The sequence below is a fragment of the Psittacula echo genome (assembly GCF_963264785.1).
Source record: "Psittacula echo genome assembly, chromosome: 7".
Classification (NCBI taxonomy): Eukaryota; Metazoa; Chordata; class Aves; order Psittaciformes; family Psittacidae; genus Psittacula; species Psittacula echo.
In genome coordinates this window covers 5,107,034-5,251,212 of record NC_137740.1, presented here as the reverse complement: position 1 = coordinate 5,251,212, position 144,179 = coordinate 5,107,034, and positions in this window count along the sequence as shown.

The window sequence follows — 144,179 nt, the reverse complement described above, 5'->3', positions numbered from 1 at the left end:
GGACATTTTAGCAAATATTTCACAAATATCTGATGGCTGTTGCTTGGGAACGTGGCCTCCCCCGCTGTGCCTTCCTCATTTGAAGGTCATAATCTTCAAGCTTGTGAAATCATCATTATCGCGCTAGCCAGCCACTCTGATGTCACAAATGGAGGATGATGAGGACTTCAATGAAGAAAGCAGCAGCAGGAGAAAATGAACTTCTCAGCCACTGAGAGCTTGTTTCCCCCTGCCCCCAAAAGATACAGCAGAGAACCATATCAGTACAATGATCTCCAAATAGACTATTTCCTGCGTGGTACCAGTGCCGCTTTCAGGATATGAGGGCAATTTCTGCCTTGTGCCAGTGTAACACAGACTTCCAGTTTATTTTAAGGTATTAAAATAAACTTGTATTTAGTGTCATAGCAGAATCTTGCTCCTTCTCATGGAATTTATAGAGACCTCAGAGCTCTTCTATAAAAATAAAAAGAGCCTCCCTTTAACCCTGAGCAATATGAAAAGGCCAAGATTCACCAAAAGGTCACCTACACCTGAGGCTTCAGTACAGCCGGGTAATCTGCCACTGCATCAATAAAAACCAACCCAAACCCCCCAAATAAACACTGCCTGGCAGATTAATAACATGTATTCAATGTGCACTTCTCCTTATTGCTTGTTATTAAGCATCCCTGCCAGCCTAACTCACAAAATTCAGGGACTAGTAGTGGGTGACAACTTTTCCCCAAAAACTGGAAGGAGAGGGGAGGAAGGGAGAGGGGAAGGAAGGGAGAGAGAGGGGAAGGAAGGGAGAGAGAGGGGAAGGAAGGGAGAGAGAGGGGAAGGAAGGGAGAGAGAGGGGAAGGAAGGGAGAGAGAGGGGAGGGAGGGAGGGAGGGAGGGAGGGAGGGAGGAAGGGAGGAAGGGAGGAAGGGAGGAAGGGAGGAAGGGAGGAAGGGAGGAAGGGAGGAAGGGAGGAAGGGAGGAAGGGAGGAAGGGAGGAAGGGAGGAAGGGAGGAAGGGAGGAAGGGAGGAAGGGAGGAAGGGAGGAAGGGAGGAAGGGAGGAAGGGAGGAAGGGAGGAAGGGAGGAAGGGAGGAAGGGAGGAAGGGAGGAAGGGAGGAAGGGAGGAAGGGAGGAAGGGAGGGGAGAAGAGGAGGGAGGGAGGGAGGGAGGGAGGAAGGAAGGGAGAGGAGAAGGAAGGAAGGAAGGAAGGAAGGAAAGGAGAGGAGAAGGAAGGAAGGAAGGGAGAGGAGAAGGAAGGAAGGAAGGAAGGGAGAGGAGAAGGAAGGAAGGAAGGAAGGGAGAGGAGAAGGAAGGAAGGAAGGAAGGGAGAGGAGAAGGAAGGAAGGAAGGAAGGGAGAGGAGAAGGAAGGAAGGAAGGAAGGGAGAGGAGAAGGAAGGAAGGAAGGAAGGGAGAGGAGAAGGAAGGAAGGAAGGGAGAGGAGAAGGAAGGAAGGAAGGGAGAGGAGAAGGAAGGAAGGAAGGGAGAGGAGAAGGAAGGAAGGAAGGGAGAGGAGAAGGAAGGAAGGAAGGAAGGGAGAGGAGAAGGAAGGAAGGAAGGGAGAGGAGAAGGAAGGAAGGAAGGAAGGGAGAGGAGAAGGAAGGAAGGAAGGAAGGGAGAGGAGAAGGAAGGAAGGAAGGGAGATGAGAAGGAAGGAAGGAAGGGAGAGGAGAAGGAAGGAAGGAAGGGAGAGGAGAAGGAAGGAAGGAAGGGAGAGGAGAAGGAAGGAAGGAAGGGAGAGGAGAAGGAAGGAAGGAAGGGAGAGGAGAAGGAAGGAAGGAAGGGAGAGGAGAAGGAAGGAAGGGAGAGGAGAAGGAAGGAAGGAAGGGAGAGGAGAAGGAAGGAGAGGGACACAGTAGAACTGGGACCATCCTGATACATTTCCTCTCCCTGTGTTCATGGATTATCCCCTCCCTGCCGACAAGACACATATGCCTCGCTCATATATTATTTAATTATTGGAAATACAACTAGAATGATAGTGCTGACTTTCCCCCAGGATAGATGCTCTGGGAATGTGATCCAGCAATTCTGAATGCCATTATTTTGAATAAAGCTATCAGTGTTTCTCCTGAAGAGTTTGGAATACAAGTAGATTTCTATTGTCACTATAAACGCTAGTGTGTCTCCTGGGCATCAAATAAAATACATTTCAGTGTTACTGCCTGCTTGAATGAGACATTAAAAGAGCTATATTCTGAATTCCTGCTGCTTTATAGAAATATGAACTAATAGTGCGATGACATGGCTCTACTGTCTCTTCCTGTTTCTATCTTATGTGCTACCTTGCAATATATCCATGTGCAAAAGCAGCAGTGCACTGGGACTAACCCCAAACCTAGAAAATGCAATGGTATCTGACATACAAATGAGAACAGAAGCATTTAATACCAGCAGCTTGGAAAAAACCTGAAATTCCCAGACTGTCACTGTGCTCCTGACGCTTGGCATTGGTACTGGGCTGTGTAACTCAGAGGGGATTTGGTGGTGGCAACTGCATCCTTGTGGGAGAGCCATCGTCCAAAGGCGTATCACACCAACAGCATCCCCAGCTTCCCGGATGCAGATTTTAGCAGTGGAGGGAAGAATACATAGAGAAATAAAAGCACAACAGCTGTAGTGCCACAGTCCCCTGGCCTAAGGAATATATTGGGAGTGCACACCCACTATACTCAATCATTAAAAACAACATATGGTGGGTTGGTGTTCATGCTGCCTTTCTCTGCCTGCCCTGTTTCTGCTCAAGGTATAAGTGAATTAAGAGAGAGTCAGGCTGCTCATGTGAGCAGAGCAATGAGGAGAGAACTATACGGGGCCAACAGGCTGCATCAATTCTTTATCAGGGTTATCTAAAACCTTCATCATATCTTCAACCATTCTAAAAGCTCCAGAAGGCACTGAAAAATCATCCCATTTTGGTTCTGTGTGGCCAAAACCTTCCTGCATGTTTTTCTGCTCTCATTACAGCTGATGCACCCCATCATTGCCATCACTGCTCACAAACTCCCAAAGCACAGAATAGAAAGTAAGACGGCATTTGCAAACAAGGTGACAATAACTGAGATGGCTCACCCGTCCCCAAGAGCACCCCACAACCTCTTTGTGTGTGTTAACTATGACACAAGGAGGTTTCAGATATTGTGAAATTGGCCAAAAGATGCATTGTTCTCCTTGGGAACAGCCCCACAGCGTCACCCTGGCATGTGTGGGTTGACCCACAGGTGGCTAGACGCAGGAGATAGGTGCTGCAAAATGCCTTTTGCATCAACTGCCCTGCAACAGCCACAGCTGGGCCATGGGTACAGTGAGCAAAGATCACTCTAGGAGCAGGAGAAAACACAGGAGTGGCGTGGGAGAGCAGTTCAGAGAAAGGCACAAGCTTGCAGTACTGCAAGGACATCAGCTGAGACACATGACTAATGCAAGAGATATGAAAAAGAGTTGGACCAGGACCCTGCTTCCAAGAGGGCTCTTGCCAAGCGTGCAGCAATACACATCATGGAGGTGCTGGGAACACTGTGGATTGCATGAGACCCACACAAGAAAAAAAACATAGAATCCCAGCATGGTTTGTGTTGGAAGGGACCTTAAAGCTCATCCAGTTCTAATCCCCTGCCACAGGCAAGGACACCTTCCACTAGAGCAGCTTGCTCCAAGCCCCTGTGTCCAACCTGGCCTTGAACACTGCCAGGGATGGGGCAGCCACAGCTTCTCTGGGCACCCTGTGCCAGCGCCTCAGCACCCTCACAGGGAAAAGCTTCTGCCTAAGAGCTCATCTCAGTCTCCCCTCTGGCAGGTTAAAGCCATTCCCCTTGGCCTGTCCCTACAGGCCCTTGTCCAAAGCCCCTCTCCAGGTTTCCTGCAGCCCCTTTAGGCACTGGAGCTGCTCTAAGGTCTCTCCTTCAGGAGCCTTCTCTTCCCCAGGCTGACCCAGCCCAGCTCTCTCAGCCTGGCTCCAGAGCAGAGCTGCTCCAGCCCTCGCAGCATCTCCATGGCTTCCTCTGGACTTGCTCCAACAGCTCCACATCCCTCTTGTGTTGTTGCCCCCAGTCTGGATCAGGACAGCAGAGGGGCAAAATCATTGACCTCGTGGCCACGCTCCTTTTGATAGAGCCCAGGACAGGGTTGGCAAAAAGAGAACCAAAGGCTTTAATTTCACACCCATCAAAATCAGAATTACTAGTCTCTCCTAACATGTAGACTGCTTTTAATATTGCAAAAAGTGGCACCAGAAACACCATTGCTGGCAGAGGATTCAGGGATGACAGCGCCAGGCACTGCTGCAGTACTGGCTCATTGCGAGAGCTCAAGAGAAATGACACTAGAGTTGGTGTCACGACTGCAGAGTTAACCTTTGTCACCTCTCTATTTAGCTGACTTTCTCCCTTAATGAAGCAGTTTGATTTATGTACAAGTCATTTGCCTTCATAATAAATTTATTAAATGATCATCTTTTTTTCCCCTCCAGATTTGTCACTTGAAATGTGGTAATTGGTGTTTAAACCTGCAATGGCATGTCATCAAATGAGTTCAAACAACGTTACACGTTCCTTGCTCTCTGTATCGTAATGAAGCTCAGCTGTCAGCACTAACTTGGGGACAGGAAGATGCCAAAGGTAAGGAAAAATCCTGGTGGATGCTACCTTGGGATACTGATAGCCCAAGGAGCTGCAGCTTCTTTTCACTCTCAGTGACATGAGATGTAACAAGGACTACGGAGCAGCATGAGATGCATTGGTACCTGAAGTGGTAATCCAGCCAACCAGAAACCCAAGGAATTCAATAAGGACTAATTACATGGATAACATTAGACATGTTCGAGTATGTTGCTGAATCAGATCCTAATCTCTCACTCTTTTGGCATCTCAAAACATGAAAACAAGTAAACCCATGCCAAGAATCTGCTATAAAAATAATTGCTTTTAGTTTGAAAAACTTACTTGTAAAATACCTATAGAATTGCAATTGGTCTTCTTTTCCCTGCCAGAATCATTTTACATGAGATCTTGGTTTTCATTTACAATCTGAGTCAAAAAAGTACTTCTGTTTTAATTAGCTTTATAAATTTGCTGAGCTAAATGAATACAGCAGCAAAATCAAAACTACAGAAACAGTGCGTAATCTGAGCAAACTGCATTACTTGTGGAACAAATTGTAAATCCACTGCTTAATTAAAATTATTCGAAATGCCAAGATGTGGAAACTCTGAATTCTGCTGCCATACAAAATCTAAAGCTCATCTTAATAACTTCCAATAGCCTCAGCTACAAAACTTTGTCATTTGAAAGGTTTCCATCTATGCATGTGAACTGTTTCCCGCTTTATACATGTACTTTTAGGACCTCAGCCTGATTTGATCAATGATTGCACAAAACACCGCTTGGGCTTCTGTTCTTGAGCTGCAATGACCGAGAAGGCAATGAAATTGGAAGACATGAAATTTAAAATACAGCTTGCAAGGTGTCGATGCCTTTAACTCCCAAGTCCTTAAGGCTTTCCCAGTTTAGCCAAGAGGAACAGCAGCCTCCAATGCCAACGTTACCTGGGAAAGAGTGGCTTTGCCAAAGAGCTGATCAGCACATCACTACTTCACCCTGTGGGTGATAAGGGCAGCATCTTGTGACATTTTCAGAAGGACCATAGGCCAGATGCAAGCCTTTCTTCCTAAGAATATCTCACACGGCCAAAGAGATGAAACCCTTTGCCCCAGCAGCAGTTTTCAGCAGAAGCCAGGCAGAAATCAGCTGGCGTGCAAAACGAGCAGTCCTACGTGGCCAAGGGTTTAAACGGAGAGCGGAAGAATTTTACATTCATTCTATGACACCAATTGGAGGCTTTTGTTCTAGTGGATAATCTTAGTTCTCCCATTACAATCCAAGTATAACTTAAACTATTTCTCCTTCCTTGCGATGGCTCAGTGTCAAAGTCCGGTGAGCGGCAGAGATTAGCAATATGTGATTTCAGCTTTCAGGGCATTTATAATCATGTGAAATTGCTCTTACAAGCAGGGTTTCCTGGCTCACTGACTGCGCTGTAGATTGCTAGGACAACACCTACCCAGAAACACAGAAACTCTATTTCTGTACAGCTCTGCCAGCTGGCCACACCATTATGCACGTAATTCCTTCTACTTGGGTTTATCAGCAGGAAAAAAATCAAGACCTAAATTGAATACATCTTAGGAATTTCAATTTAATTAAGAGGATGACAGGAGGTGATAAAGGCAGAATGGTGTTTAATACCATAATGCATTTCTACCTGCATAACACTGATACACCTATGCCCATGTGTTGATACGTTCTAGTGGAGAAAAAACCTGTGCAATCTGTACTATGTCGTCGCGGACATCAGTATCACACGTACCTGCTTGGAACTGAGCAAAGGAGACAAAAATCTCACTCTGTGCTGCAGGAAAGGGAACAGATGGTGCAAAAATTCACACACACAAATTCACACTTGGAGCTGCGAAAGGACTCCATCACGGGAGGAGCTGCATGGTGGAACAAGGGACCAGCAGAGACCTTGCAGCCATGGACGGAGCATGGAGTGAGACATACACACACGCTCAGAGACATTGGCTCTTCTCTTTAGGTGACTGCTGAGTACTTCCACACACAGTTCCACCCATTCCTACAAATCCCAGAGCGAGCTGTGGGTACCCAGCACATACAAACAGCAACCCACCATGTGCAAATGCAGAGTCCCCTGTGTTTTATATAAGAACATGTATGCAGATGGTTGTCTAGAAAGCACACCCTATAAATAAAACATGTTTAATAACCCAAGTAAACCAAACAAAATAAATAAACCATGCTGCTGAATGGCAACTTCCTCAGCAGAACAATCTGTAAAACACTTTCTGGGGTTTGCAAAGTACCTGCCTGCAAAATATTTTGCATGATACAGTCCTATTCCTTAAACAGCTGCGAAGGCCTGCATGGTGCATCAGCTAACAAACTCCCTGCTGTACCGCTCTTCTGCTCTGAAACAGCACAAAACAAACCACCTCAAATGTCAGCTTGAGTCAGAACTCAATTTTATAACTGCCAGTTATAGTTTGTTAGAAAACAGTAACTGTTTTCTTACTGCTAGGAGTCATTGCTCTTGTGGGGTTAGCAACACCAAGCCAACTTACAATAACTCGTGTCCAGACTGGCAGATTCCCCACAGACCATTAGGAAAGCAGTGCAGCTGTGGCTGCCCCATCCCTAGAAGTGTTCAAAGCCAGGCTGGACAGGGCTTAGAGCTGCCTGGGTCTAGTGGAAGGTGTCCTTGCCTGTGGCAGGGGCTTGGAACTGGATGAGCTTTAAGCCCCCTTCCAACACAAACCATTCTAGGATTCTATTACAACTCACTTCTGAAGACATTACACTCAGCTGCAGAACAGGGTGATGTGAACACCACTGAGTTCTGAGCTTATTCTGGGTTTATTTCCACCTCCCAGAGGAAGGGCTGAAGCCAACCCGACCTGTGCCAATGTTGGAAGGGATCGTGCAGAAGTCTTAGTCCTGCTCCTGCTGTGACAGCAAGGGGGAGAGATGGAGCACAGAAATGTCCTGTCCCAGCCAGCGAGGTGTTGGATGGCCCCTTGGGAGGCAGTGTGGCTGCAGTCCGCTGAAAATCACTGTGAAACTGCTCTAATAAATCTCCATGGCTGCCTCTGCAAAGGGGCTTCAACTACTCTGTGTGGATAAGGGGGTCATTTCTATAGGAGGCGCTGGCAGGATTGAAGCCAGGCTGGTAAGAGGTGATTTTCAGAGTCAACTTGTTCTTCTCTGCCCTTATTTGTTCTCTGCATAAAGCTAAGAATGCAGGAGGGAAAATCAAATCCAATTCAGCATCAGCTGATTTTTCTCAGGACAGAAGCTCCCTGTCATTAAAAAAAATCCCCTGTATTTCCATACGTGCCACAATCTGCTGAATTACCAGAACGTATTATTTATATAGAGCCTCCTGCTTTCAAGAGATCCGTCATTGTTGGCTTCCTTGCTACGTGCTACAACCCAGCCTGCCTTGTTTCGCAGCCAGAAGTGCTGCTCTGTCTTTTTGTCTTCCTCTCCCCTGCAGCTCGGCTATTCTTTTGAGACATACTGCAAGTGTCAACAGGTGGGATGGGGTGCTCAGAGGTAGCGGCTGCTGTGTTACTACAAAGGACCATCTGGGCACGACGTGCGGGCACAGAACGCAGAATCCACAGCCAGTGATGCTGGAACATCTGTCTGCCTCCAGCCTCTTCACCTATGGTAAAGGTTATGCACCATCACGGTGCCAGCTGTGTCAGGTACCAGGGTTTTTAAGGGATAATTAAAAACCCCAGCAATAGCCTGTGGGGACATATTGTTTTGCGTCTATAAGCATTTTAAAATACTAAATTTTGCTTAATTCAAAGCTAAAGTAGCCTCCCTGCACGAGAGATCTTACCACCACTGATCAGATACGTGCTTACTTGCTGAGACTCTCCCATGCGGGTGCAGGACCCCACTCCACATGATAGCAGTGGATACTGTGTGCATTGCCTGCATAAGCATGTAAGCAGGAGATTATGTTAGATATAGCAAGGAATTCTTTACTAAGGCGCTGGCACAGGTTGCCCAAGGAAGTTGTGAATGCCCCATCCCTGGCAGTGCTCAAAGGCCAGGTTAGACACGGCTTGGAGCAACCTGGTCCAGCGGAAGGTGTCCCTGCCTGTGGCAGGGTTTGGAACTGGATGATCTTAAGGTCCCTTCCAATCCAAGCTATTCCATGATTCTATAAAACCCGGGATTATACAGGCAGCCGAATGATTTTCAGCCAGATTTCCCAAAGATACTATCGAAGGAGGGAGCTTAAAGCTATTCATATGCTATCAACCATGCACTTAAAAACCTGCAGAGGAGCCCCGAGACAACAATTTCCCCCATATTCCTAATGGATTTTACTATGAATAAACAAAAGCATTCCCACCCTGCACTTTCCCTAAGACCACTGCCAACTCTGACATTTTATATATTCCTCTGAGTAAACCAGTGCCAAACATTCCCCTATCTTTAACAGCAACTGAAGCAGTAGCTACTGGGGACTCCTGCAATGCTCAACCCATCACAACGACTGAGTCAAAGTCCCAGACTTTCAATTCCTTTGGCTAAATCCCAGAGTTTCATCTCTCCTGGCTTTTCAAGCCTTCACTGTGCTTCTAGCAAGGAGTGCTCCCCACTGATCAACAAGCAAGAAATGAGGAGGAAGATGTTAATTCCTTAGGGCTCAGCACCCCCATGGATGCTCCCTGGCTGCTAATGCAGGAGGATGAACCGTGTGGGGCACTGAGGTGTTTCCCAGTTGGCATCTGAAGAGGAGGAAGATGGAAAGCTCTCCAGTTACCTATCCAGCCTAGCATAACCCGGGACCTTTTGGTCCTTCTTGTTTCTTCGAACACAGTGCTTTTTTAGCATGCCTTGTTAATACTCCATGGCTTTTTTAGGGATTACTTGGCAGGACATACCACCTAAGGAAATGGGACCTTCGTGTGTGTCCAAGTTGCAGAACCAGCCTTGAAATGTGGCTCCTCTCCATGTGACATTTTTGGATTCCCTAAAACTGGACTTTTTACATCTTTAATAGAACTTTTTGATGCCTATTTGTAAACTCTCTGCCTCTGCAGGCTTCCTCCCTATTCCTCATACCCAAACAAGCTTGCTCACTGAATGACACTGATATGGCTGGCACGGCAGCACTCACACCCTGCAAGGCACCACTTTCCAGGGGCTGTTTTTTACACCAGCCACTGGTAAATGAGCCTCATGTGACAGACCACTGGCTGGATAATGAGTTCATTCTCCAGGCCCACCGAGAGCGAGGTACTTTCCTGGCCTATCTGTTCACTGAGCTCCTCACAGCATGGCTCTGGGAATGCTGCTTCTGAAGAGAGCAGCAAACACCCGGTGGACCACTGATGTGCAACAGACCCCGTTTTGATGGCCTCTGTAACACACAGCACAGAGCTTTCTCAGCCGAAAAAGGGAAGAGACAGAGCACGGGGATCACTTCAGAGCCATTGCTGGAAGTTCTTAAACTGGAAAAGGAAAATCAGGAGGGAAGAAAGCCTCCAGAAGGCTAAAACAAATCTAGCGTGGAAGTCGCACAGGCACAGTGATGCTCCTCAACCACCTCTTATTTCCTCCACGTTTTCTAGGAGAAGCAAAAGTTCCAGGTCTGTAAACAGAAGTGGTCAGAATGTCAAAGCAAAGATCATGGGAGACTGGAACAAGGAATGACACTTAAAATACCAAGCCAGGAAGTGTATCCAACCTCGCCTGAAACACTGGCACACTTGACCTCAAAAAGAAAACATAGATAAATGGCTTAGGTACCATCTGCAAATGTCTTTAGAGGCAAGGAAAATTGGCACCTTCTTCAATTTGGAGAAGGGATGAATAAGAAGCAACAGGGGGTTGGTATGACTTGGTATACCTGAGTGGTGAGTGGTTTAATGAAGATAAAGCAGGCTGCCTAATACACCATCTTCTCAGTACAAAAACATGGCAATGGGTGACTCTGACAAACATCACATTTAAAACTGCCTTTAAAAACTGTTGGTTTTAAGCACACTGTCCTGCAGAACTCCCCGCTATTTCATACGAACAAGGTGCACATGTAGGTGGTTCGTTAACACATTGAGGCTGCTGAAGGTCAGGAGAACATCCTCACTTACAGCCAACAAGGCTTTTCAACAATGAACTCTCATGGTTAGGGTTGGGATATGAGCCAACTATCAGCAGCAGAGCTTGCTCCAGGTAAATCCTTCCACAGCTGCTTATTATTCCATATCACATCATTTGTCCTGACACGCATAGCACTGTCCATATAGAAACAGGACCAAATACATCATAGGTGTGATCTAGTATGGGAAATCCTATTTGGTTGTGCAATTACATTACTGTCTTCTCCCTGACTGTGCTAACGTCTGAATTAAACCGTAATATCTCATGACTGGAACCCTTCTTTAATTCATGCTGAAGAGCCCTCACACAATCTGTGGCACTGAACAAAGCAGTAAATTCACCTCAACATCTTTATGCTTTCCCACAGTCTTTAAATCATTCATATCCAGGCTCTCTGTGTGTTCTGGATTGGATGGAAATATTCCTAGCCCATAAGTTTTCTATTAATGCTCTTGAGGAACGAACTCTTTAGAGAGAAAGTTCTGTTCTTTAATCATCAGGAGAAAGAGCAATTCCCATGTTTCACTGCCACAGGATGAGCCCTGAGAAGCCCCAGGGCTCTGAGCCACCTTGGAGCAAGTCCCTCTGAACACCAGGACAAATCAGGCCCTGAATGCATCCCTAGTGAAGAGCACACTCTGCAAATGGATGCCTGGTAAGGTGCCACCTTCCTCTTTCTGCTCTCTTGCAAGTTAAGGAAGGGTCAACAGTGCTCAAGAAGTCCTCCTCCTGTATGAGCAAAGAAGTCAGGCAAACTCTCCCGATGTGATGTGCATCTGTGAATGAAGCATCCTCCAAATGTGCTTCCCTGTAACTTGTAATGCCATTATTCCCCAAGACTTGATAAAAACTTGAAAAACAAGCTTGGGAACAGGGTCCTCTGCATCATCCGAAGAAGCTCAATGGGCTGAACAACAGAGCTGCACCATAGGAAATCAGACATCACTGCACTGCAACTAATTTGTAAGATACCTCCCAACCACCACCTTCAATGAGAAACAGCATGCCAAAGGCTCGCAGGTAAAAACTCACTACTGAATACAGCAAAACACAGTAAAACAACATTAACAGTTGGGTTTAAACATGCAGAGTTCTGCAAAATTCAGACACGTCTTCCTTAGCAAGGACCCTATACACCAAGACACTGCAACCTTTACAGTATCAATGACATTGACTGTTCCTCTCTTTTGACAACTACTCTTTCCTCCATGGGTTTAACCAAGAGCTAGAAGGTCCCCATAATCATTGCTATAGAGGCTGGTAGAGAAGAACCCCACAGGGGTTTGCTGTACTGTGAAATCCCCCAAGCTAAACCTCATTGAATGTATTTAGCAATGACACAAAGCACAACTGCAGCGGAAAACCTCTCTCTCCTCTCCGGGGCTTTGCACTGGTAGCTTTGGAGCTACCTTCCACTGCTCTGACCATGAACTACTCAACATGACCAAGAGCTTTGCTTCATCCCAGGATGATTCTTGGGATGAGATGCCTTGGGAAATCCATTTCCAAAGTGTGACACAAAGGTATGGGACATACACCTGGATAACCGAGAAAGTCCCTACCTTTCTTCTTTTTCTATGCCTTTGATACTTCAGGATGCTGATGGCAACTTGATGCAGTTCACCCAGTACAATTGCAAAGACAAACTGCCTCTAACCTCCTCTCCCCCAGTACATCAAGCAACACATACAGGCCAGCAGTGTCTTTTCTGGTCCCTGCAGAGACTCAGGAGTTCCCTCCTCAGCACAGCTCCTGTGCTCTCACCCAAACAGGAGTCTGGATGGTCCTTGCTACAGCACCACAGTGCTGGGAAGGTTTAGGTGGACACTTGGAGGGACACACTGCTTTCACAAAGAGCTGACACTGGCAGGGTCAATATGACTTTAGAGTCTTGTAGGGCCAAGGAAGATCTTGTTGAAAGCACAAAACCCTGCTTTTGAAACAGCACAATAAGCAAGCAATTATGAGCATGGTACCACAGCGTGCTGCTTGTTTGTATACTTTTCCTTTAGGTACTCTAAACTTCTGGCTTGAGGCCAGTCTTTCAAGCAGGTTGGGCTCTCCCCAAAGCCATGTGCTAGCTACCACAGCTCCCTCCCTACTTCTGCAACTGCTCTGAGACAGTTTGTCCTCCTATGGTGCTCTCCAGCTTGCCTCTTCCCAGCTGCTCACAGCTCCTGCCTCCAGCCTCTGACCTTTCGATGCCTACCTGGGAAATCCCACATTCAGTAAGGGACTTTTTAAAGCAAACAGTTTACATATGATTAATTCTGCCTGCAGACCTCAAACACAAACCGAACCCTTCCTGATTAACAAAGGTCACTGAATCTCAACAGTTTATTGCAAACAATTCCAACACATTACAGCCCTCCTCTGAAAAATGGCGTAAAAACAAACCAGGTTTTGCCTGGAGAGAACAGAGGTGGCCAAAGAAAACGCAAGAAGCTGCCCACGTACAAACTGAATAACTGATGGAAGAGCAGATGCGGGTTAACACCACCAGCAAGTTATCCTTATAAAATGGAGAGGGACAGGGCAGCACCTCTTGCCACAGCAACCCCCAGTCATAGAATACATATCCTAGAAGAGAACACTGCCTGGATGAATTCACTGTTGGATCCTTTGCCTGTTGGATTCACTTGGCAGTAGGACATTCTCCGCATGCTTCGAAGTTGCACTTTTCCTTCATAGATGTCAAACCCCTTTGCAGAGGTATGTATGACATGACGTTATCTTCATGTTACAGACAGGGGAACTGAGAGGCAGTGATGGGAAGCTATTTTCTCAAGAGGAGATAGTGGGTCATCAGCAAAGTTAGAGCCACGGTCTGTAAACCTCTCCAGCATCACTGCCACCCTTCACAGCTGCCTCAGGGAAGACGAGACTTAAAAGCAGCAGTGATTCCCTTAGGAAGTGCTGTGTCTTAGAGTACACCAGGACTTTTCAGTGGTGACAAATGGTGACAGCTCAGCACTTAGGGCTTCCCAGATGAGCTGGCACACCAAAAAGCTGTGGTGGCACAAACGCCATCCTCCCATAGAGCTGGTGCTCTTCAGGCAGGGATGCTCCAGCCCTCGGTGGGCTTTCACAGCTCTCTGGGACAGGCAGAAGGAGCAGCAGCGTCCTTTACTAAGAGTACATGAAAACCTTAAGAGGGAATCCTCAATCATCTTCCCTCATGTTCCCATCATACCTTTCTCTATGAGGCAGCTGTGACTTTGCTAACCTGCCTGGTCCATAATTCATAACTATTATCCATGCTCAATAATTACAATGTTAATATTTTGTTAATTTAAAAGTACCCTCCTCTGGCAGAGTTCAGCCTGTACCACTGACTAATGCACAATTGAAGTGTTTATGAACAAAAGTGCTCTCTCTCCCCTTTCTTTTCCTCCCCAACTCATGCCTTCAAAATGTTTTCAAAATGCTGGGGAAAAGAGGAATTCTAACAGGAAACCTCATTACTTTAAGGCAAATTTAAAAATGATAAGATGCACAAAGCCTAATCTATCAATCAAAGCCAATTGTGCTGTGCAGACACACTGAAAGCCCTTCACTTTCTAATCGCTAATAGGTAACACTATCAAATTCAGCCCTACACTCTATTAGAATTGCAGCAGAAAAGCACTTAGTGTAATATCCAAAGACAGCTTACCAAATACCATTCACTTGGCTCAAAGACAAGACCAAATATGTTAATAATTCGTAAGCGTCCTTAAGCAATGTGCTCTATCAATATGCTCAGAAAAGGAAACAAAAATACCCGACCAGAACATTTGTAGGTGAAAAATCAAAATCTAGCTTGTGTTCAGTAAGAGAACTGTGGCTTCTTCTCAGTGTAGGCGTTAATTTGTGAATTACACATGGCTGTGGGACTGTCCTGGCTGCAGAACCCATCAGACTATCACAGAAACCCAGACTGGTTTGTGTTGGAAGGGACCTTAAAGCTCATCCAGTTCTAATCCCCTGCCACGGGCAGGGACACCTTCCACTAGAGCAGCTTGCTCCAAGCCCCTGTGTCCAACCTGGCCTTGAACACTGCCAGGGACGGGGCAGCCACAGCTTCTCTGGGCACCCTGTGCCAGCGCCTCAGCACCCTCACAGGGAAGAGCTTCTGCCTAAGAGCTCATCTCAGTCTCCCCTCTGGCAGGTTCAAGCCATTCCCCTTGGCCTGTCCCTACAGGCCCTTGTCCAAAGCCCCTCTCCAGATTTCTTGAACCCCTTTTAGGCACTGGAGCTGCTTTAAGGTCTCCCCAGAACTTTCTCTTCTCTAGGCTGAAACCAATTGCAAACTGCAGGAACCATTTCCATTCCCTACTATTCCCCACCTCACTTACCCTTCCTTCTGACCACATTCATTGCAGGTTTGTTTGTAGCAGGATTTCTTGCATCCTCATCTCCTATTGCCTCATTTTCCCATCAGTCCTTCTAAGCACTACAAATGTACAGTGTTAAACTACAAAAGTATAGCGATGAACTTCGCTCAGCCTCCTCTCTCTTGGCTGTGGCTCCAGGGGAAGGACACAGAGAGACACTAAGCACCTGCGACCAGGTCCAGTGCTCATTTTCATGTTATTATCCACCTCAAATTAAAGATTTTCTAAGGTTTTCTTGCTCTCCACAATAAGTGCCACTGACAGCACGCTGCTGTAAAACACCCAAAGATTTAGCAGCACCCGCAGGCAGCAGCAGCATTGACGAGGGGATGCAGCAAACATCGAGTTTACACGTACACAGAGACACTGCGCGCTGGTGACAAGTAGTACAAAGGCTTCCTTGATGTGAAGACAGAATGACTGCATTGCTCATGTCAAAAAATGATCAGTAGAAGCATAACAACAGACCATTCTGCATGCTACACACACTGCCATAAAGCACAAAAATAACTCTTTATGTTTCCTGCGCTTTTTTTGCCTGGTTTCTCAGGAAAAAAACCAAGAGACATGCAATTGTACTGTCAGTCATTGCTTCCCCAAATAACTTTTGAACCTGTTAGCTGATCTCAGGTTTGACAGATAGGCAGAGGTCTCAAAGGAATCACATTCCTACCAGATGCGTTTAAATAACAGAGACTCAAACTAGTGCCTTTACTGAATTCACCTCTGTGCCGTGCCGTGCGCTGGTCTGTACCTCAGGGGTACCAATTAGATCACAAGCCAGAGCAGCTCTCCTGATCAGGGAACAGCTGGGGGAAATGCTTACTCACACCATCAGACAATGCACAAAGGAAAAATCATGTGAGTGCTCTAACCACAGGACATGCTGAGGTGAGCATTCCAATCCATCCTTGTCCAAGCAGAGCAGAATCCAGGCACATCCATGCATGCAGCCTGGGCAGGTGGACTTGGCATCTTTGACACTTACTTTGGTCTTAAAACCAAAGTCACTTAAGATATCGGCAGGCTTCTGTGTGATGTTAGTGCTAATGCCTCAAGGATTGCCCTGTTTCCCCAAGGCACAGCAATAAATGGCATTACCTTCTTCAACCTCCCCCGTCTTCCCCCTTGGAGCTGGAAACATAAATGCATCCTCTGAGCTAATAAAGCACTTACTTTAGTAGCTTAGGTCCTTGCTACCATTACCAAAAGAGATAAATAGAGAAGCATTGCCTGGCAAAGAGCAAGATTTCTATTCAGCTTGAAGGGGATGTGTATGACAGGGAAGCTGCAGAACTCTCATTCTAATAGCCAGTGCTGCTAATTAAAACTGTTTTGGAAGATGTGGAGCTAGCATATAAATCACCCCACTATATGCTATAAATAAGAGGCAGATACTGAATTGAATAGCTCCCATTTGTCAACTGAATGAAGAGATTTGATTGTGCCTTTCTGAATAATAAATCCAGACATACCTAGCAGGGCACTGAGAGTTGCAAGAGTCTCTTATCAAACAACAATGATTATATTATAGGGTATGCATTATAGCAGATCATCCATTTCTCTTGTTTTCTCATTTATTGCTGACATCCTCCCTCCCAGATGAAACATTTTGCTCTGTACAGCCTGTGTTCATGCAAAGGTCTCAGAAGCGAGGCAGGAGTGAACATTACTGAGTCAGTATGCACCTACTAGGATGTATTACAGAGCAGAGGGAAGATTGGTAGGGAAACTGAGTTGTGGTACACAGGTTTTTCTTCCTATCCTTTTCCCAATAGCACGTCCAAAGGAAACTCAAAACACAGCAGGTCTCACACAGAGGAGAGGCACAGTTCTTATAGGCAATGGATGCCCATTCATACAAAACAACACAGAGAAACAAAGAAATCCCTTAATATCATCTTATAACATCACTGAACAATGGAAACCCCAAAAGGCACACACAAAGCAACAGATTTGCAACAACAACAACAACAATAATAATAATAATAATAGTATAAAGGTACCTCACTCCTTTGTGAAAAGCTCTTCTCAACCATGAGCACTAGATCCCACTCACAGCCACCATATCTTTCTCACTGTAAAACACAAATAAATGGGCACCAATTAGGAAATGCCATTTATTAATGCTAAGTTCAGAGCAGCTTCAAATCTTGCACATACTCATAAAGAAGAAGATTTAGGATTCCCTGTCACACGGAAGGCTGCAGAAGGTTAATTGAGTTCACGGTGGAGGTATCATTACCTCTATAACATATCTAAGGAAAAAAGCACTGCAGTCAGGTTACGGAGAGAGATTTATTTTAAGCCTTTAAAACTATTTCTGAAGTTTTTGCCCTCTAAGAGGATGATGATTCCTCTCACTTTGTCCCCAAAACCTAAGGAGCAACTTTCACTGCATCCCTCAACAAGTGGGTTTCACACCTTCTCTTGCGCAGATGCTCTCATCCCAGCCACTGGCAGACATGAGATGCAGATGATCTATGATCTCTGGCATCTATTCCCATTTTCCCAAAGGAAAAACATCCTCTGGGACTGACCACGGGATTCAGTGCAGGCTTTTTTCTCCCCTGCCAAAGGAATCACTGCTGGCGGGAAGACAGCGAAACAAGCCAAGTAACTTCAGGGAGCTTCCCAGGAGCTGTGCCTCTACCTTGTCTTCTGCTAGGGCTTAAAAGTGGGGGGAAAGAAGAGTGAATCCCCCCATCTGGGGCCCCTCATATCCCCCTTCCAAAATCACACCAACTGTCTACAGCCCTTTCAGTATCACTGAGATAAATAGTATCCTTCTTGTGGCCTGCTCCTCATCTTCTCAGGCTAGTAAAGCTGTGACCTATATGTACTGATTTAATCAACAATAGCTATAAATCAGGATGATTTTATCATTTTGGGGTTATGTTTGCCAATAAAAAGGAAGAGACACAGCTAGGCTGAAAGCATTTGATGGCTACACATTGATTTTGAAGCCCTGGCCACGGCTCCTGCATCCTGAAGTGCTTACCTTGCTGTCCACCCTTCCCCTTACTTCCTTGAGTTCCTGAGTCTAAATAACGTTCTAGGCACCATAAGTCAGGCTATGGCCTGTGTGTCACCAGCTCTACCAAGACTTTGCAGTCGCTGTTCAGTGCCTGATGATGATACAAAAGCTACTGCAGGGTGAGGAAAGCACAAACAGGGCTTTCCTTGCTAAAAACAAGCAGATGGCACTCAGAGCACAAAAAGGGTAAGACACCATTAACAAAATCCGTTTGTTCAGATGACCTGAACTTGAAATGAAGGTGTTAAAATCCATGACAAAGAGGATTTCTGATTGGCAGTCAGTGATGCCATACCTGTGCCAATTACAGAGGTAATTCATGGGGCTGCCTTTAAGAAGAAATTATTCTGATACAGCAATAACACATTGTAGACAGCCTATTTGCAGGGGATTACACGGCACTTCTCAGGTAGTTAAAGCCACTGAGCCTTTTGACCTTGTGCCTCCTAACACTACAGGAGGCATAATCGAAGGGGAATGCACTGCTTGTCATGTGTGTCTTATTGCTTAAATAAAGTCCAGCCACCCAGCAACGTGAGCTGTGGACCTCAGGCTCATTTTCTATGAGTTATTATGCAAAACCAACATGAATGTAATAAACAGCGCTATTAATTAGTTTATTATATCATTTCAGGGACGGGCCACACAGACTGAGAAACAGCAGAGGAAGCCTGTGCCAGGCTAGAATAAAAGCATTGCTCAGGTCATTGCCTTAAAAGCCAATATTTCATGCTACCATGATGCTTAGACAAGACAAGTAAATCTTTGCACGTTGCAATCTTGAAGTCACTCGAACTAATCGTCTCGCCAGATGAGATTCCAGCTCACTCGCAAGCGTAATGCTCGTAATGAACATCACGCAAGGTGAAAATTGATATCAAGAGCATTTCTAAGAGCTAAAAAGTTAACACCTAAATTGGAAATCAATATACACTTTAAGTATTGATGAGCAGAATAGAAATCTTAGAGGTTTTGCCTGTGCGGAGTGAATACTGGTGTAAGTTGAGCTGAAGTCTGCTGAAATACCCTACTTTGAACATTTATTAAAACCCCAAAAACCCCAAAGAGCAGCCAAACCCTATGCTTTATGGAATTGCCTAATGCTATCATAAACATGTGCATCTGTGCAACCAGGAACATGCTAAATGTCAGCAGTGACTTTTTTCCTGTCTGTTGGTTTCCAAAGTTGTGCTTGCCTCCTCAAGACAAACAGCAAAGACTGGATTAAACCACAGCCGAGAAGCACCACATTTGAGGATGATGGCCTTCAGTACAGGCATCAGAAGAGCAGGTCTACACCTGGTGATGGAGCACAGGGCAAAGATTGTGAGCCTGCTCAGTATGTGAACCCGGCAGTGTTCAAGGCCAGGTTGGACACAGGGGCTTGGAGCAAGCTGCTCTAGTGGAAGGTGTCCCTGCCCCTGGCAGGGGGTTGGAACTGGATGAGCTTTAAGGTCTCTTCCAACACAAACCGGTCTGTGACTCTAAGATGCTGCTTTTGGGAGCAGAATTAGTATCTCCACACAGTGCTCTGCTCTTATGGTGGGGACACATCTCCTTGGGTCAATACCAGGTGAAGAGCAGCTGCAGAATATGTCATCTATCTGCTCAAAGCAAGCTTTTCAGACTCACTGATGAATGAAATAGCTGTGAAAAACAAATGTCTTATTGTTCGAGTCCTCCAGCCTGCAAGGAAGCAGGAATTTCTTTGCACTGCATCAAAAGAAACACTTGACCCTATGTGATCAGTTCCTCCTCATAATTATTACACACCAATTTTTGCCATGTTTCTCAGGTGAAAAGGGGCAAGAACAGCTCAGAAAAGGTTAGAAATGCTGCACATCTCTATAAATATTTGTTGGTCTGCATGCCTTTAACTTTGCATGATTAAATACAGCCTGCTTCTGTTCTTCCACTTTATCCTCGGGGGAAATTTATCATCAAAATTATTGTACAGCATTCATTACTCTAGCCTCATTTAAAACCTTGCCCTACTTATTATTTAGGCTGCAAAAAAAGAGTATGTTGCTTTGTATAGTATTTCCTATAATAGTCTCAATCATTACATTTAAAAAGATCGCTGTAAGGCAGCTTAGCCTGTATTAGAGAGAAATAAAGTGCAATGCCATAGTTAAGCGTTACAGTTCTTATTCAGCTTTTGTTTCCCAAATCAGAACAATGCAACGTTGCAATTCCTTAAAAGTCTCTTGCTGCTAATTAGGAACATTGAGGACTTCAGTCCCTGCAGTTGAAAGGGACATGTAGTGGCTCTTCTCCAGCTTGAACAGTACTGGGGAAAGGCAGAGAGATGAGAAGGGAAGGGAGGGAAGGGAAGGCAGGAGGCTCCATCAATTCGAAGGTACAGTGACCTAAATCAGTGGTGCAGGGAACTCACCCAGGTATAACAGAGCAGCAGGCAAAGCAAAGGAATCGCCTCTAACTCTGATTCAAGATTTCTGTTTAGGACAAAGAGACAGACACAGCTATTTAAAAGAAACAAGATGCAAGGTCTAAAGGAGGGAGAAAATCTAACTGAAATCCCAGTAGTGATTTGGGAAATTGTTCATACTGATATGTGAAGCCTCTTAATTTGGGTTCTTTCAGTAACAGGACTACTCTGATGCTGAGTACCATTGCTGGGGTTTTCAGTAATACTGTGCATGTGTTTTTCTGAGCCTTCTGTACTTCTGAAAAAGCATCATTAATCAGAGTCTGAAGGCACTGGCACAGATCCTCCTGAAATGCACGCCCTCCTGGGGAGGTTATCATAGAAAGGTCAGCTCTTCCCCCATCAGGATGTTCTCCCGCATGGACTGCAGAACTGAACACTGGTTTATTTGTGGTTTGACCATGGCAAATACAGGGTGGGGATAAAGCCATACATTAACACTGATGTTATGTCATGTGTTTATTGGCTCGTTTAGGTTGTTCTGATTTCCTCACTGCCTTCCCTGGACTTGAATGATCTCAGCAGCTTTTTGCTATCCACAAACCTAGCTACCCTTCCACCCCATCTCTGTCCGAGATCAAAGACTTCATGTAGGACTCAGGAACATTGAAGGAACTCCTGGATTAACCATCTGCAATGGTGAAAACTGCCCGGTTACACCTAATCTTCAGCTTCAGGTTTTGAGTCACGACTATATTTTTCCCTTCACACACCTACCTTGTCTGACTGCTTTCTATGAGATACCTTGCTAAACACCTTTCAATATCACAAATGAATGAGATAAGCCAGTTCCTCTCTCTTAGTTTCTTATTGACAAGTTCAAAGACTTCTAAGAGATTAAGAGTGAAAGACTGTACGTGACCCGCTGGGTCATCAAACCTCAGCTTTTCCTATCACTTCCAGCCATATACCTCAGTACCTTTCTACTGGATAAGCCTGATTTTATCAGCATCTCCCAAATGTTCTCTTTTTCGCTTATCATTTGAACCAGTTTACCAGGTACAAATGAAAGACTTAGTGGTCTGTAACTCCCTGGATCGTTTTCTTTCTGGTGTCACACGAAGGCATTTTATTCTTTCTATCCATCGAGCAGACACATCCCACAACACCCACAGGAAGGGAAAGAAAAAAAGACCTAAGTCTTGGTGGAAGAAAGGGAAGGGAAGGGAACAGGATAGCAGAGCCGATGTTCATACAAGATGTACTGCCAACTCCAGTACATGCAGTGCATTGACAAACTAGTGAAACAATGAAAATCCTTATTTTGTACCAGTGAGAAATTGAGGTAGGGATCAATATTTTCTTTGGGTATAACTTTCTCTTTAGACTTAATGGATAAAAATGCATTCATTTTTGACCCCTAATTGTATGGATTCAGAATTACTAATGAAAAACATGCAACATGCATCAAATACAGCTTTTCCGTGAGTCTGGTCAGCAGAGGCTGTTTGCGCTGTGTTCTGATGAGTGCCTGTGTGCTTCCTATGACTGGAGGGACTGTGCTCATTAGCTGTGCCGTGCTCTGGAGGGGCAAATTACCATACACAAACCTCGCAGCCACCCCGACACCCAGCTCTGTGCGCAAGCAGCAGCTTAGCACACACAGATGCACACTGGCAACCTCACTGCCTTTCAACAAAATACGTCAAGAAAATCTGTAATGCTAACATATACCTCTCCCCATAAAAGGGGTTTTCATAAGAGGGAAATATTCCTTGCCTCCTCTGCCCAGCAGCCATTTGAAGTGCATAAAAAGGTTGAGAGTTGTAGCTTGCTGCAAAGAGCAGTAGGGAATCTAACCCAAAGGGGACACTGCTCTGGTTCAGGGCCAGGAGAGGTCAAACATCACTGCAGTGCTATGGTCACAAGCAATTTCCAGCAAGGCTGAGCCACAGCCCATTAACCCATTTGCTACGCACACACACCAGGTTATAATGCTCACATGAGAGGGAGCAGCTTGCCACACTTTGTGGGTCCATAACAGCCCCAAACCCCTTCTTACCCACAGCAAACATTGACTATCACATGAGTTCCCCTCCAGAGTTTGACCCACAAAACACTTCGGTGCAACCAGAGCATCTCCTCAAACCAGGATCCTGGAGGAACCTTGAAAGCATGTGCAGGGTTCAATGTGGCGAGTGCCACTAACACAGCAAAACTGAGTATGAGGGTGAACCTGAGCAGATCCTCAACACTTGGAGAGGAAGGGGAGGAATAAATTTGGTGGGTTTGGTTTGGTTTTCCAAGTGATGCATTAATTCTATGCCTTGCAATGAAATCTTTTTCAGAAGAAAAAACCCCAGTATTCTGTTTGTTTCCTGCAATAAACCAGCATTGTCCTTTGCTTTATAAACCAAGGCTATCATCTAAGATATTAGAAGCCCCCTTCCAACCCAAACCATTCTGTGATTCTATGATATGATTCGGTAATATTCTGAAATATAGCTAAACCTTTATGAGAGCATTTAAACCAAAATAAAAGTTTACCTAATGAAACGCTTGCAACTTAATGCTGCTTCCCAGAAGGGGAGACCAAAGCTACAACAACAGGCAGAAGGCACAGCTGGCGTGTTGGAATGGCCAGGAAAACGCATCAAATCACCTCTTTACCTCGTGGATAAACAAACAACAGATTTGGGGTCCCCAGGCATGGGTCCCCAACACTGCCAGCCACAAGTGCCCTGCAAGCAGAAGCTGCTTCCTGCTGGATGGGGGAGCGCTGGTGCCTCCGGTCATGGGGGCAAATTTCCTACAACATATTGGAGCAGGTATTTCCTTGCAGCTCAAGAAGAGGATCAGTCCAGAACAGGAATCCATACTGAAGACCCCGCACTGGAGAAGGTTTATCCTGAAGGATGAGTGCACACTGGGACAGGGAAAATGTTTGAGGAGGAAGAAGTGTCAGAGAGGGGCTGTTACAGAATAACCACAATCCCCCATTCCCACTCACCCTATGCTGCTGGGGTAGGAGGAGGTAAAGAGTTGGGAATGAAGGAGTGGAGTTCAGCCTCAGAAGAAGTGGGGAGGAGATGTTTTAAGTTTTTGTCTTTGTTTCTCACCATGCTACTCAATCTTTAAGTGGCCAGAAATTAGTTTTCCCCCATAACAGTAACCGGTAAGTGATGTCTTTATCAACCTAGGAGCTCCTCCATCACATATTCTCCCTCCATCCTGTTAAGGAGGAGGGGCAAGAGCAGCTTGGATGGACCTTTGAGCAGCTAGCCAAGGTCAACCCACCACACTTGTCCATTCCCTGGCAGGCATGCCTTTCTGTCCAAGAGTTTATTTGGAGGAGCTTGCTGTTAAACCAGCATCCCACAGAGCGATAAGTGCATTGTACAGGACCTGCAGATGGCATGACAGGGACCGCTGGACATCGGCCATAGGCAGGGATCCTGATAACTTCTATCAGAACAGTGCTTCTCCACAACTTGAAGCTATGGGGGCTGGGACCTGGCTAGGGTGGAAGAGAGAAAAGTTGGTCCCAGCATGACAGCCTTTCTGTCAATCCAGCCTCTATCATTTATTTAAGTGTTCTTCTAATCTTCCAGGCTGTGGCTCACACATTTATAATCTTAAATTCTTTATGAGCAGCAGGATTAACACCCCTTTCATCAGGCTGGGAGCAAGGCAAATCCTGACTAGTTTTGATCTGTTCCCGAACCCCAAAGCTTTCAATAGTTGTTATATTCTGAGCTGTGGTTTTCCCCAAAGGGAGAGCTGCAGCTTTCCTGTGGTGCAGCCTGTAACTTCATACTGTTTGTATCCCACCAGCTCCATGTGAATGCCTTAACACCTCCATCCACTTCCTGACCTCAGATGACTTTCTATCAGCAGAAAGAGAAACTACCAGCACGGATGGGATGGTGGTGGGATCGTCAGTAGCTTGTCAGAACATGAGTCACAGAAATCACACACCTCCTCCTACATCTCGGATCAGTAGAAATAAGCTGTCAGGTTGGCAAGAGTCCTCTCTGTTCCAGATCATCCAAAGGAAATTAAACACTTTAAGCAGAAAGGTCCAGGTCCCTAAGTCAAAGGACACCTCCTTTTCCTGTGGTCCTTTTCGCAGGTTTTACAAGAGGTCAATAAGCAAAACAAGGTGGTCAGATCTTCTAATGCTTGCTGTGTTTGACATCTCCCACACGTACGTGTCAGTGTACGTGAGGCACTGAGCAAGAGTTGAACCTTGCTTCTGTTGGCTCTCCAAGGCCAAGCCACCCCATCCTGATGTCAACTCACTGCTATGCTAGGCAAGACTGGGCTCCCTGTCACCTACAGTGCCACCCTAAAGCCATGGTTCAGGCCTGAGACTGCAAAATGAGCATTTTCCCTACAGTCACACTCATGCAACCGAGGAGAAAGAATAGTTCTCAAAATCCCATTTAATGGACCCAAAAGTGAACAGGTCAAGGCTGTGGAGCTTCCCTTCCAGGCCAGAGCATCTCTCTCTATAGAGAACATTCACCAAATTTAACCACTCTCCCTCTCTGCCTTGTCTGTTATTTAGGCAGACTTCATTCCCATCTACTACTGAGTCCCTTTCTGAGATGTGTGAGCTTCATGCAGCTAAAACCTGTCTGATAACATCCATCACCATCTTGTGCACTGTGGGTTTCAACCTGTGTGCGAGTGCTACTACTCTGATGAAAATAATGAAAACTGATTATCTCATCATGTCATTTGCAGTGGAAAGAAAGGCTGATTTTGACTTTCGAGTAGTTGGATCTAATTCTCTGTCATGAGTTCCCTGTCATTTTCACCTCCGCAGCCTTTTTGTGTCTCTCACCTGTTACAAACGAAAGGCTTTGAACAAGAATGGGCAAGGGTCATCTCTGCCTACGCTTCTGTTCCACAGCCAGTGTTGTAGAACAAATACTGATGAGAGTCATGATGATAATGAGGAAAATAATAATGAGCATTGATCTCGATGGAGATGCTCCTCTGTTCTACCAGGCCACTGAGATGAGAATCAGGAATCCCCTGACATATAGGATGTGTCACGCTAAAGTTTAATTAACAGTAAATCACAACCCAAATGACATTTCCTCCCCCCCTCCTTGGTTTTCATAACTGACTTTTCACAACAAAACTCCAGGGGGCATTGGGAAATAGAGGAGAAAGCAAAAACTTCTGCCTCCGTGTACAGCTTGTTACACTGAGGAAGTCAGTCATCCATGATTCCTCTCTGATTTTCCACAGTGTAAATCCTGAGCTACTTCAGTGTATTCCATAGAGAGGCATCAGTACAGATGAGAGGAGAATTAGGTCCAATGTGCTTCAAGAAGACACACTTGGCATGTTATTTCACAGCTTCATGTGCTAATGGCAACACGCTACCTCCTTGATAATGGTGCCATCAGTGCGTGTCTGCTGAACGTGTACTAGAGCTCTCTTACTGCAAAAGAAGAGCGCTGACATCCAGTCAGAACACTTTGCACTTCCCCAGCACCATCTCCAGCACTTTTCCAACAAATTAACCTAGGTGAAATGCTCAGGAGAGCACCATTAGAGAGACAGCACGAAGCCTTGCTTGCGGGGTCAGCTCAACTGAGCATCAAACCACGCTGCTGTGGTGGAGGTGGCCTTGCCCCAGGAACCTGCAGCCTCGTGCCACCTTGGCTTTCACATAACCATGCAGAAACCCCACATCCAGCAGCTGGTGACTGCCAAAACCATTTCTTTTTATCATTGCTTGTTATATCACTTTTCAGCCACATTTTTACTTGAACTAGGCCCCTGTGAACGCTACGGGGGGAGCAGGAGAACTAACCCAGGAGGGCAGGATGTCCTCTTTTTAGCAGCAAGGACCACTTACACTATGGCACAAAGGACTCTACAGATCTATAAGGTTGCTCCTATCACAATCAGAAGAAATCAATGCTCGAAGGAAATTCATGTAGCTGTAAATAATCAAGAAGTGGTGCTCAGGACTGAAGTATTTACTTTTCAGGTATGCTTTTTGCTATTGGTGTTTCTGTGCTATAAATATTTCTATCTGGCTTTCAAGTGCCAGGCATTTAAAAGGTTTCTCCTAATAAATGTAGAACAGTTTTCTGATTGACATTCTCCTCTATGCTGCCCATTCAAGATACCATACAGGCAAGCATGGGTTCTCTTTCTCTTAAGATCCAAGGCAGATCTTGTTTATGACAAAGAGCAACATATAAAAGACTTTATTTATAATCACTACCATGAAGTAGTTGGCTTATTTCACAGACTAAGTAGGAGGAGGCAAGGAATATCTCAGGCAATTCAATGCATTTATATCCATTATATATTAACTCATTATATATCGATCACGGAAGGAATCAATTGTTCAGATAAAATCAATCTCCAACAGGGTAAGGTCATGGACTTGTGCTATTAACTGCAATCAGCCACTTAAAAAGAGGGTATCAGCAGAATAGCTAAGAAAACAGGTACATCTTCCATTGATAACCTATCCCATAAACATTTCCCATGGAAATGTTCACACAAAACCACAGCCGAGTTCAGACTGTAGCACTGCACAGCACATATATATATACATATACATATGTATACATACACACACAAAAACTACTGAGTTTCAGAGTGCTGTCCCACACTATAATCTAGCAGCTTCTCCTCCCCACAAGCATCTTCTTGCTGATAAAGAACAGCTCTTCCTGACGGGAGAAGCTTCTGCTGATGAAGCAAAGACTGCGAAAAAGGAGGACACGAGGCTGCACAGCTCCAGCCCTCCTGCATGGCTGTGCCCTGCATGTGTGGAATCAACATTTCCTGGCAGGAGCCAGCACAGGGCAAGCCGGCAGCAAGGAAATCTGGATCCTACCTTTGGGAGAAATAATTAATCATACTTTAAAGAAAAGTGAGAAACAAAAAGCCAAGTTTGTATAGAATTGAAGCAAGCCAATGTTGCAAACAGTAACTCAACCAGCTCACACTGCTGCAAGCCAGAGATCTCTGATCTAATCGAAGTGAATAGCTTGAAGTGCACTGCTATTAAGAGAATCAAAGCTCCTGCGTCTCAGCTTCAATGTCTGTGAAACAGAAGTAATAGTGTTTACCCACCTTACGGAGATAATAGGAGTAGTTATGTTCGTACAGAAACGTGATCATGTAAAAAAAGCACTGCGGTGCGAAAGTTCTAAGTATTATTATTAGGTGTGTGTTTTGGTACTCCAGAAATAAAACTCAATTCAAGCTCTTCTATTTCTTTGACACTTGTAACAGGCTTCCAAGGTGGCGGAAAAGCCCCTGCTCAAAAATAAACAGCAGAATAATGAGCTTTCCTTATTTAATTCACCAAATCAGCACAATAAGCTCATGTTTAAACAAAAAATGAAAAGGAAACTTGCTGCCGTGCCAGAACAGCAGCACAATCAATTTTAATTAGCATTGCTCATTGTGGGAAATGATAAGGTATCAGTCATAGTAATTGGTGGTGTTGACAATTAGTCAAAGTTATTAACATCTCAAGACCCAGGACAAAAAAAACCTTGCTGAATTTTAAGTATCTGGAGAAGCCTTGCTTCGAAATTCCCAATTTTTGCACAGTCTGGAAACATTGCTTAGATTTATTATTTGTTAGTTTTCCATCAGAGCACAAGCTCTGTAATAACACAACCAACACAAATGTCACCCGTGCTTGATCAGTATGAGTTTTCCATGGAGAGCTGCTGCGAGTGGGCACCCTGGCTGGTGAGCACCATCACATCCCCGCTTCCCACCTCTCTCCCTTTGTTTCCCTTCACCTCCTTTAGATGCTCATCCCAGATACTATCTTGTTAGACACAGGTGGACCAAAATGGATCAGGAGATGCTTGCAGCCAACATAAATGCTGTCAGCTCTGAGCTGGAGGATCTCCAAATCCTGCATAGTCCCATGTGGGAAAATAAGCCCTTATATACACAGAGCTAGAGGGATGCTGGCCATGCAAGCAGAAACAACTGCTACTTGTAGATATTGCCCGGACCACATCTTTTAATGGCCAATATCAGCAATTGCTCAGGCTTCTTAGAAACTCACGTATAAGTCAAAGTGCACAACAAGTCACCAGTTACAACATCAGGCACTCGAGGGCTTTGACATGCTCTCACTTAGACCTGGGCAGCCCCAGTGACCATCCTGCCTGTGTTTGCTATCTGACTTAGGCTGAAAGAGAATCTGCACTGGCAAAGGAAGGCAGTGATTGTATTAACCAGCTGAGCAAACCAGATAGCTCACTTACATGGTTCAGATTAGAATTGACTCAAAGATTTCTAATGTTTCAGTAAGGTGAACTTACGGACACAGCTGATGCTAAGAAGGCAGAACAAGAGCATCACCAATTGAAACAAAAAGCATTTAGTTAATATGAAGTTAATCTGACCATCTGCCCTGGGAAGACACAATTGTTTTCTGCTAGAGGAATTTCAGTGAATATATCCCACCTCCCACTGCCTTCTGTACCCTTATTGTAAATGAAGGTATATATATAATACAGCACTAGCCATCCTTCTGGCGTAAGTAGGTGTTACAGTTTAAAATAGCAGAGAGGACATGTATTACTCATTTGTCCTTTTACTCGCCTTAATGTGTTTATTTGTATGGAAATTAAAAGTCAGGTAAAACCAGCATCTCTTCTCCTAGCACTTGTATCTATTACACTGTCATGGCTATTCTTCGGACCCTGGGCTATTACCACTCCCAAACAGACGCCGCCTTTCATGCAACACAGTAAAGTAGGAGAGTGCCACAAAGGAATGAATCCTGCCTGCCAGATGCTGTCAAGCAGCACCACTGGCATAACTGCCAGAGAACACAGTCCTAAAAGAAACTCCCCCAAAACCCAGCTGAGATCCAAAGCAAAGAAACTCTGATTTAAATTCCCCCCATCAGCCCCCGGCCTGGAGCAGCAGCAGGGCTTTGCCACTGCGTCCGCAAGATAAACACCATTTTCAAGGTCAATTTCCTATGACCAGTTGCTTCATTTCTCATCATTTTCTGTCCAGCTTCATAGATTACCACTTAAAATTGATTTATTTTTTCCTTTTCCAGCATTACTTTGCACTTCATTTAAAGGGGGGGGGGGGGGGGGGGGTGGCTTTTTTTTTCCTCTGTTCTGTACAAACGCGCTGTCATAAGACGATGAGGCTCAGCTGGGTTTCAATTGACTAAAATGACTGCTCAGTAAAGCAGCGTGTTATAAAAGCTAAACCAAATCAAGAGGCATCTTCCAACCATCTCCCCCTCTCTTCCCTACTGCTAGAAATATTGTTTTTAAGGTAGCGTCTTGAGCTTTTACATTGTGGAGCTTTGATTGTAAAGAAACGTTTTAATAGCCCCTAACAGAAAACAAGAAGTTGTATTTAGGTCTTCCCAGGGTTTGAGATCCCTTCCGCAGGCCGGTAGCATTCCCACTTTAGATCAGATTAAAGCTGACAGAAATGAAACTGCGCTGGCCCACATCCCTGGGCTTGCTCCAGGGCCTCTCATCTGCATTTCATCGTGATGTGAGCACATGTTCCCATCATTGGTACACTCATCTGCATCACTCTGAATGTTAATCACAGGCTAACCCAATTTCTTCAGCAAATTTATTACTTACTGTTCATTAAAGTTCATAAAACCTAATGTGAGCCTGAAATAAGCAGAACAATCTCAACAAGTAGTCCTAAGCCACACGGTAATTCAAAGGTGGCAATGTAAGCCTGAGGAGCTTCTCCTTCGAAGGCAGATGCCAAAATCTGTCAGATGTTCTCTAGGGAATACAAGGGGCAAAAGGAGGCAGTGAGATACTAAGAGCTGTCATAGCCCTTTAGAAAGCCCTAAGACTGGCATCTTTATAGGAACCAGATTATCCAAACACACACAGATTTTTTGTAGAATTATCTTTTGCAGAATCATCATTCATTCAGTGAATGAGGAAGAAACATCAAGGATGAAGGCAGAAAAGCTGTTTAGCTCCCCTGATCTCACCAACACTTGCAAAACACCAACCATAAAGCACAAGCACAGCCCTATTCAGCCTGACAAGGCAGCTGCTATGCATAGAAATGGAACCTATCCCAAGTGCCTGCATCACTGGGGGACCACAGCTTCTGAATGATGTGGCAAAACAAGGGGAATGAAACCAAAATACGAGGAGTGTGGTGTAAAGCACTCATGAGGAGCATCCCAGGCAGCATACACCACAAATAGCAAATGCTTTCCTGGCATCATAGAATAGTTAGGGTGGGAAAGGACCTTAAGATCATCCAGTTCCAACCCCCCTGCCATGGGCAGGGACACCCCACACTAAACCATGGCACCCAAGGCCTCATCCAACCTGGCCTTGAACACTGCCAGGGATGGAGCATTCACAACCTCCCTGGGCAACCCATTCCAGTGCCTCACCACCCTCACAGTAAAGAATTTCTTCCTTAGATCCAATCTAAACTTCCCCTGTTTAAGTTTGAACCCGTTACCCCTTGTCCTGTCACTACAGTCCCTGATGAAGAGTCCATCCCCAGCATCCTTGTAGGCCCCCTTCAGATACTGGAAGGCTGCTCTGAGGTCAGGAAGAGTGGGCTTTCTTGATGATGTCCTGAGCAGAGGAATCTGACAAGTGACACTTAATTGCATTAACCTCTGTGATTTACTAATAAAGCGTGGCAAGAACATGCTCAAACACTCATGTGCTTGAAAATAAGCACATGATTAAATGCTTTGCTGAGCAGGACCTAAAGAAGCCGCATTTGTGTTTTCCATGTTGGAAACATGCAATCTAATGTATTCGAAACAACAGCCAGAGTAAACATTAACATCTACCTCCCCAGTGAACTCTGCACATCTGAAATTATCTGAATCTCCCACACCAGTTCCTCAAAACCTCGGGAACACACATGAATCCAAACCTGCAAAATCCCGAGTGGAAACTGCTGAAATGCTCCAAAGGACATTATGATGGAAATATTCAATCAGATGATGCTACCATCAGAATAATGAAGCCTTTGGAGGATTTGCTTCATCGAGTATAAAATGATTTTGAGAGACACTTTCAAGGCAGAAACCATGTCTGTGGGAAGAAACATGACCGACTTTTTGCCAGAAAGATTATCCTGCAAGCCAGAAAATGCCACCTCTGAGGAGCCCAACATCAGCTCTGTTTCTAGGCTAAAATTACACGTCACTAAATACATAAATAGCATTTCTGCACAGCTGTGTAAATGAAAACACATCTGTCGGGAAAAGAAATTACAGATGTTTATTCACCATCCTTCAAAATTTCCATAACCATAGAAGGAATCCAGGCTGAAATCAGAAATTTGCACTCGCCTTTAATTAAATCCATTTGCATTTTTTTTTTCCAGCTGATTAAATAATAGAAAAGCACAGAGGCAAAGGCGGGTTTTGTGATTAAGGCACTGGACGAAGACCCGGGAGAGCTGAATTCAATTCCTGTTCCTGCCACAGACTTCCTCTATGACCTTGGGCTTAATCTCTTTGTGCTTCTTTTCCCCATCTGCTAAAGATGGAGAGTATCACACTCTCATAGCCTCCACCTTGCCTATTAGTCTGTGAGATCTGCAGGGAAAGGACTACTGACTAATGTGAGTACGAGCTATGCGGACCTGAGCTTAGCAAGGGTGAGGTTTGCTCCAAAGTACAAAGGTGTGGCCAAACCTTTTATCACATTCTGTTTTCCAAGTCCTAATCCCATTTCACAGAGCACGGCGTTACACAGCATTGCATTTTTTGCAAGCAAGGCTGAGGTGCGATCGAAGGAGAGTGTTAAGCCTGACTTTAATAATGCCTATAAAGGGGCCTAATGCAAGAAGGGACGTGGAGCTGTTGCAGCAAGTCCAGAGGAGGCCACAGAGATGCTGCGAGGGCTGGAGCAGCTCTGCTCTGGAGCCGGGCTGAGAGAGCTGGGCTGGGTCAGCCTGGAGAAGAGAAGGCTCCTTAAGGGGAGACCTGAGAGCAGCTCCAGTGCCTAAAGGGGCTGCAGGGAACCTGGAGAGGGGCTTGGGACAAGGGCCTGTAGGGACAGGACAAGGGGAATGGCTTTAACCTGCCAGAGGGGAGACTGAGATGAGCTCTTAGGCAGAAGCTCTTCCCTGGGAGGGTGCTGAGGCGCTGGCCCAGGGTGCCCAGAGAAGCTGTGGCTGCCCCATCCCTGGCAGTGTTCAAGGCCAGGTTGGACACAGGGGCTTGGAGCAAGCTGCTCTAGTGGAAGGTGTCCCTGCCCGTGGCAGGGGTTGGAACTGGATGAGCTTTAAGGTCCCTTCAACACAAGCCATTTTGTGATTCTCTTCTGTGATTCCATGAAAACAGCTCGTAGCTCTCCATCAGGACAGGGCTGCCCTGAAGCTGGCAGCTGAGAGATCACAAATGCAGCAAAGAAAACAGGAATTCATCTCAGGAAAGAGACTAGATCTTAATGGAATTATTTGAGAGCACAATAAAACACAAGCTGTCTTCATCACCACTATTACTCTTGCCTGGCCAGACTGCAAGCATACCACATCAAATCCCAGACTGCGAGCATACCACATCAAATCGACGGAAGGAAAATTAATATCTTCAAAAGGAAGCAGTTCAGCACATAGCACACAGTCCAGCTCCCACAGTGATAAGTTTCCTGAGAGCGATCATCTTAAAAACCCCAATGGTTATAAGAGACTCTATGGAATTCATCATATTTGTTGTTTTGGGGTTGTTTTTTTTAAATGAACCAAAATAGAGTGTTGAAATAGTATTTCTAGCTATGCTGTTTCAAAGGATTAACAAACCATTATATACTGGGGTTTACATAATGGAATCAGCAAACAGGAATCAGCAAGTAATCTTCCGCCTCTGTGAAGACTAACGTGTAATTGCCAGAAGCACCAGGGGAATTTCTGCCTTTTGTTAAAGCTTCAGGAGGTGACTGGCATCAAATTGGACAGAAATACAGAACACAACGATCAGTTCGAGGCATGAAAGGTAATGGTTAGTGTTTAATACAATAACACAACTTTCACTACAGTCGGGAGCTAAAGCCTGTGTATTGTTATTATGCAGAAAATTACAGGAAAAGAACAGTGAGCTACTGAATACTATGGACAAAGAGAGTCATGATATGCAAGATGAATTTTATGAAGCAAATTTTCTTCGTGGAGCCTTTGCACTGATACAGTCTCAGTTTAATGCCATAAACAGATAGCCGTGATCAGACAGTTGATAGGCATTATATTTCCCTAAGCAATTGCTTTTCCATTAAGATCCTTGCATCAAACCAAAACACGATGGGGGGAAAGAAGAACGTGAACAATAAATATCAGAGCAAAACCCAGAGATGTGGCAATATAACAAAACTAAACCAACGGCTGTGTCTTTGCAGAACAAATGCATTCATGGTTTTACAGTGTGAGTGAGCACCAGACGTGAAGTATCACGAATCACCTTCCTATGTGACCATCTTCAAGGCAATGGGGATCTGGACACTTATCTCCTAGGGCAATAGCTTTATACACACAGCATGCAAGTGCCGGAGGATCACACTGATCCTAACGTGAGGAATTGTCTCCAAGGGAGAAACAGCAAAATGAATACTTAAACACAGATCCCAAAAGCTCTAAAAGGATTACTGGAGTCCTCTTCCAGCTGGTTTCTCTAAAAGGCAGCTATTGGCACCCAGAGAGGGAAGAAAATAGCTGTAAATACTGTACAGCCTCATGCTGTACTCAAGCCTCAACATATGTCATCCTGCTGCAGACAACACCTTTACAAAGTTCACACTGAAATCTAATGGACTTATGGCCACTACACCTGGCAGAAGAAGTACACATACTGGATTTAGCTCTTCCCGTTCCTTTATCCCCTTTTAATAAATGCATTTAGACCCTGTGGCTAAAGGAGTTACTGACAAAAATAGCACTTGAAGACAGCTCATAGTTTTTCCTGTATTGAAAGCCATGACAAGCAGTGCAGCACACTCCACCACAAACATCCACACCCAACTTCTGCAGAACTCCTCTCATGTTCAGGTATGTAACAGAAGACAAATAACATCAAGTGGGATCCTCACTACAGAGTAAGAGATTTCTATTAACTAATTTACTAGAAGGTTTAAAATGTCCTAACACATTCATGGAAGATTGGAGGCCCCCCTGAGAATGCTTCTGGGCAATGTGAAAGCGCAAGAGAAAGAAACATGTCTGCCTCAATCACTGGGATAGTACTATCCCATAGAGAATCATAGAATAGTTAGGGTTGGAAAGGACCTTAAGATCATCCAGTTCCAACCCCCCTGCCATGGGCAGGGACACCCCACACTAAACCATGGCACCCAAGGCCTCATCCAACCTGGCCTTGAACACTGCCAGGGATGGAGCATTCACAACTTCCCTGGGCAACCCATTCCAGTGCCTCACCACCCTCACAGTAAAGGATTTCTTCCTTAGATCCAATCTAAACTTCCCCTGTTTAAGTTTTAACCCGTTACCCCTTGTCCTGTCACTACAGTCCCTAATGAAGAGTCCATCCCCAGCATCCTTGTAGGCCCCCTTCAGATACTGGAAGACTGCTCTGAGGTCTCCACGCAGCCTTCTCTTCTCCAGGCTGAACAGCCCCAACTTTCTCAGTCTGTCTCCATACAGGAGGTGCTCCAGTCCCCTGATCATCCTCGTGGCCTCCTCTGGACTTGTTCCAACAGTTCCATGTCCTTTTTATGTTGAGGACACCAGAACTGCACACAATGCTCCAAGTGAGGTCTCACGAGAGCAGAGCAGAGGGGCAGGATCACCTCCTTCGACCTGCTGGTCACGCTCCTCTTGATGCAGCCCAGGATACGGTTGCTTTCTGGGCTGCGAGCGCACACTGAAGCCGGTTCATGTTCATTTTCTCATCGACCAACACCCCCAAGTCCTTCTCTGCAGGGCTGGTCTGAATCTCTTCTCTGCCCAACCTGTAGCTGTGCCTGGGATTGCTCCGACCCAGGTGTAGGGCCTTGCACTTGGCATGGTTAAACTTCATAAGGTTGGCATCAGCCCACCTCACAAGCGTGCCAAGGTCCCTCTGGATGGCATCCCTTCCCTCCAGCGTATCAACCAATATGCATTGATTTAATTGAAAAAAATAAACATTCTCTGGTGTTACACTCTCTGTACTTTTACTCTTTCAAGTTCTTCATTTCAAAGTAGGCAGCAGAGCTTCTGGTACTGTACCAAACCCTGCGAAAGAGCACAGGTTTTGGTAGACCCTTTCTTGACAGGTCATGCAGTATCTATCGAGCAACATTAACAAGGGATCCGTAAGATCTGTACAACCCCATTCCATAACACACAATCTCTACATGCTCATAGCAGGGTTTCCTCTCTTCCATAAAATTGGAAGCGCACAAATGCTGAGGCCAACTGCTCCAGCACCCTAGAGAAGTTATACCGTGATCATTGCTGCTCAAGACACTACTGTTGGGGCTAGAGCAGCATCCAGAGATGCCAGTTAAGATGCACGCTTGCACTCAACAACATACAAAACATATGGCAAAAGATACTTCCTACATTCCCAAGCAGGGACAGGGAGGCACTGGGAGGCAAAAGCTACAGGCAGTGTCCTGGCAGGAGGTGCTGAGGAGAAAGGTGCTATGGAAGAAATGCTTTAAGCAAGAGGAGGAGCAGGAGGATCACAGTAGCTAAATGAAGAGAAATGAACTATCAATAGCTTTAAAAGCTGAGATCAGATGATCCTGTCCAACCTAGCAGAGAAGACTGGCCCACGTCCTCATGAGAAACTTCAGGTAAGAAGCTGATTACAGCTAACTGTATAAGATGCCATAATCAATCACAACACTGCTAAGAATAGCATCACAGGGCTGGAGTGGAGGCAGCCTTTTACAGTGCCTGCTTTCTCCTCAACTGCTGCAGATGAAAAGATACTGCTTGAAAGAGCTGTGGAAGAGTTGTGGGTCCCGTGGCTGAACCTCACCAGCCTGCTGACATTGCACAAGGTTTTACCACTGCGATTCTGTTGCATGAATCCATCACAGGAGCTTTGCTGGATAACTTTGCCCCTCGGTTTTCAGAGCAAATCACACACACAGGTGCTGGCCAAGCCAGAAAGCCATTCAAAAGCAATGTGAAAGACAGAAAGCAGTCCAGACTGCTGAAATAAATGCAATTCCTATTAATAAAGCTTTTAGACTTCTGTCAGGGCTGAGAAGTCAGGTGCATGATAGAAAGCAATGCTACGTGTAACATACATACTGCTTCAAACCTCATTATGCTGTAGCACATCTGTATTCCAGCAACATCTCAGGTAGGAAGTTGTGGCGATATCGATAAATTAGATTCTGTCCACATCACTGGGGTGCCAGTAATGTTTCCAAATGCCTGGAGGATCAGTGGGCAACCCTCATAATGTATATATATAAAAGAGAAATCTTGTTTTGTCTCCCTAGAGACGGTTTTCTCTTCTAATGGAGTGTAGTCAGAGGGACTCTGCTTAATTCATGCAGTTAACTCTTGATCTTCATCACTTCACAGTTTTTGTGCTAACTGCAACATATAGAGGCCATTAGGCAGTGAGACTGAGGTTGACTTTTCTTACTTCATGGATTATACAGAAGGAATGGGAGCAAGTTGGGCTCATTAGCATATGTTTAAAGAGTTCATGGGGTTGGCAGAAGCAGAAAGTACCCAGCAACCAGCAGAGACATTTAATTCTAAACCTTGCACATCAGCATTAAAAGGAAGATCTCTGTTTCTCACTGTTACATCATTAAATGAACCAAAAGCAGCTAAGAGAAGATTGGGGGGGTGGGTTTTGAAGTGCTGACAACAGAGAATCATCTGAGCTTCAAGAAGGATAACATGAACTTTAATTATTGTAACACACTAACTGTTAAAGTACCTATTCCCCTTCAGTGGAAGGAACTAGTGCTAAAACATATGCCTCAAGGCATTCGTGGAACAGGGCTGGGTGTTTCGGGCACCCAGGGCATGCCACTCCATCCCAGCAGCATCATGACCACCACAGCTTCTTGCTGGATGTGATTGCGGGCTGCCGCACACAAACCTCACACCTGAGGGAGTCCAACAGGCAGGGCAGCATCTCTCCAGCAATCTCAGCTTCCTCATCCGAAGAAACCAAGCCACGTGGGCTTGCAAATGCAAGTGGGTTCAGCCAAGACTGAAGGCTGTCTTCATGGGGTGCCGTTCCTGCAGTGAGGTGGCCAAGCAGCACATCAGCCTGCTCTACATCTCTCCCAGTTTGCAGCTAGGCCCATTAAGGCTGATTTGGAAACACACCACGGTGCTCAGCATCAGCCTCAAGGTAATTCAGGGCTGGCTCAGCTCAGAGGAAGAACCTCTCACAAACCAGCAGGATGGCCAGGTGAGAGCAGCAGGAGTTTCAACTACTTCCACCCACCCATGCTTAAAGACCTTTAACTTGAGCTATTAAATGACCTTCAGGTACCACTGTCCAAAGAGAGAGGAGGGACTGAGAAGTCTCAACTATAATCAGCAAGGAATATGTGGAGGTTATGAAAACATGTGGAAAGGGGCAGAAAAAGGCTCTCTTATGCCTCCCTGCTCCCCAGCCCCCTTATCCATCATCAGCCTGGGGCCAAGAGCAGCAGCCAAGCTCTCCCTCCAGCATCACCAGCCCACAGAGAGCAGGTCTCTACAGACACAATTTAAGGCAAGACAAGTAATGCTATTTTCACACAAACCTCTTGAATAATAGACTTCACTGTAACTAAAATTCTGGGACAAGCATAGGGCTTTTCTGCTCAATGCACAGAGAATTTGCATTCTGCTCCTTGTATCTCCTCCCCCCACACACACATCCAGAAAGAGGAACCTTTCAGTTAAGGATGTGAACCCGCTCTCACACAAGGCAGGCTCCGGGTGCGTGCTGTGGGGCAGGAGGAAAGGCAAGGCAGCACAACAGGCCCATGCGTGCCTCTGCTGCAAATATCCTCCTTGCTTGGAATTCTGAGTAATGTCAGATCTCAAGGAACATATGTTAGAAGTGCCCCTGAGCAGTCGCAGAATAGTGCATTTACAAACAGAGAGAACCGATTTGAATCACTTGGTACATTTGCATGCGGCATCTGTAGGATGTATGAGAATCAAGAAGAACATGCACACTGAAGCAGGGGGGTGTGGGATGACAGGCAGGGAGAGCCGGCTCCATGGCTGGGGAGCAGCAGCAAAGGATGTGCAGGGAAATGGGAATCCTTCACAAGCCCTCCCCAGGGACAGAAGGATTTGGGTGCCCTGACAGCTGGTAAATGCTAATACAAAGGGTATTAATTGCTTCTGCAGATCACCAACCTCAGTGTGAACAGTATTAAAGTCCATCTGAAATCAGATATTAACCTTGTGCCTAAGCAGCTGGCAGATCACACCTGGGCTCACAGGGATGCATTGGGCATCCTCCTAAATAGACCTTTACCCTGCAGCTGCTTCATCACCTTTACTCATGAAGAAGTTCAGTTCAAAGAGCAGAACAAGGGAGGCAAAGCCCCCTCACACACCTTTTCAAGCTCATTTTATGCAGTTATTGTTTATAATGAAATAGAGAAGGTTGGGAGGGGGGAATGGGGTGGGTTTTGAAGTGCAAATTGCAACAAACAGCCTTGGTGATGTCCTGCTTGCCAGCACCATCATACTGGATTCATCCGCACTAAGAGGTGGCTACCTTGCTAGGGCTGCGGAGCTGGGGCTTTTGAAGCATAAGGCTTTGGTTTATCAAGTAAATAAGCCAGGGAGGTGATAAGCCACCCTCCGAAAGCCCTTCAGTAATCACAGTGATATATGCCTGGAATTCACACTCCTTTCAGATTTCCCTGGCTTTTTAATGACAGAAAAGAAGATCTCGGTTTCAGAAATATTCAGTGTCCTCTTTTGTCAGCCTCTAGCTTAAAAAATAATTAAGTTTACTCCTGCTAGCCTGTTATCAGGTCAGTGCAAGATGCTAAGATCAGTATGCCACGGTAAGAAATATTTCTGTCTATTTAACCCACTAATTCAATCTCGGTAAAGAATGAAACCCATGAAGTATCTATTTATAAAGTAAATACAGCAAGTAGAAATCAAATATTGGTCCTGTTTCAGGCCATTAGCTGAGAGGTTGCTGGGAAGGTAATAGCCACAATATTTATAGTGTTAAAAAGAACTGGTTTGTTCCTACCATGCTTTGTCACTTTGTTTTCATGCCCCTAAGTGTCATCCTGAAAATGTTATGGGGAGCACTGGAGTACAAGTATCTCAGTTGTGATGTGAGAAAACCCTCCCAAGTACATGCACTCACTCTTCTTTCTCTTTAGACCATGGAAATAAAAATACCAGATATCAAACGGAGGATGCACACAGCATTCAGGCTATTACTGCCCACTGTCAACAGCTCATTTAACCATTTTCTCCTGTAAATGCAGCATTGTGGACTGGCAATTTCCAGAAAGGTATTCCTTCTCCTTGGAATCTTCCAGGTATTTGCAACAAGAGCCAGTGCCTCCTAAAGTAAAGTGTTTACACTCAGCTGCCATCCCCTAGTGCCTCTAGAGGGTTTAATTGGATTACTTCATGGAGATTATTTCCAGTACAGTCTAGACCTGAATATATTGGGATGCTGATGGCGGACTCCAGCATCCCATGGCAGGACCATCCTGGCAAGTGGAATGAAATGGAGGTAACTGACATCCTAACGGTGCTCAGGAAACATCACCAAGGCACCTACCAAACTTCGGGGTGAGAAGTTCAAGTTTTATCATTTAGCATTAATTCTTATCCTTTATTTTTTGAGCTAAAGCAGGCCATTATGTCCCCTCTTTTCTTCATCCCCTGACACACTGTGTTGAACTGACTCCAGTCTGATTTTGCAAATCCAGCAGAAATTGTCCATCCTGTATTCACAACATCCATTCATCATACAAATTAATACAGAAGTTTCAAGTGCCAAACTAATGCAGGTTTAGAGTGCAATTAAAGATTCATTTAATTCCACTCATATTTCACAAAGACTGTTTTCACAAATCACAACTCATTCTCCCCCCAAAAAATCACACAGTAAACATCACAAAAGCCTTAAATAAAGGGAATCGCTATCAATCTCTGGGTATCCTAAATTCCCTAAAATACTGCGGCAAAATTGTTTTCTAATGAAACAGTAATTTAAATGTCATTAATTTCATATTTGCTGTTCCCTTTTTACTACACTGATCCCTAAATTATGGTGCTTAATGTCTCCTATGTCATTTAGGGATTTAATGGTTTTGATCCAGATTTAAAGGTTGAGAAGTGTTTTGTTTGGGGTTTCTCACCTAATCCCTAGGAGCCATTAAACCTCTGCCAGAGTGCAAGGTAATGGCAGTCGCCAAATATCTGTATGTTTAACTTGGGTATCTTAACTCGAGGTATCAAAAGATAGCTCAACCTTTTCCATTTCTAACCATGTCTCCCTTTTCATGGCAGAGCAGTGCAGGAGGCTCCTTCTGGGAAGATTTCTGACCCCCAACTCATTTCAATAGGGGATTTTTATTACTTTCTAAAGCCAGCCATGAAAAAGTACATTAAATCACAAAAGCATGGCTGCTGCAAACAAGATGTTAAAGATCCTTCTTCATTTCTTAGACTGCATCCCCTTTTAAGAACTTGGGCTGCTTCTCTTACAACACCAGGACAGCAGGTTGGTGACATGAGCCTCTCTCACTTTACCAATTCCCACTTTACCAATTCAAACCATAACACAAGAAACAACGCAGTATTTCTTATAGACAACAGACAGAAAGCGTACATGAGGGTTTACTCATGGGGGTTGTACTTCAGCTGCACAGGACAAGCACAAACCCATCAGAGGTTCATGACTGTCCTCCAAGAAGGATATTAACTTCAGTTAGTGGCATGTGAGGGAACACAGCTTGCAAACCATGGGAGATGTGATCTGCAAAGGAAGGCAGGAGCGAAGCCTAAAAGCGTTTCCTAGGTATAACTGGATGGCTTTCAAACAGAGTGGTGCACTCCTCTGCGACTCGCACCGTTTGTGTCATAACTTCAACGTACTGAAATCAGTGTTTCCTCACATACAAGGATCTTCCCTTAATTGTCCATGTAGAGAACTTAAATAGTTCAACGTGGAGCTGAATTCTTCACTGAAGTAGTTTGTGTCTTTATTGGATAATCTCTTGCATGTGCTTCTTTTTATCAATAACGGTAGGAAATTATTGATTTTTCTAAAGCCATTAAGTTCAATTAGCTTTACAATTCAAATAGAAAAATGGTAAATTACCTTCATTTGACAATAAAAAACAGTAAGGGGGGGGAAAAAAGGATAATACCCTAATTTGCGAAGTATGTGAGCAAAGTGGTAAAGCAAACAAATGAGTATTAGCGTAACAGCTCTAATCAGCATTGTTCAGCATTTACAACTGGCATCATTATGCTTACTGGACTGTGTAGCAGTAAGTAGTTGGGATGTTGTTTACCCACTTAATCTTATGAATAAGCTAAAGCGCAAGAAATAATAAATAATACAAAAAAGGGTGGAAAGTCAGTTGGAACGTAATAAGCTTCTGCTTATCCTCAGCCTAAGGCACACACACAGCAAACCCCAAAAGTTGTTGAATATTGAAATGTAATGAAGTTGGACCCAAACCTCCTGAGGGTCTCAGGACCTCAGCAGAAAAATCACCATCTTGGGGTGTTTTTTCCCCATCAGATCCCTATATGCCCATTCATTTAATGTATTTGCTACAAACTTTAGCATCAGTAGGAGTTTCAGTGGTACACGTACGTTTTAACGCAATACGCTAGTATCAGGTAGGATTCTGTAGAAATCAAACCCGCTAAACCCAGCCTAGCTTCTGTATGAGCCCTGCCACTAAAACCCAGGGATATGCAGATCCATGAACTACAAACTGAAAGCCTGATTCAAAAATCCATTAAGGCATAGGCTAGTGATCCACTCACATACGCAGTCACCTGATCTAGAGTGGATTTTACTTACTAATTTCACAGGAATTTAACATTATTGCTGCTGTTCACAAATACCACAACATTCCATCATAGTAATATGAAACAGAGCATGAAGCAAACAAAAACCGATTTTATAAAACAGTTATTTTTAAAGTTTACTGCAAAGTCACAGCAAAATTTTATCATTTCATTTCAGTTATTGCTCTTAGCAGACCAGATCCAAAGCTTTTAACTGCCTTTTTTTCACCCACTAGAACTCATAACTGGTTCTTTCCGTTTACTACAACACCAAAAAGAACTTTTCAGCAAACTTTGGGTTGCTCTCTCTAACGCAGATGCTCCAAGAAGTGCTTCCCGCCACTGGACTGGTACATGCTCCATATGAAACATAGAATGGTTTGTGTTGGAAGAGACCTTAAAGCTCATCCAGTTCCAACCTCCTGCCACAGGCAGGGACATCTTCCACTAGAGCAGCTTGCTCCAATGCCCATCCAGCCTGGCCTTGAACACCGCCAGGGATGGGATGAAGTCCAGTGAGGAATTCCAGCACCATGACAAAGCATATGAGAATATACAATGAAATATTTTGCTAGACTGGCTGCCCAGGCAAGAAAGAGCTCTGTATCTCCCATATTTAGTTCCTTCTAGCCTCAGGTACTGTGCACCTCAGAGGATTGGTACCAGGATTTGTAAAGCCTCCAAAAAGCTCTTGTGTGAGGCTGCCTTTCTGTCTAACGCTGTTCAGTTCCCAAGCATGCCCAGACTATTGATTTCTGCAGTGACTGCCATCAGTCATAATGAGGAAACAAGAAAGAAACCATCCATCCAGACATAAACCCACAATCGGATATTATCTGGGGCTCTGTGCTGATTTAATTTCTACTGACCCAGTCGTTCGGGTTGGCTAGAGGTTTTGTGTGGGACTAAGAGTTCGCTCTGCCCATCCGTAATCTTGGCCTTATTACTGCGTTCATCATCTTCAAGGCATCCTACAAACAGCAAGGAAACTTGAACTTATTTCTCTTATCCTCGCATGGTCAAGTTTGTTGTTCTTATTTCACCCTTACAGCTTGTTTTTATTAATAGTAACAAAGGGTCTAGTCATTTCCTTATCGCATATCATGCTGACTAACAGGTTGTTTACTGAATAATTCACCTTTCATGTTCTCCTCCATGAATTCCTCCTCTCTACTTCATACCCATCTGCAATGAACTTTACTGCTTAATATGATAAACCCCAGACACATTCATTTTCAGGATGAGGTGTATAAACCTTGAAGTGATGTATTCCCAAGGCTTTCCACCACTGCTAGCCTTCCGAAGAACGGAACAGGATGTGCTTAGCTCCTCCTGCCCTTTTCCTTCAGTTCTATGCCCTTCCCTCCCTTTTGGTGCCCCAATAAACTTCTCCAGTTGTTTCATTTCAGCCCCCCAACACTTCGGACGATTTGTGAAGCTGTTTCCTTTGACCTGGCTTCATAACAAGGGAAGGTTTATGCTTCAATAGCGGTATAAACACAAATAATCAATTTTATAGATGAAGAAACAGGGTATGGAGACTGCATAGCTGGATCCAGACCAAGCTCTGGAGCATGCACCACCACAGAGAAACACCTTTCATTCAAGTATTCCCCCCTGCAGCGGTCAAAGCATTCAATGGCTGTTCCTCATGCAAGATGTAGTTCTTTGTCTTCTGTGGCCACGGGCTCTGACATTGCCATCTGTAGGGAAAGCTCTCTTCCAGCTCTGTACTTTTTAGGACACTAAGTTGAAATGATGACCAGACCAAAGATATTAATGGGTTTGTCATCCTTTGACAGCTCTGTCCCTGTCTGTCACTGTAGTCCATGATCTTAGCCCAGCGTATTTAAAAGACTACCCTGAAGCCCAGGATGAAGGCAAAACGCTAGGCTGGTGTCTGCCTACCAGAATTCATCTGTGACTCAGTATCTTACTGAAAAAGTCTTTCTGTTGAGCTACACAGAACGGCTCTGCAGCCTACATGTCCCCACGGGCCATCCTTTGGGAACTCTTTCTGCACGATGAGTTAAAGCTCACCCAGGCATAAGGCAGATGTTCTTGAAGGCAAGCATAAGGCTGCGGAAACAACTACACAGCTTAGGAGAAAATTCACACCCATCCACCCCAAATGCAGGATACAAGCCTTGGTTTTCCCTGCTTTAACTTCAGTACAAAGCAACTGATGCATTAAAACCCAAGAAACTCGTGCCTCAGAAAAGACTTCCACAATAACAAAACCAACCAAACAAAAATGCTATTAAAATAAAACACTCCATTGCTCACACTTCCTGGGGAGAGATGACAGAATAAACACCACATGATGGATGCTAGTCCTGCTGCTTAATGCACTACAGGATGGCACTCTCCTGTGACAGGGACGAAAACAGCCTCAGACCCACAGAAAACAAACCAAGGCAGAAAGCAAGAAGCATCCCAGGCTGAAGTATCTGGCCCAGGGCTGTCTCTCATTAAAACTATGCAAAAAGTGTCATTTCAACATAAAGCTAAATGCAATTCAGCACTATAGACTCAATCTGTGTTGTTTTTCTTCCCCCAAGCCTGACACTGGAGGGGAACCTTCTAGTGCTCCCATAGATAAGCTGAGCTACATCCGCAAAAAGCCCTTAGGCTGGGGAATTTTGCAGAGTTGTCATGCAACTACTTTACTTGCTCTTTCCTATAAGATGCTCATCTTGTGCAAAGGATCTTTGTAGGATGAGGCCTTTTTGCCAATCATTGACTCATTTTATTCCACTGCCCCAGCACGGTCACACAGTCCATTTCTTTCTTTACTAATGCCATCATTAGCAATGGGAAAATAAGGCATCTACCCCAGGCTGCAAACCCACAATGAGATCTCTTCTAGACTTCACCATTGATTTAGTTTCAAGCAAATGTTTTCAATCTTAATTGCTGGAAGTGTGGCTTTCGTAGATGCCAGGAAAATATTTTCCATTTAACATGTTGGTGTCCCTGCCCACGGCAGGGGGGTTGGAACTGGATGATCTTAAGGTCCTTTCCTACCCTAACTATTCTGTGATTCTGTGTTGAGAGAGGCTGTGTGCAAGAATTGATTTCCAGGTGTTAAGTTGGAATGCTGAAACCAAATGTATCTCTCTACCAAGCCCAGCGTGCAATTCCAATCCTCAGTAGCAAAGCCAGCCCAACACGTGGATATTTGCACTATGACAGCACTTCTCATTCAACCGATTATGTATTTATGATTAGTTCCTGACTGTGCTCTGCTCATCTTTGAGGATCATCATCATCCTTCAATCACATCTTCCAGAATACAGCCTTCTTCGTGAGGAACCAACATTCACAGGCAGCCTGTTATTTGTCATACAATTGCTATAATTGTCCATACAGCAGGAAGGAAGAAAGAAATTGTGGTTGAAAACACTGTGTCAGGACTTAACGTATTTGGGACCCTTTTTTACCCCACAAAAAGCCCTTACCCTCTTGGAGCATCACCTTTATATTTGTAAACTGGGATTCTATTAGACCTACATACACCACCTTTCCCTTATTACACAAATTTCCTACAGAAATCGCTGCATCCTTTCCTATTAAACTTCTAAATCAGTGTGGTCCCCACCTCCAAAGCTTGATATTACCACCGTTACATTAAGAATCAATAGCAATCACTTTTTCTTGTGGGTTTTTATGACTTTTGACTAGAAGAGTTGAAAAAACAAGTTCCCCTTATGCTAAAGAACCGAAATAGCCTAAAGAAATATGTATTTTTTATCCATTATTAATCAACTACCTGAAGTCCAGTACAAATGATCAACTTTGTGCAGTACTTTCTGTTCTTGATGTTTCTGTTCCAGTCACCCTCTGCTTTCAACATAACCATGCTCTTAAAAGTTCAAGCCCTCTATGCATGCACACAAATACGAGTACTCTATTTAGCAGTTCCTGAGGGAGCTGGAGGAGCAGACGTATTAAAGTGTGTGTAAATTCTTAAGCAGCTGTGATGAAATATCCTATGAAATGCCTCAGCACTTAAAAGCAAGCAATGATTGGTCTCTACACAGGGACCAAAGTTCATATGCTCTGAATCACAACAGTATAGGTTCTCTTCCAATATTTTCCTGACCCACTGTCACAGTAGGGCTCCTATCTGGGAGAAAAAGCAGGTTTTCTCCCTTATTTTTATTTTTGATAGGCAGGGCAGGCTGGATTTACCATCACTGCACAGAAACCTGAGTTTATTCCTGAAAGAAGCGCTCCAGTTCAAGCACAAAGCATTGAGCCTGATAAAGGGCTGCTGAGTGACATCTTTTGGCCCAGGCTATGTAGGAGGCAGGACTCCATGAGATCATGAGATAACCTCATCTGGCTTTTACCATCCGTGAAGCTGCCAAGCATAGCCTGAAAGAACCAGAGTTTCTGAACATTCGTAAGGTCTAATTGTATCTGTATCCAACCTAGCATGACAGCTGCAAGGGCTAGAAGAATAGCCACATCTAAAATAGAATGAGTTTTCTCCCGACACTCTCCCAAAGGCCATTATTTGAAGGGCAGACCCACTGCAAATACATCAGCGCTATTGGCTTGGTTTCAGCAAGAGTATATACCAGCCTGGTTTATATAAACCGAGAGAGGCCGGTAGATCCTAAGGTGCTCTTCCATTGAATCAACCGCAATCACCGTCAGCCAAATACCATTTAACATTATAGATGATGTAATTCCACTGGGATGCAGTTAAAATGAGTCCCAGCTCACTTTCCCTAGAGAAATGCAATTTATCTGGGCTTACAGCTGTTGCATTCAGAGGATAAGATTATAAAATAATCCTTTCAGGAGCATTAGGAGATACAGGTGGCTAGAGCAATAGAGCCACAGTGATGTCCTGGGAAACACTCTAACCATGAACATGATTTGGGGAAAATGAGTATGTGTCCTGCAGGACCTCTACCAGTTTCAATGCACCTGCTTGAAAAGCTTGGCTTCTCCAAACACTGGGAATTGGGAAGGGAGCCCACTGCATGACCAAGCGTTTTCATGAGAATCAGTAGTAAAAAGAGCAGAGGAAGAATTTAATGGAAACATAACATGAACTCCGTAGGACAGAATTACATCCCCACGATGCTCCTCTGTAAATCTAACAGTTTCATCGAGTTGGTGCAAACCCTTACACCTACACAGACCATGAACACATTGACGATTCCCAGCAGGTATGGAATTACTGCCTATTATTCATTCCTCCTTAGTAATAATATCAATTTAGCTGTTAGTTTTTGTTTTGACTCAGTGCTTAGGAATCAGCGGGGCGATAAAGCTATTTAAATGGAAATACTATTCAAATACACAATCACCTGATTGGAACACGAACAGCTCCTGCTCCTGAACATTTCTCATATAATAGCTGCTTTTTCCCTCATTAAATGCAGAAATCTGATTAACATTTAGATCACACGTGCTTTACTTACAGCAATTAGGACCAGATACAAGAGTTTTGTTAAACTATGTAGGATTTTTATGCTTTATCATGAAGGGAAGAACAAAGAAGCACCATAACACTACATCTGGTCCTTTCTTCCACTTCTGTTGTACACGCACTGTCAAGGACAAACATTAACTTTAAAGAGAAATCCGCAGGGACAAACACTGAGAAAAGAATTAGACACTTGGATGAACTTGGCTTTGTAATGTAGAACAACGAATGGTAACACTATAATAAAGTATATTTGCTGGCAACACCCAATTAACAGTCTAAGGGGTTACAATAGCTACAGATTAAGAAATAGCTGCTAGAAAAACAAGTATATGGCCTGAAAATGAACACCTTTGCTCTGATCAAAAAATAATAGTAATCTGCAATTCACAAGGTTCAATTCAAGTTAGAAGGGATCAAAGCTCAGCTGTTTTAAAAGCGTCAGAAATATAACTGAAGAGGTAATCTGGGATGTCCACCACATTATTTTTCTCAAGCTATGTTGTCACGTACTTCACAAGTTGTCATGATCCTCAGCAAACGTCAAACATAAAGCTCAGCCCTTTAAAACACAAAGCACAACCAGAACTAAACAGTAAAACAAAAGCACTGAAACTGCATCTTAGGAATCTCCGCGTATATTAACATTTCCTGCAGCAGAGGTGCTCTGAAAAGAGATTCAAGTGATTTTAATGAAGTATTTTCCAAAATTCAATTCCACCTAAACAAACAGGATGGAAACGGTTTCCCAGACAGATGGCACAGCCCATGGTTCCAGCACCTTGTCCCATCAGGAGCTCAACAGAGCAGATGCCTTTCATAGAACACACCATCCTCAACACTCCTGCAGCTTTCAGGGAGGCAGCCATCCACTTCCATGGGTGAAGGATGCACAGACCTCACAGCCTCACCCATTCAGACTACTGCTTTTAGCGGCGACTGACTTCTCCAGGCAGTGATTTCTTGGGACCATGTGTACAGCAGCTGCACAGCAGAGATGCAGCAGGTCCATTGCATCCTACATCAATCTTCGTTCAGCATAAAGCAGATCTGCAGCACACAGCTCATCAGACATCAGTCCCACGTACCAGATGTGACGCTCACGCAATGCCCATGTGCACACATGCAGTAGATGTGATACAAGACATACAGCACCTCTGGCACGGACAACCCAGCCTGGATGGGCTGTGATGTACATGCCAATAGCAAAAGCAGAAAGTCAGTAATTACACTGCTGGGTCTCTAACAGTTTGCTTCCTTCCGAGCAGCACAGCAGAAATGCAGTTTGTGCCACGCTTGCTTCTTGCTCATGTACTGCACAAGCCAGGCAGAAAGTTTCTCCCATCTGCTTTCTTCTGATGTGCTGCCCTAACACCCCACACCATCAGGGAACACAAAGTGCTGGTTTCCATGTATTCATAAGGGAGTAAGGAGGCGTACACGTGGGGTGGAAAAGATCTTCTCTCCAGAACATATAAACCCAAGTTTAAAAACAATGCAAATCCATTTTCTCTACCGCTCACCTTTAATCTTTTCTACAAGCGCTTACGGGGGTCAAGGTTGAACTGACTTAAGAAAAGGACTCAGAGTCCTTTGAAAGAGCCTGCGAGTACAATCTTGTGTTTGCATTTAATTAATCAGCTGAAGCTTTCAAATCTGTACTATTATCTCTTTAATAGACCTGCACCCTGAAGGCTTTTGCAGAGAGCATCACGGCCCATGGGGCACGCTGATGCAAACCTCCGCCAGTCCAATTCCCAGATTTGTGGCAACACTACACGACATGAGGCATGCGAACAAAAGAGCTCTGAATTTGGGAGACTAAATATTAATTGATGGTAAACAGAGTAAGATTTAGTGGCAGTGATTAACTTCCCCAGTTGCTTTATGGGTAATGTTGGTGGTGGTTAATGAACTGTGTCTTCTTCGTTCTCTCTTGTTTTAATCCTGCAGATGTCCAGTGTGGAAGAGCTGTTCCTCAGACGGCTCCCAGATGAACAGCCTAGTGAATGTCTAACTTCCCACGCAGTCTGTATTCCTCAGACACTAATTAGTGATATTTTGGGAGCTGCGAATGATGGAAGAGTCTCTTTTTTGTTGTTGTTTGAGAGATATTAATAATCTGAACCAGGCCTGCTCTTGCAATGGCTTTGCACAGCACTAACCTGATGCCCACCAAAATGCCCTGAGGGCCTGATGGGCAGACAGGAGGTGGCAGCCATCTGCACAGGGGTGAGCCGCAGCTTCCCTTCCTTGACAAAAACAAAGATGACCAGGAAACATTCAGAATCACGTAAGAAAGGTGCAACCTTGTTGATTTGTACACTTAACTGCCTGCATTGCAAAGGTAGCAGCAGCTGCTGGCCCTGGTGAAGAGTGCCAATGAGCCATTGTGCTTCCATTATTATGGGTATTGATTTATAAGGGGAAGTGTACCATTCCCATTAGCACCTCTTGCGGCATATGGACATCTTACACAGTCTCATATGGGTCATGTAACTTGTCTTTAAATAACCAACCCCACTACCTCTAGCAAATATTTCCTTTGTCACATTTGCAGTTTTGTAGGCAATGAAGCCTGAAGGAACTACTGGAACACTTCACCTCATCTGCACCAGACAGGACACAGGACTTGAAAGTAGTCACTGATGGAGAATGCCACACACTGTGGTGCATTATGGCAATGATTTCAGCTACCCTCCCCATTTTAAATGGGTCTTGTTTCTAGCTTGCAAGAGGCTCACGTTTTCTTGGGACCATTGGCAAGATGAAGCTTTGCTGTTCCTTAGGAACGGGCCAGCCCTAACAAAAGGACAAAGGGCTTCTACTCCCCTTCATCCATTTATTTTGGCTCCCTGAGCTCCAGCAAGGCAGTGGTCATGGTTACTTTGCTGCTCCTGGCAATCCTATGCCCAACGCAATAGCTGGCCTTGCTCATGCTTACAGCCAGCTCTGACTCCACATCGTCCCACCCTCAATGTTCATCTTCCCATGGCCTAAAGCAGGATAAATTGCAACCAAATTACACAGCAGAGGAGATGGAGTTACATTAGTTCACTATTAAGCACTTTCCTAGCAAAGAATGTACAGGGTTTTTGACATCTTTACTTCAGAAAACGCCACTCAACACTTGCTGCTGCCATGTGAAGTATCCTCTGCTTTGACAGACTGTTGTCAGCAGGCAGTCAAAAATCACTCCTGTACCCAAGGCTTTGGGCAGCCCTGGAGGAGGTCTTTTTCCTCCCACCTGGCAACTACCAAGTCCCTTCTGCCTCCCCCCCCCAACCAATAACCAAGCTACTTTAACACAAGAGAAAGGCTAAAGGAGATTGTCTGCAGTCCAGCTATGCCCCGTCCATCAATGTACTGGTAGATATGATACAAATACCAGCAAAATATGTTCTTCTGAGCCTGTTTCAGTTTACATTGCCCAATGACAGTCTCCTCCTCCTCCCCCATAACTAATGAATGAAATGATCAGCAAATTGCTAAACATGAGGAAAAAATACCCTAAAACACTCTCCAAGAACTGATCTTCCAACTCATTTGGATCAAGATTTGAACTAGTATCAAGCAGCAAGATGAATCGAATCCAGCTCCCCTGCAGCACTGCATTGCATTGGTGGGGTACCACACACCTTCTGTCCCTGCTGCCATTCCCAGCAGCCAAGAGGAACCCAGGCTCCTCTAGAAAAAGTCCTTGCATACAACTGTGTGAAATCAATAGGCACTTAGAGTAATTTTCTGTAATGACAGCACATCCCATGATAAACAAATCAGTTCAGAGGAAAAGATGACTTCTTATTGCTACATCCAATTTATCATTTCGTCTTTCCACAGATTGGATTCAAAACAAGAACATGCATTTATGAGAAAGCTTCCAAGAGAAACAGCATCAGCTAAAAGACGGATATATTCATGTTGGGGTTTTCCCACCCTGATGCTCCCAGCTCTCCCATTTTGCCTGTCAGAAACCAAATGGTTTTACTATGACTGCCATACCCTCAAAGAGAAGAAAACAAAAGGTACCTTCCTTGCCTGAATGAAATTCAAACCTGAGGTCAATTATTAGCAAAGACAAATCCTTTATCATTTTCAGGCATCAGAAAAATCAAAGCAACTTTGATACCTGACTTGTCTCCATGACTTCCTAACTCCTGGGAAAGCTCTCAGCTTACTTCCTTATGGTCTGTAGTTTTGCCTCTCATTAGCACTGCAGGCTAAGGGCATAACCAGCACACCTTCAAGTGGAAAAGCCTGAAGCCTTCACCATGTGCCCACCACATGAAGAAATAAGAAGAGCAGGGAACTCAAGCCACAAGAGGATTCATGCCATCATTCCCCATTGAGCATGGCAGCTCCTGCTGTGGATCCTCCTGTTCCAGCTCTGCCTCTTCCAGCCACACTTTAGCAGGGAAAGGAGAAGTGAAGCTGACTCCAACTTTCAAGCAATAAATGCAAATACAGAGCCCAGGAGACGGGTCAGGACTGCAAACGCTACTGGATGGGACAAAGGAGAATCTGCTTCAGGAGGTGGTTTTGGGTATAACACGGCATCAGCAATCCCTATACTAAGACATCAACACCTAATTTTGGGCCTTAAATTCCTTTCCAAACATTGAAGAGGAGCACTTTCTTAGCTTTGACTCCATGGCGCATCCTTGTTTGCTCTTTTTCCCCTTTAAAAGCAAAAGCTTTCAGCAAAACACTGCCTTCCGGAATCACCGCATTATAGAGTGAGGTCAGAGGTCTCACTTTCAAAGCATTCCTTTTACATTGAAAACACTGGGAGTCATGTTCCAGCAAGGAGGGAAAATAAGGTTGGTTGGAAGACCACTCATGCTAGATTTGTTTTCCTCTACAAAGGCTCTTGCAGGGCTGAGGCAATATATTCGCAGCCCCATAAATCTGTAAATGTTGACAAAGATACTATTTGGCATCACTGGACTTTGTTCTTTCACCTGAGATCAGATCCCTTCCGCTTCTGAACAAAACAGCCCCTTCAGCTATCAACAGGACACAAACCTGCCTGATAGTTTGTGCATCAAACTTTGCTGTCCGCATCAGAGCTGCTACAGAAATTATTCCATGCAGAAGAAACAGAATGAGCAATCAGCCACCATGCAGAACTCCGGATCCCAGGCACGCACTCACTCTCCTTGGCAGAGTTTCACATGCTAATGAGGAAGCAGCATATGTGTAACCTGCCTTAAGGACATACAGACGGAGACTACAGACTTATTGTGGGATGCCCGAATTGGAACTCTGCAGAAAGAGAAAACAAGGTCTGTGCATTGCAGTGTGCAAGTCCTGGACACAAGGATGACCAGAACAACAACATACAGACCTTCATGGACATGATGCTGCAAGTCTCTAATGTTCAGTAATTGTATGCTTTACTCTAAACATGCACATTTGAGAAATGGCTCACTGTTTATTCAGTCGGACTTTATAAAACCTTGCTGACACTCCCCAAATCTTCTTGCCCTGGTGATGAACAAAAGTGTAACCACTTTCAAAGAGGGGGAATAGTAATATTAGGATTACAATAATATTATAATAATAATATAAATTATTAATTATTAGAATAAGTAAGTCAAGCCTAAAATAACTCTCTCAACACATTAGGCCTTCACACAGCAAGGGAAAAGATCCTGCTGTGCTGTCCTCTCCACCAGGAGACAGCAAGCATTGCCAACAGTTAATATATTGTCCAGACTCACAACCAAACGAAAGATGGGAAGAGGTATGGCTTGTCTTTGGGTGGAAGAGCAGTAACGAACACTTGCTGGTACAGTGCCTTTATGGGAAGTTCTGTTTCCCTTGGGAAAGGCCCAGCCATTTGATTGCCAAAAAAGAAGTTAAGGCTTGCTACCCAAAATAATTTCTTCTGCTACTGTACCATATGCTGGGGACTCTAACCAGGCTAGAAAAATAATTACATCCTCATTACTGCAAGTATGGCCAGTCACAACTGAAATATTAAGCTGTCAGACACAATTCCCACTGCAGCCACAGCCTCGAAAGCCTCCATCAGAGATGGTGCATCCCATCGCAGCTTGTGCATCGTGTGAGGCAGCTCCAGGACAACGTTTTGCCCAAGTGAATGATGGTGCACTGAAACAGGTCACACCTGAGCGCCAGATTCACATTTTCACAGGAAATTTGACTTCGGTTCAGTGGTCTAATCCTTATGGGTTAGTTGCCTACTGGGACAGCTGATTAAATGTAAAGGAAACTTAGGACTGCTCCTACGAGTTCTTTGGTGGTATGAAAACTTGGATGGCAGCTGCTCCTTGCTGGATGGCAACTGGGTGCAAACATGTTTTGCATTCCCAAACCCAACTGCCAAAAACACAGGCACCAGAAATGACTGCAGGATTGCATGCAATTACTGGTAAAGAAAACAAAGCCTCTGCCCACTGCCTTCATTTTATACTAAAGTCGTGACTGCACTGAGAAGGCACAGTTAGTTTTATCTATAGGTATATTTACATATACTATTGTACGTTTTAAAGTAAAACCCAACTTCAGCACACCTTCACAATGAAGTAAAACTGTAGTTGATGCTCCAGACTCTGAACTCAGTTGACTTGCACTATAGCTGAAGAGTTAACCCTGATAGACCTGGATAATTTGGGTTTCTTTTTCTTAGCTTTTCATGGACAAATTCAAGAGCAAAAGCTTTGTTTTCATGTCTATTTGTGCCAGGTGCTGAAGTAACAACACAGAACAAAGTCCTTGCTCCTGACTTTGCAGCTTCAGGAGAGACTAAGAGCAAGCACATAGAAACAGTGGGATATGATTCCACAATAGGCACTAGCACAAAGGAAAACCATCTTTACTGAGGTTTTGAAGGCACAAAGGTTAGTTTTCAGAAGAGCAATAAAACATTGTTTGGAAAATGCACATGGCAGTCTCCTCCCCAAGAGTTAACAGCTCTGACGAGGTGGCATGAAATATTGACTTGAAAATGGGTACTGACATCATGTTAGCATCAAAAGGACTGTTCATCCCAACAGGTTGGGAATCTATGACTAAGGTTTCCTAGACCTTAAAGTAAAGGGTGGTACTACAAGATTATTTCCATCAAGGTGTATTTTTAACAGAATCACAGAATGGCTTGGAAGGGACCTTAAAGCTCATCGACTGAGCTCCATACAGTGCTTCTCTGGGCAACCTCTTCCCTTTCTTCCTCTATATCTAATATCTAAATATCTAATCTAAATCTACCCCTCTCTGTTTAAAGCCATTCCCCCTTGTTCTACACCTACACACCCCTGTCCCAAGCCCCTCTCCAGGTTTCCTGCAGCCCCTTGAGGCACTGGAGCTGCTCTCAGGTCTCCCCTTCAGGAGCCTTCTCTTCTCCAGGCTGACCCAGCCCAGCTCTCTCAGCCTGGCTCCAGAGCAGAGCTGCTCCAGCCCTCGCAGCATCTCTGTGGCCTCCTCTGGACTTGCTCCAACAGCTCCATGTCCCTCTTGTGTTGTTGCCCCAGAGCTGGATCAGGACTGCAGGGGGGCTCTCCTGAGCTGCTGCTCATGCTCTGGGGATGCAGCCCAGGACACAGGGGCAGTTCTGGGTTAAGCACATCCTGAAGCCAGGTCATGGGGAGCTTCTTGTCAACCAACATCCCTAAGTCCTCCACAGGGCTGCTCCATTCAGTCTCTGCCCAGCCTTTATATGTGCTTTTTTCCCCCTTTAAGAGCACCACATGTGCAAATATCAGTCATTTTCCACCAATCCCCCCAGGCAGGGTTGGGGTTTTTTTGTTTTCCATTTGTTTGTTGTGTTTTGTATTTTCCCCTTAAGAAAGCAGCCAGAAACTGTGATGTGATCTTTGGGTAGAGAAACACAAAGAACCTGCATTCTATTTCCAGCTGGATAATCTTCCAGGACATCAATACCCACTAAAACGTTTAGAACAATTTATATACTCTTTATACTCTCTAAAAAGGAAACAGCCTTTAAAAGCTGAGTTACACACTATAATTACTCTAATTCTCTGCATCTGGCATTCAAAAGAACCCAAATTAAACACCACAGAGCACCTCAAGTGCATCCATGGAGCAATGAAGGTGGAATTAGCTCCAAATTAAATGGGACATCTTCAGAGACTATCAAACCACAATTCAAAGTGCACAGATTAAAACCTTTCCATGCTATTGCACAGATTATTCCTTTTAGGGCATGGTAAGCATTCGGAGAGTTTGCTTCAACACTTCATAACCCTACTTGGACTACAAAAAAATGCTTAAATTGGAAAATCCTGGAGCTAAACACCACAAACATTGGAGACATTCTAGGCTGGATCAGCTCCAAACTCTTCAGCTTGGAATTATTCATTGATCTCCTGGTGAATAAAGACTTATCTCCCTTGCTGTTATAAACACAACCAGTTCAACACACACAGCCACTACTGCTCTAACCTGCTAAACATAGAATCACAGAATGGGTTGGAAGGGACCTTAAAGCTCATCCAGCTCCAACCCCTGCCACGGGCAGGGACCCCTTCCACTAGAGCAGCTTGTTCCAAGCCCCTGTGTCCAACCTGGCCTTGAACACTGCCAGGGATGGGGCAGCCACAGCTTCTCTGGGCACCTTGTGCCAGGGCCTCAGCACCACCATAGTGAAGAACTTCATCCTAAGGTCTAATCTAAATCTATCTTCTCTCAGCTTAAATTCATTCCCCCTTGACCTACACATCCCTGTAATAAGCCCTCTCCAGATTACTTGTAGGCCTCCTTAAGGTATTGGACATCCACAGTCCCATGCCTTAATAACATTAATAACCTTGATATCATCTACCTTGTGGTAACATTAGGAGCTGTCGTTACATTGTGACTAAGGGAAGCTATGGACCACATTCTTTTTGGGTTATTTTAGATGTGCTGCATTGCATGTATAAAGGACTTAGGAAGGAGCTGCTCTTCATCCTCAGTATAATATAGACGGTGACCCAAACATCCCACAACTAGCAGATTTAGATTTGAAAGCAGCCTGTCCAAGATAGGTCATGTCAAACCCACACACAGTCCCTGCTCAACTCATCTGTGTGGATGCAGCAGCCTTTTCCCACTAATCCAGTGTCAGGCATTGTAGAGGATTGCTGCCTAAAGAAGATTTACAGGTCTGATAATTCAGTCCAGTTGCTTCAAATTGAACTGATTTTAGTCCAAAGATGTATAGCTGCTCACAGCACAACTACATCATAATACCTAGAAAAGCACAATGGCACATGAGGTATTAGGACAGCCCCTTTGAAAGATACAACCAAGAGCAACCTATGTCTTCAAGCTGGCAAGACAGGCAGGCAGGGTACAGAGATGATCGCAGCTGCTTCCCATCACTGATCTACAAAAGGAATTGGGTTTTCAGTATCCAAAGCACATGGCAAGTAAGCCACAAGCCATACAGCTGTCTAGCAAAGGGCAATCCACCTTACCGCCTGCACAGCATGCCCAGCACTCTTTGTCATCTGTCATCAGAGGACAGAGGTGAGAAGACTGAAGAAGGGAATTTGCCCTCGTCTAGCTTGGAGTTGTGCCATAAGGTGCAGCTGCTTCATCCAAGAGGAAGGAATATATCACTGTGAAGACTGGCAAAAAAAAGGTCACACTTTTACACCTGGGAACAGACTGTGAGTCAAGTGAATTGTACTTATGCTACAGAGCAGCCCAGTCATAGCAACCTGCAGCACATCCTAGTTCATTGGATTTGCAAATGTTATTGATTTATCTACATGGCTCTTTATAAACAGTCAGCCTACTACACACACAGAAATAGCAACAGCCAATGGATTCTCAGAGGATAAATAGCTGAAAGAAACTATCTGGGGGATGAATTTACATTTAGCAAGGATAGACATCTCATACTAGAGACTTGAGTGTAATTATAGCGTTTCTTCATCATACTCTCTCCCTTTGCAAGACTATGGCAACTGTGTGCATGTAACCAAAAGCCATTACAACAAATGAGTTAATTCTAATGAATGTGCTCAATAGAACATCTAACACCACAGTATACAGAAATGTGAGGACAGTACATAGAAACGCATCAAGGGTTCAGAAGAAAAACGTGGCTACCCTCTGCCATGCACTGTCCTGGCCTAGAGCTGAGGAAGACACAAAGCCATAGCCATGTGATGCAGAGGTAGTTCCCGGTCCTTTGGTTTGGTGCCATATTATTTCAGCTGATTTAAATGCCATTCTGCTACATGTGCTTTAATATATCGCTTGCTGTTACTGCACTGATGATAACATTTGTGATGAAGGCAACATCATCCACCTACTACCTTTCTCATCTGTCCTTTTCCCATCTTGTCAGTGTACAGCCATGGAGGTTCTACTGCTGCATCTTTTTATATTTCATGCTTTGTCTGTCCACAGGCTTATCTTGCTTTACCATAAATTGTGCAGCCTGCTTATCTGCCAGTGCTCTTAATCTATGTGATGTATTCAGAAGTATTATATGTTGCTTGCCTCCTCTGTTCTAACTCTTTGTTTCCCAGTTCTGTATCACTGTAGATTTTTTTCCTTATCCTGCTGCAAATTCCCCTTTCCAAGCTATTAGCATATGAAGCATTTCCAATTCCTTCTGTTGTTTCTATGCTGATAACCCAAAATTGTTTCAGGTCTTCTAGTGAAATCCTAGCTTCTGAAGTAGGAGCTAAAGACACCTGCCCTTCTCAGCTACCAGAAGATGAGCCTTCGAATGCTGTGTGGGCTAAGACAGCTTTACCCAACTCCTAATATATTTTTACTCTCTTTTAGCTACTGACACAAGCTCCTGAAAAGAGTTCATTAGATACTACATGTGATGATGCAATTGTGAATGAATACTAGTTCTCCTGATTTAAAAGAGTTTTCCACGTTATATTTTACTTAGGCTCTTACAGAGCTCCTTTGACTCTCCCATTCCAAAGTCAGATTTAAACACAGATTTTTCTAGATCCTGTTTATGAATGTATTCCCTAAGGGTCTTTGAAAGATTTATCAATGCCTTCCCACACCTAAAGCAATGCAACTCTACAGTTTTTTCTCAATCCCAAGTCTTTTCTGTTAAAATTCTCTCTCAAGTTTTCCAATATAGATGTAAGTACCTGAGGACTGTAATTTCTGGTGTGATTTCCCCCCTCCCTTCAGTCCTGCTCTGTTTTAAAAGCTCAGAAATATACATCAGTTTCTTATGGCATTTATCTCCCATTTCCCTGGCAACAGAGAGACAAAGAATTATTACTTTTCATTTAGGCACTGAGTAATCAAACCAGTCCTATTCAGCAAAGCATACCTGCACACGTCTGTGCTGCATCAATGTAGTCAAACAGTATTTCTCTCTGGCCTTAGTTAGTAAATAACCTTTACAGGTTCTTGAAGCCCTGACATTTTACATTTAGGATTTGACAAATGTCTCATTATTTACATCTGTCTTTTGCATCTTCCCTTCAGTGTCCACATCTGCTTTCTGCACGATATTTATTCCTCCTTTTTGCTCCATAATCTTCCTTACCATTGTGTTTTATTCTTTACACAGGTTTTTTCTGTACTTGGATTATTCTTACGCTTCCTTCTTCATTTGTATAGAAGGTATTTTAAATGGCTTTAAACCAATAGACACATAACATGTTCAATGTGTTATGAATATAAGAGAGAACAAAAAAACTACTGGACATAAAGCATCGCATCCCACTCCTGCTCATCTACTCTTTAATATGATCTTCCAAACTTTAGTCTATAGAATTTACACATCCTTAATTCTCTTCCTTCTGGTTGTACCTTATATTCATCCATCCAAAACACACACAGACACTCATCACCACGCATCTAAATGCCAACTGATTAAATTACAGCCAGTATTCTTTGGATACCCTCTCACTTCCTCATCCAATTGTGTCTAGGCACTACCGAAAATGAAAGGTCAGATGCTGCCCCTAATCTGTTTGCACAACTCCCCATGGAGCCCGGGGTGACTCATTCCTACACAAGGTCTTCCAGCCTGTCACCCTGTTATGACAGTGTTTTACAGCAGATGAAGTGAGCTGAACAAAGAACCAAATCAGGCCCTGCGCTCCCCAGAGCACAAGGCAGCGGATGCGTGTGCATTAAACAGACACTCGTGGCCCATGGCATACAGTGACAGTCCCCAGTCCTGCAACCAGGACCTGCTCATATGAAGCGTGAGATGCAGGGCATGATATAACACACCTCCATCACACCAAGGACAAGGAGCTTGTCCATAAGGAGGCATCCGCATGCACAAAACCTGCTGTGGAAGGAAGGTAGGAATTGCAGGAGGCAAAAAGCAGACAAAACTTGTGATGGGAACAGAAGATAAGGGAGGGTAAAGGGTCCAAAGATGTGTCTCAGCATGCCCAATACTAGTTATAGCTCACTCCTTCAGGAAGATGGTGCAACAGCGCTGGTCCATGCACATTCTAGGACTGGCAATATTCCCTCCCCAACCCCACAAAGGGCTTGCATCAGGTTTTTTTGACTTCACATTGAGCTCCATTCCTTACAAACACCCACATGAGCTCCAGTCTCAGAGCACAGCTCGCCACATGCTAGCACTTGTGCTCTTTGCGAGAGCAGCAAGACAATGTAAGCTTGGGACATCAAATGCGTTCACTGTAGCTCAATATGCAAACTAAGCCCCTCACCAGCTTCATTTTGAAGAGGTTTTAAACCAAACCTGGGGACCACTGGCTTCTAAATGCCACAAAGCTGATCAACAGCCACCTGCAGCAGCTTTAGCAGATGAATAGAAACATATTTTTAAGAACAGAGCTATTATAAACCAGGGGAAAATCATCAGCATCATCTTCCAGTTAACATTAACCATGCCAGCCAGGCCACAACCCCATAACACAACAATATTAATGTACTTGCTGTCTCAATAGATGCTGCCACAGCCTATCCTGTGGTCTTGGGCACAAAAATTACCTACTCAGGCTTTAGAGGAGGTTATTCATCACCATCTATCCACATGAAACATTCACTGGAAGATAGTCCTGCAAGGAAGCAGCCAGGGAAGCATCTCTGCTGCTGGATCCAGCCAAGCTAATAAGGATTATACTCACCAGCCACTCAAGCTAAATTCACAGATGCTTGTACATGTAAGGACCTTGAAAATAGGGTACTAAGTGGACTACAACGTTTTATTGAAGCCGTGACTAATTTTCCAACTCATAGAGCCCACTAGGTCTCAGCAGCCCATGCAGGCAGGCCTGTCAAAATGTTTTCATACTGCCTGAAAGAATGTAACTGCCAATTGCTTTTTCCGGGGCTGGAATTCAGTATTAAAACCACGTATTACCCAAATACAGCTTCCAAAGGAACCGGGGATTCTAATAGTCTAATGACTGTCTCCTAGAGTTCATTTTTCACTTTTCAATAATTGGTTTTTCAGTTGCATTTGCATAGAGTACATGTAAAATTCCATAGCCCATTAAGTTAATCACAACATGAAGCTAATAAGCACGGACACGCAAAGACATACCTAAGCCCAGATCAATTTTTGAAGCGGTGATTTGAAGTTGCAGCAGAATAACTGTTCCTCGAGCCTGCCAATTTGATAGGCAAGAATGTATTTTAAAGAACTGAAATTAAACACTGCTGAGAATAGCCCACACTTATTCAACACACTCTTCTTTTAAAGAAAAGAGACATACAACAAAGAACCAAACACTTTGAGACGAGGAATTTAGTGATGGTTCAAGTGATTTAACTGGCAGTTTCCTTCCCATGCTTGCTTTCCCCTCTCCATCCTCAACCCAACAGCATCTCTCCTGCAATACGCCAAGCGCACAAAGGAATGATGCTCCACAGCATCCACCTCTGCACAGCCTCACACAAGTACCACTCTTCAAGTGCTCTTAAGTACCACAATTCCAATTATACCTCCCTCCAGCATAACTCTGAGGAACACCTATGGATGAATGGGCTCCTTCAGTTCTCTCCAGCCGGCTTGGATTTGCGTTTTCCCAGCCCCTATAGCCTCCAAGTGGCCACACACATGCATTGTCACTCTTCACACTTCAATCCATCTGGCTCCAAAAGCCACTAATGGATCACAGACAAGATGTCCAACCCTGCCCGGCAGGTTGCAGCCATCTCCTCACCCAGCACAGAGCGTATGTCCCTCTCCTGCCCTCAGAAAAATGGGATATTTCCATGGGTAAGTTTCCACTTTGCACATCATTCTGTGCTGCCGGCTTCCCATCTGCCTGCCTGGAAGGCTCTGCTCCATCCTGCTCTTCGAAAACAGGGCGTTTGTTTTGGAAAGCCATGCCTGGGAAAAACCAGCCTTTTCCTTCCCGTGTATTTGGTTTATTGTTAGGGTTTTGTGTGGTTTTCCTTGGGGGTTTCTTATTAAATACTGTTTCATCTTGATGCAGAATGGGAACTTTTCTTCCGTGTCAAAGAGGAATCTCTGTTTTCTGGCAAGGTCTACACACAAGGACACAAACAGAATAGGTGATGTCAGAGCTTAAGAGCTTTCGGGATGATAGCTTTGTGGCAGCAGAGCTGCTCTCTTTTGAAGCTGAAGGATTTGCACGAAATTAGGGGAATGTAGCCAGAGACGGTTTGCTCAGCGTTGGATTTACAGGGATGGGGGCTCGGCATAAGAAATTAAAATCATTGCTTCACAGTAGCATTATATACATTTGAAGCCATTTTCTCTTTAGACTTGTTTTGCTGTTGATTTACAGAGTGATCCATTATTTACCTTATATAATATAAATGAAGAAACGAGGTGGTGTTTGGTAGAAGGCTCATTTCCTCTAATGGGAGAAACACCAACCCATTGACTAAGTGCTCTGGCTTTTCCTAGGCGGTTCAATGGGATTTGGCATAGGTTTTCCTTTAACGCCACAGCTCCTCTTTATTTCTTCCGCAGTTATTCAGATATGAAGCCTTAATTTTGTTGTTGTTGTTGTTTTTGTTAATCATGACATCATGGGTGGAAACAGGGCAAAGCAAGCAGCCCCAGAGGGAAATAAAAATCAATCCAAGCTGCTCATTAAAAGGTAAACCGTCAATAATCTTTGTCAGGCCTTTTTATCTTGGGTTTTAGCACAGTGTGATCCCTAAGGCAGCATGCGGTATTGAGATTTAAAGTGGCTCCTACTTTTCACATCTCCATCAGGAAGATTAACTCCTTCAACACAGGCTGAAATTACCCCGATTCTAATCAGCACATAAAAACGGCACAGGATTAAAGGGATCATTTTGTAACAGCTTTTCTGTATCTGTGCTGACAGAGAAGGAAAAGTCAGTCAGCTTCTGGACATGACTGAAATGGTGCAAGTCAGAAATATCTCCACAGATAGAGCCTCCACAATGAAAACTCAGATCAAAATCTGACCATTTTATACTTCAAACATTTATATCTATACAAAAAGATTTAAGTGACCATGTGTGGGGTTTTCCTAACATTTCAATATATGTGTGTATATATATGCATATAAGACAAATTACTTGCTTTCTAATTTAGGCAAACACCAAAAAAGTTTACTTGGAATGTCTATTTATCTAAATACTAGATACCAAGACTAAAGAATCCTGTATCAATTTTCTGGGATCTGAGCCTTTATAACACAACTTTGCCTTTGAAATTAAGGTGAACTCCTATCACATTGCTAACATCAGGCTAACTATAGAAGCAATGACAGCTCATCGCAGCAGGAATAGTGTTGTTCCATCCATGTATCAGAAATTATGGAAAAATAAGCTTCCTAAAGAAGCATTTATTGTGTTCTTCACCTCAGTGCTTTAAGCATACCACCAGCTATCTTTGTCTACGTGTCATTCTCCTCCATGGATTCACTGCATTGGCTAAAGAAGCATTCAAAATCATGGGGTTTTATTTTCCCCTAATACTTAAGCTTTACTCTGCAAATTTGAGGGGTTGGTTGTGGAAAGGTGTGGCTGGTGCATACACAGATCAACTCTAATCATTACCTCTTGCTACAAGCAGGGATTTCCATACACAAAATGAAATAACAACTACATCTGGATTTTACCCACTCGGAACTTCTTGGGATAAGTATCTTGGTGCATAGGAAGCAAACACCTCTATTACACAGGGTAACTTGTCTGAATAGTAAAAATAGAGGTCAATAGACTCAGTTTTATCCCTGCAAACCGGTTTGCTAACGGGATCATCCCAGGAAGTTAGCTGTTTATGAGGAAGCTATCCAAAATTCACAGGAAAGGGTTCCCTTTCTCTGCCAAGGCTCCACTGATGTTCTATGGCAGCACACCCTCATGGCTCTGGAGGTTCTCTATGCCAGGAGAGCACACTCATCTTTATCACATGCAAGTACAGAAGTGACCAAATATACATGACCCTCTCATAAAGCTATCTCCCCTTTGACAAGTTCTCCACATGGGGAGAATGTGCCTGTTAAATACAGATGCAATATGCAAGTGTGATAATACTCAATTTTCTAGAAACCCTGGGATCTTTCACAGGGGGTACAGAAGAGGCAACGTAAAACAAAAACGTTTCATTCTCAGTTATTAAATACTTAAAAGAAAACAAAAGGAGCTGATGATTCTGCTTTATCATAGTCCTGCAGCCAGGGTTTCTTTATGGACGCTTGATCTCCAGCAGGGAGGTAGGATTTAAAATAAAACCCCTCATGAATGCACACGCTTGTGATGGAAAAACCTAGTTTTGCAATGAGGGCTTAAAGCGATCACACCAGACAGTAAGAAGCAAAGGAATGCAGTCTATGAGAGGCTTTAGGAGAACAGTTGTATATTTAGAGACCTCCTCCAAACAAAACGGCAATATCCATCTACACTGAGGTATGCACTTACCTTAATCAACAGGTTTTATTTTAGCTCATCAGTTTGAACAGAGACCTAAAAGCGTGCTGAATTATTTAGCTTGTTACTGCTGGATAACACATTAGGATAATAATCTGCTGTATTTACAGTACTGAATAGGTCCTGATTTTCCTCCCTACTTAGCTTGGGATGCAAACGTTGAAAAAGGAATGCAAAGGTTGATGATGTTTTCTTCTGGGACTAGAAAGGCCTAATTTAGAAATATCAATAATTTAGTTGGTCTAGAGCTAGGTCCACAGAGGAACATGGAGCATGGCAAGATGCACAGTGGGAAGAGCCTGGGCAGGTACCACAGCCTGGAGCTGGGCACCATCATTTCCCTAACGGTACAAGAAAAGAGTGAGGGGCTTAGAAACAAGACTCCCCACAACAGCGTGGTGCCAAGTTTGGCAAGGGAAAATGCTCAGGACTCCACCACTCTTTTGAGCCTTGAAAACCTATGGTGAAAAAGTAATGGTGACCCAGAGCTGGGTTTTACTGTGGTAGCTAAACACAGGTACTGAAAGTGTCTTTTGCTGCAGGCAAGTGGCTCAACCCTTTCTTTTCAAGCTGGTAGAAAGGGATGGCTTAGGAAAAGGAAGGTGCAAGTCTCTCTGCAAGACAGACTATTTCTGATCTGAAATGAGAAAAGTCACCCTTTCACATAACATCCTCTAGTTATAAGGGCAACGCTCTTGGTCACTTCACCTGAGCTACGGTCACAAGTTACCCAGCAAAAAGGACAAAGGCGGCTCTTGATTTCAGCCTGAGAAACCACCTTTAAGCCACCTGAAGTTAATTTTTGCCTCATGCTATGTATTTATCTGAAAACATTTAATAGGAACCAACTGTGGGCTGATCAAACAAGCCAACAGTCAGCCAGAAGGCTGCTACCAGAGGCATGATCCTGGACCAGCTCCAGCAGCATTATGAAACAAGTAGTCAGATCACATGAAAATCATGTGAATAAGGCAGCCACCAGAAAATACATATGTTGTTGTTCAGTTTGGCATCTGGGTGTTGCAGCTGCCAAGAGAGCAGGAGTGCCCAGGACCTCTGGAGCAACAGACATGGTGCCAAAAGGAGTTCCCAAACTATAACCATGTTTTTTCCTTTCTGATCTGCAAATAGCAAAGCCTAAGCTCCACCACTCTGCCACCCCTCAGTCCACGTGGCTGGAGAGTCAGAGTGGGAAACTGGATTGTTTGAAAGGCACAGCACCGATTTACTACGATTAATTCCAAAATGAACTGGGTGCCTGTTCTTCACCACCACCAAATAACATGAGAAAGAAGAGGAGAAACCTCAGGTTGTGTTTCCATCCATATGTGTTCATCCAGGCACTTCCTGAGCCTCTCCATCCTCCAGGAACAGGTACTTAGCTCCACAGCCAGGTAGGCCTCATCACAGGTGAGCCAACAAACCTGATGTTAGCAACCACCCAAAGGCATCACCCTCTAACCACAAGAACTTCACCTGCAATACTGAGATGAGCCATGTGAAGGACCTAAACATACAAGTGCCAGCCACGTGAAGAATAAAAATCATGTGATGGCTTGGGTTGGAAGGGATCTTAAAGCTCATCCAGTTCCAACCCTCTGCCATGGGCAGGGACACCTTCCACTAGAGCAGCTTGCTCCAAGGCCCATCCAACCTGGCCTTGAACACTGCCAGGGATGGGGCAGCCACAGCTTCTCTGGGCACCCTGTTCCAATGGTGAGTTATTCTATCATGCATTAATCTGCATCACATTTCAGGGTATTAAATATCACATTTAGGCAGATCCTCATCCACGATTAGCTGGTATAAATAAATAGGTACTGCCAGGCAATTGAAATCAAACTCCTTTAGCTGCAGTGACTTACATCAGCTGAATCCTGACCCTGTGTACCAGGGTGTTTATGAAAAACACACCCTTGGAGTAAATACAAAACTAAAAATTGCTGTTCTACATTCATGTGCTATGGGCTATGAAAAGCTAAACTGTACGAACAACTGATGCTCAGAACACTTGACACAGTTCAGAAGTACAAGGCACAATTAGACAGTTCTCAAGTGATGGCAGGCACTGAATACGTTCAGTAAAACAGAAGTGCTGTACAGTGTGAAGTGAGAAATTGTAAATCTCAGAGAGATAATTTCACTGTTGCCAGTTACGGATGCTGTGGAATTCACTTGTTAAGATAGAGCAATTTTCCTTGTAATGCAGACCCCTGAAAGTGTTTGCATTTCAAGCAAACAGCTAATAAAGGCAGAAATGTATATCTGTTAATTTAACCCGCAATCTATCTGTCTGCACTGTCATTGTGAAACGCAACAATACAAGTGAGCAAAGGAATATCTTAGCATTCATCCGAAATGCCAAAGTTATGTTCAAAATGGTGCATTTTTGCCTAGGAGATTTCTGGAACACTTGAATCACTCCCAGCGAGTTATTCCATAAACTCTCCACCAGACCATATGTTCGCTGCCTGCAAGTCTGGGCAGGAAATGTCCAGTCCCAGCCACATCTGAAAGGAGGAAGCAGCAGCCAACAGTGCTCCCGTAACTAATCTGCATTTGCAAATGCCACATTGGAGTTGGCAAATGAAACATTTCAAGTGCAAATAGCTGTGAAGACATTTGTGTGTAGCACCGAAACCGATGGGTAGATGGTGGGTTTGCTCCTGTTTCATTTTAGTGATGTTACCTGAGTGCTGTGAGAACAAAGCCTCTTTCCTGGGATTATACGTATATACACACACATATGTATATATGTACACATACATCTACATATATACACACACGCATATATATATGTATGTGTAAATAATATATATATGTGAGTGTAAATAAAAGATGATTCTTGCACAGAAAAAGCCCATTTCTCTTCTAAACACTCATTTTGATGCACAGCTACTTACAATAATTGTGATCAAAAATCACGGCAATTATGAACACTTATCTTGCGAACAATTATGAGCACGCTTCTCTAGGCAATATGGTTCTAGAAGTTTAAAGCACACACATTAAACATGGTTATAAAGTTTATAAAAACATATGTACATGTTGTACATAGAGGCATATATACAATATGCTTCCTTTAAGAAGCAATTTCATCTCAAAACCAATTTTAGAATCCATTTATATATGTTTCAAGAAGCCTCCATCTTTTATATACATACACATTATACTGTGTATAATGCCTGTATTGTATGTGTTCAATTAGAAGATCACAGACAGGATGATGTTTTCCAGTTGCAAACTGATATAAATAGTCTGAGACTGGGATAAATCAACACAGGGATGAAATATTATGATCTGGGCTTCCATTTACAGGATATAATTCCCATCTGATGAAACAGAGTTTCAGAAATGCATCTTTGTCACTTATCATTAATGCTGACCAGACATAACCCCAAGATTCTATCAATATAAGACAACATTCAATTAGCATACAGAGTGCTCTCTAATCAAAAGCCCGTATGGTATTAGAAAACACATACCTATCTCTACGGTATTAGAAAAGTTTGAGACTTGTGATTTCCCCCCTTCCCTGCTCTGTGCTTCTGCTTTGCAAAGAAAATCCCAGCATGGTTTGGGTTGGAAGGGACCTTAAAGCTCATCCAGTTCCAACCCCTGCCATGGGCAGGGACACCTTCCACTAGAGCAGCTTGCTCCAAGCCCTGGACCTTGACCACTGGCAGGGATGGGGCAGCCACAGCTTCTCTGGGCACCCTGTGCCAGCGCCTCAGCACCCTCACAGGGAAGAACTCCTTCCTCATGTCTAACCTCAATCTGTCAGTTTAAAGCCATTCTCCCTTGTCCTATGCCTACATTTCCTTGTAAAACACCCCTTTCCAGACTTCTGGTTGGCCCCTTTAGGCACTGGAAGCTGCTCTAAGATCTTCCTGGAGCCACCTTCTCTTCTCCAGACTGATCAAACCACTTATAAAATTTCCTATTAACAACAAATAAGCATCCTTTAGGTGATCAGCAGTCGGTAATGTATTCCTGGAGGAAACTGCAGGAACATACTGATGCAGTAAATTTCTCTCTTCACCTACATATTCACCTTCCTCGTCCCCAGTAGGATCATTGATCTAATTAATCTGCAGACGCACTTTAAACATGACATGCATGTGGGCCACGGGACATTTTCTTTTGGTGATCCAAAACATTTTCTTAACACCACTTGACTCCAAACACCTCACTGATGGGTGCACAAAGGCTTCTTTCCCCTCATTCCCCAAAGGTTTCCAACATGGATACCCCAGGATGGAGCAGGCAGCTGAGGTCTGGGGTTCCTGCTCCAGGAGGAAGGAAGGAGTCAACAGCATAGGTGTAAAGCTCGGCAAAGAAAAAATAATGAGTGCAATTTCCCTGATCCCAAATGAGGATTCATCTCTAGAGGGATATTTTTATGAATTGCCACTTCCAAACACACTTCAGTTACCAAAATAGCCCATCTACTTCCCCAGAGGACTCTGCTTCCTACAGCTGTGGCTCCCCAGGAAGCAGCCCAAGTTCCTCACTATTCAACTTTTCAGCCAAGCACTTGCCAGGGGTCTCGAACAGGTCTGAAAACAACCCAAAAACCTCTGAAGTTACCTTGCAAGTGCAGCCAGGCAGCTTCACCAACCTTCCTAAGCAAGCACAGGGTTCATATTCATGCTCAAAATAAGATTTAATACATCTGTGGATTAGTTGGATGTGGCTTCACTCAAAGACAACATCAGTTCATCCTGTTGTTTCACGGTGCAGATTTGAAAAGAGCAATCAGGAGGACTAATACCTAAGGGATTTTAGTGCTTGGGATTTTAAAGTTCACTAAACACAAAAGTAATTAAAACCCACTGTTTCCAGTACCTGATCCAACACGTCACCGAGCTGCAGCTCAAAACTTGCCTTTTTATCTATGTTTCAAAGTAAACACTTGTGACTGATCCCTGTTTTATCCTCGCCTCCCACATTACCATATGGCTACGGATGTTTCAAACAGACATTACTCCAATAGCTCATTACTTACCATATTGCACTGGAGAAGAAAAGCTACAGACAGTTTTGACAAAAACAGCAATTGCCTAAAAACGTTCAGCATCACAGGCTTGTGTCGTCTTAGATGGGTTGAGTCTGGTAGCAAGGACCGGCGTTAATGCTGCACGTAGAGCAGGGTGAATCAGCACGTCTGCACTGACTTCACCACATCTCCAACAGTTCTAATCCTGCCCGATTTAATACAGGACATCTCCAGTGCGAATTCAGCACGTTCAGCCCCATAAAAAGCAGTATCCTCTCAGTTCTCTATTTCCTTTAAGTATCACACAAAGGTAAGTCTTCAATTCACACATTCACCATGACACAGCCCAGAGGGAAGAAAACTCTGTGGTCATTTATCCATCCCAGGAATATACTAACTGTCAAAGGGGACTTCGACACCTGAGGTGGGTTTTGTGACTGTTAAATGATTCCCCTCATGCAGCAGTGAAAGATCAGGAGCTCTGGAGAAACAATACCTGGTCCTGGCTGACTTGCTTTTCTTTGGCAGAAGGAAATTCAATGGGGAGTGTGTTTTGAAGCAAACAGGTAGCAGCTCTGAATCTAACCGGTTTCCCTGTGTTACACCCAAAGGCTGATCAGACCTTCCCGGCAACAAGGAAGAAATGGATTTTCTTCCTCCAAGGAAGCAGTAGACTGCTGCAAGCCATCATGTAACTGCAATTCGACTCCTTGTTGGCCGAGCCACTGAAAGCAACCATGCACATCCATCCCCTCACAGCTGTGCCTCCCAGGTTAAGCCAAACACTTCTATGAACCCCTCGAGCAAATACACTCCTCCCTACAGAACAGAGCTGGTCTGAGAGCCTACACAAGGGCAACTCTACCAACAAGCATTAGCTTCTTATATTACAGTAACCCAAGCCCTTGTAAACACTGTCACCATGAGCTTAGGACAACAGCAATCGAAGGAGAGTCCCAGGGGTAGAGGTCTCCAGCCTGACATACCAAAAACTTCCTTCAAGTTGATTTTGAGGGAAAGGGAAGAAAAAGCTGTGAGGTGCAAGGAATAGAGAACACAAAGTTCACCCTGCGTCACCTTTCTAGAAGATTCTACTATTTTGCCACGATTTTAAAGCAGATGAAGAACCAACATCAGTTATCAGCATAATGAGGCCCTTCAACTTAAGCGATCCCAGTTATATCCTTTAGAGGTGAAATTACACACTAAGTCATGCGTCCATCCATTTTTAGAACTATCAAATAAGGCACTTAATCAGCTGTGAAGCTTGCTAATGAACATCAGGCCAGCACCCTGCTAGTTCACACCAGCTCAGACCACCTTTCACTTCTTGCCTAGCCTGCTCCTATGTGACCCTGAAAACACCAGTCCTTGTGCTATGAAGAGGCAGACACAGACTGGAGGCCCTGCTTCTGACACACATCAAAGCCACCAAGTCCCAGCAAGCTGATTTCTAGTCCTTTGGCAGGCTTTATTGCAGAGTTCCTCTAGTAACATCTGCCTCACTAGACACTTATCTGGCAAGCCACTGCCACATTATTGACAAGGAATGCCTGGACTTTAAACACAATGCCCGGTACCTAAAATATGCCTTAGTATATATATATAGAAAATATACATATTATAAATAATATTTTTATATATGCACACCCCTACATTCATATAAATATGCATTAAAAATAATCACTAAAATCAGTGTTTGTGTCTTCGAAGGGCAGAAGGCAAGGCTGACAAGGAAATCCAAGTGCACTAACGCAAAGCCAGTCCAAGCTTGTGTCGTGGTTAAAGCCCAGGCCGTAAATTAGAACCATGCAGTCTACTTCCCCCTGCTCCTTAGTCCAGTAACTAAGGTATAACACAAATCACTACTGCTACCACCAATAATAATGATAAGTGAAATAACAAGGGAAGAGAATACAGCACCTCACCACTCGCCGACCGGTACCTCACCCCCACCCCGCAGTGATCCAGCCCTTCCAGGTAACTCTCAGTTACATCCTGGGCATGACGTGCTATGGTATGGAATACCTCTTTGGCTAGTTTGGGTCAGGTGTCCTGTCTCTGCTTCCTCCCACCTTCTCCTCCTCCCTGGCAGAGCATGAGACTCACAAAGTCCTTGGTCAGTCTAAACATCGCTGTTATCAGCTCTGTTCCCAGGCCGAAAGTCAAAACCACAGTGCTGCAACAGCTACTAAGAAGGAGAAAAAATTACTGCTACTGCTGAACCAGGACACCTTGGCATACAGGGATGGTAACTCAGGCAACTCAAATAGATTCACTCTTTTCTGTCAGCTAAGAATTTGGGTTATTGAACAAAAGATGACAATAGAAAAAATGAGGGTCCTTATTTTTAAAACACTAAAGGATGTATCCCAAATAACACCTTCGAAATCATACAAGAAAGGCTTAAATCAAGATCTAGCTGCTTTTGCACCAGAGCTATTTCCCTTGCTAATACCTAGGACTCAAAGCATGTTTTGATCATGATAGCACCAGCCAGGCATTTGACTTCAAAGCACACTAAGCTAGAGCCTGCCCTCGGGTTAGATGCTCAGTGAAATTAAATACAGTACTTAATCAAAAGTTAATGTCTGTGACTCCTCAAAAGGTCAGCCTTCTTGTGTGTGCAAGTTTTCCAAGTCAGTGCTTCAGAAGGAAAGGCTGCATTCTTCTCACAATAGTCTCTGGCATGACTTTCCACCCGAATGAAGAGTTGGTAATCTTTGTTACATACGGCATGTCAGCCCTGCTTAGGAATAAAAACAATTAGAAGCACTTCCACTCCCTCGCCTTCTCCCCTTTTAGGAGATCTCATCTTCTTTGCAGAAGAAAGCCTGGGTTTGCTGTAACAATGCAGGATAAAGAACAGGCTTCCTTTATTTTAGTTAAGGAAAAGGTTTAAAGTTTGTTGTCCTCTGTTTTTCAGGATAAACACAACATTCCCATGATCTAGAGTAGTGAGGTTCCTGGGGGATTGTTCGCTGCCCAGCCTGTGGGAGCCTTAAGTTCATATGGGCCTTGCGTGAGGAGGTGCAAAAGAAAGCACCTCCAACAGAAGCATGGCAAGACAGAAAGAAACCCAAGGCACTCCCGCTACTACCAGGACCACAGAAACCTTGCCATCTATAGTTTAAGTATCGTACAGAAAGCAAAGAAATGCAAAATCATCACGATCATCTTTGGAAGAAGCTCCTGATGAGGTCAAACTGCACTGGGATATAGGAATGAATGGAGTGTTTCAGGAAGCGCTCCATCCTCACTTTCCCTAGACAGGGACAGAACAATGCTATTTCAAGCTCTCAAGTTCAGTCTTGGTGACATCTGCTTACTTTCTTTAATATCAAGTGACATTCTACATTTCTCTGCTACTACATTACAAAGATAGGAGAAACCATTTAAAACACTGGCAAACTCCCATGGAAGTTAGAGGCAGAACTTCATGAACTGATGATATTAAATATGCAGGTTGATAAGAAACTCATCTTTAACGTAACCGTTGCTCCAACTAGAAGCCAAGAGAAACCAGCTTTGCCGTACACCAGATATTATCACCACCTCTCTTTTTAGCTTCAGAAAAGCTCAAAATAGACTGCATTTGTGCAATTTTGCACCAGCACCTGCTTAACAAAGCCAGCAGTCACAGGGAGGCAAGAGGCAGGGCCGCAGGTTATAGGAACCTGATGTTGTTCAGCAACAGTGTGCAACATTTCATGTGAAGGCTGTTTCCAGGAGCTATAGGGTGGCTACAATTGTGACAATTCGACTTCTTTCAACATCAGAAATACACCAATACTGCATTAAATCCTCTTCAGTACATTACAAACCTCAAAAGAAATGGACAAAGATATTGAGGGCTTACTCTTTTCTTTAAATAACAAAACAAAATCCAGACAGCAGCCAGCTAATAATCTCCTAATAAATTCCGCTCTGCATTTTCCAGCTCTTCTTTCCCTCAGTCACACACCAAGCACTTTTATATGGTACTTTTTGTACGATGAATTTTAATAAAACCAGCAAAAGAATTGGGGAAGAAGCTAATTTTTCTCCATGCCTCTGGCAAACAGGAAGAATTCAAGAAGAAGTTAAAAGATATCTTTCTACTCCTGAAAATTCATTTTCCATAACAAGACACTGGCATCTTCCTGAGGAGCCTGTAATTCCAAGATAAAGATGAAAAGATGTTGTTTTATCATAATGACAAGTATCTATATCCATAGTTATTTGGTGCTCCAACATCACCGTACAGTTTGTATTGTCATGGTACATTGAGAAGTAGGGAAACATTTAGCTATTTCAATAACAAGAGAATAAAGGATAAAGTACCAAGGGGAAATAGCGTAGCACAATCATTTCTGAGTATCCCTAGGAAACTATTTGACCCACATAGAGGAAACAGAGAATGTAGTTTGTTTCCTTGCAACTGCTTTTCCCATTTTCCAGTGGCCAGTCCATGCATTTTAATCACTGAGTACTACAGCCTTCTCCATCGGGCAGCCACAATAGGAGAGAAGCCAGCAGCTTCTGGGGGAGGAGGGAAAGACCCCCAAAACAGTTAGCTTAGGATGTCCCAGGTGCCCAGATTACACCCTGCTTGGTGGTTTTACTGCTCCCTGGCCACTGATTCCACCGCACACAGGTGAACACAGGGCAGCATTTCCGGGCAAGGCGATGCTGCAGGCAACATGGAATTTTGTCCAAAACCAAACAATAGTGGGTAACTTCTCTCAGTAAACGGCTTAATCACTTTCCTGACAAAATTCCGAGTGGCTGCCTTGGATATGTCTTACTTGCCTGTTACACTGTTATATACATGTCAGATAGCATTACGTTAGTGGCTTAACTTCACCCTTGTTTATAAGCTGCGCTGAGGTTATCTTTTCACCTTCTTGTTTAAATAAATTCCGAATGTGTCAGTATCAGTGCTTCTACCACAGATTAATAGAATCAGCCAAAAGGATAGCTGACATTTTTGTTGCCATAGAAACCGGTCATGATGTTACACAGCTTGTCTAGTTCCTATGTGCCATATATCTAGCCAGCTCCTGAACACAGTCCCCTTTTGTTTCAGGAGGAATTACATTAAAATATAATTCCATCTTAGTTCAGTCCCCATTCTGCAGCAAAGAGGATTATGCAATATTAAGATACTTCCTAAGGAAAGTGCAAAGAGATGATAATATTGCTGTCTGGCTTATGTGCATTCCAGATTAAAAGGAAAAGAAAATAGAAGTGGCGTAATTTATCCCAGAGCCCTACATCCCAGTTATCCTCTATTCAAGTATCTCCATCCACTCCAAATAAACAGGCTTTTCTTCACTGAACCTCAAAGTGGTTGCACTTCAAACACGATTGTACCAAACAAAAACGACATTAGTGAGGATATGTTTTAATACGCCATCAACATCTCTCTGCATAATGTGCAACCTTCTCCACACAGGCACCAGAGCCTCAAGAGAAAACCACTCACACAGAATTAAGATGTGAAGTTTCAGCACTTGGCGATGCAGTGTGGATGTATATTGTGCCAGAGGGCACTGCACACTTTGAGGAAATGCAAAGCAACTCAAGCAAGAACAATATCTAAGGACTCCAAACTGTCATGGTCCTCTCCTACCTCTCTGAGACACGCTAACTCCCATTATTTTACTCGAGCCCATTTGCTGATACGGGGATTAAGGTGAGAAATAGGTTTCAGGCAGTTCAGCTTCCCTTCTTTTAACATTCATGAAAATAGAGCTGGAGGAGCTCAACGCCATCACACTGGGTACCACACATGCAGACAGCAGCTCCTGCTCCAAAGGGACTTCTTCCAACCAGAACAGCAACATTTGGTCATCACCCAGAGACATCCAAACCCACATTCTGGCTACTCTGATTTGCAGCTAAATAGCTATGTCATTGTCACCGTTATCAAAGTCTATCCCAGTCATTGCAATAACCCCAACATCGTTTGATTCTTAATAGGCCACTAAGGACCATTTTGGTTTGATTTTCACTGTTCAGATAAGCACATGCTACTTGTTTCTGTGGCCAGGGACTTCCCTGAGCTGCTCCCAGGTGCTGTGGTAATTCATGAGCACAAGCAGACAGGAAAGGTCACACAGAAAATCCTCCCCATTGACCATACTTTCAAGTGTGGTCATCAGGAGCAGTTTCTCAGAGCTTCCCATTGTTGCAGCCATGTGAGAAATGCCTGAAGAATCCCCATTACACACAAGGAGCCTCTGACAGATGTCAGATATGAAGCAAAAACTTTGCCCCAAGCAAAGCACTGGATGCTTATGTGTTCCAGACCATGGCCTTTGACTCCAGACATATCCATCCATGCCCAGCTTCTGCCTTTCATTCTCCCTGCAGTTCATAGTTATACACTGCTTGGGCCACAGCAAGGCCGAGCACATGCTGCTGGTGGCTTTCAGGGGTGGCTGCAGAGGGTCCCACAGAGCAGCCCTGTGCCTCCTGAGCAACATTCCTATTCCCTTCCCTGGGATGGAAGCAGAGGAGATAACCCAAGAGCCACGCAGAAGAGTAGGAGAAGTGCAGCAACATCCATCTCCATGTCACTCCAAAAGAAGTTAGCCACAAACATCAGTGGCAGGCAGGTGCTTATGGAGCTGTGTGGTGTGGAAATGTAGAAAGGCAAATTCATGAGGTTTGTTGAACTCACAACCGCTCTGCATCACAAGAATAGTCCTAAGAGCTGGTAAATGCAATGCAAGGAGATGTGGGAGCTATAGACTCATACCACTGCTAAAAGAAAGGCACAGCCCCTGCAGGAAGCACTATAAGCCAGTGTCATTCCCAAGCTAAGCTAACAGCTAAAGAGATGCCCATGATTTTGAGCAGCTCTTGACAGGGAAACTGTGTTGGTCCAACCCCATTCCACTGGAGTTATTCACATTTTATAACCATTACCCAATCTCATCTGTCAAAACACTCCATTCCCATGCTTTGTACAGAATAGGAGGGAAGATGGGGAACAACAGGGCTTGTTGAACAATGCAAGATGCAGAGGAAGCCGCTCATTGCCTTGAGTTTCCTGAGTCTGAGGATCAGGGTAATTTTGCATGCCTGGCTGCGTCAGCATGTGGAGTTATGCAATGTAGCAAGCTGTCGCACTGTACAAAGCATGACGTATCATCTCATTGATGCATGAAATTAAAAAGATGTGGTTTGCTGGGTCACCCACAGATAAACCAAACTTGATTTTCAGTCAATCTCCTTTTAATTACATTTAAACCTTACAAGATGGGGAGGAAGGAAATAAAGAAGAACACATACTTTAAGTACCTGCTCATCCATTAACGGTAAGTAACTCCAATCAGTCAACACTACAAGTAGGTGCAGCAGTGTGGGTATTTTCTTGAGGGCTTTGACACACTGATGAAGTAGTCATGATTCATGTTTGTCCCATTCCAGCAAGGCAGGCAGGGAGCAGAGCAGCCTTTATGAGGCACCCCAGGATGGCAGGAGGCTGCTCCAGCTGCGCGTATCCACCTTAAGCCAACTCACACAGTGCTGGCACCAGTGGTTTGGGTCTAATTCCTCACACTGCTGAGGTTGGCAGAGATGCTGGAGATACTCCCTGCTCAGGGCTGGGTTTCCCAGAGCAGGTTGCTCAGGGTGAGCCTAGATGGGTTTGGAGTAACTCCGAGGACAGAGACTCCACAAACCTGCCTGAGCAACCAGCAGGAGAAAACAGGTTCTGGGGATGTGGCACCACTTCTTTGAGACAGAAAGCATCTCTGTTAGTAAACCTTAGCTGTGAGGATCTAGAGGGGAACCACATGCATCCCAGTGCTGGTTGGAGAAGTTCACATAATTGAGTTTAGAGGTGCTACCACGGGAGCTTGTTCTTCAGGTATGCCATTTAGCTATACCTGCCTTTACCCAGGAAAATGAGTATTTCAGCATTGTCAAAAGAATCCAGTGATAAGGGGGAACTGGCACAGGGTGCCCAGAGAAGCTGTGGCTGCCCCATCCCTGGCAGTGTTCAAGGCCAGGTTGGACACAGGGGCTTGGAGCAACCTGCTCTAGTGGAAGGTGTCCCTGTCCGTGGCAGGGGTTGGAACTGGATGAGCTTTAAGGTCCCTTCCAACCCAAACCAGTCTGGGATTCTATGAATATAAGCATCATTTTTGAAGTCCAAACGTGCATTCTTGCAGCAACAGAGGTGGCAGCAGGTCAGCACACAGCAGACCAACCTTCAGAGCTGGGGTATGGGTTCTCTGCACCAGTAGTCTGTATATTCAGAAAAAGCAACCTGCTCTCAGTCAGAGCATAAACCACAGCTGCCGTGAGACCAAGACCTGGAAAATCAGCATTAAAGACAGGAGCCTCATGTCTGGCTTTGAGGAGATTCCCCATGAAACAAGGACAATCACCTGGCAGGGCTGTAAAGCATTGAAGTTGCACCCAGCAAACAGAAGAGATGTTACATATGCCCTGCCCAGGTACCCTTCACAGAGAAGAGCTTAACTTTGCAAACTGCTATTGGCTTCATGTGTAGTATAAACAGGCTGAAGACTTTAAAAGTTATTTAGCAGTATGCAACTGAAGGAAGCATTGAGAGCAAGTCTGAGCTTGGTGGAGGTTGTTTTGCCCCCTTAAAGCAAGAGAGAAGGCGGCAAAGAGCCAAAGAGCAAAAATGAAACTTCTCCAGCTCTTTTTTGTAGGGAATGTTGGATTTTGCCCAGTTCACGGCTGAAGGTGCAGTAGATCCATACTTGACTTCCCTGGAACATGAATTACTCCACCACCCCCAGGAAAGGAGACAAGAAGCAACACTTACATTATTTATGACTGCAATAATCAGTGAAGAGTTTCAGAACCTACTGGGTTGCACTTTGGGATGAGGGTGGGATGCGAAAGGTACCCAACACTCATGTTGCCATGGCAACAACTTGTTGCTGGATGTAAACATAAAAATGCTTTCTGTCACTCTGGGAATATAAATCAATAATTGCCAAGGTAAAATGAGAGTTTGTTTGCCATATCATATGCATGTGATTTGCTCAAACCCACATCATTAAGCCCTGTGATCACAGTGGAGGCACAGTTGTTCCCCATGGGTGACATGGGTTCCTCAGAGCTGGGACATCACAGGATCTGCGCATCCCTTAAATCCTATTTTAACCTGGTCTGTGGAACTAAGTGGTCTGCGGTCAACACATTTCCTTCTGCAGCATGGAAATGATGGGCTTGGTCATCCATTTTGTTGTGTAAAAAAGGTCTTATTTACTCACTGATGTCCTCTTTTGGACATCAAATAAAATACATAAGTAAAGAGTAAATAGTTTTGGTGTGGTAGTAACTAAAAAAGGTTTAGGTTTGGCAGTAACTAAAGCCATTAAGAAAAGAAAACACATAAATAATATTATGAGAGCCTTGTCATAAATACAGTACATAACGTATGTAATCTATATTTTTACCACTCACAAGGGAACTGCTGCTCAGACTGATGCAAGCAGTGATCCTTAGCAAAATCATGTTCTTGGGACTAACAGCAGGCTGCAATACATGCCTATGAACCACACAGATCCCTGTGTAACTTGAAGCTTTCCCAAAAGCTAATTAGAAAGCAGGTTACTTAAACACAGACTCATAGACTCCTAGAAGGGTTTGGGTTGGAAGAGACCTGAAAGATGACCTAGTCCCAGACCCCTGCCATGGATAGGGACACCTTCCATTATGACTTCCTATGACTTACAGCAAACAGATATAAATTTCTATTCTAACTTAATTTTCTATTTCCCTCCCTCTTTCAGCAAATAAACCCGTTCAACTTAAGGAATATAAAAGATGAAGCAAGAAGCACTATTGTAGAGTCAAACCAGCACCGCACGAGGCTCTAGGAGGTGGCCTCAGTTTTAAAAGTCTTCAGAATGAAGTTACAGCAGGGTCTGCTCCACCCCATACTAGTCCACGACAGAGGACACTGGAACAGCTTGACGCCACTGCCACTTGCTCCCACAGTGTTAGTTTGGCTTTACTCCCTTGAGACAGATGACAAATGCTCCTTCTCCCTGTGTCCTCTGAGCAGGCCCTCCACTAATCATCAAACATTTCCATATCTCAAGTGGAGAACTGGGAGGTTAATGAATATGCAGCCTAAACATAGAGGAATCATTTCCATGAGTTATGTATTTATAGCAAGAAGTTTCTATTATTAGAAACATAATTAGGGCCTGAGATTCATACACAAGTCGAACGTAATTGAATGAAAGAACATGCAAGTACCCCAAAGCAGAATTTATCCTCCTGTATTCAGATGAAAACACACTGGGTCTTTGGCTGGATGCAATCTTCAACAGGAAAAAGAGGAGGAAAAGAATCAAGTTTAATGACTCCAACAAGTAGCTAAAGAAATCAGTTCTTAAAGTCCTGAAATTGCTCAACAGCAGTGAAATTCAGGGAAAAACCATAATGTTTTGGCCATAACTGATAACAAGAAAAACAGATTAATGGCTTTTAGAATAATACAGAGCAATAAAACATGCAGAAGCTCATTAATATATTCACTATGTAAGAGGTTGGGAATCATAAGCTTTTGTATGGTTCGAAAAGAAACGCCAAGCAAGAGGTTTGGATTTCAATAAAGCACGTCAGTAGCATTTAATATGACGCAAAAGCTATAATATGATAAAGCGTATCCCCGTCTTCCAAAAAATTCCTTTATAATGGAACATTCCTCATTTCAGTTACTTTATCCGAGATAAAAACCATAATCTATCATACTGAGTATCCACTTTAAGGAAACCTAATAAATGTTATTTTAAACAACGCTCATTCAGCCTCCTGCTAACGCGGAAGATAGCACTCACTGCATGTTGCAGCACTCCCTTTCCTTCCATTTTAACTCAGAATGACACTAGATTTGCCTAATTTTGAATATGGACTTCAAAAGTGGTCACTTCACTTCTGCCATTTCCACACTAATAAATGCATTCTGAGAGTTAAGAATGAATCACCATGCAGAGTTTGACTTCCGACTAGGAATCTTATTAAAGCACAGCTTCAGGGAAAGGTTTTTAATGCAGCATAAATTGTCGTGGCAGTTGTTACAGATGGTGTGGTAGTTCCCCCTCATTTTTTCCTGCCCGCTTTCAGATTGAACACAGGGTATTGAGCAGTTTATGTAAAATGAAGGAACCCAAATCCTTCCCCTGCTATTCTCCATGTCTCCATCATGCATTTCCATCTTTGTTTTTAAAGACTTTTCCCATGCAATCCCATTATCTCTTGCCTCATATACATATACACATACATATATATATATACATACACACTCACAAGCCTATTTGTTTTCACTATAACACCATGATACCTCATTCCCAGAGGCTACCAGCACTGGAAGCAAGACAGGCATGGAGTAAATGGCTTCATCAGACCACAGGAGCCTACCAAGAAGTTCACTTGAGCTGTCTTACAAATCTCCACATGTGCTTGGACAGGAAAGCACTTGGGATGTGGAATCATAGATTCATCTTAAAACCTTGTACTTTCCATAGCCAAATCTTGTCCAAGTTGATAACTGCAGCAGCTTTCATGCTAATTGGTGACACTTCCTTTGGGACATCACCACTGGTTGTATATTAGTGTCAGTGGATGTAAACCAGCTTGTTCTTATCCTTGTGCCGTCTGTCAGCAATAAGGAAGGTGGGAATTGCCAGCGCTGTCACTGGATTTGCTTTTGTTTCCTCTACAAGTGATTATTAAACACATTTTTTCTGTGACAGTGACACTCCCACTGCCTTTGCCTGTAAATTTGTTAAGGTATCACTAAAACAACCATGGCAAAATTTAACAGCACAGCTGAGGAGCAGAGAAACAGTTTTGTGACATCCATATCCGCCTTCTTAACAACAGCAAACCACCATGGGGAGGTAATGCAAAGCAAAAGCAGCAGCAAAGAAACAGCACTGCAGAGAGAAACTCCCCACACCAATCCCCAAGACCTGATGAACAAACGTTCTCCTTAGGAAACACATTACGTGAGACCCAACGCACACAAAACACGGGGAATGACCTGGAACTTGGAAAGAAAGCAGTCCTGTACAGACTGCAAAGAGATAAAGCAACTTTAATCCCTACTTTTAGGGCTTTGATCTTCAACTCTCAGCTCTCCCCACCACCATAGCTAAGTGCATCTCTACATCTTTATGCATAAGAGCACAAAGAAGTCATCTCTGACTCACCACCAGTCCCGGCTGTAACCGAAAGCGGGAGGAACATAGTTAAATGTCAGTGATACAACTCTAAAAATCCAGAAAGTAGCTGAACTGCTGCTTACATAAATACATTTGTCAAATAAGTGATCATACAAGTCTCTATGCAAATACATTCACAATTCACCTAGATCAATATCATTACAACACCTACCATTGCTCTAGAGGACATACGCACTTCTAGATCATCATACCTCAAGAAAGCACATAATTAAAGAGAAAACAAAAAGGTACCTCTTTACATTGCAAGGCTGCTCCCACTGTCAGCATCCAAACTGTTAACTGATTTAGTCAGAAAGCATTAAATAAAGCCTATTACACTCCAACTGCTTCACAGCCACAACTCACTTTTTCTTCCACCGAAGCAAACTGGTCACAACCAAAGCAGGGGGAGCTGGGAAAGCCTCTTCCTCCTCAAACGAGCTCATTGCTCCCAGCTGAGGTCCTCCTGAAGCATTGGGGCTGCCCAGGTGGGGCTGAGGTCTTGAAGCAACCATGACGCCAAAGAACAAGGCTGGTTTCCAGCCCCCACCCTGAGTCAGAACATCTGGTGGTTATTGCACACACATGGCTCAGTGGCTTGGCTTGCAAAATGAGGTGTGAGTGTTATCACCTGCATCCTACCCCAAACCATCCACTGCTACCACTTCAGCCGACAAACAATGCCCTGAGCTGCAATTCCCTTGGTGGTCAGGGAATTAGGTTTGTTCCTTCTTTGGAACTCGGTGAGTCCTCTTGAACATCTTCGACTAGCTGGGATCCCACAGAAACTTCACTATTCAGTTGACTGCACACACCAACCAACGTTTGTTTCTTGGAGAACAAGACTTGTTCCTGTGCAGAAAGAGATGCACATCCATGGGTCCTGTCCTGACCCATCTCCTTCCACAACTGAATATTATGACCAAAGGTATCTCAGATACATCTCCCTGACTGCACTCATGGTGTTCTTACACATGTGCAGGATGTGGGGTGCTTCTGTGCCAGAGGGTGTAGGACTGACACCTACACTCAACAGTGATGAGAGGCAAGACCCTTTGCATTAGTGTCAATTGCTGTATCCTTGCAGGGGATCACTCCTCAGCCCCAACCCCGCACCCAGGAACTCAGCCTCTGCCCAGATGAGCTTTCCCCTACTCAAAGACCTGTTTCTCCAGCAGATCTGGAAGGCCCAGCAGAGCCAGGGTCGCTAAAACCTGTGCTGATACCTTCATAATATGTCACTTTGTGACAGGCCCTTCTCACAAGCTGAAGGAAAAGGATGTTTTTGTGGGAAGACTGAAAAATGTTGATTCAATCAACAGCTCAGTTTGATGCAAGACATCTCAGAGTGGCTCAGAAGACCACAGCGTATAAAGAATGTAAGATGAGTTGGGACAACAACCCAGAAGCATCTTCTATAATTTAAACAGGGCTGAATAATTTCAGTGCTAATAATTTATTCACCAACTTCAGCCCCTTCAGCATCCATAAATTGCCTTGTAACAAGTTACAGCATTCACAGATTTCTTGTTTCACTTGGTTTTCTTGCTCTGAAAATTCTTCTCAAGCAATTCAGTGTAGCGGAGCTGCACTAAGGAGCTTTGTAGCCAAACAAGCGGTGCGTTCCTGTTTTGGTTTTCTGAAGGCTAAATTGTAACATTAAAAAACAAAACAGAAATGGGATTGCTCCTGTGGTCATTGAAAAATTAACTGTCTGCAACTCACAGAATCATAGAACCATAGAATAGTTTGGGTTGGGAAGGGACCTTAAAATCATCCAGTTCCAGCTCCCTGCCATGGGCAGGGACACCTCACACTAAACCATGTCACCCAAGGCTTCATCCAATGTGGCCTTGAACACCGCCAGGGATGGAGCATTCACAACTTCCCTGGGCAACCCATTCCAGTGCCTCATCACCCTCACAATAAAGAACTTCCTCCTTATATCCAATCTAAATTTCCCCTGTATAAGTTTGAACCCATTACCCCTTGTAACTCAGGGCTTCCTCTCTCCAACAAGGACCAAGATAATCCAGCAGCCATCACACTGCACAGTCCTGCTGTTGTCCATGGGGGCCACACTGGAAGCATCTTCAAGAAAGATTTCCACCATCATCTCATAATCTCTTGCATTAAATGGTGCCAAAAGCTCATGTGGCAACTCCAGCATCAAGGCTGACTTCTGACTCCCTGTTTTCTAGAAGGTTGTCCAGCATTCAGTAGTGACTTCTAAAAGAGATGGGGTTTCCACCAAACCTATACAGAAGCTGTTCAACTGGTAACTGCCTTTTTAGCTACAACATCGTATGTAACCCAGCCTGGTGATGCCAAGGAAATAAGAAACCAAAATCAACATAGAATCTGTAGAAAGCAAAATAAAAATTATCATTTCCAACTATGTCTTGCCTGGAAATGTTTTTTCCTCTGAAAGATTTCTAAGGTGGATATTTAAGGTAAGGACCTAAAATTTATATGCAAGTATCTAAGTACCTAATCCGTTTCTCAAGGGAGCTCAACACTCAGTTCATAACACCAAAAGCTGGTCGGTGCTGTCATTGCAGGTAGATCTGTCTTCCTTGGCTGCTGAACCAGGAGAAGCTGCTTGGGGCTGCACAGGAGGAGCCACTGCTGACCCAGTGACCAGCCAAGGCATTTGGACTGTTAATACCCCTCCATATGATTTCCTGGAAGGCATTATCCATGTAATGCGCTGCTTGCCCCGTAGGTATTCCGCTGGCATCTCTATATAAACTCGGTATTGCAAGGTCCTTGAGGGACACAAGTCATTAATAGAAACCTGAAGGCTGCTAAGAGCAAATTAATAGACATATATATTTTATATATTCATCAAGAAACAGAAATATGCCTGTGCAGCCATGTATACAGCTTCTGCTGGAAGCCAGGGACAAGTGTTACTAGCGGAGAGTCGGATCCATATGGGCCTCCACATTTATCATCCTGTCAGACACGTACACCTCCAACGGTGCAAGTCCCACAGAGAATCCAGCAGGAATTCAGGTGCAACAGAACCAGCACAGCCATCAATGAGAAACAGCAGCAGGAGTTTGTTCTGTCTCCTTTTAACACCACATAGAATCATGGTTAAGACCTCCCACATCGAAGCCATGCAACCACTGCAACTGCTGTGACTACATGGAAATGACCATACACAGCTTTAGCAAGCAGCAGGGTTTTCCCAAACAGTTTACTTTGGTCCAGGAAACCTATTTCATGCAGAACACAGAATTAGAAACAATAATATCAGCCGCTATCTATTATCCAGCTGGAGATGGGCAAGTGGCACAGACACAGAGGTGATGGCTTTTGGCTTAGAAGTAGCCTGAGAAAGGCTTCTGCCCTTGAACATGCAGATGCTGATACTGGCTTACCCTCAGCATCTTCATGACTTCAAAGTCATTTCCTCACCTGCAAAACTCAAACTACACTTCAGTACTGAGGGGTAGGTTCAGACTAAGTTTATTTTATCGATGGGATGTGTGAAATATTTATTGTATCAGCAGTATTGCAGGTAGTCCATGACTTGGCTCTCTCAGCTCTGGGACATTCTGTATCCTTCAGCAGTCTCTGCTGGGACTGCTTCTCTTACAGCTTCTGTACCTACATTTCCATGAGTGTACTTCCATCAGCATGGAGCTACACTTGATTCAGTAATAATACATGTTCCTACCCAAAAATTCTCTGCCTATAAAGTGATTTCCTGCAGTGCCTTCTAATTTGTAATCTTGCCCCATACTGAGGCAGAAAGGAGACAGTGAGTCTATGTGGTCTAGACCCTGGTAAACTCTGATCAGACATATTTTGGTGAGAAAAGCACGAAATAACTCATTGCTGAGGCTGTCAGGAATCTCCTCCTTTAATCCTCTATTCAGATAATTTCTACCAGACCTAGCTCTATCAAAAAGGATATTCAAGAAGAGAGGAAACCCTGATCATGATGCTGTGCTTTGAAGGATGGGAACCACAGGAACTGGAGTTCTTAGAGAAGAGAATAAGGTTGAGATGGAAGAATATCACTCTTTAAAAAACAGGAAAACGAGACCTCCAGTGCTTCTTGTGGCTTGGAGAGGATTTCATTCTGACCAAGACACTCAATGTCCCAACATGGGACGTCACACGTGGGCACTGAGAATAACAGATACTTCTTCCCTCATAGAATAGTTTTATTCCCAACAAAACAATCCATGTGTGTGTAATCACCACAACTTGTTCCTACAGGAATATTTTGTTTCCCCTTAAGGGTATTTGTGTGGGTTTTGTGCTTCTTTTTAAAGGAGCCCATCGTCCTGCTCCGTGACTTGTTGCCTCTGGCACATATAGCGCCTTTGTGCCATGGTTTTAATTTGCATTCCCCAATGAATATATGATTAGCAATCGCACTTATAATTAGTAGTTTTGTCATTTAAAGTTCACCAGTTTCGCAGCCAATTATTGAATAAAAAGCTGTTTATTATTTTCAATGTATTATTACTTTATTATGGCTCATTGCTTTAAAAGACTTAGTTTAATCCTTTGCAGGTCCTTAAACACAAATATGGCAGCTATTAGCAACCTCTTCAGTCAGGCATAAAATTGTACCCACAGGCCTCATAAACAACAGAGTGCTTTGGAGAGATTAAATCAGTGTATACAGCTGCGAGGGAGGCCATTAGGAAATACATTCTCATTCTGCCTTAGTGTTATTTTGTTTTGCCACTGTGCTCTTCTCAAATCTATCAACTACCTGTGCTCCCCTCTCCATAAATAAGAGATGTCATCTCACCAGGTCCATCCATCAGAAGCATTTCAGTCAACATACAATTACATCCTGAGGTCTCCTGCTAATATACTAATTTCTATCATTTGTATTTCAAACAGGACAAGCAGAATGGTGAAGAGTGAAGCTGTGCTAAGGCCAGAATGATCTATCTCCTCTGCCACTGGGACAAGCGGTGCAGCTCTTAGCAAAGTCTGTGTTTATGTTGGAATCACAGAATCATGGAATGGTTTGTGTTCATCCAGTTCCAACCCCTGCCATGGGCAGGGACACCTTCCACTAGAGCAGGTTGCTCCAAGCCCCTGTGTCCAACCTGGCCTTGAACACTGCCAGGGATGGGGCAGCCACAGCTTCTCTGGGTACCCTGTGCCAATGCCCCAGCACTCTCACAGTAAGGTACAAACATAAACATGGAACAGTTTTTATTCCTGCTGCACATTTTCAGGTCTGAACTTGGAAAAATGTCATTCAGGGACATAAACCACAGAGTAAGCTGGACTTGGGATGTAAGAACTGCCTGCAGCCTGCTGAGCACAGAGAAGATACCTGGTGTTGCACACGCATCTTCCCCTCTCACCCGCTGCAGTACCGCAAAAATAAGATGTGCTGAAAGACAGACAAGCTGATAATGACAGGGATCAATATTTCTGCTGCTCCTGGTGGAATTCTCCTCTCTTTCCCATCCACCAGATTATTTTCCCTAAATCTGTAATCCCCTTGAAATCATCAGGTGAGCCATTTTCCCATTATATTCCAGACTCAAGATTGCTAAGAGCTCCCTGCAGAGTCAAAGGTAAGTGTGCTATTTGTTAAAGGACAAAACAAGCTCAAACGAGGAGGAACTTGTACGGGAAGCAAAGAATATGACACAATTATCATGTAAATTATAGTGGCTCTTTTAAATCCCCTGCCAGCGAGACATGAGGTTATTCCACATGTGTCTAAGGCAAAGGGAGAATTGGTTTCTTGCCTGGAGACAAGAGAGTAACATTAGAAGAAAAGAAACAAAAACCAACACAAAACAAAGCAAATCTATCTTTGGTGTAATAAATATTGGCACTACTTGACTATTACCCACGTAGTCCTTTCTGTATTGATATGCACAGTTGCAGATCCTGTGGTGCAACATTCATTGTGAAAAATTAAGGTAGCAAAAGCAGCACAGGCTAAGAAAAACTTCTGTGAAATACAAATAGAGAGGCATATTCTGCTTATTCAATTAGGCCCCCTTATCTAGTTTCTCTTCTCCTTTCTGCTCTGAAACAATGCTATAAATGAAAGAATAAGTAATTCAATAAATAAGAAGTCATTTGAAATTAGAATTAGTATTCGTGTTATCCTTCCCCTATCTGCTGCATGAAAAGTTGTACTTGCAGGCATTTTTCTCTCAGTTTCCATGCCTGGTCCCTTGTGGGACCTGCAGCTCTGTGCCATGCATCACATTCATCTTGATGGGCTCCCTGGGATTATCTCCTAGGATCTAAGTGAGGAACACAATGGCTTTCAAGCCTCTTATCTCTTGCCTTGCTTTCCTTCCTTAACCTTTTCCTGATTTACTCTGGCAAACGCTGCACTCAGCCACCCTTGCTCTAATCAGTTGACATTAGATCTAATACCCATCCTTCCTTAATGTCATTTTCTCTTCACAGGCCAACCACATGGCATCAGCCAGGTCTAGTTGGCCGTAGCCAACTTTTCTTTCTACTTACACACCTTGTCAGCTGCAGAGAGAATTCAGACAGAACTGGTTTAACTCTGCATTACACATAATCCACTTTTACAGCTGAAAACAAATTCCATATATTAAAATACCATCAACTACTCCATCAGTTGTGTATCACGTGAGGTATTTCCTGTATCCTCCCATCCAGAAGAGCCGGAAGAAAATTAGACTTGTGGCTCAGGATCAAATGCCAAGCAATTCCCACAGCTCCCCATCTATCCTTAGGCAGTTCAAGCGCTAGAGGGAAGATCCCAACTCAGAGTTATTAAATTTAAAGCTACCTTTGAAGTTTTGGGTCTGTCTGTGCAGGACATGGACCCCACAAAATACTGCTTTCCAGGTCCTTTGATATGGAAGTACTTGAGCTAAGCACCAGTTTGGGTTCATAACATAACATAACATTAAGCTTCTTTTAGTATTATTTTTAATACGATACAAAGCTGTAGTATCCAATGAAAAAGACTGCTGTAACTTTGGTGTATCCCAGCCCAATTTTGCTTATTTCAGAACAACTTAAATCCTTCCTAGCTTCTTTGTTGTTCTTTCACCTTCATTCTACATACCTGCTCAGATCAAACATAGTTATGCTCCACCTAACCATCTCTAAGGAGAAATTTGAACCCAGGCCACTGTCACACAGAGAAATCCTTCAGGAGACAACTTCAGGAGATGAAAACAAGCCAAAAAGCAGTCAATAGCTCTCAACAGGTTTTCAAGTCAACAGTATTTTACAGTATTCCCACACTCTTGTTCTGACATTTGCAGACTGTATTATTGCAGGTTGTCTTTAAATGGCTGAATGTAAAGAAGGCAGGGATAAAACAGTCACAAAACTGAGTTTCCTAGGTGAAAGATAACAAGAAGGATTAAGTCTTCAGATCTTACTCATGTTAAGTTTCCAGTAGAGATGAGTCAGAAGCTACTGCCTGTTCTTACGGGTGCTATGCTGTTACGGACAGCCGATAGGAAAACACACTATTCCTTCAGATCAGCCCTCCACCTCTCCCAGAGTAACCTCTCCCATGTCTTAAAATGCCACCACCCTGCTTGGAAAGCTTATCTGCAGGAATTGAAAATCTATAAATCAGTATCATCAAATGAGGGTACTGCAATGCGATAAGGAAAGAATGAAATCCCATTCCACAACACGTCAGTTAACCTTATGCAGTTCCAATGAGCTCGGTATTGATAACTTTTGGGCAGATCCAGCCATACTGCCCACCATAGACAACTAGGACTGTTTGGAAGTGAAAGACTTTGAGCTATGTTTCTGCCCATGGCAGGGGGTTGGAACTAGGTGATCTTCAGGTCTTTCCAACCCTAACTACTTTATGATTCTATGATTCTATGCTTGTTTGAAACAGCAACAGCTCAGCTTCTCTGGAATACATGCAAAGTTTCAAATAAAAAGGAATTTAGATGTATTTTGCTGGTAGCTCTGCGTGTAAGAACTCAGATGTTCATATGGCATGCTGCAATGGGCAGAACCATGTACCTTCTGTAATACTGCATTTCCTGCTAATGCACTGGCAGGTCACTTCATCCTTTACTTTTTTCTCCTTTATTATTTTTTCCACAAGCTATTAATAATTGGAGTATTTATTTGAGAAAGCTTGGGCAATAGGTCTTTCCTTACACCTAAGAAATGAATCAGTCTCTCTAAATCTACATGCTGGGCAGGTCCCCTACCGCCATGATATACATGTTGGGCTGCAGGACTGAGGGGAGAAAGGAAAGGAAAAACACTTACCCAGAACAGAGACACACAGAAAACTACTGATTTATGAATGCAACACTTGGAAAGTGTTGAGCACGCAAATCAAAGCCGCCTTGGAGCAAGTTCATTTTATAGAACCCACATTTGTATGGCAGGTTAATAACACTGATGCTGACACAGCAACATCAGGGTAACTTTAATAAAGGTTTGGGGCTTTCCTTTCTTTTTTTTAAGGTCTAGTTCCATCTCATTTGGGTCTAAAATTTAGATTTGTGTGGTTTAAAAGGTAAAGGAATGGTCAGAAATAAGTGGTCAAAACGAGAAAAAAACCCTCTGGATGTGATATTCCTCCACACTGTTGGATAGTCAAATCACTGCAGCAGGACATTAACAGATGAGAACTAGATGAGCTTCAAGGTCCCTTTCAAACCAAACCAGTCTGTGGTGCTATGATTTTATCTTTGGTAAGACTTCAAGAATGGAAATGACATACACAGGCACATCACGTGATGAGCACGATTCATCAGTTCAGCCCAGTATACAATTGTAGGGGTGCTGGGAAACTTCAGGGGACAACAGCTGAGTTACTACATGCACAGCCACTGATTACAGTTTCTTCATTCTAGTCTCACTGCTATATCCACATTAGCAAGTAATTTCACACACCAGAAGTAAATCATCAGATTCAATCTCGTACTAAGGCTTCTATGTCTACACTGTATTTCAAGCATTCACTGGGGAGTAGATTCAATGTGCTCCCCTCAACCAAACATGCCCACCATGCGTGTGGTTCAGAACTTATCACTGTTTCAGATTCTTTATCTCCATTAGAGGTTGGGATGCATTGCCTGGGGCAGTTTGTGCACAGCAAAACAGAGCTGTGAATTGAATCAGCACACAATCAGTGGGGACAAGGAGAGGACTGGCTTCAGAGCCACACTACTGCTCTGAATCAAAACAGAAACGGAGATATAGTTATATTACCTACACTTCAACTAGCAAATCTATGGTGAATACATTGACTGGCTTTCACGGACTCTCTGAGATAGATGCTATCTCTCATTAATGCAGGTACTGCAACCAAGCATTCACGTTGAAGTTACACAAACTGTACAAATTAAAAGTGACGACCCCGAAAACTGCCAGAAACATGCCCTATGGATGGTAGCACGTAACTTTGTACTGTACACAGAACTTATGCTTTAAATGAGGGGGAAATTAAACTATTCAAGGCGTTCCCTGCTATTTCCTGTAAGGCCACAGGTTAGCCAAATACAGCATCCAACAGCTGGTTCTGCTCTAGTTGGTTTGTATCACACATGAGACATTTTTCTTCTGCATTCAGATGTAGAGATTCTACAAAACTTTATTATATAGGCTACAGGCCTTGCTAGGTTTTCTTTTTAATAAAACTCATCTCTTTCAATTAACTTGATTGGATGTGTTAATGTTTTGGGTCTTGATTAATAACCCTGAGAGATAATTGTGCAAAGGTCCAGAGGCACTCAAATGTCCATGCAAATAGGGAATGATGGAGGAACTGTAAATGCAATCTATAATACTCAGCACAGTGGCAAGCCCAGAGCTGTCACTCTGCTCGGCTGCAAGAAACAAACAACCCATATGCCATAAGTATAAACTATCTGGTAGCTCAATCTATCATTCCTCACATGCAGCTGAACAAGTAAGAGAGTTAACAGTGTAATATCTTACTGAAGAAGTGCTTTCATCCTCTGGCTTTAATTAGAGACTTATCCAAACTAAAGCTCCCAGTAAAAGCATACTGAAATCCAGATACACAATCCTTTGCTTTTACACAGCTCTTTAAATAACATTGGAGTTACCCAGCAGAGAATTTGCACCCCAAACACAGCACAGGCTTTGGCAAACAATGATTCCTCTCTGGTGCAGTAAGACAGACCAAGCACTTCATAGAAACAATCGAAAGCATTGATGCCTTGTGTGAGCCCAGGTCTGGAGAACAATTTCTGCATCTGCTCCTTGGAAATGACTTTTAGAGAGTTATTTCTTAATCACTGTTCACTTGGATCTGCTCCTGACAACACACACACACAATAAACAGCTCACAGATCATGCAAGGGATGTAGGGTTGGTTACTATCTACTCATCCTCAGGCTTCAATACAATGTGCCAAAGCCATTGCAATCCCACTGATTCCTCCTCTCTGCATTTGGTAGACTAAAGGCATCTCCCCTTACTTGAAGACTTGAGGAGCAGTGTGCGCTCACAGCCCAGAAAGCAACCGTATCCTGGGCTGCATCAAGAGGAGCGTGACCAGCAGGTTGGAGGAGGTGATCCTGCCCCTCTACTCTGCTCTCGTGAGACCTCACTTGGAGCATTGTGTGCAGTTCTGGTGTCCTCAACATAGAAAGGACATGGAACTGTTGGAACAAGTCCAGAGGAGGCCACGAGGATGATCAGGGGACTGGAGCACCTCCCGTATGGAGACAGGCTGAGAAAGTTGGGGCTGTTCAGCCTGGAGAAGAGAAGGCTGCGTGGAGACCTCAGAGCAGCTTCCAGTATCTGAAGGGGGCCTACAAGGATGCTGGGGAGGGACTCTTCATCAGGGACTGTAGTGACAGGACAAGGGGTAACGGGTTCAAACTGAAACAGGGGAAGTGTAGATTGGATCTAAGGAAGAAATTGTTTACTGAGAGGGTGGTGAGGCACTGGAATGGGTTGCCCAGGGAAGCTGTGAATGCTCCATCCTTGGCGGTGCTCAAGGCCAGGTTGGATGAGGCCTTGGGTGACATGGTTTAGTGTGGGGTGTCCCTGCCCATGGCAGGGGGTTGGAACTGGATGATCTTAAGGTCCTTTCCAACCCTAACTATTCTATGATTCTATGAAGACCTAGGAGTTAGAAAAGGGAGAGACAGGCAAAAGCCACACTAGGTCCAGTGCTGGGTCTTTCTGGAGAGAAGTTTCTTACCTGAACTAATGAACGATTACAACTTTCCCTTAATTTTCCAGGTTTAGGCATTTGGTGAATATAGGCTCCAATAGAGCTACCATTGCATTTCAGCACACGAACACCCTCAGCAGCCAGCCACATTTCCATCTTCAGTCACATCTCCAACTCCCATTGTGCATCATGGTCATAATCTCACAGATAAAGTGATAAAATATTTACAACTGAATGCTGCTAAGTTTACTCCCTAGTGCCCACATACATCTTTTGCACAGCAAGTCCTTTCTGGCTTAAATTCTGCACACTAAACCTTAATTACTGCTGTCTGACAAAGTGAGAAATTGGACAGGAAACACCATTTTGAGAAGCATGGAAGTGACAGAGGTGACTAACAACCATTTTCCAAAGCAACTTTAGGCAATATCTCAACTAGAACAGTTCATAGATTGTTTTCCTGAGCTGGAGCTCATGCTGCTAGCTGAACTACAAGGGGCAGAAACCTAAAAGTGACCAGGGCAGGGATGCGCTGTGACAGAAGGATGTCACTCTTGTCTATCATGTGACAAGCAATGCCATCAAGAAGCCATGCAAACCGTTAGCTGTTTTAACAAATGCATCTCATTATTTGCTAATCTGATGCACAAACCACTCACTAAGCCAGTAACTCCCTTGAAGAGCCCAGTGACACTGCAAGCTCTGCAGAAAGAGGAGCTGCAAGTGAGTTCTTGTTACATCTGTGCTCTGGTTCAGAAAGCTGTGAATTCTGCACCTGGACTGCAGCAGAACTGTACAACTGCTGGAAAGCTACCTTGGAAGAGTTATCATCCCATCTTCTGCCTATCCCAGAACACACAGAGGAGCTTCCCTCTGCTCCCCCATGAGCAGAAGCAGCAATGTATGGGCATGGGGCTAAGGAGCAGCAGCCCACAGGCCACTCACCAAATCATGTGTCTGCCACAAGCAACCAGCCTTTGCCATTTCCTTCCTCACCCTGTGGATCCCTGGACCAGTCAGGAAGAGAGAAGTGATCTACATCCACCCATGGGACATGAATGGCTTACACATTTCCACTTCTCTTCTACACTCTCTGGCTGAATAAAAGGCGCTGCAAAGCCCCACAATGCCTGGCCCTAACGGTGGTGGCAACAGGACCTCATTCCCAGAACAGAGCTGTCCTTCCATCAGCAGACATTGGGGACTTCACAGTCAACTTTGTTTTCTTTCCCTATTCCAGTTTGCATTTCCTACAGTTGTGACCATGGCGATAACGAATAAAGTTCTCAGGGAATAACTTTTAGTAGTCAGGGAAGTCCATGTTTCTCCCACATAAAAAAAGCAGCTGAAATGCTGCTGTTCGCTGCAGGCAGACAGCACACATGGAAAACCATAACCTAATCAAGATGCCAAGGGACAGAAGGGAAATTCTAGATGTAAGGGCTGGGTTACACCTTTTCTTCTTTGTCCCCCTCAATCTTCCACAACAACTGCCTGAACCTTCATCTTGTACCTCAAAATCCTAAACACAAAGGAATGATATTCTCGCTTCTCCCCCAGAAGCCACGTACATCAGCAGAACAATGTCAAGGTAGGTTATTTCTCAGACAACGTAGTTAAGGGTGTTTCACAACCCTATCATTTGGAGAAAGCCAAAGGAGGACTCACCCCTATGCTGATAGACTGAATTTACCTACTGTAACTGCAGAAGACCGTATCTTCGCCAATGACGATACATGGTACATAATGCTCCAGTGAAGTGAGATGAATTGAACTCTCCCTTGGTAACAGGCCCTTAACAAGGGTCATTAATCACATAAGTATCCCAAGCACATCCACTGCCAAGAGGGGATGTTCTGACAGAAAGAAATGCAACTCCTACTGCCAATGGGTTAAAGGGAGGGAGGAAAAAGCTCTCTATGAAAAAGAGGGCCTTCCCCTTAGGAAGTCAGCAGGAGCCACAGCCTCAGAAACAGATCTTATAATTGAATGTTTTCACTCTCATTTAGAGTAGTGCTTTTCTTCCCTACACTTACAAGCTTGGTTTAGATTGTACAAACTGCCTTCAACTACTGGCCAGCATGGCTTTCCCTCCTAAGAGAAGGTAAGGCTATACTGACCCAGGAATATACATGGCAAAAATGCAAAAGCCCCAGGGAAAAAACGCATCTTGGGAAATCCACCATGCAATTCTTCTGAAATTAGAAAAGATTTGTTAAAACATCACTTTGGAAGGAGAAATAGGTTTCAATTCATGTATCAGCTCATTTTGGAAATAATAACAATCACCTAATACTGACTTTATAAAAAAATCATTATCTCTGATTTCAATGTGCTCATCATTTCGACATACATAGAAATTATTATTACAATAGCTTGAAAGGAAAGCTTTCACTCAGTTGACTTCTTTCTCTCTAAACTTTTCCTTTTCAGTTAATTAAAATATTCCACGCTTCAGGTTTTTGATCACCTGCTAAATCTTCAAAACTCCTCTTTATTTTCCTGTGGTTGGAAAAAATGAGTCCCTATCTCACTAAGATCTGAAGTTTCTGATTTACAACTTTAAAACACAGCTTTCAGTAAATGAAAAGCAACATCCTGGGCTTCACTTCAAGCAGGTCTAGATACTCTCACCATGTATAAGCACGCGATGACTCTAAAATATCCCACTGTTTCAGCGAAAAAGATCTCATGGGTGGAAAGCAGGTAAACAGCACGAATAAGAGGCGATTACAGCAAGGTCAAGGTTTTGGTCACAGGTATAAGTTTACAACCACATTGATGCTAATACTTCCGTAATGCTGGGTGTTGTGAATGAAGTTTAGTCAGCTGAATCCCTTTAACTGGGTTCTTTGGACTGGGTGCTTTTGCTTGGCATGAGTATTTGCTTAGCATGGAAAGGTGAAGTTGCTGGAGCCTTAGGCTGCATGCAGCTAACTCCCACCTAGATAAGGCTGAACTTCAATTACAGCCTGTGCTTAGTTATGTCAACGAAGGCTTTGAGACCAGTAAAACTGGAAGAGAAAAGAATTGCATCTGTTTGTAAAGAACAAGGAACCAAAGAGATAAGGAGAAACTTATGGCCACCTCAAGACAATGAAAGAAGCAAATAATGGATGAGGAGACTCTAGACCAAAATTCACCACTGGACCAAAAGGCACATCAAGGCATATGAACAGTGTGTAATGGCTAGCTGCACAGAATGTAAGGGTATAAAACCCCAGGAGTTTCTTTGTTCTGGGTTCCTCCCTTGGAGGTATAACTGGCACGACTTCTTGTTCTGCTGGAAACCCTCAATATCACAGCACAAAGCATGACCCTGTGATGAACAGCACAGAACAAAGCACGTTCTCCATGGATTTGGTCACCACAAAATGATGACACATCCTCACTGGAAGTACTAATGGGAATGTGTGCTTGGTTTTGAAATTAAGAATCAGGTTGTTACAGAAATAGTTAAATATCAGCCAAAGCCCAGCTAAATGGCTTTAGATAATCTATCATATTTTAATCTAACAAAGGCTTCATCGATTAGCCTGAAATTCAGAATTAGCTAGGTGCATTTCATCTGATTCACTTGTCTTCTATTGTAAAATAATGATGTAATTTGTAATAAATTACCGACTCCAAGTTTCAGCAGTGACAAATTGTTTACTTAATTCAATAAAATAGTGTCACTTCTGTAAAGTGCATAATCTCAGAGAACTCAGCTGCTTGTGAACTGCAGGTTATGAAGAAAAACATTCATGTCAGCCCAAAGTAGAGGAGAAATAAGATCTGAAGCAAACTAACTGCATTCCCTCAGATTACTCTTTTGCACTTTAGTGTCACTCTCAATTTAAGGTGTTTCAGGAAATCAGCCAGCCTGGAATAGGCAGGATCATTCTCGCTCACTGAGTCTAATATGACGTGACTAACACGAGCAGACACGATATGTCATAGCAATGAATGACTCATCAGACTGAGGAATGCAAAAAATACCATTCTCCAAGGTACCATTTTTGACCTTTTCACTCTCCCCTCAGCTTATTTTACACAGACCTTTTAGAAACATCTGTGAGAGCAAGAGGCAATAAAACTTGCCAAAGGCAGGAAAAGAATGGGAGGAAGGGATGGTATTTACCCACCTTTGGCCATTTTTTCTGAGAGGCAGTCATCAAGGAAAGTGAAATCTCAGCTTTCCCCACATGTTTGGCCAGAAATTCCTCCATTACAAATCCTCCCCCTGCTGTCAGTTGCTCTGGGGCCCAGGACAAGTGATTTATCCTTGTTACCTTCATTTCTCCATCTCTATAATGAGGACCAAGACACCTGTCTATGTTACACGATTTCTGTGACAATTCATTAGTTAATGTCTCTAAAGTGCTTCAAAGATGTGAAGCATTATTACTGATACGGTTTGCACTAATTTTTATGTATCCAGCCAGCCTACAGTCCACACAGTGCTGCGCTCTGCAGTAGAACCCTAACTATGCCAAAAGGAAAGAGTCATCACAGTTTGTCCTGGTGTGACTTAGGCAAAGATGAAGAAAAACTTAGACAAAGATTAAGGGAGACAATTGATTCTCACTCTTTCACACTGATTTGGATTCCAGTGCTGATTAAAGCACAAATCTTGCTACACACGTGTTTCAACATGAAGCCATTCTGAAATCAATGAGGTTCTCGATCTGCTTCCCCAAATATTATAGGGTGGAAAATTAGGACCTAGGTTATTCTCCAGACTACCATGGAATCTGCTTTAAACATAACATTGAGAAAAAATTGGTAGGAACAAGAGATAGCAAATTAAATTAGAATATTCAAATAATAGGCAGTAAATAGCCTATATATGATCTATTTTAATCTATATTCATAGAATAGAATTGTATTTTTCAGATGATCAAAGTATTGCCTTGGTTACGTATATTTTCAAGCAATTAAACCAATCTTAATGTAAAACACTATTTGAAAACCAAAAAAGCAATCTCTGTTGTACATAAATCTGCCCTGTTTTTCCCCACTGGACCTGCCATGCAGTACATATTAGTTTTCCTTGTACTATGCAGTAGCAAGGAGAAGAAGCCACCAGACAGCTTGGAAGTCATATTTGAAGAGATGAGAGAAGACTGTTAAAAGATAGAAAGGAAATGAGGAAAGATCTGAATGCCAGAATGAATACAAGATCTGTGCGTGTCAGTGAAAACAAAGCTGAACAGAAGATCAGGGGAAGCAGCGTTGAGCCCATCAGGAAAAGCAAGGCAGGAAACCAAAGCCTGAAAATAATAAGATGAAAAAGGAGCAATGACAGATCTGTGCTAAGTAAAAAAACAGGAAGGAAAGAGGTAACAGAGCAAAGATTATTGGGAAACCTGAAGAAATCAATGATGAATTTTCTTCTTTCATTTGGCTCTCACACCTCTCTGAAATGCCCAAGAAATTAGATTTGCCCATCACATGAAAAGGAAACACTATAAAGAAGGAACATGAGTAGCAGAAGTTTGTAATGCAGTTACTACATGGATGCGCTTGGACACCAGCTTCAGAGCAGGGAAGCACCACTAAGAGCACAGCTGTGCTGTCGCTTTGGGAGAACCATAGAATCCCAGACTGTTTGGGTTGGAAGGGGCCTTAAAGCTCATCCAGTTCCAACTGCCTGCCATGGGCAGGGACCCCCTTCCGCTATAGCAGGCTGCTCCAAGCCCCATCCAACAGCCCTTGTTTTCCGGGCTGCCACACACCCGACTCCCACAGCTCATCTCACCTGAAACTTTAATTTTGGATAGTGAAATAGGATGCCACCAACAAGCTCAGTTTAGGTCCTCACCTGGTTTCGAGATCCCTGTGAAGTTCGCCATGGAAGCAAGTCCAATGGCCAGCTTGTGTGCACTGCAAGGGCCCCAGCTGACCAGGGGTAAACACATCACAATTGCTTCTCCTCTCCTGCCTTCTAGAACCCAATCTCCTAGAACAGGCTTGAAAACCAATGCCATGGGAGGATCAGAAGGCTTTGCAAGCCTGGCTTCTGAGAGCTTTTGAACCTCACTTGGCTACAGCCTCTACAGATGCACAGAAGCTTTAAGACATGAGGAAGACACAACCAAAAAGCACTGCCAGCCCTGCTAGCTGCCTCTTCTCGGTGCTGTCACATTTTCCTCCTTGTACCAGCAAAACAGCAGCTCCAGCAGAAGCAAAGTTGTTATCACACCACAGGCTTATGCCTGAAGAAACGCAAACTCAGTAACAGTTTATGTTGCCAGAACCCAACATTAATCTATGCACCTAGAAAGCAGATAGTGCTCAGCTTAACTTCTACTCAAATGCACAGCACCATTCAGGCTAGGGAGCCATGGGAGAGAAGATAGAGCACAGGAGCCACACTGTTCACATTTCTATGCTACCAGCAAAAAACATCTTCTTTCTCTCCTTTTTCTCTCATTTTCTGTTTGTGCAAAGCGTTCGACACTGTCCCACACGACATCCTTGTCTCTAGATTGGAGAGACATCAATTTGATGGGTGGACCACTCGGTGGATAAAGAACTGGCTGGATGGCCTCACACAAAGAGCTGTGGTCAATGGCTCGATGTCCGGCTGGAGACCGGTAACGAGTGGCGTCCCTCAGGGATCGGTGTTGGGACCGGTCTTGTTCAGCACCTTTGTTGGTAACATGGGCAGTGGGATTGAGTGCGCCCTCAGCAAGTTTGCCAATGACACCAAGCTGTGTGGTTCAGGTGATACGCTGGAGGGAAGGGATGCCATCCAGAGGGACCTCGACACGCTTGTGAGGTGGGCTGATGCCAACCTGATGAAATTTAACCATGCCAAGTGCAAGGTCCTACACCTGGGTCGGAGCAATCCCAGGCACAGCCACAGGTTGGGCAGAGAAGAGATTCAGAGCAGCCCTGCAGAGAAGGACTTGGGGGTGTTGGTCAATGAGAAAATGAACATGAGCCGGCTGCAGTGTGCGCTCGCAGCCCAGAAAGCAACCGTATCCTGGGCTGCATCAAGAGGAGCGTGACCAGCAGGTCGGAGGAGGTGATCCTGCCCCTCTACTCTGCTCTCGTGAGACCTCACTTGGAGCATTGTGTGCAGTTCTGGTGTCCTCAACATAACAAGGACATGGAACTGTTGGAACAAGTCCAGAGGAGGCCACGAGGATGATCAGGGGACTGGAGCACCTCCCGTATGGAGACAGGCTGAGACAGTTGGGGCTGTTCAGCCTGGAGAAGAGAAGGCTGCGTGGAGACCTCAGAGCAGCCTTCCAGTATCTGAAGGGGGCCTACAAGGATGCTGGGGAGGGACTCTTCATCAGGGACTGTAGTGACAGGACAAGGGGTAACGGGTTCAAACTGAAACAGGGGAAGTTTAGATTGGATCTAAGGAAGAAATTCTTTACTGAGAGGGTGGTGAGGCACTGGAATGGGTTGCCCAGGGAGGTTGTGAATGCTCCATCCCTGGTGGTGTTCAAGGCCAGGTTGGATGAGGCCTTGGGTGCCATGGTTTAGTGTGAGGTGTCCCTGCCCATGGCAGGGGGGTTGGAACTGGATGATCTTAAGGTCCTTTCCAACCCTAACTATTCTATGATTCTATGATTCTATGAATTGAGAAAAATATTTGAAGTATCAATCTTAGTGCAACTGACTGAACTTGAGTGAATTAGGTCCATCCTTACCTATGAGTTTATACATTGATAACATCTATTTTAAGCTAGTAAAAAATGCAAGAAGAAATTCTAATTCTATCCATTTATATTAAATCAGGTCCTAATCTTTCCCTCAGCCATTTGATTTTTAGGAAATGATAAGGAAAGCATTTACAGTAAGAGCGCTTTTCAATAAATCATCATTAATCATACATGGGCTCTAAGTGCATCAAAACAACTTTGGGCACACAATTAGGCAACTAATTACACTGACTTGGCAATTCCATCCTTAAATGGACTTACCTGCCCCCGGATCCACCTGATCATTTCTGGGGGGTTATTTACTTGCACAACGGTTTCTTTGCTATTAAGCACCAACTGTTGAAAACGTTTAAGCAACTGCATTTCCATGCCTAATTAATCATGTAATTGCCGTTATTATTTGAACACCTTTTTGCACCACAATGCTTTGTTTGAACAGCATATGGGAGGATGGAGAAGTGAGTGTCGCAGCCGTGCGTAATCGGGTAGGTGGTCAGCTTACACGGTGCATAACATCCTCAGCTCTGACAATAGCCATAAGGAATTATATTGCTCAGCAGCTCCCAGGGGATGCTGGACACTTCTCAGGATCTGCCCCCTTGAAACTCACTGCACATCAAAAATCACTGCAGTTCCATAAAAAGGACAATGAAGTACGGTCTGTTGCTCAATATTAGCGCACACCTCTTGCCATTTACACCAATATATTCCTCCTGGAGATCTGGAAAAAACAGGTATGTCCCTAACACTCACTCTTCCTTAGATTCTGCCTGTGCCTTCCCAAATATCTTAAGCTGAACAGAACAAAGCCCATCTTATTCTGCGTGTTTGGGCAGGGATCAGCGTGTACGATAAGGGCCATTCAGATCCATATGTGATTTCAGCTCAGTTATCCTCTGGACAGATAATCAATGGTTGTGTATAACCAGTATTTTACTTGTATCTTGCTATGAGTTACACATTTCTAAGCATCTACATACACGTATATGCTTAGGTCAGGAATATATACAAGGAAAAGTGAATTTATCCAAACTTTCTCCATACTCAAACCTGTTTCAAAGATGAAAAGGAGCCATTACCTTTCATTTCTTCCCCACCACTTCTCTTTTGTTCAGATCTCCAGCAAAGCTAAAAGCTGAAGTGCAGAATTAAGGGAAAAGCAACATCTGTCTCTATGGCATTTCCAATTTAGCTCTGCAGACTCAAGAATTTCAAATTAGGTTTGAGAAACCATCACCTCTGTTGGTTTCTGATTACTCAGATGCAACACAACAATTCTGACCAAGTTTTTCCACCTCTAGGTTGAAATCTCATAGGAAATTTCCAACATCAGGCTTTAAAGGTGGCTGCTCCACAGAAGTATTACAATAAAAGTACAACCTTTTGCATTGCACTTGTGTTGGACACAGGCTGCTGCAAATACATGAGACAGGTTCTGATGTTATGCGCACAATATCAGGAGCTGCGTGCCAAAATGAATGTCGTGCAGTGACAAAGTCAACAATGGGACTTCTTCAGAAATGAGGTATTTACCAGCAGAGGAAAGGGCACCCTACTCTTTTTATTGCCTATTTAGAGGAACTGATTAATGTTTTCAGCAGCCTAAGTGTGCAAATTCCACCCAATACAGTGCAATTTGCATTTATGTGTATGAAAGATCAAACATCTGCCACAGACTCAAAGAGCAGCATCTTGGCCTAACATCTAGAGGGTTTTTTCCCTATCATATGGGGCTCATCTCTGCCTCACTTTGCAACAACTAAAACTATTTCCTACTGCTACAGCAGTTTAACAGTTTATTCCCCCTGATGCACGTGATAAATGTAGCGGCTTCAAACCTTTTAAACATATTAAAGGTTTCATGGCTAGATGTGTGACAGCCTTGATTAATCCTGCGCAGGCAGCAAGAGTCAACGCGCGCAGGTATCTGCATTCAGGACTTTCAAAGTTCTAAGAGTTTTCTTTGATAAAGGTAAAGGAGCTTTGTGGAAGATGGTTTGTGACACGCAGCACTGGGAGAGAATGTTAATGCTGCAGGAGCTGCTATAGTTCAGTAGAAACTGAAAAAAGGGAAAAAGAAACCAGAAGATGAGGAAAGATGAGTTAAAATGCAGTTGGTGGGTTTACCCTACCGTAGCTTAATGGGTATCTATATATGTTTTCACCTAAAATGTAATGATTTTTCAATGCAAACAAATAATTCTAAAATCGAATCAGTCTCTAAAGCCTTCAGGAGTCTATTAGGCAGTTCTCAGATAAACAGCACATTAAGCGAAAACAGGAACACGTAAAAACTTACTCTTTGGATCATAAGAATAACAGTACACACACGCAATATCAGTGGGTGATGATGTATTACTGTGGTGTGCCTGATACATGGACCAAACACGGCACAGAGAGCTGGAAAGCCTGTAAAGGAAGTCAAACATCCACACAGAGGATGTTGAAGCAATGACTCTTCAAGAGCACACGCAGGCTGGTGCTTTCACAGCAGAGTACTAGACGCTGCAAAAAGCAGTGCTGGAATGGCACTAAGGCAGGTGGGATGGCTTTTAACTAAGGTTACAAATCAGACCAGCTTCCTGCGGTTGTCTTCAGTGCAATTTTAAGCAAATCTACTTGGTTAACTGAGCTAAACACATAGCTGCCCCATCCTGTTCTTGGCAGATGAAAGCAGGAACATTTGCCTTTGGAGCAGAGCAGCGACTCACTCCCTTGGTCTGATACAAACCTGGATGATGCTCAGGACTTATTTCACACCCAGTCACCTCAAAGGCATCTCACTTATTCTGGTACCTGTGCTGTGTCTCGAGGCTGGATAGAGTTTAAATAACAACAAACTACTCCATGGTTCTAAATTCAGATATTAAAGAACAATAGAGTGGGAGATACTTGCCTCAGAAAGACCACGGGGCAGAGTGTTAGACTTCAGGTCCAGCTTGATTATGATGACAAATGGCAGAGGAACCCTTCTTGTTCACCCAAACAAAGATCAGCTACTATCGTTTTCAAGTTTCCATAGCAATGTGATAGTCCAGCATAAGCAGAGCTCAGGGGAGTAGGGAGAAACAACACAATTCAATTATCTCCATCATTTCAACTGGCTGATTGGGGTAGGGGGGAGCCTTAGGAAGCCGTCCCACTTTCAAGAGAAGAAATACAATCTCTCTATCTTTGGGCTTTTAATTCTGTCAAAGATGGCCTAAATTAGGGAGGGACAACTTGCAAAGCAGGAACATATTCTCTTCTTAAATCAGGTCTGGAAATGCCGTGAGATGAACTCTGATAACGCAGCCTGCAAGCCCTGGGAGCCAAAGCTGTGCAAAATTGTTTAATATGGTCAAATCCTTTAATCCTCATATCTGCTGATGCAGAAAACAGAATATTTCTGCCATTTATTACCAGAAACATTATTTTCAAACTCCATAAATGTTGCCTGAAGATCTTATGCAGCAGAGACAGCAGAGGCCTGCATTTCCTTCACTGGACAATTTTGATCCTAATATATTTAGGCACAAAGCAATACACATAAATGAACAACCACTGATTTTTCTTCATCTCCTTCAACCATTCATTTTGAGAATAGCTCTATGCCTTTTTACCTTATTCTTTACTATCTGCAGAGCTCAGGAACTTGAATGCCCTGAAAAACTTAGGAATTGATCAGACTTGTAATGAAAAAGGATCTCTTTCTCTCTGCCATAATACAGGAAAATAAAATATCGTTAACTCTGCAGGGCAGTACACTGAAGATGGATCAATCCCTCTCTTTTCAGACCATCCCATAACACAAGAGCAAAGGGGTCAGTCAGTAATTGCCAGTAAATTTGGAAGGAATAAAAGGAAATACTTGTTCACACAGCCGGCCTGAAGCATTTCCCATCACAGAAGGCCAGCAAGTCAAATGCTGCAGCTAGTTTTTGAAGAGCAAAGAGGATTTTTGTAAGCAATGATTTCAGTGCCAAGCAGACGGGATAGAGGGCACAGCACCCAAGGGAGATAAGAGAGCAATAAGGTAATGATGATTACATTTCATGCTTCAAAGCACGAAACAACAGGAGGCAGGAAGGAAGCCCACAGCCCACGCTGTGCTCTTTGGCGAGATGAGTTAGCTGTAGCTGCAGGTATGTCCTGCTCAGACACAAGCACTGGGCTTCGCAAGCAGAACTCTGTGCCCAAGAAATGCTCCTCCAGTGGAGGATCCTCACAGTGACATCCCATTTTCCCAATCCGGAAAATGGGTGGAAGTTTTGGGGTTCACGGCACTATAAGTAAGGGGTTTAGGAAGAAAGGGGAGGGGGATGCAGAAGTCCTGCCTCAAACTCCCACCCCACACCAACCAGGCAGTGTCGCTCCCATGGGATGCTCCATGGAGCACATCCTGCACTCCTGATGTATGCTGCTGCTTTTGAACCCTCTCCCAGCATGGGGGGCAGGTCATAGATTCATAGAATAGTTAGGGTTGGAAGGGACCTTAAGATCATCCAGTTCCAACCCCGTTGCCATGGGCAGGGACACCTCACATTAAACCATGCCACCCAAGACTTCGTCCAACCTAGCCTTGAACACTGCCAGGGATGGAGCATAAACACATGTCATAAACAGCATCAGTGGGCACAGGTAGCAAGCCTGCCTCTAAGGGCAGCTTATCATCAGCTGTGCTTCAAACTCTCTTTAGCCAGAAGCATGCAAGAGGCAGGAGGGTTTGTGCTTCACCTTGCAGGGCTGTGGCTCCCAGGCTGGCCAACCTGCCACACGACAGGCACATCTTTGTGCTTTCCACCGGGATAGAGCTGCTGGAGGTAATGCAGTGTTTAACCCATCCTTCAACAGCAACAATGCTTTATATACCTTTGAAAACTCCTCTCCCTGCCGTCGCTACTGGAAGGCGACGAGCCCCTTCATCACGGATGTTTGGGGCGATTCTTGCAGGTGATCAAACAAAATCCTACAAAATAACAGTTTGTTTGCTGTCAGCCAGCTCCAGCTCAGAAGCAGCCTGGCCTATGAACAAGCCAGTCCCCATCATTTGCTCCAGAGCCCAGATAGCGGCGCGCAGGAAGAAGTACATAATTTGTCCAGATGCAGCGAGGAACCGAATGACTAATTCATGAGAGTGCGATTGATTTTGATGAATCAATGCATTACAGGATCCAGGGAAGGAGGGGGAGGCACCGGGCATTTTACAGGCTCAACTACAGGATCACACTTTGATCTCGGAAACAAAGACAACCTTCTTCTGTATCAGAAGGCAGGCCCTGATTCTGTTCTCAGCTAAAAAAGTGGTTTCACTCTTTCTAACAGACAAACATCCCCTGTCCATACATTTTGCAAGGTCCGGGTGCTGCACATTCAACTCTCCTCGTTCAAATCAGTTTAAACACCCAATTCCCAAGAATTTCACCAGCGACTGATGTAGAATCTGCCCCCAACTTGCACCAAAACCAGTTTCGATGGGGAAAGATAATACATACAAATCAGAAAATAGAATGTTAGCTGAACATCCCGAAACTTCGGCTTTAAAACCCTGTTTCAGAAGGAAGCACCCGAGAAGGAGAAATATACATTTATATTTTAATGGGGGAAAAGCCAATTTTCTACAGCAAGAAAAGATAAATGAGAAATGCCCCCATTTAAGTAAAACGCAACAAGAAAATCTTGGCTTTCCCCGTGCTTCTATTACAGGTAAGTGGAAAAGCAAATACATTACTAGCCTCACATTTCAATCACTCATTGTCTATCAAATTTCATAATACACCCTTCGTAGCTGTTCTCTTTCTTTTTGCAGACCATGAGCAAAACAGAGACAGTGCCTGGTTAAAGCTAATGCAAATCCATCCTCTACTGGGATACAAATACATTTCTGTGTATATTAGGATAGGGGAAAATTTATGGTGGGTGACTGACTCCAAGGCTGATTTAACATTTGCCATCAAGCAGAAATGCACATGCACAAACACACTAAGACTAGCAAATTGCTCCCTGATTTCTATTCCCTAGGCACCAGCCTGCAAGGAAAACTATTTATGTTCCCCTCGTATTGACATACAAAGTAGTAGTAAACAAACTGGGATTCTCCACATGGTATTTTCCATTGTGGCAACCACATGGGAAACCATCAGCTTTGACCTTTTGGAGGAAAGGACAGAAGGAGAGGTAGACTTAGCAACGAAAGATCTTTTTACTCCAAGCCTTGCCTCCTTAGGCCTCTGCATGGATTTTTATGACCCAACAGAGCTTTCAAGTACCTGTGGCACTTAAAAACGCTCACCTCTACTGAAGGTGAGAGCAAGAGTTTACGGAGGCTTGGTGAGCATCTTCTCCACTTGCAAAAGACAATGCGGTCAAGGAAGAAAAATCAATCTCTGCTCTACAGCATAATCATGATTTCAACCAAGACAGATGGCTGAGCAATTGAGTGCATGTATTTCAATCCCTGCCCTTTGATACCTCCTGATTATTTAACCTGGAGATTTGGAGGAAAAAGAAGGCAGAGAAAACCTGCATGCAATAAAAAGGAATCATTATTTTCTTATTCCTAGGCACATCAAACCCTGGCAAGAGGCTAAGGGACACGCATGGGTCAGAAACCAAACGGGTAAATTCCTGTTTCTGAAGAAGAGTGCTTCAGGAGAGGCTCAGAAATGAACACCCTGTGTGTAACTCCAGCCCCTTCAGGGTCACCTCTTATTTCTTTTTTAATAAAATAAGCATTACCAAGATTAAAAATGCTCCTCGGGCTCCAAACTATGTTGGTCACCCCGAGGAAGTGGTCTGAATCGCTCCGAAAATGAAACTTCAAATTAAACGCCTAGATCATTCCTCTGAGTGTTGTCAGGCGGATGATTTCAGTGGTGGCTTTTTATCTCCCCACATCTAGCAGTGAAGAGCATGGGGACTCCCCAGAACAACCATCAGAGGCACAGCCTTGCTGGGTGTACATGGCAGCAGTGGCACTCTCCAACAGGTACTGCTCAAGCCCTGGTTTATCCCCCTGAGCTGTTGTACGTCCTTGCCCTTGGTATGCCGGCAGCAAATGGACTTTGAGGACATGCTTCCCCACCCTGGCAGTGTTCAAGGCCAGGATGGCAGGGGCTTGGAGCAAGCTGCTCTAATGAAGGTATCCCTGCCCATAGAAGGGGATTGGAACTGGATGAGCTTTAAGGTCCCTTCCAACCCAAACCATTCTGTGACTATGCTGAATGTTGGTGGCTCTCTGATGATGCAGGTTCCTACCTGACCTTTACAATTACCACACATACTGCGAACTGACAGGCAACTGTTGGCTGCTGTCACTGATTTGCAAAGCAAGATATCCAAGGAATTGAAGCATATTTTTTCCTAATTAAGAAAAAACAAAACCAAAATCTAAAATCCATGCATAAACCACCTGAAATTGGAGCTGAAGTAACTGCAATAAACTCCTTAAAGCTGGACTGAAATCCAGTCCATCTGCTGGCACAGGGGACAGGGATGGTTCTTCCAGCCCCATACAAGCTTCCCAGGTGTGGAGTAAGTGAGAGCCATGATCTTTTGTACGGATCCTCAGCCCAACTGCATCTTGGAGAGCAGATGGAGCAAGAGTCTACCCTGCCTGGCAGGTAACACACCTGAACCCAGAGCGGAAACAGAGGACAGAGTGTTGGAGGGGGAAATTATAGTTCTCCCTGTGACAAGATTGAAGGTCTCAGCGAACAACCACATCATCGTGAAGACCTAGAGCCGCAGCAGGAATCATGGTGGGAGAAAACAGAAGGAAGCTAAGAAGAGAGAAGTCGAAGGAAGTAATAGAACTGAACCATCCTTCTAGAAAATTAAGAACAAAACCACCAGCATGAGCATTACTGACAGCCTCTGAAGGAATTGTGTAGTGGAAATGGTGTGATAGGTGACAGCCACTCACTACCGTCATAGACTCATAGAATAGTTTGGGTTGTAAAGGGCCTTCAAAGCTCATCTTGTCCAACCCCGCTGTAAGAAGCTGGGACATCTTCAACTAGATAAGGTTGCCCAGAACCATATCCAGCCCGGCCTTGAATGTCTCCCAGGATGGCACCTCTCTCACTGCCATGCTGCTTTCCAGGGATGGCTGCTCTGTACCAATCTTCCATCCCCACTTGCATTTCATAATCAAGCGAAACCCAGCTCCCACCTCTGCCCAGGATCATCTTTTCCCTCTGTATCCCCCTCCCGCTCTCCCTGCCCTGACTTCCCTGCATGATTGTCCCAGGTAATTAAAAGAGAGAAGTCAGCCCCGCTCCGCACGGGAAGAGCAGGAACAGGCACCGAGTGACAGACAAGATGCACAAACATAACTCACTGCTGTGAAAGCAATTAATGGCACTCCCGAAACATTTTTCTCAGTAAGAGACATTCAAATTCAGCCAATCTGTCACAATCCTCCATTTGTCATTGTCATTTTTACCATTGTCACCTTATTTGATGCTATTAAGCAGACAAGAGCGAGTCGGAGGAACAACTGAAATAAGCATAAGCTGATAAAATAAATTAGCTCAGAAACTTGTACACAGAGATATTAAGCAAAAAGCAAAATGATGTCAAGGTTGAAAGAATTAGGAATTGAATTTTAACCAGCCCACATGTTTATGGCTGATTTCCTGATGAATATTTTATTTTTAATAACCTTCCTATCACATTCACTAAAAGGTATCACCAAGGATGGATCAGCAAACAAATCTGAGGGGGGAAAAAGAGGCTGCTCTGAGACATGAAACACCTTCAAAGCTCACACTCCCTTGAGAATAAGAGTCAAAAGGAACAAAGACAACTCTTAACATGAAAAGGGAAGACACGGTATGACTAAATAAAAGGGCGATATTTGATAGGTACAAATTGGATGTGTTTCCTGCTTCGTTCCTGCTGCTTAAGAATGTAGAGTCCATATGCAGATTTGCCAGAATAAGCATCTCTCACTAAGCAGGGGCTTAGACTTAGGCCTACCTCTGAAATCAAAACCTTTCCACTGGTTCTTGAAAGCGAACATGTCCAAGAGGGCTGGAGACACGCCATGGAGTGCATCACGTCTGATGGTGAACACCACTCAAAGCCATAGGGTGCGATGCTCCGGCAGTCTCCTCACCTCCAGTTATTTCATCAAAAGATAATCTCCATTTTCACCTTCAAAAAGGGTAGGTAATTATAAACGCATTCTTTTTACTCAAATATTTTAAGCAAGTAATTGTTGCCCATGGGAGAGAGTTTAATTATTTCTGATGAACAGCCAAGACACAGAATCAGGAGAACATGACAGGAAGAGTGTGGAAAATGTGTTCCAGTGCTTAATTGTGTGGCTATCTTGCCTTTTCATCCTGAAAAAACAGGCATTGATTTTTTTTTCCCTCTCCCAATTGATTTCACACAATCTTCAGCTTAGTAATACAGAGCACATCCAACTGCAAAAGGAGCACAGATCCCTGGGCCAGGGCATCTGCGATTTCCTATCACGAACAGGCAAATCACAGGTAGGTCGCTGGGTAACTCAGCAGTGGATGGCTCGGACTTGCCTGTGTGATGCTGGCTTGGACAAAAGAGCCATTTCTTGTCCCCCACACACACTCAGCTGAACAGCAGATGCACTAGACCATACAAAATGAAACGCTTTATGACCTTCACTAAGCAGAAATGCAAGTGTATAGTAAGGCAACGACACATTGAGGAGACAGGAGTTGCCTTGGCACAACAGGACAGCAGCCCATCTATCAGCAGATCAGATGGGACACTCTGGAGGATGCACAAACCCCTTGACTTTTATGAATATCTAGTCCATAAAAGACTGATTCTTCTGATTTTATGTCAGCTGAGGCTGGTTATGTGACCTGGTGCATATGGGTTTATGGCACCTTTAAAAGAATTAACTATTACTATCACACATAAATATTTGCTTTGGTTTCCTGCTCAGCAGAATGCATGAACAAACCAGAGTATTATTTATGGAAAAAAAGCACTGTTTCATTCCTGTTCTTTAACAGGAAAAATATTTTCCATCAGTTGATCAGGTAGGTGATTCATGTGCAGGAAAGAATTCCCTAATGCATCTCCTGGATACAGCAGGTTTATCACACACAGTGCATTTGAACCTAATCATGATGCATCATATAAGGGCTGATTCTGCATTCATACATTAATGATGCCTATACAAAGGGTTGCAGGTATATAAAAGGCAAGACAAAACCAGCGTATGTGAATGAGTACATGATACTAGATTACGATAAGTGAACGCAGTAGCAAGTTGGACTTGAAAAGAAAGAAGATCAAATAGGAGATAGAGAAAATGCATCTCAGCACTCTCCCTTACACTGGGAAACAGCATGTTTTGCAAATTTCCCCATAGCAGCCATAAAAATAATGCGGAGAAAGCAAATATCATACATCTTCCCATGGCTTTACACTGTCCTCTTCCAAAGAGGTATTCCAAAATGTTGTCTTTCACTACTGCCATCACAGTTCCCTTCCATCACATTTTGAAAGGACTTCTCCTGCTCTGTAAGAGAGCAGAGAAAATAGAACCATGATGGTAGATAGCTGACAAAAAAGGTCCTACCAGAATGCACCTGTTATTGATGCTGTTTCCTTAGGGACAGCCCATGGTGCAGGTCACAGAGGAGCATGGTGAAGATGTGCTTGAAGATGCAGCAGTGCCGTGGCTGATGTCTCCCAGGAAAAAGTAGCAGCAGCAGAATGGAGACAAGAGTTACTACAAGAGGAGTGTGGGACCAGCCCTAACCATCATCAGCTCTACCTTCCACCAGTATAAACTTATATGACTACATGAGTTCAATGCTTTCCTTTTTATGGGAAAAAGCCTAAGACATGGTGGAGGCTGGCACAGAGGAACAGCAAATAAAACCTTTGTACTTGTCACAAGTACACCCACAAGCCCGGGTCAGCGAGAAATGCCTCAAACAGCTTGGAAATTACTGCATGCTACACATCCTGCCACTAAAAAGCCACTCAAACTCAAGAGGAGCTCCCAAGGAGGGAACAGGAGCGATACCGGGAGTCTTAAGGAGTCATCTGTCCATCAAAAATTATGAAGAGCAAAAAATTCACCAGCACTTATGGACCAAAGCAGACCTATATTCAAAGAATCATAGAATGGTTGGGTTGGAAGGGACCTTAAAGCTCGTCCAGTTCCAACCCCTGCCATGAGCAGGGACACCTTCCACTAGAGTAGGTTGCTCCAAGTCCCATGCAGCCTGGCCTTGAGCACTGCCAGAGATGGGGCACTGCCATGTTGTTCGCCAAATTCATGGAAATAATAAATGTCTTCTCAAAGCCAGGTCTAAGGTTCATGCGTTCGATGAAAACCAGTACGGACAGAATCATAGAACCAGGAAAAGACCTTCAAGATCATAAAGTCCAACCAGTCATAGTTTATATGCAGATTTGAGTAACTTACCTTGAAGGAAAATATGGGTAACCTTAAATTACAGCAACTCTCTATGAACAACTATATATCATTCCAGGAAAAAGCCAGGTTCAATTTGTTAGTCTTCACCCCTGTGGTCAAAAGACCTACAGTGGGATTCACTTTTGTTGGTTTGCTTGTGTTCTTATCAAAGATTACACCTGAACTGAGAGCTCTGCCGCTGCTCACCAGATCATTTCACTTAATGAAGTACCTGGATAAATACTCACAACCTGCTGATGAAAAGAGCTGGGGAAGTTCAAAGCACTGCGAGCAGGAGCTGTTGCTTCTCTGTCCTGCAAAACCTGAGTGTTCATTAGTACCCAGCCCCTCTGCAGAGAACAAGAGGAGCTCGCTCAGTTCTTTCTCACCAGCCATCTGCAACTAAAAATAACACTGGGGGGGCTTTGATGGTCTCTCTGAACTAACAATTGCCCAGAACTGTTATATCCATTTATCTCTACCCCTTCCAAAAACATTCCTTCTCAAGCCTTCCTGAACATAAGCCTAATTTAATGAGGCACCTGTTCCACAGAAAATCCTGCACCCTTTGCAATCACACAAAGAGGTTTTGCAACCTGATTGATACAACCCCCAAATACTGTTAGCCTGCCTTTGATCACTAGTTTTTCTTCAATTTAAGTGTTTTTTTCCCTGTTGTTTATTGTATTTCCTTATTCCTGAATCCTTCAGATGTCACATCACAGTGTTCATCAGCTGGGAAGCACCACACAAAGTGCAGCTCACATACGAATAAACTCTACAAGGGGAAAGATTCAGTCACAAGAGCTGGAAGCTGCATGTGCTAAGCATCAGGCTTTGCACTTCTCCCTCTTCATCCCTGTGTGATTTATCTCCCTGTTTGCATTCCATGTAGCTTTATGGTATAACAAATCCAGGCTAAAACTAGCTGTTTCTTGACTTTAGAGAAACACAGAGTACAGGTAAAAGACCAGTATAGCATCTCAACCATCCACCTGCCAATAGCAGATTATTTTTCACAGTGTCTCTTTTAATACTTTCTCCCATCTGATTATCCCATGTCCTAAGAGACATGATTCATACTGTCACATCCTCTGCAGTATGGTGAAATGCTGCCAAATACACCCCAAATTTCTACCTGTTTTTCATACTGGCACACTTCATTGCAAACTCTAGGTTTAATCAGGTTCCTTCTCTTGCCCTCTCGGTCTATTATTCCAGTGCCAGCTGTGTGTTTCCAACCAGCTCTCCTAAGATATATACACACCTGCATTCCTATTTTCAAGGTAAAGGCATTTTGTTATCTTTTTGCCATGTTCCCTATTTCTCTCCTCTTTTTTATCTGCAAATCTTCTCAAACAGAGATCATTAATTTGCACACTTACTCCCTCTCCCAGCTCATTAATGAAGAGGTTAAATAAAACCGGACCTAACACCTTTCCCAGAAAACCCCATTAGGAACCTCTCCTGACTGCAATCCTTGGCTATCCATCATTCAGCTTCGGCTGCACAGACTCTTGGCCATGCTTCACATCGCAAGGCTCACTAAACTAATTTGTCAAATAGATTTCTTGAAATGTGATATTAAATGCTTTGGAAAAATCCAGATTTATGGCATTAATGGCATTAGCTGCTGCTAAAAGAGGCGGTGTTCCTGCTTTAAGCCACAGGACGCATTCTTAGTTGGATTTACTCTTCCTAAACTTGTATTCTTTATTGCACTTAGTTTCATCAGCCTTCTAACACCAGTGGATTTTAGCTCCCTTTATTCTGCTGATGATAGAAGATACTTTAACACACTGTTTTCAGACTGATACTCTATTAGCTTTCCATCAGGTAACCCAGGATTCCTCTGATTTTATCAGCTCCACTTTACTATAATTTGCCCATTTTGTTTGCCGAGGGACTGCTAATTCAAACCCTGCAGGCGAAGTTTATTCCTCTCCAGAAGACCAATATAAGTGTGTTTATCTTTAAAAGTTTGTTTCACATGGGAGAAAAGGATTTTTTTACATTCAAGAAGAAAACGAGGAATAAAAAGAGCAAGAGAAGTCAGTCCAGGGCGTAGGGCTGCTGTAAGCTGGTGTCCTGCTGGCCAAGTACCCAGCCCAAGAGTGTTTTCTCCTCCCTTCAGCTGACAATCCCGCTTACTGCCAACTTAGACATATTGTCACACTTTTAGCACCCCCCTAGACTCTCTGGATTACTTCTGACAAACAGACATCCCGTTGGCTTGCCCTGCCTACTGCCTCCAAGGTGCTAATTGGATCAAGGCTCATAACATTGCACCTCTAAATGTTGGACAAGCCCATCGGCTCTTTCACTGCTGCTCCGCTGCAGTCACCAGTTTAACTCCGTGGACTCTGTAACTCCACAGCATCCTTGGAGCTGCTTGCCGTGCTCCTCCTCACCCTTCATCACTTACAGCCACATTTATTGCCTCTAGCCTTCCTAGTTTATTCTTGGATGAATGTATATAATACCCCTTTCACAACTATTGCACAAAACATTGCCTCATCAAACCCAAATAACTTGATTCCCTGAAGTCAGAAACTAATCTTTCTCTTTGCTACAGAAATGCTTAACAATTATTTCAGTGCCTTAGCCATCGGAATTACTATTTCAATAGACCCTTCTCTTAATTTATTATAGGCCTGCTCTCCTCCTTGCACGTCTTCTCCTTTACAGATTATTTCTAACGAAGCTTCTTTTTCTTCTTTTTGCTGACTCTGACTCCAGCTTATCTTTGTCCTTTCACACTTAACTCAGCTCTGCTGAGTTAAGTATCCACTGCTCTGGCTGTTTTAACACAATTTTAGCCTCAGGCTCTGGAAAGTCCCTCTTTAAGGCATAGCGATCACCGATTGTTCCATCTATCCCTTCCCACCATCCCACTTCACCTCCTAAAACTTTCTTAATTCTTCAACATATGGCTTCCTGAAACCTTTGTATTGCAGCTCTTTGTGAAGCTAATATACCTCTGCTTTTATCTCTGGTTTTCACTTTCATCTCTATTGTGTGAATGTGTTTGTGGTTGAGAAAACCCATCTTGAACAATTCCCAGCTTTATCTACACAGGCACTGAACTTGATAGAGACACAGCACAGTCTGTGGTCATTATTAACCCATTAGCTTATAACAGATCCACTTTCTCCTTCCTCGGATTCTTGTCTGCCTGATCCACCCACTTTTAGATGGATAAATGGGATGCAGTGTGCAGCACACCCAGCTCTTTCACACAGTGTGGAAGGCCCCAGCAAACTAGTCAAGAGCCTGAAATGGAATTAAACTGAAACATGTTTAATACAGATTAAAAAGAACTGAGTGAGAATTTGAATCTATGGGTAAAGCAGAATTACAGAAGTACCTGACCAAGGCACCAAGAATTTGTACCGACAGCTTTCCCAAGCAGCATATAAACCTATATAACCTATTCTTAGTAGCAATTTTTGTTTGGATTAAACCAGCCTGCAGTTTCACATCTTCTCTATTGTACAAGGAAGAAAATGAATGAAGAAAAGGCCTCACACTGAAAGGACAGTGATGTACACCATAACAGCTAATGAACAGCACACACTTTAGGGATAGGGAAGCTGTGAAGAGATTACACTGTTTTCTGAGGATGGTCATTTAAAGCCACGCGCATTCTCTGGCTGGTTACAGTGCTGTTAGCTGTCATTCTGACAGCAGAGAAACAATTCCCATATGCTTTTGGAGGGCAGTTTAGTTTTCCATTTGTGGACCCTCATGCAGACTCTGGCGCCCGTTTGAATAAGCTTGCAGCTTCTCTTCTGCCTGTTCCCTCAAGTGCTTTGCATCCATTGGTGAGGCCTGTTCTTCCTCTCCTTCCCTCCTTGCTCAAAGGATGCAACTTCAGCTTCTCAATATTGCCTCAGTATCTAGAATATCTGTTTGAGTTGCCCATGTCTGTGGTGATGTGCTAACATCACACAAATCTGCAGTTTTTGATTGCACGAACACTCCAATACAGGCAGTTTAACCAATATACATTTATTGCTTAGAAAGGGCGAGCTACACCCCTCCAAATCCAACAGGCACCATTCTCCCCTCTAGCGAGGGCTGACAGTAATAAGCATTTATGCTCACTGAGGTACCGCAGATGCAAGCTGCATCATTCCTCCAGCCAGCACCTCTGCTGAGTGAACTTGTGATTACTCAGGGGTTACTCTCAACTGCAGCTCAGCCCAGCTCAGTGGGTGAGAGCCAAGGTCCCACACAGACATCCCCCCAAGCCATACGCTGGTCCATGACCCCCAGGTATTTCGGCAGAAGCTAACGCTCCGATGGGTCCTGCTGGCCTGACCACATTTCCCCAACTCACAGCTAAATGTATGGGCTGAGCTGGGAAAAAAAGGTCATACCCACACTAAATTGTGGGTGCAGACACTGGATGCCGACAAATTCCTTCCAGGGACCGTGAGCTAGAGCTATTTCACAGCCGAGGGGAAGCAGAGGCTTGGATTTAAGCTATCACTCCCACAGTGCTCATGTGCATACAGGGAGGCTGCCGTGATTTCAACTCTCCTCACAGTTATCTTTGACCAACAGAGAAATAACTTGAGCAGTTTAGGAAAATCTGTATTCTTAGGAGCGAGCTGTTCTCCTCCTGGTCTGTAAGCCCTTACATCAACACACACACAGGGAGGAGGCTGGGCCCTCAGACCTCCTGCCCTGGGTTCCTGGTGGTTTCTCAGGATGGGCTAGCTCATAGCTAAAACCTGAATTCCTGACAATATCCAAACGAAAGAGGATTTAGCCAGAACGCAAATAACCTTTTACCCTTAATTTGTTCTCCAGTTTCCCACTCCTCCTGTGCTCATCTGGATGTCCCTCAATAAATAATATACTCACAGTGCTGCAGCGGATCTGCATGTTTCCTTCCCTACCAATGACATCGAGTGCATTGAAGAATCTCATTTCTCCCAGCAATCGCTCTGAATCCTTCTCTCCTAACCCCTCGCAACACAACCGAATGGAAGCAGCTTTCTCCCTTGTAATGTGACATTGTTTAACAATGCTGTTTCTTGTGAAAATCTGGTGACATTTTAGAGCTAAGATACGAGATCTCATTGTTCACCAACCATTTCTGTTTGGTTTTAGCGCTTTACAGCCTCATCTTAAGAATCCATGACAGAAAAAATTAAAGCAGAACTAAGTTCTTTTGCAGCAAATCCTTTTTAACAGAATTAAAACAGAAGAGGAATACCCAAGAATCAGGAATTCTTTCGGCTCACCATCTACACCAAGGAAGGTTTCTCACACCTATTCCTCTTACACCAGGATGCTGAGAATTTCTCTGGAAGGAGCATTTAATACCTCTGAATATGTAAAACATCGTTTTAAGAGCTTGGCTGCTTCTGAAGGACAGAAGAGAAATAGGTTATGTGTGATGACTCACTGGTTACATAGTTTTGTAGGGTGTTCAGATGATGCAGTGATGAGTTCATTCGGATGTGCACATTAAAAGAAATTAATAGAAGCTTTAGATTGAATTATTTTACAAATAGGTACTTGTATTTCTACCTTCTCTCTTCTATTTTTGCTCTGCGATAGCTCAAACATTTGTGATAAGAAGACGCTGCCTAACAAGGCACCAAACCCAGAAGGTTAAAAGCAAATGAATAAAAGCAGGGGGAGAAACTGTTCTTATAGTAGTTATCTACTGGGTAATAAACGCTGCATAATTGATGCCATTTTGGAAAAATCCTGCAGAAAACAAAACATTGCAGGTTTAAGTATCTTAATTATGGAAATTTCATATTCAATGAACTCGTGCCAAAATAAACGGTGCACATTATCTAAAAAGCGAGTGTTAATTAAAACTGTATCTTGATAGCCTTCCTGGCTCACAAGGCATCCTGCCTGTGGGAGATTAAACAAGGTACTTTAGCTGCAATCAGTCCTCCAGCAACGGGTTTCACTTCATTCTTTTGATGCATGTAGGACCAGAAGAAGTCAACGTACATCGATGGCCCTTAGTAGCCCCTCATCTTTTTGTCTCTAACGTTCTGAATCTACAGCACGTATTTCATGAACTCTATTACAGCTGAGAACAGCTTCATGCAAAACTCTACAATAAACAAAAGATGAAGTTCCAAACATTAATTAGCTGCTTAACACAAAGATATCCACTTATCATCATACCCAGTGCACACAATAATTAAAGCCATAAAGAAAAGAGGATGCATTAATATTCCTGTAGCCTGTAGGCTCTGCAGAGGGATGGCTACGGGTTACTGAACAGGCCAGCAAGTCCTTATCCAGCTTCAGATGGGAATCAAAGAAGTCACTTATCTTCTCTGCATCTGTTTTCATAATTAAAGACAAACATTAATACAATACATGTCCGAGTAAGGAGAGAGATGGTCCACTGCCTAGGTTCTCACTCGGGGGGAGAGACAGTGCTGTGTTCTACTCACATCTCTGTAGGTTCGTCTCTTCATAGAGCTCCTTCAAAAGCAGATGTGACGGGTGATGCATAAAAGCACAAGCAAAGCATTGCTTTAACAGCAAAACCCTGCAGCAATAAAAACACAGGTACATGGGCTTTTTAAAGTATATAAAAATGCATGCAGGGAAGCTGGAAATGCCTTTATAGGCTGCAGCAAAGCCTGATGTATGTATGATGCTGTTACTGCTACAGCATCCCCAGCAATGTCCATTGAGGAAGCACAGGTGGGCCTCCTGATCCAAAGTCAAAAAACAATCATTCCTTCCCATCTGTGGCCTGGGTTTATGCTCCTGACCTAATGCACCTGAATGCGGCCTGAAAGCTGGGAGCTCAGTTGTTCTCATTTGAGGCAGAAAGAGCAATAACTGAGGGGATCTATTCCTCTTCATAATTTGTAGGTGGAGTTTGGCCAACCATACTGCTACATTAGTGTCTTGGGCAGGTGAAGCTCTCAGTTATGGGGTGAATCCACCTCCTTCCTCCCTAAAAAAACAGCTATACTGTCTCCCTCCGCATATTTTTGGAGAAGGAGGGGAAGCAAGACTTTCTGGAACTCTGGTATAAATAAAGGCTAAATAATTGCCTATAGTTAATAAGCAGCAAGGTATTAGAAGTCTATCTAAACACAGTTACCAAACCAAGACTCCTTTACACCCTCCTGAAGGAGCTGAAGGCAAACATAATGCACCATGAATGTTAACATATTCACGCTGGTAAAAGATGAATACATTTTCTCAGCATAAGGTAGTACATATATTACTAGTAGTATCATCATAAAGCTGTGGCCAAATCATACACATCCATAAGGCTCGGAGCATCCTCGCTACCATCTCAGTTCTGCCTGACTCTTTAAACGCTTCCTGTTAAACACATACAAACATACATAAGCTCAAATGCTTCACAGCCAACTTCTCGATGAGTTGATCTCAGAAAGAAGATGCTGAAGTTCACATGGAATTACAGACTTCTGGAGTTCAGCCACGGAGGTGCTGACACACATCAGCTGCAGCCCTTCACACCTGGCCAGGTTCTTTGCTCTGGGGTGCACAGTTTTGCTTCTAACATGAATTAAAGCAGACTGTGTACAACAAACTGAATATTTCAGTAGTAGGGTTATTCAGAGGTCAGGCCAGAGATTTTGTATGTCCAGTTTCCTGCAGTCTGCAGCAAGCTTGGAAGTATGCAAGATTCCTAAACAGTTATCTTCAGAGCAACTTTTCCACATGGATTTGCATAAAGAATACTAATGAATCATGGAATCATTGAATGGTTTGGGTTGGAAAGGACCTTAAGATCATCTGGTTCCAACCCCCATGCCATGAGCAGGGACACCTCACACTAGAGCAGGCTGCTCAAAGCCCTGTTCAACCTGGCCTCAAACATGACCAGGGATGGAGCATTCACAGCTTCCTTGGGCAGCCCATTCCAGTGCCTCACCACCCTCACAGTAAAGAACTTCCTCCTTATATCCAATCTAAACTTCCCCTGTTTCAGTTTGAACCCGTTACCCCTTGTCCTGGCACTACAGTCCCTAATGAAGAGTCCTTCTCCAGCATCCTTGTAGGCCCCCTTCAGATACTGGAAGGCTGCTCTGAGGTCTCCACGCAGCCTTCTCTTCTCCAGGCTGAACAGCCCCAGTTTTCTCAGCCTGTCAGTAAACTGCAGTAGGGATGTAACCATATTTTACCGCTATTTCCCAAATGATTTCCTATGGCAGAGTCTTTAAAGCCACCTCTAAAAATCACGCCACGAAGTGAAAATCTCTCCAGGTTTATTTAGCTGGATGTATCAGTCAATAGTGGCTGAGCAGCTTAGGGAACACTCAGCAAAGCACCTGAGCGATTTTGCAAATTGCTTAACTGAATCTTCAAGCACCAAAACACCCTTTAAACTCTGCTCTGGTGTCTCTTTAATGCTCAAAACACCTTCCTGAGACACAAAAGTGCCTTTCATTTCTGTTTTACAGAGGTACCCGAGTCAAAATCATTGAGAAAGCTGTAGCTTAACAGGTTCATACTGAGGTGTTTCATCACCTAGGGAAGTTTTCTAACCACTGGTCTCCCCATGCAGCTGCTCTGGAGCCTTCAAGGATTGTGTATAAAATATTAGCCCTGCAGCCCTCTGTGGGGATGTCAGCTTGTAACAGAAATACTGAGCTCAGAGCTTGAACTCGTGACTCCCATATGCCAATGAATTGCAGAGCCACTACATCACAAAGCTGACCCTATTTTATTTGATCTGAAGACATTCCTAAATCTTGCCTCTTTCCACGGTCGAAGGATAGAATTTAGTTGCTAGTAAGCTACTCAGATTTCATACTTTAGGACATCAAAGTATGAATGATGTTCTTCAATTTTCTCCACTTAAGCTTATTAAAAGAAATATTTTAAGGAGCATTATTCCCTGAAGTTACTGGACATAAAAATCTGCAAAAACCTTTTTCTCTTTTGGCTTTGGGTCAACACTGAACGCAGGCACAATATGTTCCTTTAAGGACATGTCACAGATTTATACATCCATCACTTAAACTCAGAACGGCTCAAGTACCACCTGAGACAAAGGGAACCTCACAGCCCATTTGGTTAAGGGATGCTTTAGGGAAAACGCATCCTCGTGAACAAGGATTTACATTCCACTGAATTTATCATCTTTTTCCCCCCACAAGCTATCCTTTCCCACACTAGTAAACTGCAAAAGCATGATGTACCCTGCCTGTACAACCAGTTGTAGGTTACTTTCCCTGACAGTCCTGCCCTGGGCTGCAGTACTGCTCCTGTTGAAGGACTTGCTCCAAGGCCCCACGTCTGCACCATCCTCGTGATGCTCAGTCTGTTCCCAAATCCCCCAGCACTGATGTTTGCTCCTGAAGGCAGCTGTAAACAAGCCGTGTCATTGCCATTAGACTAAAAAGCACCGATATCTTGTGAAGTTGCAGCAATGCTGTTGGTGGATTTTAACAACCAGCATAAAAGCTTGCAGCGGGAGGAGGGCTGACGTGGCTGTGTATATCACTCTTTATGATGCTGCTGATAGTAATTGATATCTGTACATGGAGTGCAAGCCTCAGACTTGTAGCAGCAACACAACACAGAAAAGCACAAGACTGTGTGTATTTTACAGAGGAAACACATGAAGAAGGTTTATGTTTGGTCCAGGGACAGTGTATTGGGATGGGACTGAAGAGACCAGGATCCAACTGCTGTCAGTGCGCTTTGACCTGTATAACATCATTCCCTTCTCATCTCATCTTTGTTCCAGTACGTGTTTCAGTATTGAAAAGGGTGGCTACAAAGAAGACGGAGAGTCCCTTTTTAAAAGGAGTCACATGGAAAAGACAGGGGTAATGGGCACAAGTTACTCCTGGACAGATTCTGACTGGACACAAGAGGAAAATGTTTCCCAATGAGAACAATTAGCCATTGGAATAATCTCCCCAGGGAAGTGATGGACCCCCCAACTCCGGACACTTCAAAGATTCAGCTGAATAGGGTGCTAGGACATCCAGGCTCAACCATGCTTTGCCAAGAAAGGTTGGACCAGATAATCCTTGAGGTCCCTTCCAACCTGGGACTCTCTGACCCTATGATACTTTTGCTTCTGGAAGATGTGAACTGGCTGTGCACTACATAACAGCGATGCATGGAAAGCTAAAGCAGCCATCTGTATCTCAAAATACATCCCAGGAGTTTAAGCGCATCCAGAAGCCCCTCTGGATGGTACCTTCACACTGCTCCTCTCAGGACTATATCACATCCTAAAGAATGTCCTGCTTGAAGACTTATTTGAGGAAAGAGCAAGGCCTCTTCCCAAACCACACACACACAAAAAATCCCTTTTCAAACTTTCCTTTTTCCCCAGCACATCCCACATAAAAGGCTGCACACCCGAAGCTGTGGCTGCAGGAACAGCCTGGATGGCTTCGGGAGGCAGCCAAGGTGTTGAAACGTGGATTTCTCCATTCCCTCCGCAGTATTTATCCAAGGCAGCATTCACAAGGCTCAGGTTATCCACAGTGCGCTGAGCAAACAGCACACAGCTCATTTATCTGGAGGGGCTTTGTTCAGCTAGAATTCACACTCCCAGCCCGAGCACAATCATAGAATCACAGATGTTTAACTCCTCGAAGATACACTACTCTACGTTTAGATACCAATCACACAAGCCATCATTTTAGATGCCTAAGAAAATAAAACTAAATACCACAGGGATTACATTGGAAACCAGGTTTAGCTAGTATTTCAGCTCTGGGTCATTATTTCACATGTATATATCAAAAGAATGTGAATATGGAACAGGCTGAGGAGACTGCAGATGCAAATGCCAAAACACTAGAAGACTAACAGATTATTTCTAAGGGGAGGGAATAAGCTGAAAATATAGGAGAAAGTTGCTGAACTAAATCAAAGGTGAGCAGATGCACTTGGCCAAATGGCTTTTTCCTTCATAGTATAGCGATTTGTTTTATCCTTATGTTTCCCGAATCCAGTCAATAAGGCTGCAATAAAAATGCATGGGCCAATTCAATGTATACAACCCTGGGCTTCTTAGAAAAGCCAGGGCATTTGGAAGGGCACAAGCACTATATTTATGTACAGAAAATGAGAACAGAGGTTGGGAAAGGGAAATACTTGTCAGATGACAGGTTCCCCATGTAGCAAAACTAATAAATTCCTTTTCTTTCGGGAGAAACAGCATTCTTTATCAATAGAAGCTGCCACACTCAAACAAGGCACCTACAGGGGGGGGCAGGAAGAGTAATAGCACCTAGAAGAAGAGAGCAACCTATATTTCTCCCACTTCTCTTTGCCACCAGCTGTATTTCAGGACTCCAGTTGATGCAGGCTGGGGCTGCAGGGGAATGGCTTTCAGGAAAGCTGGCAGACAATGAATTTTCATCAGAAAACAAAGCTGACATTTTCCAATTTCCTGTCTGGCCAAAGAGAAGAAAACACTTCATTTGGAGGGAGCGCCAGCTGAGGTGGGGTATTTCATCCGTCAGTCCCAGCTGACACAGTTCAGCAGTGAGCTTCATTTGGTGGCAGCACGTTGTACCAAGAGTTATTCGGGAGCATCCTGACTCCCTGCCTCTCTGTGGGATGTGGTCTTTCACTGTTTTACCTCCTGCAGCTTCCCCACACCTGTGGCACTGTACAACCCAAGCCACCGACAGTGGCAGCCCCAAGCCTTTCTGGGGACAAGCCAAGGCCACCATCCCTGTGCAAGGTCGCTAACCCCTTTCCAGGCACATCCCTGTGTCTCAGCAGGTTGCCAGCAGATTACAGAGGGCCCCTTCAGCACCCCTGAGTTATCCCAGACTGGCTTCCAAGAGACTGATTGGCTCTGTCAGAGAAAGGCTGATGGATGCATTAAATGGAGCGTGCTCGTAACGGCTGGACCACCTCCATTCATCTCCATCTCCAGGATTCAGCTCCCTGTGCTGACCATAGGCACAACCCAGCGCAGGCACCAGCCTGCCAACCTCCCACCTGGAGGTCCTGCTGGCAGGAGCAGGGTCTGCACTTTGCCAAGTGCTCTGGTTAGATATTTCTAGGGTTTTAAGAACTTCACCATGTGGGCCTTGACGCTCAAGAGATAAATCAAGGGAAAGCATCTCCGTTCGCAAAGAAAGTGCATTGTCCAAGGAGAGGGGAAGGAGGGAGAGGGGATGGAGGGACTGCGACTTGCACTCTCTTCATAAAACCTGTCAGGAGACAGAGGGCTGATTTGCAGCTCTGCTTTCACCCTGGGATGCCTGCAGCCAGCAAGTGCTGCACAGGAAGGTCTTCCCCAGCAGGAAAGCAGAGAACACATTCTGTGACACAGTAAAACATTGAAATTCAATTTAACAACAGAGGAAAACAACTTCTGAGAGCTCCTCCAGCAGCAGCAGCAAGAGCTTTGTGCTGCTATAGGAACATCTGAATTTGCATGAAGTGTAAACACACAGGCACACACACACCCCCTGCTCCTGTTTGCACCCAGAGTGTTCAGAAAATAGCACATGTTCCTCACTTCCACCTCGCTGCAGTCACGGCAGAGCCAAAGCCCTGCAAATGGCTGGAAGGAAGCAGGGCTGTCATCCAGTCGCTCCCTCCTCGCAATCCGCTGGGACGACATCGTTCCAAACTGTTGTTGGGGACCATTCAAGCGGCAAAACATTAAATGTTTCTATTATTTAGTGCATGCAGCTGGTTAAACTGAACAGCCCAGCAGGCTAATGGGAACACAGGAATAACCAGGTCAGCCAAAGGAGGTGTAAGAGTGTGTGCTTGTGTACGTAAGGATATATATATTGCCTGCTGCTTCGTGCATCAAGTGTAGATTTAGAAACAAATAGCCTGCGCTGTAGCACTTTCTACCACTAAGAGCAGTACAAAGCACTGATTAACTTTTTAAAACCTACTGGGGAATGAAAGGATCGCTGCGAAGGTCGTACAGGGGAAAAGCTGCCCTTAAAGGGAAAAATACCTGTACATAGAAGAGTCCTCATGGAGCCTTCATGTAGCTTTAGGTAGAGCAAGCCAGCCACGTAGAAGCCTCCTGGATTTGGGGGTACAAACACTTCATGTATAAAGAACAGTAGAGGCTGGAAATATATTAATCATGCATTGTAGTTATTGCTGGAGCGTTGGTCTGGATCAGAAATTGTTCCCTGTAGAAGTCCAACATTTCTCTATTATTTTACCACTCTTTGGAAGCTATTTCGACCATCTGGAACTATCCCATCCCCTACCAAGCATCTTCTCTTTATGCAGAATCATGAGGTGCTCCATACCAATTAAAAAATTACCATCTTAGTCTCTCACACTGTTTTGCAAAGCAGCCTGTAAACTATCCTAATATTTAGGGTGCCATGGAGGGAAAACGGAAGCAAGCAAGCAGAGGCATTGCAGTAATGCCAGGATTAATTGCTCAGTTACACAGCCAGTTGCTTTAACAACCAGCCTTAAAGAAATCAAGTGGAAGCCTTCAGGCATTTAAAGAGTGGGTGCACAAAGCTCAGGGTTTGATAGCAGGCAGAACGAGCAAGCAGCACAGCAGATGATTTCATGTATTATTTCTATATCTAATTTCCTAATGGGTTTATTGCATTTTCAGCACGGGCGCTGCTATGCTGGGTACAGAGCTTTAGCCGTTCCTTGGGCTGCTCAGAACACCCTGGACAAGCAGATGTGCTGTCACCTACCCATTCCTCTCATCTGCGGTCAAATAAATCATACCTTCTAAGTACTTTTCTTCTATTCAAATTCTACCTGATGGTGACCAACCATTCTAAATGGAAATATGATTGCAAATGAAAAGCAAGACCACTTTTTAAACCCCTGGATCGAGATATCCAGACACTATAACACCTATCCCTAGATATCTCTTCAGTTAAATCATGGCAAATTCAACTGATTTCACAACATATTTATATTCGAATGCAACTGCAGGTCTCAAAAGGGTATGGTTTGTCTGAATTGCTGCAATTAAATTTACTCAAAAATGAGTTCATGTGGCCTGTAAGATCTGGGCGAGCGCACCAACACAGGGTTTACAGTTTTGTGGTGCCAGAGATTCAACATACATATGTAAGCATACTACAAGTATACCACAGTACACAAGCTCAGAAAAGGGAGATGTTTTCATTCCCATTCCAATTATTCCCACCCCTCATTGGCACATTGTTTTCCAGCTCATTGTTTCTGCAGTCTGCTGTGCATTATTTGCTCCTACGTGTGCTAAGGTAAGCAAACAAAACTTGAAAGACCTATTTCTGCTAAATCAAACTTATGCTACAGATTCTTTTCATCTTCCCCACCCCCCCCCCCCCACCCTTTAAGGTTCAGCTACTTCCTATGTTAAGATTTCCTGGCCTTGAAATCTGCTTTAGAAAGCAATGCAACATGGACCCCTGTTGATAATTAGCCTCAAGTTCGAAAGTGCTGGAGAAGGAGGAGGTTAACATTCCCCAGGAGCAAACTACAAAGAGAGATGGGCAGCCTCCCGCTGCCTCATGCTCTGTCTGACAGTGGAAAACCTGTAGCTCTGACATGCAACAAACATAATTAGAAACCGGTTCCTGCATTTTTTAAATGGAGGAAACAGTTCTAAAGTAATCTCGCTGTCTCCGATTTCTGTCTGTGATCCTAATAGGACACCCAGACCCCTCTCCTGAGTGCTCAGGTAAGTACTAACATGCACTAAAATCAGATTTCCCCAGGGGAACATCCCTATACTGGGGTGGCACTGCCTAATGATGAAGGTACTTCTGTAGGCAAATGAGGCTCTTGTGAGACCTCACTTGGAGCATTGTGTGCAGTTCTGGTGTCCTCAACATAGAAAGGACATGGAACTGTTGGAACAAGTCCAGAGGAGGGCCACGAGGATGATCAGGGGACTGGAGCACCTCCTGTATGGAGACAGGCTGAGACAGTTGGGGCTGTTCAGCCTGGAGAAGAGAAGGCTGCGTGGAGACCTCAGAGCAGCTTCCAGTATCTGAAGGGGGCCTACAAGGATGCTGGGGATGGACTCTTCATTAGGGACTGTAGTGACAGGACAAGGGGTAACGGGTTCAAACTGAAACAGGGGAAGTTTAGATTGGATCTAAGGAAGAAATTCTTTACTGAGAGGGTGGTGAGGCACTGGAATGGGTTGCCCAGGGAGGTTGTGAATGCTCCATCCTTGGTGGTGTTCAAGGCCAGGTTGGATGAGGTCTTGGGTGACATGGTTTAGTGTGAGGTGTCCCTGCCCGTGGCAGGGGGGTTGGAACTGGATGATCTTAAGGTCCTTTCCAACCCTAACTATTCTGTGCTTCTATGATTCCCACCCAAAGGTGGGAGCTACCTCCTGACCTCCCTGATTTATAATGAGGGGAAAAGAGCAGGAGAGGAACATTTCTGGAAGGTCTAATCCATAGGCATAATCCATAGGTAACGCAGTGGGAACAGAACAGAGTAACTAATTACATTTGGAGTGTGTGTGCAGTGCACTTTATTGACTAGACCTCTTAAATTGGTATTTATGTTGTTGCTGTCTGGAAGCCTGAGGCCTTCTTTGAGTGATATTAGTGGATGAGATAAATAGAAATTATTTTACAGTTACTGATCTGGTTACTGACATATACGTTTCTTGTTTGTAAATGTCAATCTATTAGCATATGAAGGATAAACTCCTCTATTCACTTAAATAACTACATTTTCTGATAACAGCACTGAAAAGAGCAAAGTAAAAAACCAACACAAGGCCATGTTTTCACAACCTCTGAATGTGTTGCAAGGCTGCTTTGGAAGATACATAAACCAAAGCTGACACTCCACTTGATCTCAGCCAAAAAGCCTAATAGCAATATTATAGCCTGTAATATTTTATATTTGACAGTGTAAAGATCCTCTTTGTGCATCTATCAATTATTTATGGCCTTAGCAAAAATGACTACCCACATAAGCACATCCCATGCCAACCGCTCACATTGTGGGGGGCAAAACAGCCACCTTGGATGGCAAAGCCAGAAATCCCTCAACCTATGGAATGATTTCCAAATGCAAGACAAAAGTAAAGGCTTCCCCCAGGCTGATTTGCAGTCAGGCTGCTATGCCTGACGTGGAGAAGTCTTGGAAGCGAGCACAGCCCTAGTAAGGGAGGGTTGGAGAGTCAACCAAAGAAACCATTTACTGTTTGTCCCCCGTCTCCAGGAGCTTTAGCACTGCTCAGGGTTACTTGCTCTTCCTTATATTCCACATTTTATAAACCTTATTTTTGCCAAGAGGGTGGATAATCCCTGTACATAAGAGCTCTTGGCAAGTATAAGAGTTATTCAAATCTCTAAATCACAGACATCTGCTGCAGCTCTTGCATACTTTAGCATTCATGGGTAGGTTTTCCCATGCAGGATGGACAGCCCAGTGTTGTCCCCCGAAGTTAACAGAGTAAGCAGAGTAAAACACTATTATTCATTTCAGCCTTCACTGAGCAATCTGAAAGTTGCCCCTTTCTGTACAATTTCTGTGTCCTGACTTGGCAAGTATACAGAATACGGTAATCTAGGAATGCAAAACATGGGCAGAATGAAGTTATATGTGCGATTTCACCTTCAAGTGTGAAAAAAGCTCACCCTCGAAAGCAGGAAATGCTCTGAAAATGGGGGTGCACTGGACTTTGGACATTGGGAAACTGAAGCGTGGTCCAGCTCTCGCTCAGCAGAGGATGCAAAATAGAGAGGAGACGAAGACAGAAGCACTTCATGGGGGTATGCGCAAAGCTGCGTAAACAGGCCCCACATCAGCAAGTGAAATCAGTGGATCCAAACAGCAAAACTAATGACAAAAACCACCTTTTCCTCCAGAGGTTACATGAATGAACAATAAGAATCATTCTGCTTTCAGAGAATTTTCCCCTACATAGCTCAGAAATGACAATACTTTTCCACAACTGCTGGATGCTGCCGACAGAGGTTGTCTGCATCTCAGATCCTCTTCTCTCCATGATGCCTTGTCTTTGTAAGTGAAAAAATAAACCAGCAGCTGTGGACTAAAGCATTAAACCATGCAGAAAATCATTTTAAGAGAAAGATCTGGTGCCTTTTTTACCAGAACAGATATGAAAATACTTTCTGAAGGTGAAAGAATAATGAATTATCAATAGGCAACGTGGGTGGAATCACTTGCATTCCATCTGCCTTCTAGCTGCCTAACTCCAAGCAACTACTGCAGTCCCGCAAATGTTCTATAGCCGAATACACAAACAGAAAGACCCTGGACATCTCCTACGGATTTATGGATTAAAACCCTGCTTGGAAGAAGCTGCCTACCAGGACGTGTTCAAGTTTTTACAGTCCTGATTCAACTGCTGCTGAAATCAGTGGGGGTCCTGCCACTGATCCTAGCAGCGCTCAGATCACATTTCCCACAGAGGGTTATTCAGGAGTTTTAATGCAGACAGTTTGTCAGGAAGAAGAACACAACTGTAGAATATGCACTGAAAGAAAGGGATTTTTATACTGGCAGGAAGATAGATAAAATACCCTAATAGGTTCTTTTTCTTCTCTGATTTCTATTATTCATGGAACAATAATGATCCCTTTCTGCATGCAAGACAAAAGTAAACCACAGCCTCCCGATAGCAAGCCTGGCACTCCGTCATTAATGTAACGTGGATATGTTAATGCAATAGTAATTGCCTACCCTACTGCAGCCAAATCACCTTGCACTGGAAGTGTATCACTGTTATAGTTTGTCATTAAGATGACAAAAAGGACCCCGAGATGATTATCAGGTTTTGTGTTGTATTAATGAAAGTGAATATAAACAGAACTGGGAGGGAATTATGAGCATACCCATGAAGTAGCTAAAATGATGCTCTATCACTGTAAATAAATAGACATGGGGACCTAATCCTTCTCTCTCAGGACTGGCCAGAAAGGAGAGGATGGAAGACAACTCCATAGGCACTCTGCACATGCAGGCAGCGTTGGCTCATAATAAAACTTTCAAAACAGTCAAGCTGCAGTCAAATTTCATCCAGTGAATTTCACATCAGCGACAGCCTCTAAAAACAAGTAAAAAACCAGGAAGAATCACAATTTCAAGGCAATGTCGACAGCCAAAGAAAGCATAATCCATATTTGCATTAGGTCCTCATGCATCCTGTCACGTATCTGCACTGAAATCCTCTCCCCATTTGGCACAGAACTTTCTTACTTTTCAAACAAGTACTGAATAAAGTCCGTCACTAACTTATCACAACAGCTCTCAGCCAAAATGCTGAACACTGTGGGCCACAGCAACGAATTACTGACTTTGGAAAGAAAAGTTTGAGACACATACAATTAGCTTCCCATGCTGGAAGTGTGGCGCCCTGAAAGGGCACGGAGTGTTGGGAACTGCAGATGGCATCCCGGAGCTTCCTGATGAATCAGGAGCATCTTACGTTCCCTGGGGGGATGTTCGCACTGCGTCTGCATCTAGACCTGGAAGATGCCATTGGAATGGCAGGACCCATCATCGGTTTGTGATTCGTACGTGATATAACTCAGTAACTGGATGGGCTGCAGAAGGGGTAAGGAAGCATTAAATAAGATGCAAAAAGTAACAACTAAAGAATCAATGCAGAGGCTTTATATCTCTAAAGAACATGCTTGGTTTTGCTCAGGTTATCTGAAAGGATACTCCTTGCCAGCTTCAATCCAGCCAGCCAGAGTTGAAACACATTGGGTTTTTCCTTTTAGGTTACAAGGGAATAGCGCGGGCGAGGAGGGATGCTGCTGAAATCCAACTCCATAATGGAAACCTGGATGAAACGGTTGCTGCATCCTTATCACCTCTCTGCAATTCAACACAAACGCTAGCAGGCTAACCATGTGCATAGGAGTCGAAGGAGTTTCTGTTAGTTTAGCCATGTGCTGCTATTCTGATAAAGGACAGAGTCGCCACTAGAAGCCAACAACAGCCTTCGAAAATGTACAGTTAAGCATGCTTTTTGGTTAAAAAAATCCCAACATTTGATGCTTTTTGAAAAGATGAATAAACCCCCCGAAGTCTGAATATTGAAGTGTGTTTTGAATTGCAGAGTGCACACTCAACGTGAAAAATCATCTCTGCTCTGCTGAAGTCATTCATGTCCGGTCTTAAATTCTTTTTATTCTTTGTCAGTGGTAAACCCATGCTTAATATTTTACCTCTTTTGTTCACAGCAAGGTTTTTTCCTTGCTTTGGGAAACAAACATCTTTCCCTAGGGAATACGGCATCAAACAGTTCCTGGAGCAAAGAGTATTTTTTTCAGCTGCTCTGAACAGGGTTCATCTGTAGTTTGACTCAGAAGCGAATTGTGCATCACTAGGGTCAGAGATCATAGGAGTGGAGAGAATGTCACATAAGAAAGTACCAACAAGGACAAAGGAAGAAATACAGGAACAGTTCCCCATGTGCTGAGAATGAACTAATGCTAAAAGAAAGGGTAATTACACTCTTGAAGTAAAGCTTCTTCTAAATCAAAGTGGCACAATACAGTATATTGTTACCAGACTCGTGGAACAAGCACAAAGAGCAATACAATAAATAAAACCAAAATCCCATACCCCGTCTGCTCTGTTCTCCAAATTGAAGCACCTCAAATACCACCGAGACATTTGCTGTATTTCATTACAGAGTCTACACTTGCCACTTACGCTTTAAGCATGGAGAACTTAAGTGACTGTAGTAAATCATTACAAGAGAACACGGTTCAATAACGGAGTGCATCCAAAACCTCAACGCAGATACAACAAACGGTGGAAGAAAACACTGGAAGAGGAATCTGAGCCTAATAAAACCAGGTGGTTCTCACACACCTACGTGTCACTCATGAAAACGGGATGCTGGGGGAAATAAAATGTAGTGAAATATGATCACCTTATAGAGCGCCTCGAGGAAGCCAACAGCCAGATCAAAGCACAGCTGATTCGTGAGCAAATCCCACCTATTCTTTTAAGAGCTTTCCAAAATTACCGCAGTCTATCAGGGCTTTAAAAACAATGGCTGAAAATGTCGAGGTGCAAGGGATTTCATTCTGCACACAAAATAATCTGTGTGGAGCACATGAATGATCCTTTGAGGGGCTCTACAAGAGCCCCTATGTTAGAAAGATAAGGAAGTACATTGCAATTGGCTAAAGTGATCCACAGAGCTAAAAGACACAACAAAACATTGAATACCTGCTCTGCAAATGCTGGGCTTCATCACAAAAACTGCGTTATATACAAGCAGACATAAAGAATAATGGGGAGAGGCCACATTAGTCCTTTTGTAATGCTCCTTCATGCCCCTATAAATTCACTTGTTTGTAAGGAGAACATCCTGCTCCATTCAGACAAAAAAGATGCAAGATCAGATGTCAGAAGAGATGGAAAGAGGAGAAAATCCACAGAAACAACAAACACGTCTCCTCTTATGTCCAGTGCTGTCATAATTAATGACAGCAAAAACCCCTGAGGGATATAAACCCCTGTGCCTCAGGGGTTAGGTCAGTCTCTAAGTATTATAGATCCAAGGGAGACCATGCAGGGAATCACATTATTCCATATCTTCCTCCTGAACAGCTCTTACACTTTCCCCCCCAAAAGACTGTAATGAATATTGTCAGAGACAAGACACTGGAATAGATGGACCTTAGGTCTCGCTCAATTCCTGTGCCTATATTATTATTAGAAGACAAGCTGTCACAGGTATCTAAATGATAATGGAGCCCCTAAAAATGAAAGGGCACAAATAAAAGGAATGATGCGGCACTCAGTTCAGCATCTGCTCCTTCTATCCTCCTTTTCAAGCACAGCTCTAACACCTCACATGGCTTCATAGCTCCTAAGGCTAGGACTCCAGCCCCATTCCTAGGGAAAAGAAAACAGGTTTGTGTACAGTGTATTTCAGTTTTGATAACTGTTTTTCCCTAGAAATTCAATAGAAAGCTCAGGAAAAAAATAACTAATGCTGCCTCCCAAATGCCTTGTTCATCTCAGCTGCCTTGCAGGAGAAGCTACCTGGCCCTTCACGTGGAAACAAGGGAAGGAACTGCAGAGTCAACCCCCCGGGCTGGTAACAGGAGATATTTATTACACTTGCCCACAGTCTTCAAGGAATTGGTGTGTTTGTGCATAATTTAATAGGTAGTTGCAGGAGTTCATTGTTATAGGCTGAACATCTCCTTTAATGGTTACAGATACAGTCTGAGTTTTCAATCTGCTGCTCTGTTTCTAAAGGGGAAAACAATGAAAATAGCTATAGGAAAACCAGGATATAAAGAATGAGTCATGGGATGGCATTTGGCGTTTGTTCTCACCAAAATCTCTACAGGTCTCTGTAGAGGGTCCTTCTGCCCCTGGTCACTGTGTCCTGTCCCACTCCTGCCTCCAGCAGATGAAGAGGATGTGCTGCCTGCAGTGACCACCGCTGCTGTTACAGTCATATCCCTGTGCTGCCCAGAGACCCTGCTGTGGGCAGAGCCCCTTGTGAAGCCCACACACCCCTTCCTCTGTCCCTTCACCATTGACAAAAGAAGCACAATTCAAAACCAAGAGGTGAATGTGGCACTGCAATAGTGCTGAAGTATCATCTTCTCCTCCCGTCTCGCCCGTGCCTCCTCTCCTAAAACCAAATTCCAAGACTGGAAAGGCACCACTTGACCTTAGGATGATGAAGGATACGGCTGGAAAGTGCCAAAAGTTGAAGGGTAGGAGCAGGGGAAAATCTCACTGTGGGATGCTGAGGTGTGGAATACACTGCCGGCAGTTCTGTTAATCCATGTGATGCTTCTAGTAACAGCTTCATAAAAGCATAAGTTTAATAACACCTAAACCCCTTCCAGAAAGTGCTCATTCACTCACCATTGCTGTTTGGTACATCCTCAAGTTGCTACCTTTAAAAACCTGAAGAAAACTTCAAAGAGAGTGAGGCTGAAGAGCAAATATTCACTGGTGTCTTAAAAAGAAATCTAAGGTAGGGCAATGAGCAGAGGAACAGTTGGTGAACAGTTGGTGAATGGATATTTTTATGCAAGGAATGCCTGAAGGAAAGAGAAGGGGAAAAAAACTGTGTAGGAAGAAGGAGCAATTAATATGCTCCTTTTTTTTTTCCCCCTTACGCTTATTTTGATTTAAAAGTCTCTTCTTTCAGTACCGCAGATTAAGGTCGCTCTACAATTTACCATGGAAAAATAAAGTGGTCAGAGTGGCTGAATGGAGAACTGAAAGGGCCTTGTGAGGGAGTTTTTAATTATTCAGGAATGATCACAAAGATATTCTGAATTAATTTTCACATTTTCGCATTTGTACATTTCAAATGAGGATGTGCACAGATATCATTCAATTCACCAGGCAATGGCACGCATCCTTAAGACCAGTTCCCTCGTTACTGTCATTCGTGATTGGGAAGGCCACCAACTCTAACAACGCCTTGCTAAAAACATTAAACACTTCAATGTTTCAAGTGAGCTGCTCTCACCAAAAAGCCCTGACTTCCCCCGAAATCTGTGCCACAGCAAGCCTCGGATGCCAAAGCATTATTTAAATGAATGAGAATAAAAAGTAACTTAAAGAAATACTCTGGATCCAAGTTCCCTCTTGCATGTTGCTTACTGGGGGTGGGCACAAGAAAGCTGGAGAGGGGCTTTGGACAAGGGCCTGTAGGGACAGGACAAGGGGAATGGCTTGAACCTGCCAGAGGGGAGACTGAGGTGAGCTCTGAGGCAGAAGCTCTTCCCTGTGAGGGTGCTGAGGCGCTGGCCCAGGGTGCCCAGAGAAGCTGTGGCTGCCCCATCCCTGGCAGTGTTCAAGGCCAGGTTGGACACAGGGGCTTGGAGCAAGCTGCTCTAGTGGAAGGTGTCCCTGCCCATGGCAGGGGTTGGAACTGGATGAGCTTTAAGGTCCCTTCCAACCCAAACCAGTCTGGGATTCTATGGGTCTGCACCTCAAGTCAGCTGAACAGAAGCTGTGAGGCCGATACTTGCTATAGCAGAGCCAAAACTACATCTCACTGGTTCCCCCCAAACTGTTTTTCTACAGCAGCAAAAAAATAAGAACTACAATTGTTCACTTCCTGTGTTTTGCTGCTGAACATAATGCTGCATGTAAAATCTCAGCAGAAATAAAGGTGCAAATCATTAGTTCATAGAAGCTAAAGTGGGGCAGGTTGTCCCTCACTGATGGTAGCCTCCTTTGTGCTCATTTTTTCAGCACTATCTGTTTACATGGTGTATTCTAGCTGCAAAGCTAAGCACCATCCAGTGGCTGCAGCTTCCAGGCAGTCTGGTGCGCACTACGAATGTGTAAATGAAGACGCCGCTGCTGAAGTTAATGGGTTACAACAGTGTAAAGCAGCAGTAGCAGCAGCCAGACTCTGGGCCTGTCCTAGGCTGAACGTTATGCTTGAAAATTAGATTCATAAAATTACTTTCAAATAGAGTCTTAGGCAGCTTTTAATTGCTTACTGCAGACATCCCCACCACTTTGGGGAGGTGTTCAGAATGCTGGGATCATCCTTGAAGGGCTGCAGGGCCTTGCTCTATGTAAGCACAATCAGAAACACAGCTTACAAAGCACCAGATACCAAATCCAAGTGAACGTGCAGCCAAGCTGGACATGACCCTTCCATGCTGAATTTGTCATAGGGGTGATATGTTGGGCTTCCAGCAGGGATGAAGAGAGATATCTTCATACCCCATGTTTTTATAAACAAACACTAAAATACAACCCCAAAGAACATGCAGATGTGTGTGAAAGGCAGACAGTTTGGCTATCCTGAGAAGCATTAGCATATAAATAAGGTTGGGGGGGGCAGATGCAGGGTATAAAACCTTTTAATAAAAACATATGAAAAGCCTACAGAGTCTTAATTATTAATTTTGACAGCTATCATCATTTTTAAGGGAAGTTCCACTTTTGAGAAGTACATTTTCATACCTGGACCGGAGAGAAGCTGCCCAACAGATGGGGAGAAGAAAGAAGAAAGGATAGTCAAGAAAAGATCACAGAGGAAAAGCTCTTTAAGAGTCTCATCAAGATGAGGGCAAATATTGGCATCAAATATTTATTGGACACTCACTCAATCAAGGCCCATGAGCTTCCTTTTAAGTATTCATTCCCCTTTTTATTCAGTTCCTGCAAATATTCACTGCATGAACAAGGTTTAGCATGACTGGATCTTTGTGTAGTATATTTATACTGGATGCAAGCAGGAAGGGTTTGTATTTGGGGAGAATCTGACAATGGGAGTTCTGCTGTGTGTTTCAGAAACACCGAGATTAGCCCAGATGTCTCCTCGCTGATTTCAAAGCAAGAACAATCAATTCTACTGGCAACAGGAATGGAAACTCATTCATAATCTGTCCAAGAATGAGGGAGCTTTGGATAAAAATCCATTTCCCAAGTTACACTGAATAACTCAGGAACTTAAAACCAGCTCCAGTTGGAGGAAGAATTCTATGTAGTGGCTATTTGCTTGGACAAAGTTAACGGGAGACTGCAAAACACCAAGGAAGGCAATAGCAGCCTTCCAGTATCTGAAGGGGACCTACAAGGATGCTGGGGAGGGACTCTTCATCAGGGACTGTAGTGACAGGACAAGGGGTAACGGGTTCAAACTGAAACAGGGGAAGTTTAGATTGGATATAAGGAAGAAATTCTTTACTGAGAGGGTGGTGAGGCACTGGAATGGGTTGCCCAGGGAGGTTGTGAATGCTCCATCCCTGGTGGTGTTCAAGGCCACGTTGGATGAGGCCTTGGGTGCCATGGTTTAGTGTGAGGTGTCCCTGCCCATGGCAGGGGGGTTGGAACTGGATGATCTTAAGGTCCTTTCCAACCCAACCCATTCTATGATTCTATGATTCTAAGGCTCCTTCTACACACACACACAAATACACTGGGTTTTTTTGTTTGCCTTTTGCCTTGCTCAGATTTGTGAGTTAGAAAATTACTCTCCATGTCTGAATGAACTTCAAATTACAACAAATTGCAGGGTGGTAATTTCAGGGAGCTGGCAATGTCTTCTCTTTGAAGAGACCAACCAGGGATTTTCAATTTGCACACCTTTTACAGCACCAAGTCCTTATTCACAAAGTCCACACGCACTCTTCTCTGTATGAAGTGTTGCAGATGTGCATCCTGTATTTGAAACTTAATTTGTTACGGTATAGTTTCTTTAATACCTATGTATATATTCCAATCCCTACATATCACTACACACATGCAGTGAACACTAGATGCATTCTCCTTGTGCTCTGTCATTAAGAGCTGTATTGACAGCAAACAAGTTAGATATCTTTTTTTTTAACAACATATAATTTTGCTGTTGTTTGCACGTTTTCTCCAAGACATATTGGATACCATTTGCTTTTCATTACAAAAAACGTGCTGACAACAAAATCACATATTCCTGACACACAAAAGAAAGATGAAATTGCTACCATTTTGGGGGGCAGGGGAGTTGTTACATGGGAATCTTCATACATCATTACATGGGCATGCAGAACTTGCTTGGCACACGCAGACATGAAAGCAAGCAGCACGTGCATCCAACAAGACACAATAGAGGTGTTTGAAGCTTCCCAAACCCCTGTCCTATTTATGCATATTACAGTGTATTGATGTATTCTTTTCAATTATCTGAAGGTAATTAAATCTGGATAACCAAGGGTAGCCAGATGCAAACACATCTGAAGATTTATGCAGTTAGGCTGCTACATTTATAAGTGTGTTTCTACCTGGAAGACAGCATTGCAGAGGGGCCTGCACCTGATGCCGCATTAGCCACATGAATTCATCATCAGTAGCAGTAGCTACCAAACACCAGAATGACAGAGCTAATTTCTGATTCTCCATATTCAAGATACACCTAAATCAAAGATCTGCAGATAGACCTAAACACAAGCTGTTGTGTAAGAGCCTTTGCAGAAGCTGGAGCCACTGTTAAATGGCAGAGATCTTCAGCACACGCTACTGATACCCATGTCCTGCTCTGCTAGACTACATCATTGGCCTCCCAGCTGGACTGGGACCTGGTGGTGGTTGCCTATTGAGAAAAGGAGAGAAGCTGAGAAGAGAAACCAAAGAAAGTCCATGTCGGTGTATCTGGTAAGCCGTATCTGTGAGGATACGCCTTGTATCTCCTTATAATCTTCTCAGCATGTACTGGAAGGCAGACCCCAAACACTGGGTCCAGGAGTCTGACTTTACACACGGGTTTGGGTGAATATTTGAACTCTAGATCCCACAGATCTGCTTCAGGCTTTAGACTTACAATGTTCCATGCAAAAAGAGCAAATCCCAATAGCTCAGGACATGCCTCCCTGTCCAAACCGCAATCTGGATGTCCAACATTGGAAACATCAGGACCATTTTGTCAAACCTCTTCCTTCCATTGTTTCCAAGCCAGAAGATTTTTAAATATCATATAGGACTAGAGAAAGAAAATATGTTGGAATTGGACAAAAAGCTGGAAGAAATTCCCAAAAGAAGTGGTCCCTTGGTCCCAGATGCCAACACAGAATCATAGAATGATTACAGTTGGAAAAGACCTTAAGATCATCTAGCTCCAACCCAGTGACACTGAGCAATAGGTCCACTGCTCTTAGTATCACGCACTCAAACATGACAGATGTAAAACAAAGTGCATATCAAAAAGAAGAATGAGTGGTTTAGCACTAGAAGAATGTTAATAGCAGTGGTGACCTATCATCTGTAACAAGCCTTCCAGTGTCAATCAGCATGCCACCAAAGACAACACTGAAGAAGGCAACTGTGTGTGACTGCTGGGAATCACCCGCTGTGCACAGCTCTGAAGGTCACTGCCGTGGTCCTGCTGCAGCCTCCTAGAAACCAGCACAGCACAAGGCCACCAAGTCCACCAGGGGTCTGAAATAACCCACTCACAAGCACGAGCACAGTGCCAGGAGCAGAAGCTCACAACTCCTCTCCCTGCAGCTGAACCAGGCTCCTGTCATCAACAAGCAAAGCAGCAACTTGTCTGATCTGGGTGCTTGACAGGGGAATCATTTGTGGTCCCTCCTTTGCACAGCCCATGCTTCTCTTCATCCCACAGTCACACTGATTTTACACTCTGGCCTGTCCCACAGAATGTGGTGGAGCAGCAGGTTTGGGCAACACATTCTTCTCGTTTACACATCCCTTCAGGAAAACTGCAGTAATTACAGCTGGTATTTCAATATCATTGAGTTGTTTCATTTCTAGTGACTTCAGCCTCTACTTTGCCAGATAAAGGTGTAGTTTATACTGACAGTGGATTCCAGGTGAATGCTTATTGCAGCACAAACCACTCATCCTGACCAAATGGATGAGCAGCAAACCAGCATCCCTAACGAAGGAGCAAGGAACAGGCTGACTCATTTATTTAAAAGGCTGGCTGAGAATTCAGCCGTCTTCTGAGAATCCTGATAGGATTTTGTTCTTTCCACAAGTGTAAAAGTCATTAAACTGATTTTGTTTTAATGTCTCTTGACTCTTATGCTTTGCTAAAATGAGCATTTCCCTTCTGTGCATGCATGAACCCTCTCAAACGCAGCTGCACACCCACCACCTCTGAGAGGTCTGAGGGCTCAAGGACTAACAAAATCTCTGCGACTGTGATTTCTGCACTGATAATCTGTGCAGGAACCACACGAACTATCAGCAGCAGATTTATAGAGCTCCAGGCAACAGATGAGTGCAGCTGCGGTGTAAAAGGGTGATTTCCAAAAAAGAGAGGCCAAAAAAACCCCCAAAACCAGCAGAAATAACACAAACCTTCCACCACTGAACTGGTGTAGCCACCGGTGGCCAAGAAGCGCAAGCCCTGAACCTGCTCCAAGGGTTCCCTACACGAAGCTGGGTAACTACAAAGAAGGCCCAATTATCAAAAAGGGAAGAGACAGCAGAAAAAGGCTCATGATTCTGCAGGAGACAGCAATCTCACTGGCCCGATAAAAAGCAGTTGTTATTCAGGTAAAGCTCTCATTAAAACCTGGGAGAGTCTTCAGTAAGTAGAAATAAAGACCTCAGGGTCCGGCCTAACCCATCTTACTGATGAACTCTTAGATACACACACCAAAACTTTGCCCAGGGAGCAACTTCCCTGTTTTACTCTGATCTCCTGTGAGCTTACAGGGAAGTCAAGAAAGTCCATGATGTTTAAATCAAGATGTGAGTGGATTTACTGCAGCACAACAACACGGTGTGTACGTCTGCTTCAGGATGCTTTCTTTCTTCAGTTATTTTTTTACATCTCTTCAGAGCACAGGAAACATATGACATAATCTGAATATTTATGGCACGCTGTGTAAAAGCAGAAGCCCCTCTTCTGTACCCATCTCATTACTGGAGTTTCCAGTTTTGGAAAGGCTTGCTGCTTGGGACCAACCTGACTTCCCTATTCCTGCTCCGCTGTTAGCCCACGCTAACACAATGGTGTAGCTCATCGAGGATCTCAACTCTTCCAGCAGCCTTTGCAAAACCAGAGCCCATGTAAAAGAGCTCAGCTAGCCACTCTCCTTCATCTGAGGGGAAAGATTGCCTCAGGCACAAACAAAGCTTCAAATTGATTTAATTTCAAATTTCAAACTTCTGTATGCTGCTCAGCTTCCGACTGCCATCTGCTTTTTCAGCTTGCCGTGACAGAGAGCACGGGTTTTATTATGTTTGTTCAAGCAGGTCCATCAGGACAATATTAATTTCCAGAGTCGGGGAGTGCTGTATGCTTTCAAAAGCCGCCAGTTATAAATCTGACCAGAAATTACCAACAAACCATCACAGCTCATTTAACCAGCTTTCAAAACTGCATCTCCTCAGTCTGAAGCTCCCAGACTCTTGTTACCTCCTCAAACTGCCCCTCATTATCGGTTTGTGCTGTATCAAACACAAATCATCTTAGGATCTCATGATCTTAAATTGGGACCTTTTATATCAGCCGTAACGCAAGTCTTCAGAAAATAGTAACCAAATGTATTTTGATCGCATCAGACAAAGACATCCCTGCTCAGGTCTTCCCCTGAGAACTTTGGAACAGGAGCGGAGTGGTGAAACAGCCTTTACAGCAGGAATCCAGTTTATCCCACATCAGACCTTGGCCTGTAACACCTCTTCTCTTGACATCTTACTCCAGGCATTCCGGGGTGTTTATCCCATTTTTTCTTTTAAAGCTTCCTGTATAAAACTGATTTCCTACAGAAAACATTAATCTAAGTTAATCACAGAATCCCAGACTGGTTTGGGTTGGAAGGGACCTTAAAGCTCATCCAGGTCCAACCCCTGCCAAAGGCAGGGACACCTTCCACTAGAGCAGGTTGCTCCAAGCCCTGTTCAACCTGGCCTAATCCACTTCCCCAAATTGCTTAACTCATGTATTGCATTATGCCAAGGCAAGAACAAGCAGAGCTCTTCTTCCACTTGCAAATGTACTAAAATTAAGCTTTTGCTGGGCTTTATGCTTAAAATATGAATCTTCTGCATCCTTCCAGAACACCCTCCTTCCAACAAACACATTCCTAGAGACAGGCATATGTTACAAACATCCGGATCAAATGAACTTCGGAGGAAACCACAGCCTGCGCCTGTCCCTGCTGAGAAACCAGAACCATGCCAAGTTCTGGCTAAAACTGGAATGCTACATTAATATACATGATGTGAAACAGCCCAGAGGTGAGCAGCTGTGATTAACTTGCAGGTGCATCCTTGCATTCACCCCATGCCATGTCAAACTCTCCTTTCTCTCAAAACCAGGTGACTGCTCATCCCTGCCTTGTAGAATGGATTTAAAAGTCCCAGTTTGCTTTGCATAGAGAACTACACAGCCATGAATAACTACTTGGGATGAAAAAAAAAGATATGACTATGTCCACACTGGTCATGTATGAGCCCAGAGCTCTTTCAACAGATACTGCTTCAGCTCTGCTTTCTTACTTAAATTCCAATTTAGATCATAGAATCATAGAGTCACAGACTGCTTTGGGTTGGAAGGGACCTTAAAGCTCATCCAGTTCCAACCCCTGCCACGGGCAGGGACACCTTCCACTCGCTCCAAGCCCCTGTGTCCAACCTGGCCTTGAACACTGCCAGGGATGGGGCAGCCACAGCTTCTCTGGGCACCCTGTGCCAGCGCCTCAGCACCCTCACAGAGAAGAACTTGTGCCTAATATCTAATCTAAACCTCCCCTCTGTTAGCTTAAAGCCATTTCCCCACGTCAACCAACGCCTCTAAGTTCTCCTCCTCAGGGCTGCTCTCAATACAGTCTCCACCATGTCTGTGGTTGTGCTTGGGATTGCCCCAGACCAGATGCAGGACCTTGCACTTGTTGAAAGACGCTTGCATTTGTTGGAAGATAGCTGTATCTTCCACCTATACTCTCCTCACAACCTCTGGCAGCTGGCCACTGATGGGGTATTTGCTCTCCTATCCCACCCAACTGATTTATTTCTATGCAGCAGCAAACTAACAACCCTGGCTTCATATTGACACTCGACACAGCACTTCAAGGTCTCCCTGAGAGGCACTACACAAATGTAAATTCTATAATTATTTGAAAGCAGAGTCTCTTCCAACCTGGGTGAGATCTGATCGCGTCTCTGCCTTATAAATAATGTAATGTGCTGGCAGGGTTTGCTTCTCTGTACAAGGCACAGAAGGCCCAGCTGGAGCACAAACAAGCATACAAGAAAAACACAGTTGACAAAAAAAGCTACCGAGAGACCCAAAAAGATGTTCTCTACATCTCTGCATAGATGGACAACAGGGCTTTCTTCTGATTCAGAGCAACACCTGTGATCAGTGAGAACTCTGTCTATTCAGGAACGATTAGGAAGCAGAGCTGAGCCGTGCTAGAGACGTGAGAGTGGCAAATATCCCAAATATTTCAGTCAAATCTCTTTTGTAGTTCCATCTTCAAAGCCACCGATCGCAAAATAACCAAACACTTGTCGAGAGCCTCCAAATAAACAGTCAAAGGCAAAAAAAAAGGATAATAATAAAGGATTCAGCGCTGTTGGTTTCTTACCAACAGCTCTTCCCTTGGCTGGAGGTGATGTGACACAGATGTTGCCAGCTGTGCTGGACGATAACACCGCCTGCGCAGGCGACAGCTCAGTGTTCATTGGACTTTCCCATCTGGTTTTAGGGCACGGGAAGCAGCCATGGTGGCTTTTTCACTTGCAGGTTAGTAAAAGGACACAGATACCTCACAGAAAGCCCCTCACCTTTTCCTAACCAACTGTATTTCCTCCCGACATAAAAGGCTGAGGGGAAGGATCTGGTTAACTGTAAATAAAGAGCAAACTGCTGGACCATCTGGAGCTCTTCGATACTTTCTGCTTCCTCTGCAATTTTAAGGAGACTTGTTTCCAAGCGATGACACAGTTTGGGGATTTAAGCCATAATCCTTAAAACACATATTTAAAAGGTATTAGCTAATTATTTCGGCTCTAACTGCTGCAAAACCGGCAAATAAACCAGAGTTCTTTGAGCTGCTGGTTTTGAAGTTAGCAAGTGTTTGAAGTGAGTTGTGGGGCAGACCATTCGATTGACTTCTAGGGAGATGGACTGTAAAGGACAAGGGGAAAAGGTGCCTGGTCTTTGTGGATGTTTAAAACCGATAGGGAACCAGTCAAGGAGAGCTCTTCCAGGAAGGGACAGCCCAAACGGAGATGGAGAAGCCAAATTTCACCCACCAAAGTGGAACTGAGGTGCAGCTTATAAACCACGTGTAACGCATTTAAACTTTTCCATAGGCTGTCTGAATAGGAACACACTTTACAGGAGTAAATATGACATATCACAAGTATAATGGCTAATCAGTGTACTACAAGAATGTCCACTTCATTCTATGCCAGCAGCTTCACTCTCTTTATCTGCTGTGGGACTCTCAGTGATGCCTGCTCATTTTCATGTTAGTAAACCCATTTTTTCCCTGATACACATTTCTCAAAAAACCATTTAGAAGACAAATTAAAAATAAAGGATATCAAGCTGAATATTGATAATTTGGAGTCACTGCACACAGAAGAACCAAATCAGTTCCAAATCACTTGTATCCATGTGCATCCCTGAACACAC